The sequence below is a fragment of the Paramormyrops kingsleyae genome, chromosome 19, assembly GCF_048594095.1.
Source record: "Paramormyrops kingsleyae isolate MSU_618 chromosome 19, PKINGS_0.4, whole genome shotgun sequence".
Classification (NCBI taxonomy): domain Eukaryota; kingdom Metazoa; phylum Chordata; class Actinopteri; order Osteoglossiformes; family Mormyridae; genus Paramormyrops; species Paramormyrops kingsleyae.
In genome coordinates, this window is record NC_132815.1 from 16,225,048 (window position 1) to 16,342,879 (window position 117,832).

Below are 117,832 nucleotides of genomic sequence, written 5' to 3' on the forward strand. Positions count from 1 at the left end.
TACAACGAAACAAAACAAACACAGCAAAACTAATAAAAAAAAACAAACCAAACCAAAGACAAGACCCACCCCATAACCAACCGCAAACCACGTAATGCTAGGCACCGGGGCTTACTCACGCACACAGACAAACTCGTATCAAACCAAACATGATAATAAAGAAAAGAAAAGAACACACCAACTACTATAATCTAAAGACAGACAAGACAGCAGCCCGACCCACTACAAGCCACGAAAGGGGGAGGCTACCTACAAATAAAACAATACAAAAACACAAACCAATCAACCCTGCTGTCATAGCTCAGTCATTAAAACTCCTGTCGACCTTATACCTACCAGAACCTGTAGCTACCGCTTAGCCAGCCATAATGAAAACACCAGGCTAACCACCCACCTTACCCCCGGTCCACTACAAACATACAAAAACACAGGAATTAAAACGTAAAACCACAAACTAAATATAACACCGAACGGCACATGCCTACCAGTACCATTGCGCGGGGAGGGGGGACGGCAGTGGCTAAACGCAGACCGGACCAATGGACAAACGCAGCATCAGCCACGATAACTGCACTGGACCCCGCATAACCACCGCGTCCTACCTATAAACCCATCCCCAGTGCAGCTCTAATTAGCCCCAATTGACCCTGAATACTTGCCACACCCCTCCCCACATCCACGTCAGCAGAGGCTAACCGGCACGTGACCGCACTTTATCTAAACTTCTCTAAACGCTCCGGTTACACTAATATGTAGAATTTAGGCACGATGCCTTTTTTTTGCAGGTTGGTGAAGGGACTTTTAGGAATGATATTGTCAAGAGAGACAGGTTATTAATCTGGTGGTGCTCTGTTTTACAGCCTTGCATCTGTTCTCAACCTGACCTGCCATTTGGTGATCCTGAGAATGTCAGGGGCGGAAGAGAAAGCAGCTATATAAGGCAAAGTGTATAAATGTAGGGGTAACCCGTAACATTGATAAGGCTATCGGTGAGGGGGTTTTGGAGGGGCATTCCTGGTAGTCTCTGTGTTCCAGTGCTTCATAATCCTGCAGCATCTGTTAGACGTGTGTCCACAGTACAAAAGATAAATAAAGGCATTATGCAATACTGTAACGTAACATTTTTAGACGTCGTGAGGAAACGACCAGAACATGGTTTTAATATTGTAGCGCATGGCGTTAGGGGGTTGGACCTGCCCTCCTTCCCGTCATTCCATGCGGAAACCGCCCATCTGAAAAGTGTCCAAGCCACGAGCTGACTGTGAGGTGTGAGGTTTTCATCCTGTGATTAAGCCAGCAAAAAGATAAAGGTGTGAATACTTTTTTTTTTTTAGAGATTTTTTTTCAACCTACGCAATCTGCTTGCCTCTATTTATTAATTCTGCCTCTTTTTGATACTGCTACAGGAATTGGTTTTTAACTCAGGATCAAATTGTGTGGTCAGAATAATTTCGTAGTTTGCGTTTTTTTTTTTCTTTAAATATGTGTAGCAATCTAAAATTTGATTGTATGTGACCAGATATACCATGCCAGGGAAGACTTCTGTGGCCTATACTATGAAGCGCGGTTACTGGCTTATCGGGGTAACTTGTCGTATTTAAGGTAGTCTGGGCAAAATGTAAGTGAACTAATATGAAGTCCATTTAAACTGTGGTACCTTAAATCCGACAAGTTACCCCGATAAGCCAGAAACCCCGCTTCGTAGTACAGGCCAATGGTTTTACAAACTAGTTTAATGTTGGAAGGCTGCGGGGCTTGGCTAAATAGTTTGGCTCTTGTGCTGTTTGGTTTGCCTCCTTGATTGAAGGATTCATCCAGCTATATCACATTAATATTAGTGACATGCATAATCAATGCACAATAGCCAAAATTAGCACACAGCAAGAATTCGGTGCATAAGTGAAATTCAGGTCCTTTTAATTGAAATGATAGTTTGCGAATCCTGTCCAAGCTTAGTGTATCCTCCTTGACATGGATCATCTGGGCACCTCAGTTTAAACTTGTTTAAAAATGTCGTGTGCGTATATTAAGTACGTCTATTACTTAACAGGTTGTTGACAGTTACAACGCATTAAACATGGATGAAAATTATTCTGCAGATAGGTCGCATGAAGGGTACATATATTTCCAAACGCTTTATCGCCAACGCTTTGAGGTCTTGTCCCAGTGTAGTGTTATCCTCTTACATTTATTAGTCTGCATGCGCAGCGGCCCCCTGAAGGTGCGCACAAGTCCGGAAGCGTGTTTTTCCCCTGTGCAATGCGTTTAATGCGAAGAGATAATTGCACTACGTATTGTTTCGGAAAAAAAGCTAGATGTAGTACAGAGAGGCCGATAAAGAGACACTGACACACGGCACGCTTTGAATTTCCCAGCGTAAAGCGGTTGGTGGATTTTCAGGGGCTTCTTGGTGGAAAAGTAGTTGTTTGGCCCACAGCGTGAGACCTTCACGATGGAGAAAAAGACGCCAGCAATCCAACACAGCTAGGGAGACTCCGGATATATGCTCGGCGTGTAATGTGACCGCACGCCACTCCCTTCGGGGATTCCCCGGCAGTCTCCTTTCGTTAGAAGCGTCCGGTCGAGCTCAGACGCACACAGCCGCGGACGGGGCTGGGATGTTAGGCAGGGGCTCCGTGCCCTCGGTCTGATTCCGAGGGACTTGATCAGTGTGTAGCATATGCAGTCGTCGGGGGCTCCTTCTACGTGAAAGTAGGGAAAAGGGGAGAGAAAAAAAACCCAGGCACCAAGCTGGGTAACTTTATTTTAATGTAGCTTGTAAGTGCGGAGAGAGAGGCTTTGGGTGGCATGAAAGGTAGTGATCCAAGCAGCTAGTTTCAGAAAGGAAAAGCTGTATTCCAGGTGTGGTTTTACCTAACCTTTCTGTGGACGGCATTAAAGCAGGGTAGGCCGCCGCAGTTAACGTTAAAGAGCACGAAGCTGACCCGGACGCCGCCATGGCGAGCACCGACGACGAGGCGGTCAAGCTGGACCACCAGGAAGACGCCCGGATGGATTCGGGCATCGACCTGCTCCGATCAATCAATAAGGATGATCAGCCGCTGCGATCGAACCCGGAGCAGGACGCCGATATGAAGGACAAGCTGTACAGTGTACCGGAGGACCGTGTGGACTCTGCCTACAGCTCCTCTATGTCGGTGTCGGTGGAAAGTATCACCGGCATGATGCAGGGTTACAGCATTTCGGAGCAGCCGGGCGGAGAGGTGCTGGAGATCACGGAGGGCGCCGAAGAGGAGTTGAGCCCCCTCGCTATCATCACCGACGACGGAGACACGTACGTGTCCTCCTCCAGTCATTCGCACATCATCAATTTGTGGTGAAATAAATAATGCGCACATCTTTGCTTATTAATCCCATTGGTTTAACAGCTTGTGTCAGGCACATAGGTATAATAAAGTATAAAATTGTGGTGGTATAAAATGAATTTGTGTAGGACAGAATTCAGTGGCGAATTGTCCAGATTTACTGTTCCTAGACGTGTTTACAAGAAAGTTAATCTGAGTCAATAGAAACTGTACAGTGAACCTTTAATGCTAAATGCAACTTCACCCCTATAATCGTCATTGGGTGGCCTATTTCTTGAAAAACTCTAACATGTCAAATTCTTGAGGGTTTAGAACCTGCATATTGTTCAAACACTGCAACCCGAGTGACTAGCATTTATACAGTGCTCGTAGTAAACCAATACAATTTTTCTTGTGACCCGATTATTTGCAGCGTTCCTTTTACCGTTTTTGGTGTCATGTTACTTGATTCGTAAAACTGGACTGTAATCGCGTATTTTAATATTCGCCGTAAAATGGGATTTATTTCCTTCAGTGACTATATTGTAGATGTTAAGAATTGTACTTGTTACTCTTAAATATATACATAATTCGATCACGGATCAGCGCGGACGAACGCGCGCGGAGGGTAATCGCGTGCTCGTTAGGGGGTGAGAAGCGCGTGAGAGGCGAAGCAGCGCGCTGAAAGCCGTTCGGGCTGTTTTCGGTTTGCGTTTGCCGCTCGGCTTTCAGCTGCAGGAATTCGCATGCGACTTAGCAAGCAGTGCAAACTTTAAATCACTTTTGTCGAAACTCAAATTTACAGAATACCGTACTGTTGCCGCCGCCATCAGAGGCTGCTGTGAGTGGCATGCCCCCCCCCCCCCCGTGGTTTAGCTTAAATCAGATTGCAGAAGTGCAAAAGTCAACCGTGGAAATTCCCCTTCACAGGTCAGGGCCAAGCTGGCCTACTCTCTTCCTCACCACTCTAGTGAACTACAAATAAATAAGCATATAACCAGCTAGTTTCACTATTTGCTCTGTTATCTGCATGCGTTAATGACTTCTTACGGACAGTAAAGTGCTACCGCTTCTGCTCTTTCTTGTCGGTTCTGCCCCCACAGTGTGTCCTAAGGAAGCAGCATTTCTTCGCTGCCTTTTATTAGACGATACATGCGCGCCCGTTTCTTCCACATTTCTGCGTTACCGATTCGCTTCCCTCAATATTCAGTTCCTGGCCATTTCCACGAATACATGTGATTGACTTATGAATCACAATTTCCAGACGAGACGACATTCTGCTTTCATATGTGTTTCGTTATTTGCAGAAATATAGAGCATATACTTTGACTAAGAAAAGACTTGGTGCATTTACCGTCTGCATTATATTCATACTATATAGTAGTGAAGTACTCCCTGTCTTTGAAAACCATTTTCCACTGTTGCTAAATCACTAACACAAGCATTTATACATGAAGTGCACGAGACCTATCTCTGTAGAAGACTGGAAATGGAACGGTAAAATGCTATTTTAACAAGGTTTTGTTCTTAACTGCCTCACCTGCTACTAACAACACAGGAGTATCTGGTGGTCTTGTGCTTAAGCATGACTTGATATGAAGTCTGCAGATCCAGACTCTTCTGTTTGTCGTCGGGGAGACTTGAAAGCTGAATCTTTATCCTCCTGCCGTTTCTGATTCTCTGAAAGACGGGGGGGATGGAGCACTTTCCAGATTCCGAAAGTCTTTAGAAAGGCTTCCCCCTTTAGAAAGGCTTTTTAGTGTAGATTTGTTTCATGATAAAGGTTAGCTGACTTCAAAGTTGGATGAGTTGTTCATCTTTGTGAATGAAAGGAAGTCTTGGTCTAGCAATAGTCTGTCTATGTACCGTATCACTCTACCATATAGCTTACAGTGGTCACCTTTACTACTTTTCCAATAAGTAAAATGGTTAACTAAAGTGACACTAATTTTGTCAGACAACTATAAATCAAACTTGTCTGATTATACACTGTCAGAAAAGAGGGTACCATTTTGTACCTTTGCTCGTCACTGGGGTTGTACCCTCAGGAGTCTGTCAATTGTACCCTTAGTTGTAGGTAAATGTATCTTTTAAAGTACAGAAATGGCCTCTGAGGAACATCCCCAAGGTATCAACAGCAGTAATGTACCCACAATGGTACAAAAATGTTTTAGTCCAATTCTGTACCTTAAAAAGTACATTTACCCTTGAGTGTACAACCCAGTGATGGCAGGTACAAATTGCTGCTACTTTTTTTCCAGTTGTAGTAGGAGCTTGATCGGGGTAGCCTATATAATAAATCTGAATCCAAACTTTACAATCTCTGTGTTTGTTTTCAGGCTTGACATAATGTGTAATATATTCTGTTCAGAATTCAGTCTGAGTGTCCTTTACTATTTCAGCATGAATATCTGCCGGGCTGCACTGGCCATCTGGCACGCCTGGCTTTATGCTCCCGAAAAGTTACCGTGGAGACCCTCTGCCAATCGGCAGGATTTATGGTGGATGTGTGACTGGTGGACCTGTCTGGGCAAAAGTCCATGGCCAGTTTTTAATCCCAGTCCAGCCCTGGTGCCTTTTTTGGCAGACTGGTTCATTGAAGTTCACATTAATCTGTCCTCCTGTCAGAAGGTCGCATTTGCTGTAAATACTCCTTTGCTTGCCTGTCTTCAGCTGAAAGATTTAATAATGTTGGCAGCGAGATGGACAAAAGTGTAAAAGCAAATGTCCAATGAGGTGTTTCTGATGGTTCCTGAGATCGTGCACTTCCCTTTCTTGTGAAAGACATGGTTTCCATTGGAAATTCAACATCAGAGTCATAGTCCAAGTCTGACTGAACTTGCAGTGATTTTAAAGGCTTTGTCTTTTTAATGGAAATGCCATTGTATCACAACACAAGTGTCTCTAAAGCTTTCATATTTAGGCTACAGCACAGCTAAAATGTGGTACCTTTACTTTTGAGAGATGTCTGGGTATGTTTAGTTTCCAGTTTTCCACAGCATTATCCAGTCAATGTGCCAGAGTTTTCTAAGGCCATTCAGATTTCATTTATGTGCCTCTTTTTAAATGTTTGTTTTGAGAATCAACATGGCCATATAGTCTGCCGTATTTCATAATTCATGACTTGAAGATGTGGACGGTGTTGGGGGGACTGTTGAGTTTTGTTATGGTTTTGGGTGTGAGCTCATGCAGGCTGACTGATATGCAGCTTGCCGTTAGTAATTCTAGTAAGCGACCCGCTGCAGTGCACACCTCCCCTGACGCCTCCCTTTTTCATTTCTGATGTTCTGCTTCTGGAGAATCAGCACGTCATTTTAAATCTTTGATTTTTTTTAATTCAAGTTCCATGTGTATATAAAATCAGTATTTTATGAATGTTCTGATAAAAATAAAATGCCATTAGTCAGTACTTTTAATAATTTTTTTTGTAACTTTTTACACCTCTGCGTAATGACCAGTAATTGTGTTTCCACTTCCTCCTTTTCAAAAATGTGGAACGGCCCTTTAACTGAATGACCTTATTTCTGACTAGACCTGATGTGCTTGTGTAAATTCCTTGGTTGTGCAATATCTTAACTGCTTGGTATGGAGGCTTCCTCTGAATGTTACATTTATTTAATGCTTGTAGCAATGATGAAAAATGTACTCTTTCTGTACTGCGATATACAGTATTGGTCAAGTTTGAACACACCCCCAGTGGGTTAATTTGTACTTTTCTCTACATTTTTAGAATGATTATAAAGACGTTAATTCAATATATGTTATAGTTTTACGCATTGACCAAAAAAGTATTTAAAAAATATTGGGGGGTGGCTCTGTGGGTTGATCTCAGTAGGTTGTTGGTTCAATTCCCTGGGTCGGCAGCGTGATCCCACCATTGGGCCCTTGAGCAAGGCCCTTAACCTCGATTGCTGCAGGGACTGGCTGACCCTACTGTCTCCTCTGTGCCAGTTTCATGATGTGGCCTCCTGGGATGGTTTTCCAGCTGCCCTGCAGGAGGTCCCACATGTATGCTGAGCACTGATTGGCTGTTTTCCCCCTGGTCAAACTCCTCCAAAACAATTTCTACTGGCTTTTGGTCAGGTGGCCAGGTCATGTGATGTGACACTATCACTCTCCTTTGTAGGCAGCTTGGCGTATTCAAACTTTTGCCCTGTACTGTAAATACTTAAACATTTAATAATTTGTTGAACAGCTTGTTTAAGTAGTCATTCTTAGTCTGGCTTTTGTCATTACTGTTAAGCTGGGCTGAGAAACAATATTTACCAAAAAACTTCTTTTTGTCTGTTATTTCCCTGCAGAATCTTACATCTAGCAATAATCCATGAGAAATTAGACTTTGCTGAGAAATTGGTAGACCTTTTCCCTAAAGAGATACTGGACATTCAGAATAATTTATACCAGGTAAATTTCTCCTTGTTCCTTTTCTGTAATTTTTGTTTTGCATGTTTGTGGTACACAGATGAAATACAAATGCATGTTTGTCATCGTTGTGTGATTATTTGAGGGAACTTTGTGTTTCTCTGTTTTCCAGTAGGGATTTTCTTTTTCTGTGGGGATGGGAACAGGGATTTTCTGAATGGTGTATTGGGGGAATAACCCCAGAAATCAGACTTCAGCATGGGATAGGGGTTTGTTCTCCCTTGTTTGGCAAATTTCAATGGAAAGGAAAGTTTTAGAATTTAAGCAACTGATGCAATGTGGGGGTGTCATTTCTGAAATCAGAATGACAGAACAGCTGAGGAAGGCTGACCTTGCTTCTCGATAATCCTGATGGGGTGGCAGGAAATGAGTAGAGGAGGCGGAACAGGGGCAGTAAGCATTTTAGATGATGAGTCATTTAAGCTATTTTTCTACAAAGCTAAAGTTTACAGAAGGCAATATAAACAAAGCTGTGAATCTATACAACAGCTGCTTATCAGCCACATGCAGAATCTGGAGCTGTAGTACAGTAATGTGTGTCAGGATGTATCATGATTGTGACGTGGTTTGGGCCCCGGTCGCATTGAGTGGTACATTGTTCTGAGCTGGCATCGGAGGCCTGTGGCCTATACTACGAAGCGGGGTTACTGGCTTATCGGGTTAACTTGTTGGATTTAAGGTACCACAGTTTAAATGGACTTCATATTCGTTCACTTACATTTTGCCCGGACTACCTTAAATCTGATAAGCCAATAACCGCGCTTCGTAGTACAGGCCAATGGTTTTGTCCGTTTAATCTTGCCGGCTTGGTCTTGGCCTCAGACACCCCTCCACCTTGCTACTTACCTGGACCTACCAGCTGTGGTGCGGAGGCTGATTCAGAAGGAGGCCAGCATGGAGGTGCAGGACCAGGATGGTAACAGCCCTCTCCATGTGGCTTGTGAGCACGGCCGGAAGGACTGTGCCCAGGAGATGGCTGCGGAGATCCCTGGCCATCAGCTCAAGAGAGTGCTGAAGATGCAGAACTGGAGAGGTGAGCCCTAACTTCTGCATGCTGTCGTGGCAGGAAAAAGGTCTGTGATGTTATTCTGCAAGAAGTTAGGTTTTATTTGCCATTTGTGCAAGTACAAGAACGGGCATATCTGAGTGTCCCATCTTGGTGTCTTATGGCGCACACACAAAGAGGTGAGAGTGATACTTGGGGTTAAAGCACAGAGTGAGCCATCCATTCCTAGAAGCATCTTTCAGGGGTTTATGGGCCACGTTCAAGGGTTCCACTGAGATATGACGACTCTGCTGAGCACCGAATTGAAACAGCCGAACTTCTGAATACAGGTGCAGAGGTTTAGATTACTTTTCTCGTAAAAATCAAAGTTCTGTTTTCAGATGCCTTTTCCCCTTCATAAAATTAAAGTCAAGAACATATCTTTAATTAGAGTGAAAATAATGAGTTAACTGATACCTGGATTGTTGTTTTCCTTTCCTGTAATTTTATTTCCTGTGTCTTCTGCCGTTCTGGGCCTCAGAGCCCATCTGCATCTTCAGAAATGTGTCTGCATCACACAGGACTTCTGCTGACATTAAAAGCTGTATTCAGCTGTGTGAATCCTTGGGTTAACTGGATTGCCTGGCGCCTTTTTTCAGAGGGGAAAGTCCCCGAGTTCTTAAGTTCCAGATTTTTGAGGGAGTATGTCTCTGTTGTACAGGAACATTTTTAGTAAATGGCTGATGTAGCTCATCTCTCTCGTTTTAGGTCTGACGTGTCTTCATTTGGTGGTGCTGCGTCGAAACCCTCGTCTGATGAAATTCCTAATAGGTGTTGGTGCAGACCTAAATGTCCAGGTGAGAGAGGTCCCACCTGTCTGAGCTGTTTCTGGTAAAAACCCTCTGGTCTCACATGCAAAAGTGTGTGTGTGTGTGTGTGTGTGGGTGTGTGTGTGTTTTTCTGCTCACACGACTGAAAGATCAGACATACTGAGATTCAGTTGCATACTGAAACTGAGCAAGCAGTCCGCCTCCTTTCAGTTTTGACTGCCTACTTTGGTGCTCTTCCGGGCTTTTTCTCGTTAACATTTTATGCACGAAGATTAAATGATTATACTTTCGTCGCCAGTCATCGCGAGCGTGGGGTGGGGGGTCTCTGCGGAGTGGCAGTTGTTGGAGCTATGCTGAGATTCGACGCAGATTCCCGAAATGTTGATATCATCCAGTTTACACAAGCACCCCCACCGCCCCAGCTCTATTTTTATTTTGAGGGGGGTGTCCCAGGTTTAATAGAGTGAAAACCCCTGGTATATGCAGGGACCTACCTGGTGTCCTGTTGGTCATTGACACGTTCCCTGACATGCAGGAAGGGACAAGCGGGAAGACGCCACTGCATTTGGCTGTGGAGCTGCATGACATGGCACTGGTGACCTTGCTGCTGAGTAAAGGTGCCAATGTGGATGCGGCCATGTTCAACGGCTGCACCCCACTGCACCTGGCCGTTGGGAGGCAAGACGCCTCCATAGCGACCCTCCTCTGCCAGTCTGGGGCTGACAGGATGCTGAAGAACATGGAGGACGAGACCGCGCTGGACCTCGCCGACGGCAACGACGACGTGAGTCAACTGGGCTGTCTTTATGCTCTGGGAATCCAGCAGGATGTGCATTTACATCTGATTGGTGGTCAGCTGAGGCAGTGTGTCCTTCAGTGGGTTGGGGTGCTGCTCGTGCTCAGAAGGTTGCTGGTTCAAATCCCATGGTCGCCAAAGTATTTTCACTATTGGGTCCTTGAGTAAGGCCCTTAATCCCCAAAAATTCCAGGAATTGTCTAATCCTCCTTTCAATTGTATGTCACTTTGGATAACAGCATTTTCTAAATAAATGTTGTTTTGGTCAAGGTTCTTCTCTTTAAGTGCTTAATATAACAGCCTGACTCTGGCTGAGATGTTTCCCCATGATAGTGGAACAGAGAAAACAAACACCTGGCTTTTTTTTACCGCCATGGATTGTAATCCAAATCAGGAAGGAAGTCAGTGAAAATTTAAATGTTATGCAGTTGTTACCTGATAACCAGCTGCAGTGTTTTCCCCTGTCAATGAGAATTTCCCCTCTTTTCCAGATCTTGGCACTCTTCCCCTTCGATGACATCCAGATTTCTGGCCGGTCCGTCGTCGGCATGAAATTCTGAGTGCGTGCGGCTGGTGAGGGGGTCGTTTAAAGGGTCATTTTGTCCACAGGCATCTTTGTCTGGAATTATAGCTGTTTGTCTGGTCTCCGTCAGTGTAACAATGGGGTCCGGTTATGAAACATTGCAAAGTTTGATACATGTTCTGTACTAACATACTAAACCTTCTTAAACATCGGTTTTATGAAAGATGTCTGTATATTGTTACATGAGCTGTACATAAAGCTGATGTTAACCTTTATTTTTCAAAGGACTTCGCTAATGATGAGTAAACATTTCTGCCCAAAATTAATGTCTGATTTCTCATGTGAAATGGGGTCTCTGACCTGATGCTACAGGCAAAATGAATGCAAAGGTAGCGTTCCGATGTACCAATCTGGGTTTATTTGATTTTAGGATTAAGGTATACAGTGTCCATTGGTTTTTTCCCCCAAAAGTAATTGACACTAAAATCATGACCTGACCATATCCAAATTTTTCCCCTGAATTGAAATTTAAAGTAAAAATCAGGTAATGCGTGTTGATTTAAGAACTAAATGCAAAGCAGATTTATCGTTTAATTTTTTTTCTGTTTTAATAGATTTGCTGGCTTTCCCCCCATATCGTAATTTTGTTTACATTTGTGGCCCAGATTGATGGCCGTTTACTTTATACATGAAATATTCTTGTGTTTTTTTTGTACATTAAACGTTGTCATCCTTTCTTAAAGCCTTTCATTTATGCTATGCTTACCTGAACAACCTATCTTGTGTGTGGGTTTCACAGCTTAGATGACAGATCAAGTCAAGATCTGAGCAGTAAGTGGGGTTTAACCTGTGTGAAGCACCCTCAGTAACTCGGACCAGCTGTTCAATTCAGCTTGGTGTCAAATTGCAAACCTCACCATAATGCAAATTTATCACTAGGGGTTATTCAGTTTGAAATGCATATTTACAAGTTCTGAATTCAGTGGATGAACTGTAATTTATCTCTGACATAATTTAGTTACACTGTAGTATAAATAGACTTTGGCACTGACTTGCTGTCAGGCTTCTCTGGGTATCTGGTTAATTATATTCTAAAGCGAACATAAGCTATGGGGGGGGGGGGGGAAGGATTACTGGAAATGACTTTCACTGCATGTCATGTCAGGCAAACCATACTATCATACTTGTACGACCACCGTGGTCAGTTGACATTTATGGGTCAAAGACAAAGTAAAATTGGGCAATTGTGTTTGCCTGGGAGAGGAGGAAATGATTGTGTGTGAATTAGGACTGCTCAATTATGGCAAAAAGATTATATGGTTATTTTTGGTCAATACTGAGATCACGGATACTCCAAATTTTGGAAATATCATGCATTGATTGAACTTAATAAATTTTTTAGCAGTGGATTTCTTTGAACTCTAAATGTATTTCAGCCCAGAAACACAATAGCCCCTGAAAAGGGGTGCTTCTGAATTTATAACAAGACAAAACAGGTGAAACAAAACGCAACACAATAGTTTCATCTTGACTTTTGTTTTGAAAATCGTTGGTAGTCGAAATTAAATGAAAATAAAGTTTGATTAATTGCCCAGCCCTAGAGTAACGCCGGTCAGTGCGAGTCTGCCCTGCGATGTGCTGTAACGCCGGTCAGTGTGAGTCTGCCCTGCGATGTGCTGTAACGCCCGTCAGTGCGAGTCTGCCCTGCGATGTGCTGTAACGCCCGTCAGTGCGAGTCTGCCCTGCGATGTGCTGTAACGCCCGTCAGTGTGAGTCTGCCCTGCGATGCAGGGGCGTTGCTAGAGATTTTGGGCCCCATGAAAGCATATCATATTAGGCCCCCCAGTCCAAACCAATCCAGTTATTTTCCTAATTTTTTAGGGCCCCTGTCACTCAGGGGCCCTTGGAATCGTCCTAGCTTTCCTCCCCCTTACGGCGCCCCTGCTGCGATGTGCTGTAACGCCCGTCAGTGCGAGTCTGCCCTGCGATGTGCTGTAACGCCCGTCAGTGCGAGTCTGCCCTGCGATGTGCTGTAACGCCCGTCAGTGCGAGTCTGCCCTGCGATGTGCTGTAACGCCCGTCAGTGCGAGTCTGCCCTGCGATGTGCTGTAACGCCCGTCAGTGCGAGTCTTCCCTGCGATGTGCTGTAACGCCCGTCAGTGCGAGTCTGCCCTGCGATGTGCTGTAACGCCGGTCAGTGTGAGTCTGCCCTGCGATGTGCTGTAATGCCGGTCAGTGCGAGTCTGCCCTGTGCTCACTGAGAAGCGGATAGAAGATGGAGAACATCGTATAATCTCATTGTCACATGCTATGTCACATATGGGTTAAATGCAGAGAACACATTTCGTTGTTGTGCACTGTGTGCTGTGGTGTCAACAATGACAATCACTAAATTCTAAATTATCCCGTAGAGGTGCATGAATTAGTGTATTTTATTCTGAATCAGGAAACGGTGTTTAAGAAGAATGCATTTGCTGCTTACTGGAATTTCCAACAAGGAAATGTAGCTGAAACCAGGAGGTCTTGGCTGTTTTCAAAACAACCTGTTTCTGGATTAGGCCGGTCGGCTTAGACATTAATGGTACAAAACAGTTTTGCTGGGAAAAAAAGAACAATACATCAATTTGTGAGATGGGACAGGATGCATAAAAGCGTGACAAACTATATTTTACAGGAATTTCCATTTCCCAGGTCATGTCAGTTTTACGGAATCATTTATCCTATGCAGTAAGCTCCGGTTGGGGGACACATACAAAAACACTATTAGGGCAATTTGAAGATGTGAGCTCATGCTCACATCTTTGGGCTGTGGGAGGAAATGGAGGAGTGCAAGAACACACACACACACACACACACAGAGGGACGGACGGCTGCTTGAGGAATTGAGCTCATGCACCATACCGCTAATGAGTACAATGGATTGAAATTCCTGTCACTCATTGCATCATTCTGTGTTATATTGTCTATCAAAATATCACATTGTAATTTTGGTCCAAATTAATCCTCAGTTCCGTTGGTGCCAAAAATAGTTGCCAGTTAAAACATTGCCAAGTGACAGTAACTGTCTCCCATGTGCTCTTCATTGTTTATTGCTAAACGCAATGTGTAATTATGACAAAGTGAATCGTGGATTCAGGACAGTGACAAAGTTACAGGTCCAGAATAATATTGTGTGTGTGTGTGTGTGTATATATATACACACACATACACACACACACACATACACACACACACACACACACACACACTGCCCTCCACAATTATTGGCATTGTAAAAAGGGTTAGAGGAAATCCACCTTAGGTGAAGCAGCTTCATGTCACACTGAAAAATTGAGAAAAATCCATCCTTTCATTAACATAAATTTATTCCAAGAAAAAAAAAAATCCTTCATCTAAAAATAATTATCTTTAACAAAAACACATGTGCCACGATTATTGGCACCCCTGGAAATTATAGTGAACACAATGTAACTGAAGCATGTTTCCCTTGTAAATTACATCTATGAGTTGAGTGGCGTGAATAGGAACCTTCAAGCTGTAATCCATGACTTCCTGGTTAACAGGGATACAAACATGATGTGACACAGAGTCCAAATTCCCTTAGTCATCCATCAACATGGGAAAGATAAGAGACCATACAAACCAAATGAGGGAGAAGTGTGTTGACCTTCATAAGTCAGGTGATGGGTATTAAAAAATAGCTACTCACCTAAAATGCCAATTTCTACTGTTAGTGCAATAATAAAAATGTGGACAACAACTGGAACTGTTACAAACCTGTCTGGAAGAGGACCCAAGTTTATTTCTCCCCCACGTCCCCAAGGATGACTGCTGGTGAGGTATAAGACCATGTAAAATCTTGAGTTACCATGTCTCTGAAAAACGATCATGCCTTCATGCTAACAGATTATTTGGAAGGTTTGCCAGAAAGCTTTTTTTTGTCAGTTAACCACAAACATACTGTAAGCACCTGCGAAGCACTACTACAACTGTAACCAAATTCAATGGTCTGATGAAACAAAAATGGAGCTTTTTTGCAGTACATATAAGGTGGGTTTGGCGCAAAAAGAAAGACGGTTATAATGAAATGAACCTTATCCCAAATGCAAAATATTGTGGTGGTTCTGTGATGTTGTGGGGCTGTTTTTCCTCCAAAGGCCCTGGAAACCTCGTTAGGGTACATGGCATTATGGACTCCAAGAAATACCAGGACATTTTACATCAAAATTTGGCTGCCTCTGCCAGGAAACAAAAACTGGGCCGTCACTGTATCTTCCAGCCGGACAGTTATCCTAAATCAACACAAAAGTGGTTAGCTGACCGCAGAAACAAACTTCTGCCATGGCCATCTCAGTCCCCTGACCTGAACCCCACTGAAAACCTGTGGGCTGAGCTGAAGAGGAGAGTGCATAAGAGATGGCTTAAGACCCTGGATGATCTGGAGAGATTCTGTAAAGAGGAATGGACTCAGATGCCCTGCTTGGTATTCTCCAAACTTATAAAATGTTATAGAAGACTCAGTGCTGTTGTTCTGGCAAAGGGAGGTTGTACAAAGTATTTAAAGCAGGGGTGCCAATAATCATGGCACATGTGTTTTTGTTAAAGATAAGTATTTCTTGAAGGAATTTTTTCTATCAATAAATTTATTTTAAGGAAAGGTTGGATTTTTTTTTTCCTTGTTTCAGTGTGATATAAAACTACTTCACCAAAACGTGGATTTTTCCTAACCCTTTTTACAAATCTTTAACAGGGGTGGCAATAATTTTGGAGGATGCTGTATATATGTGTGTATGTATATATATATGTGTGTGTTTACAAAGTTATGGCAAGTATTCAACTAAGACTGTCAAAGCTGTGTGCTACTGGTTATACTTCTTTCCATGGAACGTGGTTCTCGTCACCATCATCCTCTCTCTCTCTCTCTCACACACACAAACACACACACACACACAGATCCTTTGACTGTTGGGTAATATCACAGCACTCAAAGGTAACAACATCCACACAAGGAGACTGTATCGCAAACAAATAACTAAAAGCACATCTAAATGCCTCTTCATAAAATGAAGTAGCTAAACAGAATTTTCGTGTTGAATCACAATGTAAGTATAAATGAGCTGTAAACAAAACTATAAGTGACGTAATTATAATTATACATGCTGTGGTCTGTAGCTTTAAACTCAATGCAATAGAAAACCTCTGAAATAAACTGTGCATCTGAAAATATCTAACCGTCCTGTGGTAGTATCAATTAAATAACTTGCTGTAGTCACACTGAGTAGATTTTTCATCCCTTATTTTTGGATTAGAACAAAAATGCTTTTGTCATTGGGGGGAAATCAGAAAAGATTCTAGAGGCCTAAATACAGAGAGTTTTTCAGCACGATAACCTAAATTAGGTACTGAGTACAAGACGAGTTTGCAATATTATACACGACGTGTTTTCCTACAGTCAAGGCCGCACTGTGCATGTCGCCACTTCCCATTGTAATAGCCCTGCCGCCATAGTGACTGTTTTACTTCAGAAATCCACTTTTTAGTTGTGAAACCATGTGCCCCTCGGCGAGAATTGGTCAAACATGCTGAAACCAGCCTCTCACATCTCCCTGCCCAATCTCTGTCATGATCTGTGGTTTATAATAGCCTCAGCTTACAAGAACTGATTCAGTTTATTTGGAAATGCTGGAAATGCTGGTAACATTACATGTGACTGACTTCACCTATTGTTCTAAATGCCTACTTTAAGCATAACCTCAGAACGCTGTATTTATTCTTGCATGCTATTAAAGTGTTACAAATATGTGAAAAATACTCGGTTAGCTGCCTTGCTGTTACCAGTTGGCAAAGGATAATACCCCAAAGTTGGAAAAGAAATTACAGCCCTTCGCTATCTGACTCACTGAGGCTGGTGCACGCAAAGATCCAAGCCATTTTAGCAGATGATTCTCCGTCAGCAACTGCTTTTGCAAATATGTTGTAAATCTTTCATGGATATCTGGTAAAACCACTAGACCAGTGACAACATAGTGCTGATGCTGTGTTAAAAACTTCATGGAACCAGTATAAGTGATCAACCCACGTATTGTACGTAATCCGCAAAATCGGTATTTGTGATCGGTCAAATTAAAGGGTGCCAACTGAGTAATCAGGACTGATAATCGGCTGCTGATCGATCTCTAGTAGTGTCTAGATTTAAATCTAATGGAATAGAACACCTCTGAAATGAACTGTGCATCTGAAAATACGTAACTCACTTTGGCGGTATCAATTAAATAATTAGTCACGGAGGTCGCACTGAGTGGAATTTTAGTTAGAATAAATATGTTTGTCGCTGGGAGGAAATCAGAAAGGTTTCTGCGTAGGCCAAAATACAGATATACTGCTTCAGCACACAAGCTAGGGTTGCCACCTTTGATTTGTGAAAATTTGGGACACTTTCTTTGGGGGGGGAGGTGCGATTAAACCATTTTTTGCAAAAAAGCCATGTTATTAGAGACAGGAATCTGTATTGCCTCTCATATATATTTGTCTTGATGCAGACGCAGTTGAACCCACTCTGGACTCCTTTGTCCATTTTTTTGCTTTAATGAGTAAATATATATTGTCTAATTATTATTTATTATTAAGGTATAATAAAATAAAGGTATACTCCCTTTAGCAATGAAAATTAACTTTAATGACATCCCATTCTTAATATATAGGCTTTAGTATGGAGTTGGCCACTGTTTGCAGCTGTAACAGCTTCAACTCTTCTGGGAAGGCTGTCCACAACATTTAGCAGTGTGTTTATGTGATTTTTTAACAATTCTTCCTGGAGAGCATTTGTGAGGTCAGGCACTGATGTTGGATGAGAAAGCCTGGCTCGCAGTCTCTGCCCTAATTCATCCCAAAGGTGTTCTGTCGGGTTGAGGTCAGGGCTCTGTGCAAGTTCCTCCACATCAGACTCGCTCATCCATGTCCTTATGGACCTTGCTTTGTGCACTGTTGCGCAGTCATGTTGGAACAGGAAGGGACCATCCCCAAACTGTTCCCACAAAGTTGGGAGCATGAAATTGTCCAAAATGGCTTTGATTGCTGCAGCATTAAGAGTTCCTTTCACTGGAACTAACGGGCCAAGCCCAACCCCTGAAAAATACCCCCACATCATATAATCTCCCTTCTACCAAACTTTACAATTGGCACAATGCAATCAGGCAAGTAATGTTCTCCTGGCATCCACCAAACCCAGACTCATCCATCGGATTGCCAGACAGAGAAGCATGATTCATCACTCCAGAGAACACGTCTCCACTGCTCTAGAGTCCAGTGGTGGCATGCTTTACACCACTGCATCCGACGCTTTGCAGTGCACTTGGTGATATAAGGCTTGGATGCAGCTGCTCAGCTATGGAAACCCATTCCATGAAGTTCTCTACGCACTGTTCTTGAGCTAATCTGAAGGCCACAGAAAGTTTGCAGGTCTGTAGCTATTGACTCTGCACACTGTGTGCCTCAGCATGCGTTGTCCCCGCTCTGTGATTTTACGTGGCCTACCACTTCATGGCTGAGTTGCTGTTGTTCCCAATTTGTTTCCACTTTGTTATTATGCCACTAACAGTTGACCGTAGAATATTTAGTAGCGAGGAAATTTCACAAATTGACTTATTGCACATGCAGGTGGCATCCTATCACGGTACCACACTTGAATTCACTGAGCTCCTGAGAGCGACCCATTCTTTCACAAATGTTTGTAGAAGCAGTCTGCATGCCTAGGTGCTTGCTTTTATACACCGTTTGCTATAGAAGGGATTGGAACACCTGAATTCAATCATTTGGAGGGGTGTTGTTGCATGAATTTTCTAGCGCCAAATAAAGCCAAATAAAAGGTCGTTTACCTCCCCTCCTATTGAACAATTTTCACGTTTGGCTTAAGTTATCCAGCTATAACTGGGAAATTCTGTTTTGTGCAATATCCCCCAACTCTCTTTGGTTGTGCCTTATCCATCCAGAAAAGTTTCCTCTGAGTTGTACGTTGAAAATCGCTTTTTCTTTGACGTGGATAGCGCTCGATCGGCAGACCGACAGCCCGCGCAGTTGCTAGGTAATAACTTAAAGCTTCGTATTTCTGCTACCAATCAAGTAGAGGTATAAACAAGGGTAATCGTCGCTGTTTAAACCATTTACGGACACAGGATTGGATATATAAAGATGAGCAGGAAGAAAAATGAAAATCAAGTGAGGTTTTATTTGGAACTATGAAATTCTAAATTAGATGTACATATTCACAAAAAAAAGATCAGGACAGTTTGAGTCCCGGGAAAGAATATTCATTTTCTGGGACAGTTGCTCAAAAAAAACAGAATAATCCCTGGAAACCCGAGACAGGTGGCAACCCTACCACAAGCTGTAGAGGCGATCAGTGACACCAATATAACACATTATATACGCGGTTTTTTTCCGACAGTGAAGGCATAGCTGTGCATTTACACCAGTTGCCATACCCCTGTCGCTCTGGTGATGGTCTACTTCAATGATTTCATATAATATGCAAACTGTTAACTCTTACATCACAAACGAGTTTTATATATAGTACAGGGATGGATTTTTCCTACAATGATGGCAGAGATGTGATAATGAACACTTACCCATTTCTGGTATATTTCGCATTATCGATGCACATTCGAATTGTTGGAAACGATTGCAGGAGTTATGCCGAAAAAGGCATCCCTACCGTAGAATGCATGCCGGTGTTCTGACAAGTTAAGCTTTTGGGGGGTTTTGGGGGGTTATGGGTTTTTTGGAGGTTATGGTTAGGGTTTTATGGGTGCTTTGGGGGTTAGGGTTTTACGGGTTTTTTGGGGATTAGGGTTAGGTTTAAGGCTATCGATTAGCACTACGGTAGCCAAAGTGGTTCAACTCGTTTCAGATCAGCGACCAATCGGTCATTTGGAGACAGGCATAAATTCTACGGCAGGGATGCCTTTTTCAGCATAACACCTGAGTGTTTAAAGTTGATAGGACGAAGTATTCGCGGTGCGCAAATTCCTCCCGGCCTGACGGTGGCGCTGCAATGCCCGACGTCTCTTTTTTCCGGCGTCTCTGGTGCGCTGGCGGCCGTTCCTTCTCCAGGTCTACGCGGAAGGAGGTGGCTCTTGGCCGGGAGGTGGGAAACACACATATAGGCAATTGATAACTTGTAGTGGGGGCTGGAAAACCTGTCCGTGAAGACGCCGCTACTGGACGTTAACGCATGCTATTAGTGTGTAAAAAGCGCGTTAGCGCCGCCTCCGTGTCCGTGTTTGCGCGTAGCCGGCGGTGGGGACGCGCTCCCGGGCTGTGAAGCGGCCAGGTACTCTGGGTTCCGCAGGCGGAGTTGGCAGCAGTACCAGTGGAGAGAAATGCCGCCTTTTCGGCAGAGGTAGGAGCCCAGGGGGCAACGGGCCGTCAAGTATGGGTGGTTGACAAGTGGGGTACCTGTCTGAGGGGATATCAGAAGTAGTTTATTCGCAATGCTCAAAAAAGTACGAATAATTTGTTTTGGTGCAGGTTGTGGCATGAAGTATACAGTTAAACATACAATCAAGACAAAAAGTACAAAAACAAATAAAAAAATAAAATAGAGATTAAAGAAGTTAAACGTGCTATTAATTAATAAACATATAGACGTATAAATAATGATGAGATAACCAGATGTAGGATACAAACAGCTCTGGGGTTACAAATACGTTGCAAAGAAGCTTATAGAGTTAATAGAAAGATAAAGTGAGTGACTAAGTATGGAAAAGTCCTATAGGATATAAGCCAGTATTCATTAATTTAATTTATTGTGGTGACACGCGGCAGCGTGAAGGCAGATGCGGTTCGGGCTGTGTAACTCTGAAGAAGCTCGTTGTCTCATCGGTGGGTTAAGCTCCTCTCCAGAAAGTGGACCTGTTCGTTGTAAAAGGGGGCAATTTCATACCGGTTTTAGGCTGGCTTTTGTCCGGCTGTATTTTACCAGCGTCTTAAGTCATGACCATGAACCTGTTAAACACGCTTATCCAGACTTGCTCTTTATTAAAATGTGCTTTTCACAATGTTGTTTTTTCTGTTAAAGATAGCCTTGTTATTGAATGTGATCAAATGTCAACGAGCTTTTGGATTACGGAGAAGCCTCTTTAATTAACCTGTAAAAGATCCTCGGTCTACTCCATTTATTTAGCGTGTTTTTTGCATTACATCTTATGCTATAATTGCATATATTAAAAGAGCTTTACATGTGAAAGCTATTGAATTTAAACGAATTCCTTTTCAAATTATTTGAAACAACCTTCCCAGATTAGATAAATGCTTTAATAAATACATTTTGTCAGTTTTTTTTTTTTTTAAATCATGAATATTGCTATGACCCTCCAATATCTGGAGATTGGGTGGTTTGGAGGTGGGAGAGAAAATTAAAGCAGCGTGTCCATTGACGCAAGAACCCAGATCAACAAATGTAACTGGGTATCTGATGTTTTAGGATTTCACCAGTAAACTTATTTTGATACTGTCTTGTTAACTTGTACGGCTCAGTCTCGCTGGGGGAATGTAGAACTTGTATATTTGTACATTTAGGTTTAAGGCTCTAAGGAGGGTAATGGTAAGCTGACTGGGTGGGTGCTTTGTAAACCCAACCTGTGTCATGGCATTTTAAATTTTACAGACGCAGGCCATGTGCCATGTGTGGATCTTTTGGGGATGGAAGTCCCTCCAAGCTTACCTTTGCGTAAGATCAGATGGTGGACTAGAGAGAAGTAATCATGGAGTGTCGATGATTGGATGAATCAATCACAAATCTGCAATGACCAAGGAGCGGATGCTGTAACTTTTGTCTGATGCCGTTCTAATAACGTATAAAGATGGCTGGCTGATGAAATATGCAAGCCCATGTCATAAAAGACTGGGGAAATTTGCTTGTCAGGTAAAGGAGCAGGGGAGATGGCAGTCATTACCTCATCAGTCAATGCACAGGTGTACATTGAAATCTTGGACACTTTTGTCATTCCACCGATAGAAAATAGGTTTTATGACGATGGAGTCATTTTTCCGGATGGTAATGCATCTTGCCACAGAGCAAAGTGTGCCAAAGCTTTTCTTTTGGAAGGGCATGTCAACTCAATCACATGGGCAGCAAACAGTGCAGATTTCAATCCGACTGAAAATTAATGGTGGACATTAAAAAAAAGGTCCACAACAATGCTGCATCCTGCAAAGCTGATCTGTGAACTACTATTTGGGAAACTTGTTTTTCATTAGTGAAGTCAATGCATCAAACAATTCAGGCTGTAATGAAAGCCCGAGTAGGAGCAACAAAGTAAAAATTGTAATAATAAAAAAAAAATCAATTAAGTTGATGATTCCATCTTTTTCTCCCGCAACATTGAATGATTCCATATTTTCTTCCTCTACTTTATCTGGACAAAAATATGCCATTAATTCAAATAACTTAATTTGAGGTCTGTTTCACAAAGCCAGTATGTTCAGCTATTAGTCAAAAATTGTTTTGCGTCATATCTGTGATTTGTTTATTTTCTATGAAGTAAAAAAGATGGGTGAACATCCTCTAAGTGTGATGGTTTTCATTATTTATGCCTGGTTGTATGACAGGAAGCTGTGCTTTAGATGACTACATGGGTAGCTGGTGTATGCTAGTCAAATACAGCTTATATAGCTTCTCTGTGATTCCTGGGTCCATAAAATAAGCAAAAAATGTTAGTTGGTGTAAAAATCTATGTGGTGCTTTATTTAAAAATATTTTCATTACCCTGAAAGCCATCAGTATATTAGTAGGACATATCTGTTTCCTAGCTGACAAGTAAAGCATTCACAGCTCTGCTTAGTGAAGTGAGTTCCTGGTGGGCTGGTTACCCACTAAGAAGCTGGTTAAATTCTCGTGTGGAATGTGCTTTCAGTGATTTTTTTTTCCCACATTATATTTGCGTGTTGATTTATAGCTAGTGTTTGGTAATGGCCGCAGGAAGCTGTAAAATTTTCATTGGACATACTCCGACTTAAAGGGTATACTGAATTAAAGGGTAACAGCACGAGATTAATTCCTTCATCATGCTTTATGCTGCTGTTGAATTCAGCATGATAGTGTTTTTGCCTGTTCATGTGTTATTGTGTTCGCATTCGGGTTGTTATCAAATGATCAGTGGAAATTTTAACTGCTGACACACGGTGTCTCTTGCATACCCCCTCTGCTGGGAACCATAGTTCATTTGTTTCCGTATCTGTCCTTTGACGTGTGTCTTTGTTGTTGTTTACTAATGCTGCTATTTGCAGTGAGCTAAAGTTTTTGCTTGTATGTACAATCATGCAATAACATTACAGAATTCTGATTCTGATTAAAAAAAAAAATGAATTGGCTGTAACTCTGAGTTGATATATTGCTTTTTACGTGATAGATTGTGCTGCAACAAAACAAAAATGTCTGTATACATTAAATTTCCATTAGCTTGAGTTTTGGTAGGAACTGAATGCTTATCATTAAGTGACTGGTTGATTTAAGAAAAACCATGAAAATGACAAAAACATTTTCCACCTGTTAGGGCACATTAGTGCAATTGCTGCTTTCTGGTTTGTTGATGTAAAACTAACACTGTGAAGCTTCTGTCTTGTTTAAAGCCTTAGCTGTCATGCATAGGTTATTTCCAAGTAAAACATACCTTTGTTGCTCTGCATTCGGTTGACCTTTGGTTTGTCATCTCAAATGACAAATGTCTGAAACCACGCAAACCCTGCGTGTCTTTATTCCACACAGTGCACTAGCCCAAGCTCCAGTCTGAATATTTTTACACCTTTAAATATCTGTAAACCTTTGGCATTTTGTACGTAGTTGCGAAATTAGGCCTCAGTTGGTGTTGGTGTAGTTAAGCCGCTGGAAACACATGTGAATTCCTGCATTTATGAGTTTGTTTTAGCATGTTATGCAGGCGGAGGATGTGATGGGGAAACACAAAGAGACTCTCTGTTGGCCAGTGTCTGGGCTGTGGGGTGAAGCCTTGAAAAGAGGCTGGGCTTGCACCTCCAGGGCTCTCAAGTAGGTGAGACATGGAGACTCCCCCAAGCTGGATTTCGTCTTCATGCCTTGCCTTTAATTTGCCCATGATTAAAGTAAGTCTCTCTCTCCAGTTCGGCTTAAATTGTTTTTCAAGCTTTGTTTAACTTGTGTGGCATATGGGGGTTAATGATGTGATGCCTAGATTTCTGTTTCCGTAAGTTAATTTAATATTTTTGCATAAAAATGGCTAAATATGGTTTAAAGGCATTAATCTCACATGACTTGACTACTATTCATAATTGTGTAAATATTATAATACTAAATTGAGCGATTGGGTGATCCCTATTAAAATTATTTATTCAGGGTTGACTGTAATGAAGATAATTGTTTGTAAAATGATAAAAATAATTTAAACATATTTGGCATATTTTTTTAAGTCTCTTAGTAAGCATTTTAAAGTTTTGACAAAGTATACCTTTAAATACATAATTAAATATCTAAACACTTTGTTTCACAAGGGCATTTTCCTGAATGTATAAAGATTAGAGGCAATTTTGAACTATAGTGACATGACTTTAGTCAGGTGACATATGATAGTATGACTCAAGACCGCTGAAGAGCTCCCAAGTTGGAAGTAAATTTTAGATTTTGCTCCTACATTTAAGAGAATTTCACTTCTTTGTATATGTGGTACCCTGTGTAACAGATTTGAGTGTCATTTGGTCAAATGTCAGTGTTCACAAAGTTATAGATGTAGTTAGACATTGTTAGAGATAAAAAATATGAAGTTTATAAATCAATGTCAAGGTCGTTGGTAACAGGTGGCCAGGTAACTGCCTGTTAGGAATTAGGTTTTCCATAATGACACTGCATTTAACCCATTTCTCTTTCCTAGTTGATTGTTTTAACCTACTCTGGACAGGTATACTGTGATGGTGCGTAAGAGCAGTAATCAGCATTGTCTATAAGCCTGAAATGTGGTCCACACTACAGTGCATTTGACAATTAACTTGGTAAAATCTTCATTAAAAAGAATGAATAAAAAATGAACGAAAGGATGGATAGATGTGATTTTCCTGTTCACTTACCTGTTGATGCCAGCTGAAGTAAATCCCACTGATGGTGGTTGTTCTGGAGTAACTGATTGTAGTAATGAAAATTAAACTCAGATCGGATACTTACTGGTTCACATTTACTTAAGAACACATAAGCTGACTATATTCATTATTGTATTAAAAGAATGGAGAACAATATTATGAGTCTGTTTTAGTGTCAAAAAACAATTATCGTTCATTTAGGAAGTTTTTTGTGATCTTTTCTATTTAGGGCTACATCCAGTTATTGGATTTAAATGCAATGGCACATTGCAGCAGCAGCATGTCATTCAGTAAAGCAATGAATTTTATGACAAATATATAAAATATTGCTACTTGACAAAGACAATTAAGTGATTGTAGGAAATATATTTTATGTGATTTGAAAGCAATTTTTTGTCTACTGGAATAATGTAGAAAAAATGTTGACAGATTAAAAGCTGTTACCTTAAAAAAACAATAGTATTTGTAGTTTTACTGTGGAAATTTCACGCCTGGATATAGAGTCCTTATAGACCAACAATTACATTTTTCACTTTGTGACTGTGTCATTGTCTTTGATTTTAATGTCATATGGAAAATAGCACTGTTTTGCCAAATGACATTTTCAGGGGGGTTATACAATTAAATGGATAAAAATGCTGTTTTGAAAATCTAAAATGCCACTGACCTATGGGTGGGTCACACACTTGGATTGTTTGAAATTTTAAGATCCCCGTTAAAATGCATTATTTTATTCAGGGTTGTCTGCCGAATGGCTAAGATTGTATGTTGTTTGTGAATGTAGTTTGTAGAGCTGCCAACTGAGCATAATTTAATGGTAAATAAAATACAATTAATATTCAAATCTATTATGGCTCAGTGGTTAGCGCAGTGTCCTCACACCCTCAGCAGTGTGGGTTTGATTCCCACCCCGGGGGGGTGGCAGCAAGGTAGTATCTCAGTGAATAGCACTATGACTCCAGGGCTTTAGGGTTACCGATTCTGCCCCTGGGTTGGAGTACAGTGGGTGGGCTGGCTTCGCATGCAGGTCATCGCTGTGTCCCCCTATCATGTTTCCTGGGTAGGATTCAGGCTCACTGTGACCCTGCGTTGGAGTTTCCTGGTGATGGATGGATCACTGAAGCTGAGTGATTCCACAGACGGTGTTGGGCTTGGCCTCATTGGGGCTGCGATTGGAAAAGTCACTGGTTCAAATCACAGTATCGGCAGACAGATTTCACTGTTAGGCCATTGAGCAAGACCCTTAACCCCCCCGTTTGTTCTGGGGACCAGCTGTCACTGCTTTCAAATAGAAATGTGTTTCGCTTTGGATAATAGCATCTGTTAAATACAAATGTAAAAATATAATGTGAATGCTGTTCCTTTTACCTCGCCTCTAAGCGGTCGGGTGGGCTTAAATCCTGCCAGCATGTCGTGCATGGTCATGGACGTGCTGGCATCCTTGCTGTATCAGAGCCAGGCAGGGTGACTCGCCTGACTTGTGGTGCTGACTTTACTAGTAGAGATTATTTTTTAGCCACGAAGCCATGTGCCCCTTGGCGAGAATGGGCCAAACCTATTAAAATTCCACATTGCGGAATCTCTGCCGTAATCTGTGGATTATAATAGGGTGTGAGTGAAGTTTAGGAGTAATCATGGTTTGACACGTGAAGTATGAAGCAATCGGTCTTTTAGTGATGAGTGGCTGTGCATCTGCATGCTGCAAGCTCTTGCTGAAGTCCTCAGCTTCCAAGAACTGCTGAAGTTTATTTTTAAAGGTGGTGACTGACATGACCTTTGCTTTGTTCTGAAGCCTGTGATGGTTTTCTAAATGCTATTTCTGCAAGCCCCAGGATATGGATGTTGCGTCACTCACTCTGAGATCTAACTCCATGATTGCAAAGACTTATTTATAGCCAGAGTTCTTCTTTAATTATGATGAAGTGCTTGTTTTGTGTCTGTTAGGGTAGCTGGTCATAGTCACCAGCAAGCGAAACATTTTGCAATATAAAATGGAGAAGGTAGCCAAGATAGCCAGATTAAATATCAAACTTAGGCACTTGTTAGCAGTGATCTGTAAGCTTATAGTTGAGAGACAGTTTGTCTTGGAAGGTTTTTAAATGTTAAAAAATGAAAATCGGTATGTTGGTGAGAAGTGTAATGCAGGCTACATCGACATTGAAGGTGTCCATCTCTCCAGCAGAGTCCGGCCCAGACACCTGCTGCTTGTCATCCTCCTCTTCCTCGTCCCCACGGCACGCTCTGCTGACGAAGAACCCTCCCACCAGGAAAACTGGCACGACATCTGGCTGGTTCGCTTCATCATCAATATTTTGGGATATGCAACAATCATCATCCCTGGTTACCTTCTCATCAAATATTTCAAGAGGAGTAACTACCTAGAAACTGGTTGGTTGCTTGTTTTGATGTGTGATTGATAGGGCTGCCACTAACAACTATTTTACTATTGATTAATCTGTTGACTACTGCATGGGTAGGTCGATTAATCTAAACGATTAATTTTACTCCAGAAAATCAACTTAAATTAAATGGTCAAGTTAATTTTATTTTAACAATAAACTCTATGCCATTACAGGGCTTTCCCACAGTTCGATAAGCAGATTAGTAGTATGCCCAAAAGTATTGAGATGCGTATTGTGATGCCCAAAAGTTAGTAATCTGTATAAATTTGGCGTATCCTCATGCTCACTGAATTCAGTTAGCGGAACATACTACATGTCACACAAGTAATAAGCATTGGAGTCACAGTGAAGGAAGGGACAGATCAGCCACAACATCTGGTAAAAGACCACGGTAAAGATAGTTTGTAGTTAGCGATTCGGGATTCAGTTTATCTTGACACTGCAGTGAGGTACACTAGTAAACAGAGTGGCATCAACTACGTCAACCAGTTACAGCAGCCCTGGGGATTTATAAATATATAAAACTGAGTGTTTCATGACATAAAGCTTGCGATTTTAACCCTCTTTCCATGGTGAGTTGACAATGGATTATGGAGGGCTTTCACACGTCTATGGGGTACTATTGGCTTGTAGTCTCACTCCAGTAGTTCACACATGAGCTGTAAAACCTCATAATCTGAATAGCAGTTTCTGAAATGAGATTACTAATGAGTTAGTTGGGCTTCCGCATCATATGTTGCAGTTTTGGGAACCAAAACTCCCTCTGTCCTCCCATAATCTAACAAAGAATTTTCATTAAATTTCCATAACTCATTGAATCCACAGAAATTTTCTCATACGTATACTGTAGACTGAGTAGGGGTTACATGACTTTTTTTTTGTCGACAATTATGTCATGTAAGTCGAATTGTCTAATTGCTGGTGGTGCATTAATAAAACCACAGCAGAGGGAAATCCTTTCCAAGAAGCGACAATCTGTATTTGCAAAACTTAATGCATATCACAACAGCTGATACACATCTGTTACGTGGGACAGAAACAAGTAGAAACAACAACACTCAGGGAGGAAAACAAAACTCACGCAATATCCATCCTGTAAGGCTGCCCCTTGCTGTCGTAAGGCGCTTTATCACCAAAGTTCAGGAACCGAATTCCTCGTTCCAAGTTCCTGGGTCATCTCGACTGGAGACTTTGGTAACTTTTGCCCACTTTTGTGGGTCACTTTTCCACCACACCACAGGAACTGTGTATGGTAAATAGGCACATGATTTCATACAAAACTACACCACCACACCCAAACAGTGCAGGATAAACAAGTTCTTTTCCAAATTATTTTTTAGTTCCTGGGGGCTTGGATCACAATCCAATAGCAAATCTTTTTGATCCGCAACATGTTTATAATTTATTATTAAATCTGGCCAGCAGATCAATCTTTTGTTTTCCACCGAATAAAAAATGGTGTAACATTATTCCGCTAATAGGAGCTGGCAAGTTTCACCCCTGGCAACGCTGATTTTGGTTATTGATCAAATGTTCCTGATGCAGAAATATGGAGATGCAAGCAAAATGGTATTCACTAATGCATTAAATGTAATTGAAATTATTCCATCTGCTCAGTTTTTGCTCCACTACTTCTATCCATCTTCCCCACACTTCCCTGTAACTGGTATTCTCTGAGGTGTCCATGTTGAAAGTGTTATAACCATGTGATCAGCGACCAGTCAACTTCAGCTGACTGCTTGTCAAGATCAGCAAAGGAGTGCAAGCGCACACAACCGTAAAAACAAAAGGGGGGGGGGGGTTTATTGAATAAATAAGAGAATGTAATAGGGGCCAGCAAGCAGACGAAAGACTACAATATCAAAACAGATCAACTCAATGGGAGAGCAGGTGAGTTGAAAGCAGCCAGTCCAATATGTACAGCTGGGTATTGCCACTGATTTCTAGAATTGATTTGATTTCTGATTCCATTCGATTTGATTCAATATCGATAGTGACACCCAGTAGCTACATGCTACTGTTTTGGTAAATCCTGGAGGCAATAAGCACTGAAGTGGTGCTGAAGAAAGGGACAGATCAGCAGCCATAACATCTTAAAAGACACATTTTGGGTAAAAAAAGGTGTCTGTGGTGTGGAGGTACTTTTTGCAGTTTAAAGTCCGACACATTTATTAAACAAAAGGATTTTATATAAAGGAATTTATACAGATTAACTTTAAAGCATTTCAATACACTTCTCATTGATATTTTAGGCATGCTACTAATCTGCTTATAATTGTGGGTGTAAGCAAATGTCTATATAGTACTGAAAAACTGCTATCCGGATAAATTTCTACGCCTGTTAATTGAAGTCCTGTAATCACATTGTAATTTTTGGCCCTTATTTGTGTCACAACTTGTGATAACACCAGCAACTTATTTGACACAATGTATTGGTAGATAAAAGCAAATTCTGTTTGGCAAAATTTCGGGTAAACTTAATCTTTTTTGTTTTGTAGATAGCGTAGTATTAAGTGTAAATATTTCAAATAATTGTGGTGTGATATCATGCAGCCCTTCAGTGGAGATGCTCCCGTTATGGTTTTTACCCACGCGAGACTAACGGGGTAAAAACTTTACATATCCACAGGGATTTGAATCAGCACTGGATCTCTGGATTTTATGAAGTGATATCGGATTATGCAAAAGAAAATCGATCTGAATCAGGAAATCGATTTTCTTCAAAACACAGCCCTTCCGATAAGGGTAAATCCAAAATGAAAGTCCACAGTAAAATTCAGTCCATGACAAATGCAAACAGAAATAATCTACATTCAGAAATGCTAAGATGAATGCGAGTGGCGGCGTTTTGTCGTCGCCGACTAAAATAACAGGTTCAACTTGCTCAGATTTGTGAAATGCTGTTTGGCAAGTGTTTTTCACATTCTGGCAATACATGCATAGTTTGTAAAACACATGGTTGCTTCAACTTTCACTCGGGAGCAAAAATCAGCATATAAAGTGGAATGGAATAATGACATTTATCGTAATAATTATCAATAGCACCTGATATGTAATTTTTCATTGTGATGGCATTTTTGTCCTTATTGTCCAACCTTCACTTGAATGTGATATTTCTTCCCTGCCTAGGCCGTGGATTTTGTTTCCCTGTCATTAAGTCCTGCGTGTTTGGAAGTGAGTCCAAATCAGGTTTGCTAGATGAACCCCTTGCGGCCCCCCGAAATGAACCAGAGTCTACGTCGTCAACCAAGCAGGCTTTGAAGTTGGTCTTCTGCGCAGCTGGTCTTCAGGTTAGTTTTTTCTCCGACATACCACCATACCTAATCTGTGATTGGTCTTTCTTTGCTGGGAAGATTTTCCCTTATCGCTGTATCCACTCACACCATGGTGGAAGGGTGTTTCTTTATTGCTGAATCTACTCTGCATTTGGTTATACTGTGGTGGGCGGGCGCTCCTTTATTGCCATTCCTGCTTCGCTATTGGTGGCTATCACTGAACTGGAAGTGGTTCTCATTGGATAACAGTGTTCAAGCTTGCAGTGGCATTAAGTTTGTCAGAACAGTTGTTATATCTTTGTGCTTAATAACAGGAACTGTTAAAGTGTGTAAAAATTGAAGTTTCTTTAGTTGCAGGTGTTTAAGAACGTAGGTGTGTGTTTAATACTCGTTAACATATTTTAATCAGATGCTGTGTGGCTTGTGGTAGATTTCTTGTCTCTCCATTTTGTGGATCAGCTGCTTTAGTACCAGTTTGTATGAATTCAAACCCACATCTGTTCCGCTAACGTTTTTTTCACACGTGCAACACACCTGTGTATCAGTGTCATGCGCTCCCAGCAGTCCGAGAGGGTGCTTCAGACCCAGGGAGGGAGGTGTTACCATTGTGTAGGACAGATCTTCCCAAACTGGGGGGGATGCATCTCGACAGTTGAACCAGTGTTAATTTCTATGGTGGGAAATTATGTCAACGAAATTTTCCATTGGCGACAATAATACAAGTTAATATGTGAAGCCAAATACAGCGATGAAATGTACGGACACTTTCATAAACTAATTAAAAATGAGATGAAAATGCCAGACAAATTTGAAACTGATCCAATCAGGAGTGTATTATTCTTTATGTATACTGTAGTCAGTGTTTATAGTTGTGCATGATTAGATAATGTCGAATTAACCAGTTTTAAACGCATGAAACATGCATCTGTCTGACATGTATAAACCATGCAGTTTTGTCTGTAAAGTTTGTCTGTAGACCGTTTTGCTGTTATGTCAGTGACACTTGTCTTTATGTAGGAAAAAACTTGCTGACGTGGATAAGTTTCACATTTGAAACATGTGAAGAAAACAAGCCTCACTACAACCCGTGTGAAATGGCAGTAATGGGTAAAAACACGACAAACATCAAAGTGCTATTCTGAAATGCATGGCAACAATGTTTTAATGTGTTTCAGAATAGGGGAGGGAAAAAAACATAGATTTTTATGATTAATCACGATCCTGGCGTTGAAAATTCAATATCAATTCATGAAATCCCAACATTGATCGAGTTGATGCCCTGACTTGTGAATTTTTTTTCACAGAATTTGCTTGTATTGATCCTCTTAGGTGGTATTATGTGGCGTTGCTTTCTTTCTCGGGGGGTTACATTTTGGTTACATTGTTAATTCGCATGTGAATGCAAGCAAGTCAAGTAGGGCTTTATTCTTACCAATCATATTCAGTACACAGCTTATGGTTATTCGAAATAATGTTATATAAAGGGGCGGCACAGTGGTGCAGTGGTTAGCACTGTAGCCTCACAGCAGGTTCGGTCCCCGGGTCGCCCGGCCTTTCTGTGTGGAGTTTGCATGTTCTCCCTGTCCATGCGTGGGTTTCCTCCCACAGTCCAAAGACATGCAGATTAGGTCGACTGGCTACTCTAAATTGCCCATAGGTGTGCATGCGAGTGTGTGTGGCTGTTTGTCTGTGTTGGCCCTGTGGTGGACTGGCGGCCTGCCCAGGGTGTACCCCGCCTCTCGCCCGATGATGCTGGGATTGGCTCCAGCTTCCCCGTGACCCAGATGGATTAAGCGTAATGGATAATGGATGGATGGATGTTATATAAAGGTAAAATAAATAAACCAAAATAAAAGCAAACAACACAAAGAGAAAACGGATATTACTCGATGTGACTTGCTGTCAGTTATATTGTTAATGACACATTAGTGAATATGTCTTAAATGTAAATTGAATAGAATTGAATTGAAAATTGGGCACTTGGGATTTAAGTTGAATTGTGAGGTTAGGGCTGTTTCCTAGCCTTGAATTATACTGAATATAAACCTTGGTCTTTCTTTGTTGGGGACTCTGCATTTGTAAATTTGTGTTCCATTTTGAGATTTTAAAATATTAATGTTAATTGTTAAATGCTGCTATATAGCATTTCATATTCCATTCCTATCAGATTGATATAGAATCAAATCAGACTGAATAAAATCATTAGCTTGTGAATCCGAATCAAATTAAGGCACCCGTGCCAATACCAGCCCTGTTGGAGAACTTCACTGCCACGGAAGTGCACTTCTAAGGACTGAACTAGGTGTAGAAATGAGCACAACCCAAATGATTTTCACTAGTCTGATCATCTTTACATTTTTGAGAGAGAACGCTTCCTTTTTTATTCGTTTTATGCTCTGATTTTTTCTTTTTCTTTGAATATACTCGCTGACCACTTTATTAGGTACACCTTCTCATACCAGGTTGGACCCCCTTTGCTTCTGAACTGCATTAATTCCTCATGGCATAGATTCAACAAGGTGCTTGAAACATGCCTCAGAGGTTTTGGTCCATGTTGACTGGACAGCGTCACGCAGTTACTGCCAGTTTGTCGGCTGCACCTTCATGATGCGAACCTCCCGTTCCATCACACCCCATAGGTGCTCTGTTGCAGCGTTTCCCCCCTTTTCTTCTGCCATGTTTTCCATATTAAACACCAGTATTGTTTGTTTTAAATACTTGCCTACATGCCACTGTTCTTTTTTGTAATGTTAATAGTCTTTTCTTTATTTACTTGAAGGCTATATGCCACTGTTTACTGTAATGTTCAAATGTTTTTGATAAAGGAGTGTATGTTAAATCACATCAGGTTTAGCACTGTAGCCTCAGTTTCCTGTTCTTACCTGACAGGAGTGATACCCGCTGTGGTTTTCTGCTGCTGTAGCCCATTTGCTTCAAGGTTCGACATGTGTCTATAGAGATACTCTTCTGCATATCTTGGTTGTAACGAATGGATATTTGAGTTACTGTTGACTTTCTGTCAACTGGAACCGGCCTGGTCATTCTTCTCTGATCCCTGCCATCAACAAGGCATTTTCACCCACAGAGCTGCTGGCCCCTGGATGTTTTTTCCCTTTTTGGCCTATTCTCTGTAAATAAACGCTAGAAATAGTTTCGTATGAAAATCCCAGTTGACCAGCAGTTCCTGAAATACTCATACCAGCACATTTGGCACCTACAAACACGCCACCTTCACAGTCACTTAATTCACTCTTTTCCTCATTATGGTGTTTGATGTGAACATTAACTGGAGCTCCCGACCAAATATAATCTCTATGATTTTATACATTGTTCATATGATTGGCTGGCTGATTAGTAGGAGTGTAACCGTACATGTATTCGTACCCAAAAATTTCTAATTTTCTAAACGTGCAACTTAATGGATATTTATTTTTGCCTACTTGAGATAATATTTATTTTCATTTACTTTTAAATGTCTCAAGCTAAACTGAAAGTTTTCATTTAAGACTGTCATACTTCAGTAAACCACTGTTTAATAAAGAAAAAAAGTAATTTGTTATGTTTGTTTTACCCCCGCTTTACCAAAAATTTACCGAATCGTGACTTCAAAACCAAGGTACATGCTGAACTCTGATTTTTGTGTACTGCTACACCCCTACTGATTAGATATTTGCTTCAACAACTAGCTGAACAGGTATACCTAATAATTGATACTTTTATTAGTCCCCGTGGGGAAATTGTCTTTATGCCTTCCTCAACTTGCTCTTTGTAGAGTAAGCTGTCCTTGAAGGGCTGCTATGTGTTGGGGCGCCCAGGGAGCTGGGGGTTAAGGTCCTTGCTCAAGGACCCACAGACATGCTGAGGTCTTGCAGATGTTTCCTTCAGGAATCTGTAGACAGGATAGAGTGAGACCAATATATCTGTGCGTGTGTGATTGTGTGAGGGTCCACAGGTCACCGCAAAAATCTGTGAATGCAATCAAAAAACTAAAAGTGCTTAGTCTCATATTTTGTTTGGTTACTTATGCTTAGGGTTAGGGCTGGGTATAGGTTAAGGTCGCCATGTTGGTAGTTTTTCCCATAGAAATGAATGTAGAGTACCCACAAACATGAAATTGCAAACGTGTGTGTCTTTGGGGGTGGGGGAGGGGCTTGAAAATCATATTATCAGCAATAGGTAACCTTGGCAGAGTTTGGGAACCAATGGTGTGGTGGTGTTTGTGTGGGAGTCGTGTGTTCTGCTGTTTAAGATGTTTCCACTCCTTTGTCTTATGTCCTGTAAATCACCGCTTGAATGCTTTTGGTGCACGGCTTTGAGTCGCCTGAGGGCTCATGCCAGTCATGATTATCATCTCCTGGACATTGACGAAGCTGCGTTTTGAACCAGCTGCATCTCACCATCTGTCTTGGGTCCATCATGGGCCATCTACACACTGCCTGTCTGGGTTCTGACAATGGCCATCTGCACACTGCTTGACTGACTTTGAAGCCGCATATTATACTAGCCGCATACTACTAGTATATACTTATTTGGACCAAAACCTAGTATATCGTATGCAGTACGCAAATAATATGGAATTTGCACCATGCCAAAGAAACCCGGAAGTCGTACTGATTTTTAAAATATCAGCCGGTATGCACAAGAGCGGTCTACCTTGCCTACTGCATGCTCCACCTTGAGCCGTCTACGTGCTGCTTGTCTGGGCTCCGCCGTAGGCCGTCTATGCGCTGCCTGTGTGAATGCAGTTGCTGCAAGGTCTGACTCAGAGCCACTCGCAGAACTTGGCGGGCTGCTAAATGTAATAAGCATTCCTCAGCAGCCTGCTGTCATTGTGGCTCGAGCCAGAGATATGGAGAAATTATGAATGTGTTAAACCTGCATTTCCAGGAACTAGAGTAGGGATTGTGTTTCACATTATCTTGTTGCTTAGCAGACCATTTATCAGAACTTAATCAGTTTTTCACAGCTCTGTATTTTATCTGAAAGATGTTGTGTAAACCACTTCTGGTTCGGAAGAGTTGTTCCTGTTCTCTGTTTTCGTCGGACAGAAATTTTAGATCTATGTCTTTGACCACTACTCCACCTACTACTTTTATATTTATATATTTATATATTTATTTATTTAATGGCATTGTGTTTCAGTTTTCAGTGTTGACTTTTCCATTTTATGATTGATGCTAATCGTTTGAATAAACATTATTGTTCTACTTCTGGATCCTGCAGGCTTCCTACTTAACATGGGGCGTCCTACAAGAACGTGTCATGACACGCTCATACGGGGCCACCGGCGAGGAGGAGGGCGAGAGGTTTACGGACTCCCAGTTCCTGGTCTTCATGAACCGCATCCTGGCCTTGACGGTGGCGGGGCTCTGGTGCGCCCTCTTCAAGCAGCCGCGCCACGGAGCCCCCATGTACAAGTACTCCTTCGCCTCCCTGTCCAACATCCTGAGCAGCTGGTGCCAGTACGAGGCCCTCAAGTTCATCAGCTTCCCCACACAGGTCCTGGCCAAGGCCTCCAAAGTCATTCCTGTCATGCTCATGGGGAAGATTGTTTCCCGGAAGAGCTACGAGTACTGGGAGTACTTCACGGCCATGCTGATCTCCATCGGGGTCAGCATGTTCCTCCTGTCTAGCACTACCAACAAGCACCCTTCCACTGTGACCACCTTCTCCGGGGTCGTCATTCTGGGCGGCTACATCATGTTCGACAGCTTCACTTCCAACTGGCAGGACAACCTCTTCAAGTACAAGATGTCCTCGGTGCAGATGATGTTTGGGGTGAACCTCTTCTCCTGCCTTCTGACGGTGGGCTCGCTGCTGGAGCAAGGCGCCTTCTTCGAGTCCTTGGCCTTCATGACCCGGCACTCTGAGTTCGCCGTCCACGCCGTGCTTCTGTCCGTCTGCTCTGCCTGCGGGCAGCTCTTCATCTTCTACACCATAGGCCAGTTCGGCGCGGCCGTCTTCACCATCATCATGACGTTGCGGCAGGCCATCGCTATCCTGCTCTCCTGCTTCCTCTACGGCCACCCGGTCACTGTCGTGGGCGGCCTAGGCGTCGCTATAGTGTTCCTCGCGCTCTTCCTACGGGTTTATGCCCGGAGCCGCACGAAGAGGAGCAAGAAGGTGGCCCCGAGCCAGCCGATGGTGGAGAAGGTGTAGGAGGATGGACCCGCCATGCTAAGGCCGCCTATGGTGTTTTCTTTGATCTTTCCAAATCCTAATCTGTGCATTTAGGCCAGAGGGTGTCTAAAAGGGTGTATTTCCATGTCCTGTTTCTGCAATTTGGCACCAGCTTCAGATTAATGTCCCTGAGTCGGTCACATTCCCTTCTTTAACCTTGGAAGGGGGGGAGTTGGGGGGTGGGGTGGGATGGGGTGTGCAATTCTCCAAAGCAGTGAATTTCAGTGTTAAATAATTTCCTCATGTAACACGGTCAACTCTAGCTAACAGCAGACCCTAATTCCAGGACAGAGCGAAATGCACCAGCCACTGCAGTGCTTTTATACATGTATTTGTATAACTTTTACTTCTAATTTCAGTGTCTGGATATTTAAGTATAAGATCTGTTTGCCGCATTGGCCCTTTAATGTGGGCGAGGCTTCGACAGCATCAAGATGCAGGACCGCGCCATCCATGGGACTAAGGGGTTAGCTCATTGGTGGCAGCCAGAGTATTTGTACGGTACAGAAACATTATAGGAAGGCGTGCAGGGAGCTGGACCTGCTCCACATGCCAGGGACACGCGTGTAGTTTATTCACGCAGAGAACTACCAAGGTTCACGTGTTTTTCATACTTTTCATGGTAGGTGATAGGACCCTGTGTCCCTTCCTTGTACACTGTCGGTGAGTGACCCAGAGTCTCTCTCTATATATATATATAGCCCTCCCCCTACCCCCCAGTCAGGAATCCTGCTCACAGACCTTGTTTTTTTTTGTTTTTTTTTTTAAAATGGCTACTTAGCCATAGATTCAGCTGCTGTTTTGTGACCAGTGAAATGATGAGATTTTATTGTATTAATCTCGCTTTCATGCAGAGTTGAAGTTAAACTCTTCCAGTGGCCTCTGTCTAACTTTCACACACATGGAATACAGATTGTGTGCCACCTGAATCATGAAATTGAATTAGATGGTGGTGTGGCATGTTCCAGGAGAAGGGATTGGGGGGGGGTTTGAACTCACACTACAGCTCCTCCTGTTGTGTATAGAGAGAGGGGGTGTTGGTCTCTCGTATGTTGTTACAGATACAGAGCTCTTTGACCAGTCTGTGCTGTGCCTTTTCTATAGGGTTACTGAAATCTGCTTGTTTTAGTTGTACAGGTCACAGCTGAAAGCGACTGTCCATTTTGCTCGCACTGCTATGAATTTCACCCATTTAAGCAGCGAACTGGAACTCCCCTCACCAGAGGCCTTTGACATCAGGACTCAAAGGTCCTGATCCTGATTTTTATTAGCACCCCAGAGTCACCAGGGTCACCTGTCCGCTTAGGAGAAGTGATGGGGGGGGGGTGTGTAACACCAGGGCTGATCCTGCTGTCCGTTTCTGTGGTTTTATTTTTTTAATTTTAGGCCAAATACATGGTATTGCTGTTATGTTCGGTACGAAACATAAGATTGTAGGAGCAGGGAGAGTGAATGCAACCCAATAGATGAAAGAAAGACGAGCTTGGAGACGACATACCGGTACAATCTGATCTAAAGTTAAGCTCTGAGCATAAACAGGCTCTGGGGTGGTGATGAAGGTGCATGTCTTCATACAAGCATGATGGGAATGCACCACGTGATGCTCAAATACCCAGGAGAAACCAATCAAACACCCGGCTCAACCCTGAAGGTCACAGTGTAGCAGTCAATTGCTACACCTTTGTATCCAGAGCTGTCCATGCTGTCTTTGCACCACCTATCCCTTTATAACCATGTTTAATTTATCAATTTAGGTTTTCTGATTAATGGGCTACACGTTTTTTTGTTTGTGGGTCTTTACATTTTGTTTGTCACTGTAAGACTTTAAGGTATCATTTAATTTCTTAAATATATTTACATTCTGCTACAAAACTGGTAAATTTTACATCTCCAGTCAGAAGGTTAAGCTATGTTTTTTTTGTGTCATTTAGTATGAAGGTTCGCCCAATCTGACTCTGGATGTTTTTGTTAATGGGACGGTTGCTATGGTTCAGCTTGTAGTTTTGGATCACTGCTTGCGTGAATTTAAGTTTTTAGCACTTTGTTGACATTTCTAGCATTGTATATCTTCATTTTTGTCCATCAATAACATTAAACTTTGTTTGAATGGGTCTGTATAACTTTTCACAATGACTTAATAAAACGCTCTTCTCTAGGTGAATGGACACTCCACTGGATTGCAACTGGAAATTCGTTGCTTTGTTCTGCATCTTTCTTTTTTTATATCTAGCATTTTCTCTTTGGATGATTGCACAAAATGTAAATCGATGATGACAGTGAAGTTAAAAATTAAAAACATAAAACAGGAAACTATGGACATACCTTTGTATGATGTTCTGCACACAGTACTTAGAAATGGCATCTTAATTTGAGGTGTCGTTTTATCTTCTCCAAGTCCATTTTCAAAATCTTTATCTCCATCTTGCTGGCCATAGAGAGAGATAGATACATATAAACACTCACCTAAAGGATTATTAGGAACACCTGTTCAATTTCTCATTAATGCAATTATCTAATCAACCAATCACATGGCAGTTGCTTCAATGCATTTAGGGGTGTGGTCCTGGTCAAGACAATCTCCTGAACTCCAAACTGAATGTCAGAATGGGAAAGAAAGGTGATTTAAGCAATTTTGAGCGTGGCATGGTTGTTGGTGCCAGACGGGCCGGTCTGAGTATTTCACAATCTGCTCAGTTACTGGGATTTTCACGCACAACCATTTCTAGGGTTTACAAAGAATGGTGTGCAAAGGGAAAAACATCCAGTATGCGGCAGTCCTGTGGGTGAAAATGCCTTGTTGATGCTAGAGGTCAGAGGAGAATGGGCCGACTGATTCAAGCTGATAGAAGAGCAACTTTGACTGAAATAACCACTCGTTACAACCGAGGTATGCAGCAAAGCATTTGTGAAGCCACAACACGCACAACATTGAGGCGGATGGGCTACAACAGCAGAAGACCCCACCGGGTACCACTCATCTCCACTACAAATAGGAAAAAGAGGCTACAATTTGCACGAGCTCACCAAAATTGGACAGTTGAAGACTGGAAAAATGTTGCCTGGTCTGATGAGTCTCTATTTCTGTTGAGACATTCAAATGGTAGAGTCAGAATTTGGCGTAAACAGAATGAGAACATGGATCCATCATGCCTTGTTACCACTGTGCAGGCTGGTGGTGGTGGTGTAATGGTGTGGGGGATATTTTCTTGGCACACTTTAGGCCCCTTAGTGCCAATTGGGCATCGTTTAAATGCCACGGCCTACCTGAGCATTGTTTCTGACCATGTCCATCCCTTTATGACCACCATGTACCCATCCTCTGATGGCTACTTCCAGCAGGATAATGCATCATGTCACAAAGCTCAAATCATTTCAAATTGGTTTCTTGAACATGACAATGAGTTCACTGTACTACAATGGCCCCCAGGGTCACCAGATCTCAACCCAATAGAGAATCTTTGGGATGTGGTGGAACGGGAGCTTCGTGCCCTGGATGTGCATCCCACAAATCTCCATCAACTGCAAGATGCTATCCTATCAATATGGGTCAACATTTCTAAAGAATGCTTTCAGCACCTTGTTGAATCAATGCCACGTAGAATTAAGGCAGTTCTGAAGGCGAAAGGGGGTCAAACACCATATTAGTATGGTGTTCCTAATAATCCTTTAGGTGAGTGTATATCTATCTATCTCTATCTATCTATCCATCCCTGGGGAACCCATGTGTTTTGAGGTTGTTGCTGTACATGCTGCAATGATTCACCTGTCATGCTGTGAATAGGTAAGTGGCAGAAATTTTGCATCATCAGTTATAATGTTTAGATGTCATAGAACATGTACAACTAGGTTTTGGATGTTTTGAAACTTTTCTGGCAACTGTGGTGATGATGTTCCATGTGCTCAACATCAGCCTCAGACAAAAACAGAGTGAATACAGGTGGTGCACCAGACCATACAACCCACCACAAGTAAACTCGCAAAGAGTCTGTAAGTCTGTTTTTTTTCTTCACGGTCAAAGTTGTTCTTGTGAACTACATTTCTTGTTACTTTTGGTAAGTAACAAGTCAATTTTTGAAATATGAAATACACTCACCGAGCACTTCATTTGGGACACCTGTACACCTGCATATTCATAAGATAAGTAACTTTTTTTTGGTGTTACAGGAGCAGTTATGAACAGGATCAGACTACAGATGCAATGTAAGAGCACATACATACATATATACGGTATTTCACTGGATTTACACTGTGTTCCAAATTATTATGCATGTAGGATTTCAGTTAATCATTTGCGTTTTAGTTTTTCTGTGGAAGTTTTTGCTCATGTTGTTTCTCCTGTCTGTTTAGATCACTGATGTCAATCTCAGACAGGAATGATAATTAGTTTCCCAGGTGAGCATGATTAAAGAGCTAGTACTTAAGCAGGTTGTCCCACATTATTAAGCAGGTCAGTTTTCATACAGTATGGGGGATAAGAAAGAATGGTACAATGCCATGCCAACGGATTGAAAGCATTTGACATGTCATGAAAACTTAAGCAAGATCACCGTACTGTTAAAAAAAAAAACATTCAGTGTGTTTCAGAGAGGAAATGGGCTAGTTCAGATAAAGTCATATCAAGGAAAGTTTCTGTCAGGCAATTGCATCATATAAAGACAGCAGCAGTATTTCAGCAACCCCTAACCAATGCTTACAAGGAGAAACGTTTGCAGTAGGCTCAGAAGTATATGAGTAATTTTCAAACACTTTTATTCACTGATGAATGCCATGGTACACTGGATGGTGCAGAAGGATGGAGTTCTGAATGGTTGGTGGACGGCCACCATGTCCCAACAAGGCTGCGACGTGAGCAAGGTGGCGGAGTAACGTTTTGGGCCGGAATAACAGGAAGTGAGATGGTAGGCCTCTTTAGGGTGCCGGAAGGTGTCAAACTGGCCTCTGCAAAATATGTGGGGTTTCTAACTGACCATTTCCTGCCATGGTATGAAATTAACTGTGTCTTCTGCAGTAAAATCATTTTCATGCAAGACAATGCTGCAGAAATACCATTGAATCTTTGGCTGATATGAGTATAAAAAGAGAAAGACTCATGGTGTGGCCACCATCATCTTCTGACCTCAGCCCTATTGAGAACCTGTGGAGCTGGAGATAAACCTCCAAACAGCAGCTCTAGGAGGCAAATCAGGCATCTTCAAATGAGATACAGGCAGAAACTCTCCATGGACTTACAAGCAAGTTCAATGGATGAAATACTTAAGGTGATGTCAAAGAGGGGCTCTTATGTTAACATGTAACTTGATCGGTATGGATGTTTTTTGATTGAAATATCAGATTTTTGAAAAATGATCTTCACAAAGCAAATATATGACAGATGTCCATTTTCAGTTCTTTTCAACCTGCTTGATGTTTAGAAACTGTTATGAATAATAATTTGGAACACTGTATTTTGAGTAATTTGCAAAAAATACTGTTATCATTGATAGTTTTGTTCAATAAAATCCAGATTATTATATAACCTAATATACTTTTGACAATTAAACAAATCATATTCACTGTCAATGGCATTGACTATTCAGGAAAAATGAACAAAAACAGCATATGCATAATAATTTAAGTAAGGAAATAAGTAAGAGCCTTCCATTGGATAAGTGCTGCAGTGGTTAATATGTTTCAGCTGGCAGCAAGTTATTTAACCCTAACTGATGCAGCTTTTTATTTCTTAAACAATGTGTCTTGGTCATGGAATAGATATTATGCTGTTTCAGCAGAGTCAGATTATTGGCTGACATCAAGCAAAAAAAAAAAACAAACTAAGGAGATTGTGAAAAATCAACAGTTGAACTCATGGGTGTGTTTCACAGTGAAAGTGAGAACATTTCCACACGCGCAACATGAAGAAAACTCAAGGTAATGGAACTAAACAGCTGTGTAGTCTTCAGAAAAACACTCATCAGATTTACCCTGATCCAGAGAGATAGGCATCAGGGTAAGAAGAGAGGCGGATGGAGTGATGCTCCCATCATGCCTAGTGCCTGCTGTAAAAGCCTGTGGGGACGGTGTTGTGATCTGGGGCACGTCTCTCTCTCTCTCTCTCTCTCTCTCTCTCTCTCTCTCTCTCTCTCTCTCTCTCTCTCTCTCTCTCTATCTATCTATATATATATATATATATATATATATATATATATATATATACACTCACCTAAAGGATTATTAGGAACGCCATACTATTATGGTGTTTGACCCCCTTTCGCCTTCAGAACTGCCTTAATTCTACGTGGCATTGATTCAACAAGGTGCTGAAAGCATTCTTTAGAAATGTTGGCCCATATTGATAGGATAGCATCTTGCAGTTGATGGAGATTTGTGGGATGCACATCCAGGGCACGAAGCTCCCGTTCCACCACATCCCAAAGATGCTCTATTGGGTTGAGATCTGGTGACTGTGGGGGCCAATTTAGTACAGTGAACTCATTGTCATGTTCAAGAAACCAATTTGAAATGATTCGAGCTTTGTGACATGGTGCATTATCCTGCTGGAAGTAGCCATCAGAGGATGGGTACATGGTGGTCATAAAGGGATGGACATGGTCAGAAACAATGCTCAGGTAGGCCGTGGCATTTAAACGATGCCCAATTGGCACTAAGGGGCCTAAAGTGTGCCAAGAAAACATCCCCCACACCATTACACCAGCACCACCAGCCTGCACAGTGGTAACAAGGCATGATGGATCCATGTTTTCATTCTGTTGACACCAAATTCTGACTCTACCATTTGAATGTCTCAACAGAAATCGAGACTCATCAGACCAGGCAACATTTTTCCAGTCTTCAACTGTCCAATTTTGGTGAGCTCGTGCAAATTGTAGCCTCTTTTTCCTATTTGTAGTGGAGATGAGTGGTACCCGGTGGGGTCTTCTGCTGTTGTAGCCCATCCGCCTCAAGGTTGTGCGTGTTGTGGCTTCACAAATGCTTTGCTGCATACCTCGGTTGTAACGAGTGGTTATTTCAGTCAAAGTTGCTCTTCTATCAGCTTGAATCCCGACTGATTCTCCTCTGACCTCTAGCATCAAGAAGGCATTTTCGCCCACAGGACTGCCGCATACTGGATGTTTTTCCCTTTGCACACCATTCTTTGTAAACCCTAGAAATGGTTGTGCGTGAAAATCCCAGTAACTGAGCAGATTGTGAAATACTCAGACCGGCCCGTCTGGCACCAACAACCATGCCACACTCAAAATTGCTTAAATCACCTTTCTTTCCCATTCTGACATTCAGTTTGGAGTTCAGGAGATTGTCTTGACCAGAACCACACCCCTAAATGCATTGAAGCAACTGCCATGTGATTGGTTGATTAGATAATTGCATTAATGAGAAAATGAACAGGTGTTCCTAATAATCCTTTAGGTGAGTGTATATATATAATGCATGCGTGTAGAGGAGACAGTAGGGTCTCTGGTGCAGTTGGGGTTAAGGCCCTTCTTCAAGGACCCAATGGTGGGATCACGCTGCCGACCTAGGGATCTGAACTGGCAGCCTTCTGAGTCATAATGCAGAGAGTTGTTATAGTTTTGATATCTTTATTCTAAAAGCAGCAGTAGAGAATAGTTCAAAAAAACTTTTGTGTCCAAACTTTTGACTGTTACTGTGTGTGTGTGTGTGTGTGTGTGTGTGTGTGTGTGTGTGTGTGTGTGTGTGTGTGTGTGTGTGTGTATATATATATATATACAGACAAACAAATACCAGCCAAAGTTTAAGACCTGGGATTATACTATTCAAAGTGACAAGTGCCAGAATATGTAAACATAGGCCATGAAATTCTCTAATCAGCCAATCATGTGGCAGTACCACAACACTTAAAATCATGCAGATTTACAATACTGTGCAAAAGTCTTAGACAGTCACAGAAAATTATATATAAATGTTCTTCATGTTGGTGTAAACCTACGATATTATGTCTGTCAAAGTGTGTCAGCTTAGCCATTTCCTAAACCTAAAATCACTACAGTTTTAGCAGCAACCCTCCAATACACACGTGTTACTCACCCACTACTCCACCTTGTTTGGTTATCAATACCCCATTGAGTTATTTAACAAATCAAGTTAATTAATTGAGCTGATGGAGAAATTTAATGAACACACAGAATGACTGAGGTGCCCCTAAGCAGAGGTTTGGGAATTGAAGCACAGTTTATCTAGCCCTCCAGCAAGAAACAATTAACTTTTTGGAGGACACACAAAATTCTTGTTTATTGTGTTAGTTAGTTTGTTATAATAATTGTGCTTTCTTTTTCTGAGAAAACAGACAATTACTACTGAGAAATAACCATAAACAGTTTGTTTGACTACCTAAGATTTTGGCACAGTAGTGTAGATGAGGACCCTGTTCACGTCAAACACCAGAATGGGAAAAAAATGTGATGGCAGTGATTTTGACCGTGGTGAGATTGTCGGTGCCAGATGGGCTGGTTTGAATATTTCTATTATTGATCATCTCCTGGGATTTTCAAGCACAACAGTCTCTAGAGTTCACTCAGCATGGTACGAAAAACAAAAAACATCCAGTGAGCAGCAGCAAGGCTAATTCAGATAACCACTCTGTCCAACTGTAGCGAGCAGAAAAGGATCTCAATGGACAACACATTGAACCTTGAGGCAGATGGGCTAAAACATCAGAAGACTATGTCAAGTTCCACTCCTGTCGGTCAAAAACAGAAAGCTGAGGCTGTAGTGGACAAGGGCTCACAGATGAAAGACTGAACAGATGAAGACTGGAAAAACGTAGCCTGGTCTGACGAATCTCGATTTCTGCTGAGGCACACAGATGGTGGGGTCACAATTTGGCATCAACAGCATGAATAAATGGATCCAACCTGCCTTGTGTCAACAGTGCAGACTGCTGCTGGTTTGGTGTAATGGTGTGGGGAATGCTTTACTGGCCCACTCTGAACCCGTTAATATCAATTGATCATCTCTTGAATGCCACAGCATATTTGAGTTTTGTTACTGACCATGTGCATCTTTTCATGATCACAATTTACGCATCTTCTAATGGCTACTTCCAGCCTGATAACGCACCATGTCACAAACAAAAAGTCTCAAACTGGTTTCGTGAACATGACAATGAGTTCAGTGGATTTCCCAGTCAGCGGATCTAATTGCCTGAGCACCTTTGGGATGTGGTAGAACCAGGCACGTAGCCAGGTAGTAAAATAGTGAATTTGAACCTCCCTCAAAATTCATTTCTGACTACGGGCCTAAGTAGAATGGGGAATTTGCAGCATGGATGTACATCTAACATCTGCCGACACTGTGTGATGCAGTCATGTCAGCAGGTAGCAGAATCTCAGAAGGAATGTTTCGAACATCTTGAGGAATCATGCCACAGAAAAATGAGTATTAGTATAGTGTTCCCAATAGAGTGGTTATTGAGTATGTTTGTGTAGTATTTCTATAGTAATATACAGTCCATAATAAAACACTCTGAATTATATATTTTGTTACTTTTGGTGTAGAAAAAGTGTTACATCTTAAAGGGAAGACTTAATAAACATTTCTGAGCTCTGAAAGGTATGTGTAATTCAGACGCCAAATTTCATCGCAATCAAAAATGGTGATTCAAAAACCTTTTTGAAAATTTGTTGAATTAGAATGGTAATTTTTGTTTTTATTTTTTTAAATAAATTGTTGAGATTGTATAAAAAGCACCTCTCCACACACGCGATGTCACCTTAAAACTGTAACAGTCTTCTTTAAGGAATACGGGGACTTAATAGTATGAGGCAAAAACATCATGTCTTTTACAGAGGACAAAAATGAATTGCTGGATCTCAGGAGGATATTAAGCTGATGCTTTTATCTAAGCAATGAGGGGATTAAAACCCTTGCTCAAGGGCCCAACAATAAAATCATTCTCCCGACTATGAGTTTTGATTTGGTGACCTTCTGCTCACAGTCCTAACCTGCTGGCGGGGTGCGGTTGCACACTGGGGTATTTCGAGAGTAAAGCATCCCCTGTGTTGGGGGTGAAAATTCCCGCCCCTGTCATTGTGACCCCCGATGGCGTGTCACTGTTTCCACTTGTCTTTTTAGTAACGTGTGGACGTTGCGCTGCCTCACTTCTGAGAAGCCACCGACGGGACTTTCGTTGTGAGTGGCCGGGCCACGCTCAGCTATGGCTGCTGCCATCTCTCCCCTGCACACTGTCATGATGAAAGGTCTGCTCTTTCTCATCGCCGGCGCTCCCTCTTTCCGATTCCCTCTGTCGCAATCACTCCCTCCCCCCCAATCGGTCTGCTGCTCTAATCCCAGCGCTCATTCTCTTCTGCTGCTGTCACGTCACACATGATGTGCCAGTGGTGGTTCTTTGTCATGTTACACTGCATTTTCTCCCTGAATGACCTGACTGATAGATAGATAGCTTTGTCATTGTCTGTTCAACGACATTGAAGTGCCTCATCGAAGATAACTTAATAAATACGTAAATCCTCATACATTCATTCTGGGCCCCCCTCCTTTGCCCCCACACCCCTTTCTTCGATAACACCAGAAATTATATCATTTCATTTCAGCATTCACTAGTATAATTGCCTTAGGATAAAAACTGTTTTTTAACCGGTTTGTCCTTACACGTGACATCGTGCTTCTTTTGTGACACAAATATGTCCCTTTGTTTCTCTGTTGTACCGGCAGTAAGCTGGGAGTTACCTGAGGCCTTGTGAGATCAGCCTACGCTGGGGTGGGGTGGTATTTTGAGGGCTCTAGGTAAAGAGTGGCCCCCTACGACCCGCCCCCAGGTTCTTGATGTGGTTATTTTACTGGTTATTTTCGGGGGTCTCTGACAGAGCACTGACTGTCCACAGGTAAATGTGCTGATCTCAGTTTCCATGAGCCATTACTGTGTAAATGTGGGGGTGTCACGCTGTGTCATTGGTAGTGAATCAATTCCACAGTTCACTGTAAATTTCCCAGGAAATTTCAGTGTAAATGGCTTATCTCCTAGGAAAATTTTCAAATAAAAACATGTCTTGTGTTTGCGTGGATGGATGTTGATGCACTCCTGTTTTTTTGTCTGTTATCTTTTTAAATGTATGGCCAGATTTACCTACTGCACTTTCACTGTGACCAGCCGTGAGCGTGAGGTTTCGATGTAGGTGGAGAAGGCTGAACACAACCTCAAATTTCCACCGGAAACCTCGAATGTTACCTGGTCTTATTTGCCCTTAAAGAGCTGCACTTCTTTCTTGTCTGACTGGGCAGTTCAGCATTCTTCATTCTCTTCTGATTAGTTCCCATCAGCACCCGGAAATGTCTTGCCTTTCTGGAGCTTGACTTGTTCAACCTCGGTCCTTATGTTTTACCATTGATTTTGTTGTGAAAAGTGCGGTCATGTTACTGTAGTTTCACCCTGTTGTAATGGTAACCTGCCAGTTCCCAGCTTACTCTGCCCAGACTTTCCTTGTTTACTTGCAGTGCCTTCACTGTATGGCAGCTTTTCAAGGTGCACTAACATAAACAACCTGCAAATTGTGGCTAGAATACTCAGCTGTGAGGTTCCAGTGAAGACTTGTAATCTTCTTAAGTAAAAGAATGAAGTCTTCACTGTGATGTGTATACAGCGTCGTACAGCTCTATATTCTCCTCTGATGTACAGTTCATTCACAGTGATGCAGATAGTTTGGTTGAGTGTACCTTTGGTTTGTACTTATTTTTGTGGTTTGTTGTTTTGTGCAATGGAAACGATCATATGACTGCGTGGCGTTTTCGGGAAGGGAAATTCTGTTTATTTGAGTGACAGGGCCGTTGAAATATTTATGTATTGTATGACTTTCCTTTTAGTTTGAGAACAAATTGAAGATTTTTGCAGAAGTTGGCATGACGTCAAAAGAACTGTGGCTGGTATCACACTTCCACAAAAAAACATGTTGTCATTCTGAGAAGTTTTACTTCTTGATCGGGGTTTTTTCATTGAATCGACTGTGTTACGGTTGAGAGGGTTTTAAACCGTTTGTACATATTTTAAGTATAATGTTATGGATTTGTGTTATAGGTGTACGTTTCTGTTTATCATAATGGGCAAAGTGATTGTTGAGAAGTGGGATGGAGTGGGAGTCATGTCACAACACCTGGAAATTACTCATTTTCGTACCTCGAAGCGAGCGCTAAGGTCTACCTTTTTCCTGCCTTGCTGAAAAGTCATGTGACTTACGAGAAAGAGGTGTGCACATGACACACATGAATGACACTAAGCCACCTGTTCAGCTCTGTCTTTTCAGTCACCACCTCATCACTTAAATAGCTGCTGTGGTGATGATACCAGTTAAGACTTAACTTTAATGCGTATACAATTATATTTATTCATATCGGTAGCACATATGCCTCTGGTACATATTAGCAGGTTGCTAAATTTATCGAAACACTGGGTAGAGCCCAAATATGTTCAACAGATGACAGTGAAATTAGCAAGGACGTTTTGTCTTGCACTTATATTGGCCTGTGATATAACGGATTTGAATTATGAAATAAGCCAGACAAGTGGTTTAAGCCCAGTAGATGCTATAGATTGGATGGACTCTACATCAATTAAATGACTCATCATACAAGGATGACCTGAGTGATTGATGTGAATCACGGAACAGTATTTATCCTGCGTGTGAAGATCCTAAAGCAGCTTATATACATCAGGGAAATGCTCTTCAGAGGCAGCGTGAACCTCACAGCCAAGAAATAACATCATATGAGAAACTGTGATACGGTCAGTCCCCCATGTACTAATGGCAGAGAGAAAAGTGGACTATAGGTGCTTTTAATCCACTCTCCAAATCAGCTCTGAGCCAGGTGGTCACAGTTCTGCTTTTGAAACTTTGGTTTACTGTATAATTAAGAATACAAGTTGTACATGTGTCCTCCCTCATCCAGCAAAAGTTAAGAACCAACTGAGTACATAAGTCTCAGGCCATTTGTCCCAAAAATGCAGCTGATGGCCCCTGTAGCCGTCTAGGGGCAGGTGAACATCCACAGATGCTGCCAGACAATTGTGGCCATGTGGTTTTGTTGGTTTGTACAGACAGTTCCCCACACGGGACTGGATGTGTGAGCTGGGAAAGCCTGAACAGACCTCAGTGCATGTGTGCCAGGTTCATCAGTCCTCCTCTTACCCACTGAAACTACCATTCAATTTCACTGTTACCAAACTGAAGAAATGCAATTTAATTTAAAAGGTCACCAAGTCAGTTCAATTGTTCAGCTTTATTTTGCAAAACAAAAAATGCCAAATACAGACACCTGGACTAAGATCTTGAGCTCCACTCAACATTCTTCTGATCCCTGACAGTTTAAAATACTTAATCTATCAATAACTTTGAAAGCAGCACTTCGGTTGAGTTGCCTGTAAGTGTATACAATGTTGGCCAGAAGTTGAATCTGGCTTACAAATTCGGAATGAAGCTGGCAACTGTGCAAATTGGTCAACTACATCTTTACAGAAACCATACAAATGATGTTTAAATCGGGCTGTCAAAAGATTCACCATTAAAACTACAAAGCATTGATATATAATCAAGGCCGATAGCCTTTAGTCCACTTCCTCCATGCGTGAAGCATCATCGTCGCCCTCTAGGGGTGGAATGTCATCTGCAGCAGGTGCTGCACTGGGCTCTTCTGCAGGGATGTCGTCATCATCAATTCCTGATAGAGGGGGAAAAAAAAATAAAAAATTACATCTGAATCATACAAAAAAAAAAAAAAAACTCCAGACACACACAAATGCCCTTCCAGCACATAACTGATCCTACCAAGTCCAAGCTTAATCATCCTGTAGATGCGGTTTGAGTGTGTCTGAGGATCCTCCAGAGAAAAACCAGATGACAGCAAGGCTGTCTCGAACAGCAGGATGACGAGATCCTTCACCGCCTTATCATTCTTGTCGGCCTCAGCTTTCTGCCTCAAGGTCTCCATGATGGCATGGTCGGGGTTAATTTCCAAGTGCTTCTTGGCCATCATGTATCCCATGGTGGAGTTGTCCCTCAGGGCCTGGGCCTTCATGATGCGCTCCATGTTGGCTGTCCAGCCGTAAGTGCTTGTGACAATGCAACACGGGGAGGAGACCAGACGGTTGGACACAGTCACCTGTTTAAAAACAGACGTTGAACTTACTATGGGTGGTGAACATCAAACCAGCTGTGTTAATCACATCACCCTACATCCACAGTTGATGCGGCATTAAACTGGTTGCAGTCTGACAAGTTAGCAATTACCTACAAGCAATGCATAAAAGCAAAAATGAATTCCAGAACATTCCTACAGCAGATAGGTCCTTCCCGGTGGTTAATTTCTGCAAACTCTGTGAGGGTTGGGGGCAGAACTAGGTTAAGATGCATTCAGATGTTAAGGGAAAACAAACCGAAGGCAGAACCACAACACACAATGGCTCTTAGAGCTGAAACGGCAGCCTTGACCTATGAGGACAGACTCACCTACTGTGCCAAATGACTGAACTAGGCAACCTGTGTGTGACCAAAACGGTGAAATGACATCAGGAACGCATCTCAAAATTTATATTATGTTCAAGGGACAGGAAGAAATGCTTGGGAATTTTTGCATCAAACCCAATTACCTTCTCTACTTTTTTGTCCAGAATTTCCTTCATGAGCTTGCAGAGGCTTTCGAACTTGGCCTTGTCCTCCTCCATCTTCTTCTTCTCATCCTCATCCTCAGGCAGCTCCAGACCTTCCTTGGTGACCGAGACCAGGCTTTTTCCATCAAACTCCTTAAGCTGCTGGACGCAGTACTCGTCGATGGGCTCGGTCATGTACAGAACCTCGAAGCCGCGCTTACGAACCCGCTCCACAAAAGCAGAGTTGGCCACCTGATCCTTGCTCTCACCTAGTGAAAAACAGTGTCTTTTTTAGTCACGTCATCAGCTAGAAGGTTTCCCCTATTTAAAACATCCCATCATGACTGGAATCTCAGAAGCCAGGCAACTCGCATTGAAGCATGGCATCAAAACCTTATTCCCTTCTGCAAAATCTTGACTCAGCTTGAGGGTAAGGCATGGGATAAGAACACACTAAGGAGGCATACATACCAGTGATGTAATAGATTGACTTCTGGTTATCCTTCATGCGGGACAGATATTCTGTCAGAGAGGTCATCTCATCGCCAGACTGGGAGCTGTGATAGCGCAGAAGCTCCGAGAGCTTCTTGCGGTTCTGTGAGTCTTCATGGACTCCCAACTACAGGAAAACCCAAGACGACATTGCAAATATTATTTGCAACTGGTCAAATATCAGAATTATTTCAAAATATTTCACCCTCAGCTTTCAATCAGTCACCCTGAAGAATTTTCAATGTCAGCTTACCTTCAGATTCTTGGAGAAGGCGTCGTAGAATTTTTTGTAGTTTTCTTTGTCCTCAGCAAGCTCTGCAAAGAGCTCCAGGCATTTCTTCACAATGTTCTTGCGGATCACCTTCAGGATTTTGCTTTGTTGCAGCATCTCTCTGGAGATGTTAAGCGGGAGGTCCTCAGAGTCAACCACGCCACGGATGAAGTCTATAAATGAATAAGTGGGTTAGGATCAGATCTGGAAGAAAAAAAATAAAAAATGCACACATACACAGTACCTCGTAACCCCGGGTTACAATGGTGTTACGTTCCAACAAACCTATTGTACGGTGAAAATGCTTAACACAGCACACCTAACCTAACAAACATCATAGCCTAGCCTTAAACATGCTTAACACTTAGATTAGCCTACAGTTGGGCAAAATCATTAACATATAGCCTATTTTTTTCTTTTAAATGTTGAATATCATGTAATTTATTGAATAATGTTTTTTCCCCCAATTTCAGTACATCTACCCATCGTAAAGTTGAAATACCATAACACAGATCGTCGTCATCCAGGAAGTGTCTATATATCAATCATGAGTCACAAACCATGAGAGGGGAAGACAGACATCCAGACTTACTCAGATACTCTGGGATGAGCTCCTCGCAGCTGTCCATGATGAAAACCCTCCTGACGTAAAGCTTGATGTTGTTCTTCTTTTTCTTGTTCTCGAACAGGTCAAAGGGCGCACGGCGGGGAATGAAGAGCAGAGCCCTGAACTCCAGCTGGCCTTCCACGGAGAAGTGCTGAAATGGAACAGACAGGCATGAACGTCACACCGGCATGCATCACTTGCACTCTCTACTGCTAAGTGGCAGGCAAATTGGATATCATTTTCCCCCTGATATCAGCATATTTGGATAGCGAGGGGAATTTTAAAGACGCCTGCAGCAGGAAGTGTTCCCAGAAGGTCACCTGCAGGCTCGTGCCTTACCTTGACCGCCAGATGGTCCTCCCAATCATTTGTGAGACTTTTGTAGAATTCTCCATACTCCTCTGTGGTGATGTCATCAGGGTTTCTTGTCCAAATGGGCTTGGTCTTGTTCAGTTCCTCCTGATCAATATACTTCTCCTTGATCTTCTTCTTCTTCTTCTTATCCTTGTCCTTGGCATCTTCGTCGTCATCAGAACCAACATCCTCAATTTTAGGCTTGTCCTCACCTTCCTCCTTGTCTTCCTCTTTTTCGGTCTTGTCTTCCTCAGCCTCATCATCACTGATCTCCTTATCACGCTCTTTTTCAACCTACAAGCCATATCCAAACACACACGGTGGAAGCATTCAATATTCTAAACAAGAAACTTCATTTTGAGAATTCAAGTCACTGACATCCTGGAAAAGGTGTAAACCAGGTCTGCACTCTTCTGCCTTGGGTAAGTTCCAGGACCCCCTCCCCCTTACATATGTGAACTAGACAAAATAGCTTTACAGAGAACTTACAAAGAGAGTAATGGGGTAACCAATGAACTGGGAGTGCTTCTTAACGATCTCTTTGACACGTTTCTCCTCGACGTACTCGGTCTGATCCTCCTTCAGGTGCAGGATAACTTTGGTTCCACGGCCAATAGGTTCACCTGCAATTCAACATGGCAGAACATGAGGTTCATGTTAGCAATTTCATACTTAACTGCTCAAAACAATTCCACAACTGTCCTCTTTTCAGAGATGACTCACCATGGTCAACTTTCACCGTAAAGGATCCCCCGGCAGAAGACTCCCAGGCGTACTGCTCGTCATCGTTATGCTTTGTGACGACCACCACCTTCTCAGCCACAAGGTAGGCAGAGTAGAAACCCACACCAAACTGCCCTATCATCGATATGTCAGCACCAGCCTAAGGGAGAGAAAATCGACCGAATAGATGAGAAATCTGAATGAGATGACGTTGTTGGGTTTAGCTAGACCTAGTCAGGTCAGTTAATTAGACTGCATCTAGACATAGTCATGCACCTCTGTGATGACATAGAGCAGAACCTTGTTTTTGACAATTCCTTCTGTATCATTTCATACCTCCAAACAGATCTTTCAGACATTGTGAAATGCATGCTGTCTTCCAGAGTAAACACGTGTATAACTCAAGCTGTCATAATTTATGCACGAAAGGTCGTTAAAGCAGCACTTCCAGGTGACCTGAACACACACCTGCAAGGCTTCCATGAAGGCCTTCGTCCCAGACTTGGCGATGGTTCCCAGGTTGTTTATCAGGTCGGCCTTAGTCATGCCGATTCCCGTGTCCACGATAGTCAGAGTGCGATCGTGAACATTGGGGATGATGTCAATCTTCAGGTCCTTCCCATTGTCCAGCTTGGTGGGGTCAGTCAGGCTTTCATATCGAATTTTATCCAGTGCCTTGTGGAAAGAGTCACAGTTACGCGATATTTGTGCAGTGTCCCCTTTTTACTACAGCTGAGTAAATGCCACACTCCCCAGACAGGATCAATCTACTGCATTTACCCAACAGCGACTATGCGCTACCTACATCAGAGGCGTTAGAGATGAGCTCCCTGAGGAAGATCTCCTTATTAGAGTAGAAGGTGTTGATGATCAGGGACATCAGCTGAGCAATCTCTGCCTGGAAGGCAAAGGTTTCAGCCTCCTCCTCTTGTCGCATTTCTTCAGGCATCTGTATAGCAAAATTGACATTCTGGTAAGTATCACTCACCCACTTACATAACAGTGATGACTAAAGGAATATGTACTTGGGAAACAAGCAAGTGAACACTTGCTATTCCAAATAAGGTTGCATATAATGCAGTTATTCTAAAATATTTTTAATATCGATTTGATTACTTCTCACCTACTTCACCTGTTTCCCCATTTTATTTATTTTATTTTAAACTCTTCTTTTCCTTATATTTAAACTATGTGTATTGTGGTATGCTGTCTAATTTGTGTTTGCCGCTGTTAAATGATTTTCCCAATCGGGGTCAATAAAGAACATCCATCAATGTATCATTCATACCGACAGTAATCATTTGCATTTGGAGCGGGGAGATGCATTTACAGTTCTTAGATTAATGCACAGCGTTAAAATTCTTCATTGCGGTCTCGAATTGTGCACACTCATGCAGCCATCTGATTGGACAGCGCCGCGCAGGATGTAACGTCACAGACGCACAATATGGCGACGCCCAACACGCCGACAATGAAAGCAGCACATGGTTAACGCAATGAACCGCAATGACTAGAAGCATTTTTACCCAAATGAAACTAGCGTTTTCGTCCCAAAACTACACGAAAAATAGCACAGCGGTACTAAAGTCGCAGAATAAAAGACCAAATCGCAAAATGAAATAAACTCAGTTACCTAAACTGAAACCTAGCTAGTGAGGGAGAACGAAAATATTCACCCAGCAAGTCAGGCATTAAAGTACATAACATGTCCACAATAAAACGAGGCCCTGTTCAGGACAGTTTTGCGTTATCCCGTGGTACTAATTGTTATGCGATTGTATCATTAACAATCCTGTTATGAATTTATACTTGTTAGCAAATTGCGTTCAACTGCAATTAAGGTTTCAAATACAGCCCTCCGATTTCTCTGCGACAATGCGGACCGCGTCTAGCACTGGCTTCGATATCCCTGGCTACATGGTTAATGAGGAGTAAACAAACAAACACAAACAAAAGCAGCGGGCCCTTCGCGTTTTTCGACAGGAACAAGTAAATACAAATACGATTTACATAACGCACGCAGTCAAGGTGGGGATCAGAAGACATTCACGACACCACACATTATAACTACTACTATTCGTTATGCGTTTCGATAGTTTTACCGGTTTTCAACTATTTTAACTCTTGTTTAAAAATACATGTGTATATTACAGTACCTTGACTTGTTTTCCGGGTAACGTTCTTGAATTAAATGCGACTGAGGTACCCTGATCCTGCTACACCGTGAGGTATGGAAATTGAAAGGGGTAGCATTGAAAAGAACGATATCTATATAGCCTGTGTATATATGCGTGCGTATCCCTCCGCTGAAAGGGCACCGCACGCTGTGCTGGTGTATGTCACTGCAGTGTCTTTGCAGAACTCGGAAAACTTGTTCGTTTAAATACAAGTTTGTGTATATAATGTAGTGGTGCTGCTTGGACACAGGCTAAAAGACAGAAAACTAAGCAAATAGCCTTATATGTGCAACTTTGTATTCGCGATAGTGCATTTAAATGTATGTTTTAAATTAGTTGTCCTTCGGTTAAAAAAACGATCTGCAGTCATTATACGCAAGTGTCATACAATTTTTCTTTTTATATGCTTTTCACTTAAACATATTTCTCGCCAAACCTAATGTTTGTTGGGCTGTTCTGCTGTAACACGGAAGGATATCTGTCAGCTTTTGTGGGTGTACTTCGGTTTTTCCAGCACTTTCCATGCGTGGGTCATAGATATAGAAATACTAGATTGGAAGTCCTTTTAAGCGGGAAGGCATGCGTGGCTTGGCAACAAAGAGCAGTTTTCTATTTCTATGATAACGCCCACCGGAACACTGACGTCATGCTTTCCTTTATGCGGCGTTTCTCGTCGCATAGGCAGCAGGAGATACTTACACGACATATGGAGGTTTTAGGGTGTGTGTTCTTATATAATTCATTAACGAAGGCTAGAAGGACACGAATTTATGTTTACTAGTGATCTACGTGTAGCTAATCAGCTAGCATATTTACATGCTGCCCATTTGTTCATTCATTTATTCATTGTTTCTTACACCGACGAGTATATATACCTTGGGTTTTCAGTGAATTAGTTAATGGGTGAACTTCTTTATAATTGAAACAAAACAAAATATATGTTCTGAAAGGTAAAGGTGAATTTTAGATGATATTCCTCGGCGCCATTGCGCCCCATTAGCTGTGGTCGGGGCGGGGGGCGGGGGTTGTGCATTCAGTATATTTACACGAGCCCCTTATACAAAGTTCTGTTTTAATACTACAGATTGAGGTCTTTATAATTAGTATTACAACATTTATCAGAAACGGTGTGCCGTTTTTCAGCATCGTAAAATTTATGACCTAGGGGAAACTCATCGGCAGCTATAAAGGAGCAAAAGATACCGACTGGCCGTCATTTTCAATTTGTTGAATTTTAATGTTGTCATTCATGTTTGACGTGTTGATGGATTTTTAGATGGTCAGTGCCTGATCCCGGAAGGAAATTAACATTAAAACTGACTGCCATGGCTATTTACTGTTTAAGTTGTGTGGAGTATTATGTTTATTGGTTCTTAAGGAGAGCAAGGAAGAACTCAGTTACGTGATACTGCGATAAATTAACTCCACTTATACTGGCAAAATGACTGTACGTATCAGTAATAAATACTTAATATAATACTTAAAAATTTCAAGTACGAATGTAATGTACAATTAAATATTTACAATTTAAAATTCAACAATAAACAAATGCAAGACTCGATCGATTTCAAAAAGTATTCTGTTGGGTATGCCCTGACAAACTAAGGCTTTGCAAAGCATGCGATTTTTGAGTGGCTTCGATAGGACTGAAAAATCGCAATTTTTCAATTATACTTAGATTTTACTGCTATAGCCTATATTCTGCCATCGTGCGTCTTAGCCATCAGTGACATCGAGGTATGAGATATTTTGTATCATTTCATGTTAAAGTGATCAAACTGCAAGCGACTGCGGCATTTCAGAGGATGCTGAAATGGAACTCTTTGTTCCAATTTTGCTTGAAACATATATAACTTGCTTATATATGGATGTTATATAGCATTACTCGATGCTCAATCACTCGCTACTGAACGTATCAGAGACTACAGTGTAAAGGCAATGAACCCATACCGATATACACTACGAAGAGCTTCCGAATGAGTACAATTTTCTTGCCATGTGAGCAGATGCGAACTCAGTGCGAAATTAAGATGCATCCTTGGTGTGGTGTGTATAACATCATGAAGGCTGCATTCGTATGGCTACAATGATTTTATACGCTTGATACCTTCCTTCATCATATCGGCTTCTAGTCATCCATCCATCCATCCATTTTCATAAACCGCTAGACTTATTCAGGGTCGCGTATCCCCCGCCCCCATTTCAGGGTAACTTGGAAAAAGTAGGTTAATGTGCATGTCTGGTATCGCGAGATTTGGAGCAGCATCGCGTGGTGCTGGTACAGTGGCACTAGCATAGGCCAACGGAACCTGCGTTAAATGCACAGTGGAGTAGATTTCGATAATAAAGACTGCTGTTGCGGTTTAGTTGTGAAAATAAATTTTGATTTAGACCTAATGAGATTCATATGCGGCATCGATGTCTCATTTATGATGATTACTGCTCTGAAAAGAGGGTTTGGTCACGTAAGACGTATTCCACCAGGTGGCAGGACTGTCAGCATTTTTATCATGTTCGTTTTTTCTTGATACCGAACGCGGATGTCATAAAGAAAAATAATGAACAAATGGAGGCCAGAGGCATTAGTTGTAACAGCTTCAGCTGCATGTATAGCATACAACCCAAATCATGCAGTAACTTTTGAAAACTTTTAAAAATGCATAACTCATGGAATTTGTCATATAGAATTTTAATGTGTCACTGGACTTTCTCAAAATGCTGAATATTTTTGGAGTTCAAAACAGCTGATATGAAATTGTAACATTATAAAAAAAAAACGATCGAAAATAGTGACAAGTCTTTTTAAAAATATGTGTAAACCTTTTTTGTTAAACCCACCTAGATAAGAGTACACAGTGGACCTGTGTATGGTTTGAACTAAGTGAGGTAGGTCTTCCTATATTCTTCCTTTTTCTCGATTATTTTCTCTCTCTTTACAGATTGGTTTATGTCGGTTTTTGAACTGCTGAACTGTACGTGTTAGTCACCTGCCTGGATTTGAAATAGCAACTCTACCCTTTGACCTACTGGTGAGTAACAAGGATCCGTTCAGCTGTTTGAAAACCGGCAAATGAGGTTTACTGGTTTGAACTGGAATTTCCAGTAGGTTCTAGAGTTCTGTACTGTGTCATGGCAACACCAGGTCTGCCAACTCTCACACATGTTCCATGACACTCACGCTTTCTGACTCTCACACTCACACAAGAAATCAGCATATCTATATAATTCCATTATAAACCTAAAATTAGCTACATCAAAAGCGCTGGAGTAGTTTTCAAACCCTACAGACTATTAACAAGGTAATGAGACTGTTACATACATGTAAATTGAAAATCTCAGGCCAGTCAACTGACCAAACCCTGTAACACTGAATAAGGATATAAAGGTAATATTAAGTGACAACCTGTTCCACCAGTTTCAATACATTCTTTGTTGCCTTTTTTGTTTCACATTTATTTTGGTTCTTCTGCATTCCTCTGCCTAGTAAATATGATGATTCAGAAGGTTATATATTCATACAGGCAACTTGATTCTGCACCCCGGGAAGGATCACATATAACCTAAAATGGTATATTATGTTTCAGTCAGTCTTTATATATTTTTTTGTGATGTGTTTGTTATACACATATATATGTAATATACACATCAAATTTAATATTTTGGTTTTCTGGATTGTTGAAGACAAAACCCATTCTGGAGAAGTCCATAGGAAGAAGAGAACAGCCACATCTACTCGTAGAAACCTTTGGCTTTTTTTCCACTTGGTGTAACGTTGGCTGTTGTTCTGTTCGTGATGATCCTGTTCCTTGAGGGTAGCTGTGTTTTAAATGGTGCTGCATGGAAACAGTTTGAATACACAAAAAAACTAAGCAAACAGCATATGTTAGAATGCTAAATTATTCAGACTGTGATTGTCCTTCTGAATGGAGTGACTGCAATAAATTTGACAATGTTGTTGTATGTTGTGTGACGTTTCTCTTAGGGTAGGTTGCTGCAGTGCTGTAGTGGACTTAAAAAATGGACTTAAACAATGTACAGCGTAAGATGAGACTGAGACGTGTAGTTGGATAAAGGATGTTTCACTATCAAATTATCATTATGAATTGTACAGGAACCTGACCATCATTTGGGAAAGAGGGTTAGAAAATGGACGGAAGGTTCTGTGTGGAAGGATGTGTCTGTGACATACAGTTTCAGCTCCTCCTGTCACTCTTGTGGTTACCAGGTGGCATGGAGGCTGAATCCATTGATCACCACTGATAGTGATGGACAGCTCAACATCTGATTGGCTGTAGCTGGATGCCGGCCAATGCTCATGATGTACAGACAGATCCCTGCCACCAAACCCTGCCAGAGTCAAAAAATCTGCTCTCTCTCTCTCTCTCTCTCTCTCTCTCTCTACACACACCTGCTTTTATGACAGTGTAATGAGTTGTAAAAATGCAGAAAATCTTAAGTTCAACCTGTGCTATAACTGCATACTTTCAAACCGTTGCTATTTTTCTTGGAAATTGTTCAGTCGCATGCATCATGGTTCATATTTTGAATAATTTGTCGAGAGTTCAATTTGTAAAGTATCTCCATTTTGGCAAAAAAATCCTCCATTTTTGGTCACTAAGATGATTTTGAAATATGTGATAGAAATGGATTAAATCCTGCTGATGACAGTGATATTCTTCTGGCGCAGGAGCGCGGTGTCCAGCGGGACGAGCTGCAGAAGTTCAGCTGTATTAGTATCCCCTGGCCACACGCGGACTTACTTTGACAGCTCTAATCAATCTACCGTGACTGATAAGAAAAATAAAATGCGTAGCAGAGCACCTGGGATGTCTTTCATCAATCAAGTAAATTGCATTTAGTCTGTAGTACAGCAGTAATAAAGCTGTAACAGTATTATAGCTGGGGGATGATACAGTAACATACAGACTTTCATGCTAGAGCTAACTATTTGCTAAGATAACTGCCACTGATGATGGGAGTCTTTCTCATATGCAACATGAAAATCGCATTGAGAATTGCTTAAAATCACCAAATGAGATTATATGTAACTCAAGACAAGACAGACCCATTATCCCCCCTGACCAGTTCTGGGTGTTTCAGCCTGTTGCAGTGGCCAGGGCCCCATAGGTGGCTAGAAAAGTGCCTGTTGGTTTTCTCTTTAGGGTTAACCAGGAACAAGGTGGGTGAAATATTACACTGACAAAAAATACCAAAACGAGCAGGCAGGTTTACAAACTTAAAAATAACAACAATAAACAAGGGAGGCGATCATAGGCTCAAAACTGAACAGAACACATCAGTATATGAGGTAGAACAAGGGACAGATGGAACTGATAAATTCTAACAAATTCAGTCACGTGGCCTCCGTCTCAAGACCACATCTCTTACATGGGTGTTTTCATGTATAGTCCTTCTTAAACAAAATCAGCCCTCTTAAAGTAGACCAAATAGTAGTGGACCAACAAAAATGGCTCTCAGTTTTCTTTTTTATTATTATTTTTTGTGTTCATTTGAAGGAGGACTCAGTTCTTTTTCGGGTTCACTTCAGGTCTGATGGAGCCTCAGTCTTCTCTCTATTCATGCTGTAGGTCCTCTGGAGTTATCAGACCTTTACTGCTTTGGATAATTATCGGTAGCATCCCAGTGCAATAGCATATGATCTGAACGGCAAGCCTACTGGGCTAAAATACTCTGGCAAAAGATAAAGTGAATTTTGGAATTAAGCGAGCCGCAACGTGAAAACCCTCCTGAGATGGTGTCAGTTCGGTTCGTTTTAGAGGGGTTTCAGTTTGTTTGGAATGTTCACATATGTGCAAAAAATGCTGACTAATCACCCTCTGAGGACTGAAAGAGACCAACTTTGAAAACACCTTATTTGTCACAAAACTTCCATCCAGTGTATCATAATGAAGTCATCTGGAAAGTCTAGCTTGGTTTCTGTTGTCCTCTGTAGTGCAACGGCATTAAGGAAGGATTTAAAGACAAGAAGGTACATCATGTTCCACTATTTTCAGTATATAGCTGTTTTCATTGTGGCTGTTTATTTCTTTTTCTCCACATTCCTCTGCATAATTTATATGGAGATGTATACTCATGCGGGCAACCTGATTCTGACCTCCAAGAATGATCATATATAACCTTAAATGGTTTATTGTTCTCCAGTCAGTCGTTATGTATTTCCTCTAACACAATGTGTTTGGTATAGGCAGAACTCCCCCTATGTGCTTTCTTTACTCTGCATATCAAACTAAAGGATGGCTAAGAAAGTCAGTGACATTTACCCTGTGTCTGCCTGCCATTGGCCAGGGTACAATGGATAGCCGATATTCCCCAACGTGTAGAATCAAAGTTGATTTGTTGCTTCCACATGTCTATTTTAAGTTAGCAGATATAAAGCCATCCATCCATCTTCTAACAGCTTATCTTGGTCAGAGTCATGGGGTAATAATATCCCCAAATAAGTTTTTGTTTGTTTGTTCGTTTGTTTGTTTGTTTTGTTTTGTTTGGGGTGGAATGGTAGTGTAGTGGTTAGTACTGTCGCCTCCCACCTCTGGGACCTATGTTCAAGTCTCATGGCTCTGTGTGTATGGAATTTGCATGTTCTCCCCATGTTGTCACAGGGTTTTCTCTGGGTGCTCTGGTTTCTCGTTTCACCCATAGGTGTGAATGGTATGAGTGTGTCCTGCAATGAGTTCACTCCCCATTCTGGGTCACTCCTTGCCTTGTGCCCACCAGGGCACCACCATCACTCTAAATATGATAAGCAGTTATGGAAACAAATGAATGATTTGTTTGGCCATTTGTACTTCATTTGAAAGTTTAGGCTTGATTTGATCAATAATTCACTTGTTTCATTTTCTCACAATCCATGGTGTGTTTTTTTTTTTTTTTTTTTAAACAATCTGTTTATTAAGACGTACCAAAATACAACAATGTAATACAACAATGTTATAGTTACATCTTTTCATTTGAAGGAAAAAGAAAAGAGAAGAGAAAAAAAAAAAAGGCACAGGTAATTTAAATAGCCACACAGGTTATTCCAGAGAGCAATACAGTAGGAAGGTGGAGTTGTACAGTAAATACAAAACATGCATAGAAGGTATACAACAAATCGTTATTTAACAATGTTTTCCTTAAATAGAATTATGAATTATGAAAAAGGGGATACGATAAGTCAAGTGTTAAGTTATCTTATCTCCTCCTGTCTCACTTAGTACATTCCCAAAATTCGAATTTGATATAAAGGATATAAAGGGTGTCCAAATTTTCTCAAAAGAAGAAATTTTACCTTTCAATATATAAGTAATCTTTTCCATAGCTAAACAGAAGGACATGTTATTGATCCATTGTACGATAGATGGCTTTTCCGCTTTCTACCGATGAAACCTGAAATTTTTATTTTGGGAATTATTCCTGAGAATATTGTCGACCATGGAAGCACTCGTAAGCTTGTTGATATTAGTATACTTCAAGCAAAGCGTCTAATATCCTTGTACTGGATATTAGTTATTTTCCAACTTGTATTGGTACAAGGATATTAGACGCTTTGCTTGAAGTATACTAATACCATGGTCGACAATATTCTCAGGAATAATTCCCAAAATAAAAATTTCAGGTTTCATCGGTAGGTTTACAAACACCATTTGAGAAATAAATATAGCCACCTCCTTCCAAAACTCCTGCACTTTTGGGCAGTTCCACATGCAATGCAAAAGTGTACCTTTCTCATCTGAGCATTTGATGCATGTGTCTCCATGGTGTGTTTAAGTGTCTTCACTAACACCAAGATTTAAAGATGTCAGTACTCTTCCAATCCTGTTTCTTCATTTTCCAGCTTTAGCATTTTCCAGCATTTTCTTGACATACATTGGTACTTTACTGGACTTTTCCTAGGTCCAGGGATCATCAACCAGTTCATGCATGGACAAACGTGTCCATGATAAGACTCATCTGTGTCCATGGCAAAATGTTTTGGCTGAGGAAAAAAAAAAGTTTTTTAAACGCCCCCTGGTAAAAAGTGCATTTGATCAAAATCTGTCAGAATTCATCATAGTGATCATCACGTTTCATCATGTTTGTTATTTATGATTTCATTGAGGAAAAATCTGTCCATGACCTCAGTGTTTCACTATCAACATCAAAGATAACCGCCAGCCTTGTGCTTTTTTCTTACATTGTATTCTTTATGTACTTCATGTGTCCTTAAATCGTCAATCTTTAGTCCACAGTTGTCTCCTTCTGGTCCAGCTTCTCGCAAAATATGTCCGGTGTATACATGATGGCGTGAGTTATGATATCTATGCCTTTCTATTTAAACATTATTATATATCTTCATACTTCCAGGAACGTCTGAAGTGAGTCACCATATACAAATTCAAAGAGCATTTTATTTTCCAAAAGCCGTTCTTCGAATGAATAATGGATTTGTTAGTTGATATTAGCATTTCAAATGCATTTGGCATTTTATTTTTTATGTTCTCTTTTTATATCGATTACTATTTTATAATTTGACAGAAATAAGAAATAGGAATACATGCAATGGGTAAGTCTGACCAGGGTGCCTAAAACCTGCTGGTTTTTGGAAACCCGGAATCCATAGTGATTTTCCTCAGTATAGCATCCACCCTAAGGTCTTTATAAAGGGGTATGAAAAAATTAGTATTTGAACAAACAAGACCCGAAATGAAATGCTTTTTGTTGACAAACTGTGAGTTTAACTTTGAAGCTCACAGCTCCAGTGACTCAACAACATGGACTCATGACTTAGACTCAGGCTGAACAGTAACAAGTCAACATGTGCAGCGCTGCGCTCGGCCCTCCGGACAGCTGCACCAGCCACCAGCGTGGTTCCCTTTAACAGGTATCAGATTTATCAGGCATTTGACCGGGCGCCTAAAGAGCCACATTCAGCACAGCCTCCCATCGCTGAACTTACCCTGAGTGACTGAGATCTCTGCTGCCAGGTACAGTACAGCAATACCTTTACCTCTACCTGATATGATTAGATCAGTCATACTTTAGTTTTACTTACTTTTTAAAGAAATCCTTTCTGCCTCTTCTCCTTACTAACAAATTCAGTATTTATTTGATTTTTTTCAGTTCTTGGGACATTACTGTCCCTAAAAATGATGGTCAAATGTATTAACAATGCAGGCAACATGCTGGAATTTGTCAGGCAAAAAAAAACATCCTAGGAGACTTTTGGTTGATTATCAGAACTTATAAATTATTTATATTCACTGAAAATGTGATTGTGTGGAATGTAAGTAATGTATGATTTAAATAACTGGAAATCTGTTAATAGTTTGTTTGAATGATGAGAGCTAGTTTTCGGTGGTACACCTAGCTTGGCCAATGCAGGGCAAAGGCAGCATAGGATTAACCTGAAACCAGATCATTTTAATAAGATTAACATGGTCTTTCTGCACATCCCGGCACTGTCAGGTTCTTGGTGGAACCTGGTATATTTATAGCCTGTGGCTAATTTAAGGAAGAGATGAACAAATGTTTGGTGGGAGCAACAAATACCACGGTAATGAAACCACGTACTGATGATCAGAATCAAATTTCCATGAAGAGTATAACATATACACACACACGCAGACACACACATATATACATAGAAACACATACACGCACACGCAGACACACACGCATATACACACAAACACATACATGCACACACAGACACACGCATATACATACAAACACATACACGCACACACAGACACACACGCATATACACACAAACACATACATGCACACACAGACACACTCATATATACATAGAAACACATACACGCACACGCAGACACACATGTATATACATAGAAACACATACACGCACACACAGACACACACGCATATACACACAAACACATACATGCACACGCAGACACACACATATATACATACAAACACATACACGCACATGCAGACACACATATATACATACAAACACATACACGCACACACAGACACACACATATATACACACAAACACATACATGCACACGGCGACACACATGTATACATACAAATACATACAAACAAACATGCACAGGTAGACACCCACATGCATATACACACAAGTACCTACACACAGACAGACATACACACATACGCAGATACACATATATACACACAAACACATACACACAGACAAACACATATACACACAAACACATACACGCAAATGCAGATGCACATATAGATATATATATACATACATACATACATACACATATACACACAAACACTTTCACACACAAACATACATGCACAGATATACACACACAGGCATTCACACACAGACAGACACCCACACACCTATACACAGAAAAACATACACGTGAAGACATAGATACACACTTTTTATGAATAATGTTCAGTCCTAGGTTTGCAACCTTGAAAATCATTAACATTGTGAACAATGCCGCTTGCCATTCGCCAGCTTGCATGATATTTAAATAATAAGTACATTTTCCCAGATTTGGGGCAAATCGCTGTTTTCCCTTGGAGTTTAAATGGTTTAAAATAGATGTGAAAATATAGAACATTAATTTATGACAAATTTAATGTGTGAATCTATCATCTTTTATGTGGTTATCACATGAACGCTAACTTGTATCGGAGGGGATATGACAGTTTTACTTACATCATTGTTTTCAAGTAGAACAGCCTTCCCAGAACATTCTGTGGAAAAGTGTGATAACATTTCCGAAGGCATGTCTTTGTTACCTAGCTGGGTTTCTTTTGCGTGGTCTGAAGTTGTTATGCATATTTTTTGGGCTGTGGGTGGAAACTGGAGTAACCCCACAATGACACTGGGAGCCAGAGCAGAGACTCTCACTGGGGCAAGGCAGCAGTGCTAATCACTGCACCCCAAGCCACCCCAAGTGTGTGACACTGTGGAGAAAATCCTTAGAAAGAAACAAATATTTTTCAATATTGGTGGCCTACTGCCACTTAAGAGAACATCCTTCTATCTACCAGCTGCTTATGCTGGTCAGTGTCACCTGGAGCTTAATCCCAGGCAATATCCTGGATGCAATGCCAGCCCAACAGAGGGCACATACCCCAAGCAGAGATGCCAGTTAACATCTGCATGCCTAAGCGCTGCATGAGGAAACCTGTGCATAACAGGGTGAACATGCAACCTCCACAAACAGTGCAGAAGGGATTCAAACCCACAACCCTGGAGGTGTGATTTAGCAATGCTATAGCCTATGCCACCATGCTCACATGAGAATGCAAAATGAATGATTGTATCCTCAGATTACCATGAAACTACATCATTAAACTGTACAGTATGCTAATATTGATAATAATTATGCAGATAGTGGAAATTTGTCATGGGTGAATAAGGGGCAACACACAAAAGAAAAAACCTGAAAGATCTAAAGAAAAAAATAAATAATGGAAAACTCTTTATAAGAACAGGCCTAGCTAGCTAGCTCATCCCCAGCTCCCGAGCCACTGTCCTCTCCAGATCCACGCTGCTGGCCCTCAGCTTCTTTAATGATGTAATTAGTCCAATCAGAGCCAGCAGAGCTTTGTTAACTGGCAATCATTCGCCATGACGGCACAGATGCAGGCAAGATCAGCCTCTGCTTCCGCTCCGGTAGCCACTGACTCACAACGTGGGTAAATAATATTGTAGTGAGTCCAGCAGCATCACCGTCTGCGGACAAATCTGTCGTTATAGCGGAGGTTTGTTTGTTGGGCATGAATATGAATGTGTGTAATGCGTGGGCTGTGGCCAGAACAGTATCCCATTCTTCTCTGTGCTTACGTGGCATTTCCTTGATGCAAGCAGCCACTCGGACGCTACAGTGTTTTATTCTGTAGCTGTTGTACACAACAATCACTCTCTGACTTTAACCATGGCTACTACTGGGCTCCACAAGCTATCACTGCAACTGGAAATAAATCTCCAGTAATTATATTGAAATGATCTAATTTCATAACTGATCCTTTGAGTAAAAAAAAGAAATGTGCAATCAACATAGACAATAAGCAAAGTCTAGATGTACCAGTGGACAAAATAGATGAAGAGATCTAAGACTGCAGGGAAACAATTTGCTCCTGGTCTTTACTACTGAATTATGGAAGAATTTACTCACAGATAATCAATAGTCTATGATAGTATATTGAGAGGATAAAGTAACAAGGTAAATGCAGCATCAACGTGAGAGAAAACAGTCACACCAGGTAAACTCAGAATCCCCCTCACATACTGTATACGTCTGTGATACATCACGGTGACTCAAAGTTACACCTGACTTACACACACAAATTACACATACATCATCAATAAATAGTCTGGCATTTTTCAAAAACTGATCATTTCAGTTTTTTTTTTGGTATTGTAGTCATATTATTATTCCATCCATCCATCCATCCATCCATCTTTCACAGCAGCTTATTCAGTTTGGGGTCCCAGGTGGCAAGACACGCTGGAAGGGATGCCAGTACATCACATTATATATACATAATGTACTTCGCACATGTAAAGCGCAGATAGGCTATACCACCCGCTCTTTTTTCTAGTTATGTAATTGTCTAAGCCAGAATGATACTATACCGACTCCACTGTTATATTTTTAGCTGTAGCTTTTTGCGCACTGAATAATTATATTCACTGGTGGCTATTAAATCCGTGTTTACTCCCATTTTTAATTCACACCTATATTACACACTGCTCACGATATCTGTCTCACAGCTAAATATTACACATCTTAATATATATTAAGTGCATTTTCGTACTGTTTCCATTAGAAAAGCCTCAAAGTGCAATGATCGTTAAACAGTTTATGTAACAAAGACGTGTGACTAATTTGTGGGTTTTGTCTTACTTTAATTTAAGCCGTATTTGAAGGCAGCGTGTCGGACACGGCAGCCTATCCGGGCTCACAAGCAAGGCAGATGGTCAGGATGGCCACACCTGTCGTTTCTAATAAACTCAATGCATTTCAATTATTTATATTTAATTCATGCTGATATTTAAATAATCCGAATATATATATATTCATATATAAAAATTAGCATGCATAATGGATAATATTATAAATATAATAAATATATATTTATATTTCTAAAACGAGGCTGGAGCGGCGTTTCACCGGGGGTCGGGCTGAGTAGGATGCGCTCAGTGTCCCACACGCTCTCCTCCGCTCCATCATCCCTCCCTGCGCATCTCACCCAGGTGCTCCGATCGGCTCCGCTCATCAGCAGCCCGGATGTAGCACGCCGTCCCCGCATCGGTACCGGATCGTAGAGCTGCACACTGGAGGGCGATAAACATGGCGCTGGCGACAACGTAACGGCACAGACGCGGAGCGATAGCAACCTGCGGGACATGTGAGGTCGGCGGCCGGGCCAGCGGGTAAGTCGGGCATCGAGATCGGCGATCTCGCATCCGTACCGGGGAAATAAAGCGCACTGGTGGCTCGATCCCTTTCCGGTGGCTCACCCATTACAAAGCACTGCTTCTCCTTCCTCATCAGGCACTCCGGGAATAAACAGAGGCGCAGATCAGGGTTCAGGCATTGATGATGCTTCACCACCGTCTGTGTGGCTGCCGGGGATGGACGGTCCCTCAAACCCTATATCATAGCCGTTTAATGGACGAGTGTCAGGGAAATGCACAGGCACACTCCGGGTTGCAGCCTCACGTCCATGATAAAGAGCCGCTTCATAGTCTGTTTCCGCCCGTAACATTGCTGTGCGTGCATGAATGAACTGTCACCCTGCCTCCCTGCAAAGGGACATCGACAGCATCGGTTCTGTCTTCACTTAATTGGAGTGAGATTCAGTGAAAGTAGATAAAGGTCACGTAAAATATCATGCGGCTGTCACTGTTCAGCTGGACGCTTTAGATACAGTGCTTTTGTTCGTTATCAGCACAGCGATAAAACAAATATCGTGTTAAGCGTACGCCAAATTATTGCTATGCAGAATGATCAATTATTTTTTGCAGAACAAAAATATACAAATGCGACTCTCCATGAATTTATTTTACACCCCACACCCCTTATTGTTTTAGTTTAGTTTTTCCAGCATAACATTAAAGGCACATTGAAAGTTGTACTGTGCAGTGAAAACAGGTACAAATTTGGAAGCGGTGGAAGAGCTCAGCATATCGGGCAGTGTGTTCATCATGTCTAATCACACACATTCTACAGCCTAACCGTGGTTGCAGTAATAAAGAGGACGTGGTCCTTGTTTAGTTTACTGTGATATTCAGGTTATAGTACCTGTGTTATTCAAATTATTGCGTAGTATTTAGAGGTCAAAGGGCACATGGTAAAGGGGATGACAGTTTTTATGCAACAAGTGTAGCGTCTTATATGTTTTACGGTAATTGTGATAAGAGGCAGTGCTTGGTTTTGGAAGTTATTTGGAAAATACACACACACACACACACACAGGTTTGTAATTATATCTTTGTGGGGACTCTCCATTCATCTCATGGGGAAAACTCTGATCCCAACACGACAACCTTAACCCCTACCCAGCCCTAACCTTAACCATAAGTAACCAAACAAAATATGAGACTTTTGGCATTTTTGGTTTTTTGATTGCATTCACAGATCTTTGTGATCCTTATGGGGACCTGAAACACAAACAACCAACCAAACACACACACACACACACACACACACACACACACACATTCAGATCTATACAGAAATATTCCAGAAAGCAGGTTCGAGTTTAAATCTTAATTCCAACACTGAGGAAAAAGTTAGCTTTACATGCAGTTCTCTGGCCGTAATATATTTCAACAAAACACACATATAAAAATAGCACAATGTGACATACATACATATATAAAATCTTAATTTTTTAATGTCATCTAATATAATGTTTATAAAAAGCTGGGACAGGATTTTCATAGTTTGACAAGCTTTGATATTATACTTAATGTATGATGCTGAAAATTACGATACTTTCAAGCTTCATTCTTGGGAGATAATGAATCTAATCTAATTAATCTAGGTTTATTGTGGTTATTGTGGAATATCACCTGCTTACTTAATTACCTTTTCCCCTCTCAGTAATTAAATTGAGTCATAAATTCTTGTGAGGAGTTTTCTGTTTTGCGTCTTGTTGGGTTGCTGTTACGTGGAGCCACTTCCGCGGCCGTTCAGATCCTGATTGACGGGAAATATGAGCCGATTATTACATAAAACTAGAATAAACTCTTTTTAGTATCACTCCAGATAATGGTGCTGTTATTAGTTACATTTCTGTGTAAAATATTCCTGCTTCTGCTTGCCTGCTGTGCTCTTGTATCTGCTACAAATATTCAAGAGCCAAACAAAACCTGTGATCTTCAGAATGAGCAGAAGATGAATTGTTCAGTAATCGCTGTCTTCCAAAGTCACCATCACAGAAAATTAAAAGGGGAAATGGAGAAATACCCAGGGCTAACATGGACAGTATTTCAGCTTAAACTGTGTTCGTTTGTCGGTCAGATGCATTTTCCCTTTCACAGTTACTTAAAGTAGGGCTGTCTTTTGATTAACTTAGATTGTAGTGTATAATTCACACAACTTCTGGGCACATATGATGGTGAATCTCACTAGTGTAAGGGATCAGAAACAGAAACTTTTCTAAAGTAAGCTGCTGGTTTTACCTCCAGTGTTAGCAGGCCACGAAACAATCCCCAGAACCAGTGAACACGGTGCTGGTTTTTGGTTATTTGGGGATAAGGGTCCTTTTCAGAGGCAACAGGGACTTTGCTAGGAGCAATTTTCTCAAAAAACGAATCAAAGAAAAGTAATGCTGCTGATCTCAGGGTGTTGCTTGAGGTCTTCAATGCAGGTTGCTAGGGATCTAAAAACAAGATCTCAAAATGTATGTGCATTCGGAGGAGTAAAGAACTAGTGGGACTTGCCAATGCCCCTGACCACTTGGTTCCCCCTCCTAAGATGGCCAAAGGCCTCTGCACCCTCCCCCCACAAAGGAATATTTTCTTGTGTAAGAAGAATGGCTTGAGGGAGATCTTGAAGGACATTTTGCATTTGCATTTATTTATTTAGGAGATGCTTGTCCAAAGCGGAGTACAAGTGAGGCAGATAATATATCACAAGCATACAGCTGTCAAGAAGCCAACTTTGGTACAGGTGCTGCTTGGCTGAGCTGCTAATGAATGCTCATTAACAAGTACAAGTTAGTATTGGAGCAAGGGCTATACAATATGTTACACACCATTGCAAGAACATAACAGAAGAGCTATTCAAATCAAGAGGAAGCTCCTAAAAATACAAAAAAAATGAGTCAGTATTGACAAGAGACCATAATTAAGGGATAACGGACGTATATGGAGTATATAAGTGGTTGTATGACCTATTCGAGGTGCTCCTTGGAAATATGAGTTTTGAGCCATTTCTTGAAGGTTGAGGCTGACTAGATGACAAGCTCATTCCACCATCGAGGAAGTACACAAGTTAGGGCTATATTCACGTGGCGAAGGGATCTACTGACGACATTAGTTTGCTGAACTGATGAGGATGTTGAGGATTCAATGGCGGGTGCTGTTCTGTTAATGGCTTTGAAAGCCGGTACCAAGAACTTGAAGCAGGTGTTGCAACATGAGATCATCTAAGCTTGAATACCGGACCTGCTGCTGAATTTTGAATCACCTGTAGTGGTTTAACAGCACAAACTGCTAGCACTGTCAGTGAAGAGCTGCCATAGTCTAGTCATGAGATGACAAGTGTCTGGTCCAGGAGCTGACTTGGTATTCTAACAAATAAGACCTGATCTTAGATATCTGCAGTGTTGTCAGCAAAGGATAGCTGGTCATCTATCATTGCCCACAGGCTCCTAACAGACCTTGATAGGGGCGATATTAATGATCCAAGCTGAATAGTGATGTCGTGGTCAGTGGTAGAGTTTCCCAGGAAGACAAGAGGCTCGTTCTTTTAAAGGTTCAGCCATAGTTGCTATGTTGTTCTCATCAGTTCCTGTGGCCTGTGCATTTGGTTGATTTGACAGTTCAGCAATTGGTAGATGGTAGACTGCACGGTACAATCAGAAACTGAATTTTTCCTGCTGCTGTTTTGATTGGCTGATGGTCAGTTTCCTTGGAGAGATGGTCTGTGTATTTATAGGTCAGGCTTTTCACATGCTTATCTGTGTAATGAATGAGCAGAAGGACAATGCACATGTAAAACAAGCAGTAAACATAGTACAGTCTTATGTGCCCTGGTATCTAGTTATTTTCTATCCTGAGGCTTGAAATGTACAGGGATCCTTACCAAGGTGTTTCCCAGCCTAATGCCTTATGAATGAATGAATGTTACATTTATATATTGCTTTTCAAGATACCCAAAGTACTTCACAGAACCAACACACATCCACCACCACTGTGTAGCACCCACTGGGATGATGTGATAGCAGCCATTCTGCACCAGTACTGTCACCACACAGTAGCTAAGGTAGTGAAGGGGCAGGAGAGAATTCACCAATTAAATAAGGGGAATAATTAGGAGGTGGGATTTAAAAGGTCCACAGTGGGCCATTTTAGGCAGGACATCACCATTACTCTTTTGAAAGATGCCCCAGGATCTTTTATGACCTCAGAGAGTCAGGACCTTGGTTTCATGTCTCCTCTAAGAGGGCATCATTTTTATAGCACAGTGTCCCTGTCACAGTGAGGTCCACACTGACCACAGGATGGCCTAACCTGTTGCCCACACCAACACAGTTTTCCTGGTTGGTCTCCCATCCAAATCCTGGCCAGGCCCAAACCTGCTTCACTTCAAATGGATTACTTAGTCCAAATGTCAGGTGGTATGGGTGCTCATGTTGCTAAGGATAGACTCCAGACCCCCCCTCCTGCAACTTTGACTAGTATAAGTGGTTAGAATATGGATAGAGTCTCATATTTTTAAAGTCAATCATCCAGCACATTCATTAATTATTAATTGTATTTGTGCATATGTAATTAACGTAGATCTTCTGAATTATTGCGTATTGAAACACATTCTTAGGTAATAATCATTTTCCTTTCATCCACTCATCCTTCTGTATAGCTTAGACAGTATGGAGTCGCAGTGAATCATTTTCCATATTATTGGAAATGCACATTTAAATATAAACAAAAAGGTCCACTTTCAAACCACCTCTTGTCATTGTTTATGCCTTCACCAAGAATGGCTCCATTATGGGATGCAGATGATCATGCCTAATGCAGGGAAAATGCGATCCACCGCTATGGATCACTGTGGAGATGTTTATTACGATGCTCCTTCACATATATGTTTGTTGAGAGCATGATAAAGCATATTTGGCATATAGTTTGTTTCCACTGTATTTTGTCCCTAAAGATCAAACAGACTTTACTAGGTGTTACAGGTAGGGCTGGGCAATTAATCGAAGTTTAATTTCAATTACAATTTTGACTTCCAGTGATTATATAAAAAAAAAATAATCGAGATGAAACGATTATCGGGCTGCATTTCATTTCACAATGATGATCCCTTTTGTCTTGTGTTATAAACTCGACACACCCTTTCTATCCCTTTTTTATTCTCTATCTCAAATGATTATTATTTAGAGTTCAAGGAAATCCACTGTTAAAAAGACACATTTTTAAAAAGTTTAATAAATGCATGATATTTCCAAAGTCAATGAGTAATTGTGCTAAATAATCGTAATCTCAGTATTGACCAAAAATAATCGTGATTATGACTTTTGCCATAATCGAGCAGCCCTAGCTGCTTGTATGTCTCTCTGACCTGACCCAGACTAGCTCCAGCTTCCTCCCATGGTTTTGGTTTAATGACCCCGTGTCATTGTTTTAAAGCAGGGCTTTTCAACCTTCCTGTGATTAGAGCCCCACATTAAAATAGACTGGAGTCATGTGAAACATAAATAGCTAAGGACTGGGGAGGTGCTTTGATATTTGTTTCTCATGAGGGGTGAACCCCTCAATTTTTCCCCTCCCTTAAATAAATGCGGACCCCCTGCAACTGCCTTACTGACAATCTGGGGGCGACAGGCGGGGAAGGTGCACTCGTACTCTTGGATGTACTCTTTCTGCTCCCTCTCAAAGCCAGTCAGAAGTTCACACTCCACAGTGAAGGCTGTGCTGTAAAGACACTCGCATAATTAACATGCTGGCCATGTAGATGTCGCCAAAAGGATTTCATACATTTTGTATAGCCCAGATCCCCTGCGGTTTCTGTCTTTTCCCATTGGCTAAGTGTTTCCGAACAGATATGCATGACTGCAGAAAAGAAACTTTGATGGACAACTACATTATTAATATACAGATATAACACATTTAATCGCATGTCCGGAGGGCCATGGTAGAATAATATTTATCTACTGAAGATGTACTCTGTCTGAATTCTTCCCCCTTTTTTGTCATATTATGGTAATTTTTTGCTTTCTACCAATGAATGACAGATTAGTAAACAGTATGATTGAAAGAGTTCACGGTCCAGTGATCCAGCTGCTGGAGACAGGGGACTGAGCTCTGGCTGAAGCTGATGATTGTGTCGCTACAGTGGGTCACATGACTGCTGGGTCACATGACCACTGGGCTGCACCTTGAAGAGCACCTTCATTCTTCATTCTTCTTCCATGAATGACTTAGCTGTTTAATTGTTCTGCATTGATATTAATGATTGTGTTCCTTGTTGACCCCCAACTTCCCTAGCGGTGATGGTCTAGGCTGATTGACATACGCACATGGTGCATCATATACAAGTGCTTACTCATACTGACAGCATGAGGGAATAAAACATGGTTTTGATGCTGCCGTTGGGGTTGACATTTACATAGCTGAGTCACATGCCGTTATCATCACAGGGCACGTCTCTCCTGATTGGTGCCGGAGATCTGTGGACAACCGAATTTCTCTCCTATCGTCAGCTTCGCTTCGATCTCAAACCCAATGTCCGTTGCCTGCTTTCCATACCGCCTTCCGTCAATTAATGCATTCAGCTTTTTGATAACTTGTATTTTTGTCTGATAAACCCGGGGGGGGGGGGGCACCCCTCTCCTCAAGCTGCATAATCCTTGGGTCAGCGTTAATTCTCCCCTGTTCAGGTGAAGGAGATACCGCTCAGGGGGATGTGATTTATTTCCACCTTTAACTGGCACAGCATAGTTAGATTGTGTGGTTCGGGTGTCAGCTCCCTTAAATATTACTGAGCTACTTGCTTCTGAGTTAATTACCCCAGCTTCTGCAGGAGAGATTACCTCCTCCCCCGTGATTCAGATGGTCGTGGGGAGTCCCGAGTGCCCTCGTTTTCACATCTCTGAGATCTCACGTGGTTACACTGCTGTGATGTGGTCCGAAATCATGTTTAGCGGCACATGGAAAAGAAGGTGAGAGAGTTAAGCGAGAGTGATTTCTGTGAGGGAAATCCTATGGGTCTAAGCCAGGGTCCACAGGAGGCTTGTGGGTTCTTTGCCAGTGGACATATTGGTAGGTTTTTGATCAGTGGGGCATTGATAATGACAGAGCATGTATAAATAGCAACAGTCAGGATGATGAATAAAAATCATTTTAAATTTTTAAAACAAAATGACAACAAAATGATGCGATGGGTCGGCACCCCCTCCTGGGTTATTCCCTGCTTACACTCGTTGCTTCCAGGATAGGCTGTGTAGAGACTTTTCGATTTTGTGAAGGGCAGGTGCTCGACTGGGGTGGGGGTGGGGGTGGGGGGGGCTGTCCCCCTCGGTTGAATTTGCCGACTGGGGGGAGGAGGGTCCCAAAACAAAACAGTTGTGTTCGAAAGGGGGCACTGAGGACCTCAAAAGGGAGGCAGACGCTTTCAATCGTTCAGGGAAGAGAGGCCGGTGCTCCAGACCTGCACAACTCTACATAGGACAAGCGGGTATGGAAAATGGATGGATGGATGGATGGATGACAACAATATGAGTAATTTTAACACTATCGCATCTGTTCAAATAGGCAATTAAACTGAAAGTATCAACTAATGGTTATGTGGAAAAGATATATATGACAAATTCATTTATCACTGAGAGCTACTTTTTTATACAGTCTTTCTGTCAGAACAGTAGTGGAAGGATCTGGCAGTATTTTTGTTGGACTGTAATGGAAGCAGATGTCAGAGGAGCGGCTCGTGGTGTTACAGAGAGCTGCCTGTTACTCCAAAGGCATCTCTCCAGCCTCTGGCATCCTCTGGCTTTACATAAGTAAAATGTGAGACGCTGCTGCGTTTGCTTTTCCGAGTCACCAAAGGCATAGCGAAGCGCATGGACACGTGGACTATGAAATGAGTCTCGTATCGGCGTCACCCTGTGTCGGACATCTCATGTTCGGTAGTCCGTCTGACGCTGTTTGAAATTTTGCATGTTTTTTCTCAGAAATTTGCACTGGTGCCGATAAAGGTGGGTGTGATGGTTTGCTGGGTGGAAATGTCTAGAGGAGATCTCATCTTCAGGACTGTGGGTTAGGCTTGAAACCATGCTAGTCAGGGAAGACAAAATCTTAAACTGAATCCTTGAACCTTGCTTATTTAATATAAGCATGTGATTATGTTATTGATCCACCTTGGTGTATAGCTTAGAGAGTTAAGGATCTGAGCTTGTGGCTTGAATATCATCATACTGTCATATCGATGTTGGGCCCTTGAACAAGACCCTCAACCCCAGCTGACCCTGAGCTTTCCTCACTTGCATGTTGCGTTTGGACAAAAGCATCTGCTAAATAACTAAATGCAAATATAGATGATTCAGGTAGATGCATTGATTTGGAACATGGCCTGCTTGTGCCCTTGACCAAGGTGCTTAGCAATCCCTTCAGTAAACTATACAGCTGTGCAAATGGGCTGTGACAGCACCAAATGAGCAGATATGCATAAGAATGCACCTCAGTCTCAGCTAAGATAAGCTACAGTAAGCTATGCTAAACTAAGCTAAGCCAAGGTATGCTAGGTTAAGGTGAGGTAGGTAGGTCAGCAGTAAAAACTCTGCAGGATGTGGTGCCATGTGCTACTGATGTATAGAGGGCTGGTAACTGACGTTGTTTAAATTCTGTGTGTTTCTAATGGATTCAGAACCACTGCCTCGAGAAGCTCTGGGCCTGAATTTGAACAGAGTAGTTACAGTATGCTAGTAAGTGCCGATTGAGGGTATGTAGAGTTAGAGTTTCAGCTGTTCTGGTAATTCTGGTGGTCATTGGAGAGGGCTGTCTGTAATGCTGCGGTTCAGAAACTCCGTGACCGAGAAGTTGCTGATTGTCGTCTCTCAGGAGGGGATTCTGCTGTTGTACCCTTGATGAAGATTCTTAGCCCTAACTGCTCCTTCAGCTGTACCGGGGGTAAATCTGTCCGTCACCATGGATTGGATATAATGGTCCTCTGTGTTTGACGCCCTGTGTAACGGTTTTCGGGTTCATTTGAAATGACTGAGGTCTGCAGATTAACCCAAACCCACAGAGAGCACCTATGTCTTACATTACAAGTGTTGTTTGAAAAACTGTACGAAAGGAAAGTGAAACATGGGGAGAGCTGGCGTAACAGAGCATGTGGTGGAGAGAATGGAATCAAGAAGAATGGCTGTTCTAAGTTATGCTATATTTTTCACAGTAACAGTTTAATCAAGAAATAGCATGAAATGGTTCAAAACTTCTAAACCATGTACAGGAATGGTTTTATCTGTGTGTTAAATTTGACCATGAGATCTCTAGGTAATTCCTTGGCCAACTATATCATCTCTTTCTTTTTTTATCGGAGGGCCTTATAGTTGCTTTACAATTGAACTGTCATTATTTTCAGAATATGTTAAACAGTGGATCTATGGCCATGTTAAATTCAGAGTTCTACAATGAGATCCCAAATAAAGAATAAGAAATTGAACAGAAAGCATAGACACTGGGGCATGGAGCTATGACCCTCTGACAAACATCGCACGTTAACGCTTAGCTGACTTTAAAGCCACCCTCTATTTTTTCAATAAAATGTCTGTACTTGGTTTGTCTCGTGTAGTGCTGGATCCCGTGTCTGGCATTTAGAACTGGTAACAGGACGCGAAGTCCAGAAAACTCACAGGAATGTAGTGGGAATATGTTGCTGACAGGCATCTGACTGGTTTGAAAACTGATTAACGTGAACCATGGTGCCATTTTACCTACACTTTACATAGCTATCCACACGCTTAGTCATACCACACACTGGTGTGTTGTGTATATGCTGGTATATTTTCTGGGGGGGGCACCAAACACAGTCAAGCTGGACTAGATTAGTCAATGAGGACTAGTGGCTGGTGTTCATCAGTACCAAGCTCTGAATGCTGACAGTGAATATGCTAACTGCTAACGCTGTCGCAGTCATAGCCGACGCCTTGATTTTACCTCTCCAGCTCTTGTGCATTTGTCATTAAAGATGTGAATTCCTGATGCTGGCTGGTATATAGACCGGAGATCAGAGCCGAGTTTGGGAAGTCCGGCCTGGCTCAGGTGGTTTTAGGAGAGGGAGCCTGTCAAACACACCGTGGCGGGAATGTGGGAGGTGGGATGTAGCTAATTAAGTCACAGCATAAATGCCAGGAAGTGCCATACCACAGCAGCTCCAGCTCGCTGATTCGCAGCTCGCTGATTCAGGGCTCAGGGATTTACAGGTCCGTCGCAGCTACTCTCTGCTTCCCTCTTATCTCGGATCAGCCGGGGCAGCCATGTGAGACGGAATGTAGCGGGCTCAATGGGTGGCTGTCCGTGACAATAGGCCGACGGAGCTGGACGCCTCTCTTTCTGGAGCTTTCCCTACGTTACAGTGTAACGTTCGCACTCGGTCTCTGAAATCCTCGCGATGCCTAAATATTATTGACCAGCGTTAACAGAAGACCAGGTTTAGAGCATGCAAAATGTCCTGTAATAAACTAAATTCCATAAAAATCCATTATATAACTAAAATGCAGAATTACTTATCCTGTACAGCAGGGGTGGTGAACCTGATCCATGGAGGACCAGTGTGGGTGCAGGTTTTTTGGATCGCTTCTCAGTCAGCCAATAACAGTGGGTCCCCAGGACTGGAGTTGAGCACCACTGCTTTATTATTGGTTGATTGAGAGGCCATCCCAAAAACCCGCACCGACCCTCCATGGAACAGGTTCCCCACCCCTGCTGTACAGGGTGGCAGTGGACACCTTACCCTATATATACAGCATATATATGCACCCTTTTAGTATCAATACCATCAGTATCTTATGGTTTTGAGCATATTTGTTATTGTGGAAGCATGAATCATTTTTATAGGCCTGTGGATATCGATTTTTTCTCTGGTGAGTTACCCCAAGCCATACTAACCACAAACTGGGGGGGTTATTTAGCTTGTCATGCTCTGTGTTAAACGTCTGATTATTGGTATCATTGAATCTTTCTTATTCACACATCGACACAGCAGACATTCTCTACACTGGTGTAGTTTACCGTCCTTTCCTTCAGGAAGTGCTGTGTTAGTTTCCTTGATTGCGGTATAAACTGGTCCCCAGCATGTCCCATCTGTGGCCCAGGGCTGTGACCAATCTGATGATTTCACCTGAACGTGGCTGTCCCACTTAGGTTCTTAGTCTCTGGGGTCATGCCCTATGTCCATCCCTGTTGCGTAGAACCTGTAGGTCTTTTGAGCTTCTAACTTGGACTATATAAGTGGCAGGAAGCAGAGTGCTAAGAGAGTGAGAAGAAGGTGAGGCATGTGCAGGATTCATGTACCCCAACACCTTGGTTTCACTAGTGCTGTAACACTCACAACATTGATGCTCAAAGAGTCTCTATCAATGCTGTTACCTTTCAGAACGCCTTTGGTTGTCACATATATGTGACCTTTGCAGATTCGGCCCCTTCAAGGACACCATTGTGTTGTTATCATTACCCTGTCGCCTATGTGTGGTTCATCCATTGAGACGTCTTTGGGTTATGGGTGCTCTGTGTCTGTGCTGTAAAATTGCATTATGTTCTGAATTAAGGGTTAGGTTCCACCCTCTCCCGGGGTCTCCCAGCCTGTAATCTCCCACTTACCTTCTCCATCCCATGGGCACACACACACACACACAGAATTACACTAGGTTTGAGGACTGAGGTGCTCAGCTGAAAGACGACCCAAAGACATAGAGACAAATGAAACTGGGGGGGGGGACGCAGCTGCGGGTGCACGATACCAGGGTTTAATTGCCCAGTCATTTTATTTGTATGGAACAGTGTTTCCTCCCAGCTAAATTGGTCTGGTGTTGGGGATCTTTTAGTCATTCTGAAAGATTTAGGTCTTTATTTGTATCTCTCAGTGGTGAGTAACATTAGCTAATGTAGCACATATCTAATCCATACTGAACTCGCAGCTCCTTCAGGATTGACTGTAGGTTCAGACTCAAACATCCAGCCCAGTCTAGAGTCTGGTCATGGGGTTTGGTTATGGTTAGGAATGTTGCTTGGATTCAACATTTCAATGACGTTCAAACCACATGACCTGCTGTCAACAAACCAGGTAAGATTGACTCTTTTACCAAGTTTACACTCACTACTGAAATGATATTTACCTGTAAATTCTTTCAACTTGTATTGTTTATATTTAAATTTGTTTGGGTAGCTTGATGTCCAAAATGATTAAAGATTTTTTAATAAATTATTATAGGGCATATCCTGGAACTTACACCAATGTCCTTCAAGTTTATAGTCCATGTTGTTAACCACTATGGTATTAAGTTTGAAAAGCTGACTCTTGTAAATTAATCTGCCCATGAATTTAACCTGGCCAACGATGGCTGTAGACTGTCCTGGTTTTCTTGCCTTTTGCTCTAGCATTAATTGTTTAGCTGAATTGATTTGGGTGGTAATCACATGCACATTTCAGTGCAAATCCTTAAACAACAGGGATCCGGATACCAGGAACAGCCTCGCTACTTGTAATGATGGCAGATGAATGACTTCAAGTTCACCCTTCTTCGAAAAATGCTTCTCATGTACTCATTAGCATTTTTGAGTACGAGTAGAATGACGTCACCCAAAGTGCACTATGCGGACAGTGGAAATATTTAAAGATTCTGCTCTTCCGGAAAGGGAGCCAGGCCATGAGCTCATTACAGAATTTGTCTTACATTTTGCAGGACGCAGAATAATATGAGCAAGTATTTCTGTAGCTCCCTTCAAAAGACATCAGCACCTATAATGTCATCCCATATCTTTTGAGGCATATAGTTGCTCGCTTAAGGCTCCACTGGAGATTTGACCATTCTGCTGAGGATGGGATTCAAACCGATGACCTTCCTATCATGGGTACAGAGGTCTAACCTGCTGAGTAACACATCGCCCACCTTTTATCACCATGCTAAACCAGTCCTGGCGCTGGCTATGGACCTCCATGAACAAACCCTACCAGTTAATTCATTCGATCGCCTCGGCCTCCTGAAAGTTCTGATGGAAATATTAAGACTTTATTGGGGCTTCGACCCACAAGGTGCTGAAGGTGCATAATCAAATGTGGGCCCACAGGAACCCCGCTGAATCGATACCCTCAGTAATAACGTCATTAATACTGGAAAGGAATGAGGACCAGCAGGAGAGATGGCGTGGGAGTCATTGGTAAATTGATCCCATTAATTATGGTTATAAATGGTCAGTGTTGGGGATGCATTTCTCAATAAATAAAATCCAAGCGATTTCTGTGTGTGTAATAGAAAGTACAATTGAATACAGATACTTTACTAATGCCTGTGGGGAAATTGTCTTTTTTCCTACCCCATCTTGCTCTCTGTGAGACACACGTAGAGGTCAGGGCAGGTTTGGGGGCTACAGTACAGGGTCAGCCAGCATGCAGGGCCCCTGAGTTTAAGGGCCTTGCTGAAGGGCCCAATGGCAGCATTGTGTGTGACGATCGTCTACTGGTTCAGGATTCAAACTGCTGACCTTCTGAGTCCTAACCCGCTGAGCCACAAACAAGAAAGGAAATCCCCCCCTTTTTCGTAATGCACTCGGAAGCTGAACTTATTAAGATAAGCCCTGGGAATGAGTCCCACTCAGGATCCCAGCCACCATGGTAAAACGTAATGAGATGTATAAAATATTCTGGTGATTTGCCCAAGTTGCAAAATCAATTTGGGATATTGATTATGAAAATGAATATTGTCACGAATGACCTATGGACTGAGCCTCGTTGGATAGGACAGTGGAAGGAAGGAGTATTTCGGAGGGTAAAATATGTATTTACTGCTGGAAATAGGACGCAAGGACATGCAGTCAGTGTTTCCTTTTTCTCTGAGGTAAAGCAGCTGCAGTTAAGGTTAGCCTACATAGCCCCGCTTTGTGGGACTCCGTTGCGTCATTTCAAGTTAAAACGAATTGCCTTCAAAGGCCACTTTCACCTACTTTCTTAGTCCAGTTCTGCAGATACGTGATACGCCTGCAGACTCACTACTGCTGGTTCCATACCACAGGGGTTTGCAATTGAACTTATGTTGTTTGTCTTTGGGGGGGGGGGGGGGGGGGTAAAGCACTCTTAAAATGTGTCATTTTTTTCTGACAGCCGCACAAGTTTCTTTAAACAGACCTATTTGTTGTGTTCCAATTCTTATATTCCCCCCTGCTGCACACAGATGCTCACGGATATTTTGTGCCTATTAGCCTCAAGACTGTATGCTGGGGGTCATAGGTGAATGGGTGCTGCTGGAGCGCCCCCTGAAGGTTAGGAAGATGGTCTGCAAGTACTTTGGAGTGTAAATGTACCTGTCGGAAAGATTAAGGCAGAGCGGCTTCATCTTCTGTCCTGGGAGGGGCTCATATTTGGGTGTCTTCCCTGTTAATTGGGACGATCTGCGTTTTTCCTGCTGCAATGTTGACGAGCTGGGGGGGGAGAATCAGAACCGAAAGTCAGGCTATTTATAGAGCACTTGTCCACATGCGGCGGAGGAGCAGCCCAGCCCGACCCGGCCCCGTTCGTATGTCAGCACCGTGCGCCGCTAACCCTCCTCGCCGAATCAACGTAGGAGCCAGTGCTCTGATGCTACCGCTTCCTAAATTCCTGCCCCCCCTCCAGCAAGCGGCTCCATTTCACAGACGGGAACAGGTGCCATCCCTCTTCTGGTCCGACTCACAGCATGTTCGCCGGCTAGAGCGGGAAGTCTGGACTCTCGCCGCGTCGCTCCCGCCATCGCCATACTTCGGATGTCGTGTTCCCCGGGGGGGTGTGCGCGGTTTTTTGGGGGGGAAGGGGGCAGGCCGTGCTGTGAGCACCAGGGAGGACCCGTCCCCGGTGTGAACACAGGATGAGGGGCCGGGGCCGTGCCATGGGAGCTGCATGTCAGGGCCATCCGCCGACTGCGGGCGCACAGAAAGGTTCCGGCGCTTTCCGTCCGCTTCGCAGCACCATGGTCGGCAGAGTCCTGCCGAGGTTTCGCTGGGGGTTACCAGGAGACTGTGCACAGGTCAGACGTGATGATGCGACGCTGTTTCGCCTGCTGTGAACTTCCCGGAATGTATACCGTTTTCCGAGCCGTGTGAATGGCATCGACGGCAGGAATTTCATCGGCGTTCCAAATGCCTTGACCCCCCACCCCCCAACTCGGACTGAAGCTGCCTGTCCTGCTATTCAAGCGGAACAATGAATCTCTTCCCCTCAGGTGAGTGTATTTCTGGAGAGTTAATACTGAAAGAAAAACAGTGAGTATTTGGAGTGTGTGTGTGTGACCTTCACGTAGTCTCTGTGCTTTTTTCATACCTTAGTATAATTAACAGCCCTTATTTAATGACTGCAAAGAATTTTGGAAAAAAATAAAATACTAAAAACCTTGCCCGCTTCCTTAGAAGCTGGACGGAAAGCATTGGAAAGGCGCTCGTGATGAACGCGGCACCCTGACGCTCCACGCTAACTGAAGACTCGGCCATGCCCGCTGAGTGAGATCGCTCCAGATTCGGCGTCCTTTAATCTAGGAGCGAAAGCGGATTTCGGCTTAACCCCCCCCCCGAGCAAGTGTAAGAGATTCTAGTTCTGGTGACATGCCAGCGGAAACACTCGCCTTTCAGCGTGCCTCAGTCTCATTGGCCAGGGCGCCTGCCGGCCCTCGCAGGGCGACAGATGGCGGCAGTACGAACGCCTCGATGAATCAGGAGTTACCTTCACGAGTAAAATCCATTGCTGCTGCAGCCACGTCAAGGTTGATGCTTTCGCTGTGTGTTGACTTTGTGGAGGTAGGCATCATGGATGAAATCACTACAATTAAATATGGCTTCTTCAGTAAAAAAAATCATTTGCATGAAGTGTGCAGTGATGTTTGACTGGAAGAAAACTTTTTTGCATCTCCATGAATACACAACATTCATGATGAAGTCTCGAAACCCATCTGTTCCAGGAACACCTCTACTAGCCTGATTCCAGTCCATGTTCCCTGAAGGCTCCTAACGCTGCACTCCCTACTCATTGAATACTTGTCTTATTAGCTTCCTGCTTTGTTTGGAAGATGCTGTGTAGCTCTTGCTCCTGTACTGCTTACACTGTTACCTGGGCATTCATTGGAAGCTCAGCCTAGCTGCACTTATGTAGAGTCGACTCCTTAAAAGTCGTATGTTCATAATGTGCTATTTACCTGACTTGCACATCGCTTAGACTGCTAAATAAAATACATGTAAATGTAATGATAAAACACTGGAATTCTCAGACACTCCATCATCTTGTATCATGATCCCTGTTCCATTTGTATCTGGTTTAAAAACCGTTTAACAGCATATCTTCCGTGTGTAAAATTCAGCAGCATCCTCTGGGCGCACACAGCCTAGGCAATCAGACCACCTCATTATGCCTGTGTATAGAACTGGCCCATTACTGGGAACATTGTCTTCTTACAGGATTTATTTTCAGAAGCTGTTTTCCGGTTGTGCATTCTGTTCCATTCGTATCCGAAAAAATGTTTCGTTTTCTTATGCTTCCGTAAGAGGTTCTTGAAACATTTTTGATTCTAAGTATAAACCCAGACGCTTACATGGTGAAGACATAAAGGCAACCCAGGCACATTAACCTACATGTGTGATTGTGCGTGACGATACTTAGTGTTTAATTTTAATTGTTAATTTTCAACTGATTTAAAACATTTTCTGTTTTAAATAATTGATGCCGTCTACGTGGTAGTTAGCTGAAGGTTATTTATTGGTGATAAATACATAAATGCATTGGATGGACGGGGTCAGTTATGAGTGATCAGGATGCTTTGAGGATTTGGTCATTATATTCTCTTGAAATGATGAGATTGTTCGCTTTCTGATTGGATAGTGAGAGGATGCGGGAGGGGCAGGGTACGCATGTCTCATTGGCTGGGATGCCACTTGAGAGATGACACCTGTCTTTCAGGCATGTATTAAATCCCACAAATTGACATCATAAACGGGGAAGAAGATGGAGGTGGTGGGATGGGGCAGGGTGTGTGTCACGAGCACCCCCAGAAAGGTCTATGAGATTTATATCTCATTCTTAAACCAGTTCTGCAGATTTCCATTTGGTGCATTGGACAAAAAGGTTTATTTTACTGCAGTAAAATGTCACAGGCACATTTTTCTCTCTTGATGTGAGATTCTCAAGTATTGTGTCAGTAAATAAGAATGATTTCTTGATAAGGTATGTCTTCAGGCACTGGTAATTTGGGGAATTAATATCACGCAAGCTGAAGTTCCTGCTTTTACTGAACGATGAAAATCCCAGCGGTCTGCAGTCTTTTGTATTTGGCCACTGTGTTGTAACATTTAACCACTATTTCCTTAGATGTGCCCTGAGCAGGGTAAAGTAGCTAATATGTATGTCCCAGTACTGTATGGATGTTTGCAGAAAAAACATCAGAAGCCCCTTGAAAATGAGTTGAAACTGCATTCTTTTGGGGTGTGTTTATGAGGGTAGAGGCAGTCGGCTTTGGGTGTGTATGTTCATGTCACTTTGACCCAAAGTAAGTGGATTCATAGAGCGAGTTAGAGTGTGAGATGAGAAGAAACACCCCAGGAAGGGCCACAAGTCCCTGCAGTAACCGCTGAAGGACCGGCTCTTAAAACGAGCAATTAAAAGGTCATTAAAAAGGAACACGACTCATAAGAATGACGTTCTTTCCTCTCGTCTCTCTGAGTTATTTTTAAGGCTAATTAATAACCCTAAAGGGCATTTTACCGCCTCGACTGAGTAAAATTTGGTTAGACTGTTCTTGCTGTACTGGTTTTTATTAATTATCGATTGGGGCAAATAGTCACTTCCTTGACCAGTCTTCTGGTTAGCAGGTTGATGGTGGTCTTCCTACTTCCTCCTTTTGAACAGTCAGCTCTCCTGCTGTGAAACGATTAAAACCCCTTTAATCCCACCAGTGGGATCTCTTTTCCACCCCGTGTTCATTGTTCCCTAACCTGTGATGGGCTGTTTTTATTTTTTCCCCCTTTCCGCACAAACACTTCACTTTAGGGAACACAGACATCTCCATTCAGGCGATTCTGTGGTCGTCCTCGTGCCAGCGGTGGCTGTCCGTCCCGCGCGTCCATCCGACAGCTGGCCCAGGCCGCTCTCGCACCCGCCTGGCACGCCACAGAGGGCCCGCTTTGTTTGTTGGGGAGAGGAGTGCCGTGTGTATAAAGGGCCTTTGAACGCTGTCTCAAGGCCGTAATGTGTATGGGCCCACCTCCTCCCTGGCACCGGTGAAAGGAGGCCTTGTCTGTGGCCCGCCGGGTTCAGGGCCGTGACCTGTTCTTGAGTCCAATGGAACAACGCTCCCTGGGTGACATTTTGATAAATGCCCCGCCCCCTTGGACCACGGACGAGCACGTCGTTGGTTTAGCTTCCGGTAAGTGTGGTCGCACTTGGTGATATTTATATAAGACAAATGAGGACACCACTGTCAGTCACAATGGAGGGGGGGCATACCTGAATCCGGCCGCGTTTATGCACCGGCGTGGCACCATCTCCACCATGGAGACCTCTTTAAACATGCCATCTCCTTTTAGGGCAAATTAAACGCACTGTCCATCATGGGCCTGTTTGACGGACGAGTAAAGACGTTTCAATGCCTCACACGCACGCTGTCGCTAAGCGTTAACAGCCAAAGCGCTTTGGGTTAAACCTCCCGCCTGTCTGAGACGCCTGCTGGCAGAAGGTCTCTTCGCACAGGACGCCCACATGGACTCTATCAATCGGGCAGATTTATTCTGAAGATGAGTGTCTGGGTCCCACTGGGGAGCTTCTTCTGGTCCCTGAAAGTGGTGTCTTCACCGCGAAGCTTGGCTCTGTATGATAACTTCAGAGTAACGCAATGTCTGGTGTACCTGCCTTTGGAGAACCTTATTTTCCATTAGCGGTCCCGTGTTTATTTTGTTTAAACATCAATATCTGATACTCATGAAACAGAAGTATCCTGTATGTCTACCTGTAGGCCATCTTCTGTTGATGTTTTGTGCACCACGAGTTCTCACAGCTCCGTCCCTGCCGTCGTTCATGTTGACATCCTCTTCCGCATGCTGCGCTCATCACTGGAATGCATTCAGGCTATTTTTGCTGTCCTTCGACACAATGTCGCCCGGTGCCGTGACCTTGACTGGATATGTGTGTTAGAGCAGATTGTGGTTTGTCCTGCGATGTGGACGCCATGTTGTTTCTGAAGTAAAGTTCATCGAGAGGCAGTTCCGTTTAATCACTCCTTCAGCCAGATCCTGTCATCCTTTGTCTTCTCTCCGTGCTACCGGAGGCGTCTCACTGGCCTTCCTGCCGGTCGTCCAGCGTCCGCAAGAGAATCACTGGGCTTTCCCCGTGCCTTGCAGGTTTCTCTGGATTTTCCAGCATGTTTGGGAAGAAGAAGAAGCGGCTCGAGATCTCGGCGCCCTCCAACTTCGAGCACCGCGTGCACACGGGCTTTGACCACCGCGAGCAGAAGTACACTGGGCTGCCGCAGCAATGGCAGAGCCTGATCGCCGACACCGCCAACCGGCCCAAGCCCATGGTGGACCCCTCCTGCATCACCCCCATACAACTGGCTCCCATGAAGGTAGGCCCCGATTGCCTCGCCCACCGCCTGGCTTACGTAACGCAGCAGCAGGGGGCGCTGTTTGATACACATCATACAGGAATAACAGCGGGGGAGGTGTTAAACATGAAGTCGTGGGCAGCTTGCAGTCCTCCAGAGCTGGAGTTACTGAAGTAAAATTAGAAAGTGCAAATCACCCAGCAATCAGTGAGAATAACAAAATTCCTATTTCACCTGCCCCCCCCCCCCCGTCCCCAGGCTGGTTTTCACCTACTAATGGGGTTGAGGGTGTTTAACTGACGACATTGTCACTAATGGCTTGTTTGTCTTTACCGGGCACTTGTTTGTCATTATTTGCCATTGTGGTTCACCATGGGCTGGTTTCAGTGCCCCCCCCCCCCCCCCCCGCCAGGGTGGGGATGCCTGACCACGGCCCCTATGCAGATACAGCTGTGCACCAAACACAGCAGACGCATGCTCCTCTTTAGCTGAGCTCTTAACATGCATGCTATTCATACTCTGCTTATTAACACTGAAGAGGGTGGAACATTCATGGGAACCCATTTGGTAATGAAACATACACACCTACTATGGTATTTTGCCACATCCAAAAACACTTAAGGAGATGTCCTAAGTATCTGCTGTATGTGTGTGTGAGTGTGTATCTCAGTGGTGAACACCACAGGCTCTTTGCTGAAAACAGTGTTCAGTTTCACCAGCACCGTGATTCGCCCGTGCAGCCGAGCCCGTCCAGCAGAGGGCACCGGGCAGTAATTAACATAGATAAACATGCTCTTTAGCGGGCGGAAGGCCGCAAGTTGCCATGATCCACTGGCCCGCCACAGCTTATGCTTCTCTGTGTGGGCATTGTTCTCCCTGCAATCCCAGAAAACCCAGGGAAATGCTGTATTTAACCAACACTGGAAATGGGAGTGAGGGGGTGAGAGAGACAGATTGGATACTGGGAGCGAGATGGAGCCTGGGAGGGTGAGGGTACACTGGGAGAGAGGAGGAGAGAGGGTGGGAGAGTGTGCTGGGAGGAGAGAGAGTATACTGGGAAGGAGGAGAGCAGGAGGGAGAGGGTGCACAGGGAGAGAGGAGGAGGAAAGAAGGGAGATTATGTGATGATTATAAGGTATTGTGATTACTCTGCCTTTAGGAGATATCTTTGAAGAGGGGAAACAAGAAAATAATTTTCTCACTCTCTTCGCAGATATCTCCCAAGAAAGTCCAGTCGTCTGAAACGTCCTTGCAAAAAGTATGACTTTTCCTACCCTCTGCTGCATCCTCTCCTGCACGCATGCAGTCCGCTCGTCTTTTAATGCTTCATTTCCACCGCCTCGACCCAACCCCCCCCCCCCCCACCATCACGCTGAGATGTGAAAAGCATGCCATCGATCCAGTGTAGATGCTGCCAGAGTCCTTTCCTTCCCAGGCTGGGGGGGGGGGGGGGGGGGTAGACTGCATGCACCCACCCAGAATCTTTCAGAACATGCCTGGTCATTTGCATGTGTCTGAAAAAGGTCATATTTACGAACAGGAAACAAACAGGAAACCATAGAGCAGACTCTCATTTTCAGTCATCATGCTGTACATATAAATGCCCTCTTCCTGTCGCCGCCCCCCTCCCTGAAAAGGCTACAGTCATGACCCCCACTCGGCACGTTCTCCCTCGCCGCCATGTGCATCCGCAGCGTTTTCAGCTGGCTGTCTGGTCACGTCTGAGCCTGAGCTGTAGGTTTCAAATTGCAGCTGGTTTTAAACATGGTTGCCGCCCCATTCCAGTGACACGAGTCGCCCCTGCTAGCTGCCACCCCCACCCCCCCAGGCATCGGCGTCTGAGAGGCTGTTATTCTTATCGAGCCACCAAAAACGCGCGTTTATTTTTAGAAAGTGCAGCGAAGGGGCTGATAACTCCCCCCCATCGGCGCTCTGACATACGCACGGCGCGCAGCTTGCCCTCGCGAGCCGACCCGCGTCGTACCCAGGGCCCTCGACAATCTTTCCGGGTCGTGTTTCCCCCCAGACAGGCTTACATCCTGTGACAGGCCTGCAGTGGGGGTAGTTCTAGCTTCCAAGCACAAATCTTGTTTCCTTATATAAAATTGGGGTTCCTGCTCTTGCTCCCCTATAAACTCACCCAGATGCTGATGCCTCCGCGCCCTGAGCTGTTCCCTGTCCTTGACCTGACACCCATTTGTTTTTCTGCTCCTGTTCCTCCCTCTGCACTGACCTGCCATTTTGTTCCTTCCCATAATTTTTTAAAACTCGCGTCTCCTCTTCCTTCCTGCCGTCCCCTTATCCTTTGGCTGTTTGCTGTCACCCCTAGAATGAGTCCCACTCTACCTAGCTTCAGTTTAAATCCTCACTGCAGGGCTCCTGTTGGGATTTGAACAAACAACCTCTGCTTTGGAAAGTCCCTGTCCTTAATTTTACATTATAGGAGTAGTCAGTGGCTCAGGGGCTGGTTGGAGTTAATGTGAATGTGCTATAAGGGCTCAGATCTCACATCCTCCTGCATAACTGATACCTCTGCCTGGAGTGAACTATTTTTATATAAGTATTATATGCTGAAGTTTAATTTTGCCTTGTTCCCTGTCCACCTGGGACAGGCTCCAGCCCTCCTGACCAGGATAAGTGGTTAAAAGATGGATGGACAGATGTAGTTCAGTGTTGTGTTTTATAATCTGGATCATGATGCATAGCTATTTGTTACACATAGCTGATGTATCATTTTACCACGGAAATTCCCAGGTTTCTTGGACGCATCACACGCAAGTGCGTGTCCTAAATGGTATTGAGGAAGCTGAATGTCTATGAATATCTGGTGGACGTGTCACATAGCCGTCACAGGGCGAGGGATGAGCATGAAGGCGAGGGCGGCCCCAAAGAGCGCCTACTGCCGCATCCCGGGGGGGGGGGTGATACCGCCTCGCTCTCGGCTGGCATCCGAGTCCCTAGCGGCGGGGCAGCGTGAATGAGCCACGGAAACGTGAGAGCGGGACGCGTGTGCGAAAGAGCAGCTGCGCGGCGTGAATCACGAGCAGAGAGGAGCCGGGAGGGGAGCAGGTGCGAGGGGAACCGGCGAGGGAGAGCGGCCAACGGGACGGGAGAGGGAGAGTGGCCAACGGGACGGGCGAGGGAGAGCGGCCAACGGGACGGGCGAGGGAGAGTGGCCAGCAGGACGCCACAGAGGGCAGCTCTCAGCCATACCCAGGTCTGTTCCTCTTCCTCATTTCATACCTGCTAAGCCTACCAGCTGGCATTACCGCGCTATGTTCAGTCCACAACGGATCATGCGGGGTTCAGAACCCCAGTGCATGTTTTCTCAGATCCCCCGCGTTCAGCAAACTGTACGGACAGTCGGCTTTTTTTAGCAGCGTGGGTGTCGGGGGTTTGAAATAGCCCCTGAATAGCCCGCTTGGCTGGGGCCCATGCCAGCGACCCTGCTCTCCCATGTGGATGGCCGGTATTACTGCTCCCCTTTTGAGGTGCTGGTGTCAGGGTTTGTGCCCAATCCCTAGGTCCTCTTAATCTGGCGGCAGTGTCTCTGTCCGTCTTTCGTTCACTGATGCAGACTATCACGCGCCAGATGGATGGGCTTTTCCCGAGCAGGCTGTAAATCGGGAGATGAACACGGGCCAAAAAACAGGAAAAGGTACCCGATGGGCTCGTCTGACCTTGCTGGTGCTGAAAAGTTTTGTTGGAATTATTGTTTAAAATCTGGTCCTTTCTGCAAAACAATGTGTAAGCTGGCTTGTGTCATATTCCATCATCATATAGACAAGTCAGTTCACATGTATATACATACAAGTCAGTACTGTTGAAGTCCATGTAGCAGCCTAGGCAAGTGAAATCGGCTTGCTAAATTGGCACCGCCTCAAAAGATGACGCCCCAGGCAACTGCCTGTGTGCCCAATGGGTTGACCAGACCAGGATGCAGTACAGGTTGGAAGTTCATAATTTGACAAGCAGCAAGTTTACAGATTAGTTCTGCAAAATCTGCATATAAAGTAAATCGAAGTAGGTACTTCATGTTTATTCAGGTAGTACAGGTTGAATCTGTGCCCAAAATGACTCACACTTAAGTAGATTCTGTCCTGTTAGTGATGCAGTTTTCGCGTCTCCTTTCCGTCCTTGCTCTCCTGAAAAATCCATCCTACAGCACTCCCAAACCCTCTCCGAATCGTTCCTGTAGGGCCCACCCCAGAATTCCGGCTTTCTAAACCCAGTGTTTCAATGCAACCCCGTCGGAGCTGAGAACTGGTCGTCCTGATTCTCAGTGCTGTGACACGCGCCCTCTGATCAGTGATCTGTGAACGGGAGAGGAAAAGGGTGAGAAAAACCCTCCTCCAATGTGCTGAGGGGATACAGCAGATGGCGCAGAAGAGCAGCGGAAACCTAAGTCTACCTTTGTCTCAGAAGGTTTTCCGCGCAAAGCGGTCCGATCTCAAATTCTGAAGTTTTCCTATTTCATTCAGGTTGACTTCATTTGCTTGCTGTTACCATTTTTCAACGTAGAGTGTTTGACATGCCAAACCCTTGGGAAAAATCGGCATGAGGACATCAGCTGGGAAAACTGGAAGGTTGGCTTTGTCCTTATGGAGGGTAGCTGTGACAGGAAGGCTGGGCTTGGGAGGAGTGTGGCTCTCTTGGCTTAATTGGGTCCGAGGTAGGAAATCCACAATGATCGACTCAGGAATCCTGCCTGGGAGGGAGAGATCAGATTGGTTCATTTGCCCTTTTTAAATATGGCACCTGTGCTCTGCAGTTTCACCGAGCTTGATAATGCTTACTTTTATGGCATTATATTATGACCTCAGATTATTTACTGTATTGTGGCTGTAGACGGATCGACTAGAGGTCAGCAGGATTACAGCTCAGAGCCAGTGCTGCTACTGAGTGAGCCCCTCCCCCCAGCCACCAGATGGCACTGTTGATTCACATCTCCAAGGTTACAGGGTCGAGTTCATCCCAGGTTCTGTGTGGGAACTGTGTGCATGTTCTCTCAGTGATTGCGTGGGATTCCTCTGGGTACTTCAGCTTCCTCCCACAGACCAAAGACACATTTGGGAAAATCACTGACTGTGTAGCAACTAGCTGTGAGTGTCTGTGTGCGTCCAATCTGGGGTCTCCTTAGGTTTCCAGAATATTCTGAGTGAATAAGAGGTTACTGATAGCTGTTGGGAGGGCTGGACTGTTGCAAGGTTTTAATATGGGTTACGGTTTAGGGTTTCATGGGCCACCCAGAGTCATTGGGGACTGGATTACCATCCCCTGGTGCCTGCTTCTCTGAATGATCAAACTGATGTGCTTTTATTTATCATATACTAACGGTCAGCCACCTACGAGGGCAGATCTTTCTTTCCCTTTTAAATGCCCTTTTCAAGTCATTTACATTGCGCTACAGAAGCAACGAAAATGTTACTGGGCTGCCCCCTAGTGGATAATATGTATATTTCCAGTCTAATCTTACCACATAGAGTTTTTTCCACACAGTTTTTAGTCCGGTTAAAGAAGAATCTGGTTCGATTTCCACCTTGGTGTGATTCGTTTTGGCAGGTGTGAACACCGTAATCACACTCGGGTGCGAGGTAAAACAACCGCACCGAGACCCACGAGAGGAGATGGTCTCGGTGCGGTCCCAAATGAAGTCTGGAGCGGTTGTGTGATCCGACCTCAATCCGACCGAGTTTCCAGGTATACCCCGCGAATTTCAGCTAAACAGGTCCCGTAGCCAGGTGCATTTTGATATGCAGTAGAGCACGCAAACTAGTATAGCAGCAGCTAAGCGGAGAAGGAAAAATGAACCAAGGTCTACAGTGATGTACGTTGCCTTCTTGAAATCTGGGCAAATGACCACACCTGTCAAGCTTTCAAAATGTTCAGTCAGCGGTTGAAGGAGAGATTTGACCGGTCGACTGAACGGTGTCGTGTGAAAGTTAAAAAAAACGAGGCAACAATACATAAACGTGAGAGCTGTTCAGCTGCATAGGACCTCCTTCCTTTACTATCTTGCTCCCGCCACAGACACATCTGACCAATAAGCAAAATGAACGTTCTCACGTGGTTTGTAGTGGCGCATTGTTGCTTCGGTTGGATTTTTCTCTGCGTGAAAGCAAATCCAACCGAGGGGAAAACGCTACAATTTACAAATTCATCAACTGATTCGGACCGGAGAAACCGAACTATAGGTGTGAAAACGTACTAAGTCAGTGGTCTCCAGAATTTTTTACAGTGAGACAGGGGCACCAAACTCAATGAGGTGGCCAATGATCATAGGGTGACAACAACGCAAGACAAAAACAACGACAATAATATTAATTATAATAATAATAATAATAAAATCAGCATCATCATCATATAACTAGTACTCTTTCTATCATCCCAGTGTGTTTGGAAACTTGCCAACAAATTTAAGACATACAGTACTGTGCAAAAGTCTTAGACAGGCAAAGAAAATGATGTTTAGATTATCCTCGTGTTGGTGTAAAACTATATTATGCCTGTCAAAGTGTGTCCGCTTAGCCATTCACAACCTCTGCTAAAATCATATCCTAGTATTTGCAGCGACCGTCCAGTGCAGCCATGTATTTTTTGACTTGGCCACTAGCACACCTCATACAGCTTGTCAATCTGTCACTGACCTTTTAAACCAATTAATTGAATTATTTAATTGAGCTGTTGGTGAAATTTAACAAAATAATGGAACGGCTGAGGTGCCCCTGAGGAGAAGTTTGGGAACTGAAGCGGTGTTCATCTAGCCATCCAACTACATATCAGTAACTTTTTAGAAAACAGAACAAATTATTACTAGTTTTTATTGTGTTACTGTTAATTTGCACATGTTAAATTGTGTTTTTTGTTCTAAGCCAAAGTACACTTGCTACCCAGATAAACAGCTTTGAACATTTCTTTGGACTGCCTAAGACTTTTGTACAGTACTGTAGGTAATTTAAGACGCAACAAGATTGATTAGGATAAAGCATATTTACAATCAATCAATCAATGAAAGATTTTACAAACCTGTAAAAGAGCTGTGGTGCAAGCGAGTTAACCGCGTAAACTGAGGGCAGGTTTTGCACTGTTAACAGTCCGGCGCTCAATCGTGTAGGACCATCGACGGATCCGCTTCTGAAAAAAAATCTCTAGTTGCATTTTACAGTCGTTATTGCAGAGATGTAATGAATAGTTAACTGGTTCCTAAAATTATCAACTTTAATCGGTGTACATAAGGGCGGAATGATAAAAGTGACACGGTTAGTCGCGAGCCATACATTTTCCTAACTACCGACGTGTTAACTATCACAGCCCATAAATACTCTACGTTTATCAGAACTTATGAGTCACTCTGGACACCAGCCTCAGTCAGATAAACAGCAGGTACATTTGGCGCATAATGGCGATTCTTGACAGGCCTTTGGTATGTCAAAATCAAAACAAAATTGTATCTCTTGTCACATTTATCTTTTATTTCTTCCGCGGCTGCACGTGGATTTGGGACCGCCTTTTAAAAATCCTCAAAACTTAATTATGTGAACATCATAAGTGATCATAAGGCAACGGAGCTGATTCGCCCTTAATTCGTCCGTATTCAAGGCTAAGCTATGTGCATGTGCTGGCAGCATCCTCTAACGTCCAGGTGAAACTAGCGCGCTCACACAGACAGCAGTGCGTGTGTTACACAGACTGTTATATATAATGAAGATCCGCTGTAGGGAGTCCCCCCGAACATCTCGACAGTGTGATTGTCTCCGGATCAACACCTTTGAAAAAGGCTACTTTAATTTACGATTAAAATGTAATTACTTTTCTGAGGGTGACAGTTGATACATTTGTGCTATGATATTTCAAATTCACTGGTTAAAATCTTAAGTGTGTATTATATTAATATTGAGGAATCCCAACCGTTAGTGTAATTAAACTGATTAAGGCATATCAGGATGGACAAAAGTAAGCAGAATTGTGTTATTTAGGATTATCTTGATTACAGCTAAGTGGATTCACCGGTCAATAAATGACAATTAAGGCTGGCTCAACTTGACCTGTTCAGGCTCTATTATAATGAACTCTTATTTGGGCCTGTTTGGAATTTATTCCACTCGGTAACCAAAATGGATCGCGTGTAGGATGAACAAACTACTATAATTTTAATAATTGTTATAGGTTCATACCTTATTTCTTAATAACTGACAAGTCAATTTGACTGGTCAGACAGTCAGTTCAGGGCAATGAACCATTCCGGACCAGAGCTAATATGTAAAACATCTGGATGATTTTAGTTATAATGCTGTTCAACCCTTGGAATTATGCTTCATGTACTTTAGCCCTGATAAGAGGGAAGTAAGACTCCTCATGTAACTTGATTAGGATCTATGCATGGATGCTTCTTCCAACCACTAATTTGATACAGGGTCACAGTAAGCCTGGAATCTATCCCAGGCAACAGAGGACACAGTGCAGGGGCGCAGGCACCCTGGATGACATGGCAGTCCTTTGAAGGATACACATAATCACACACCACAGGTAACTCAGTGATGCCAAAGTACCTGGAAAAAAAACCCACGACAACAGAGAGAGAAGATGCAAACTCCACACAGGGAACTTACAGCTCTGACACAAACCCAGATCCCTGAGGTGTGAGGCAACATGCCTGTTCCTGAAAAGAGGAACAGCAAAACCTTAAACAATATTCCAAGTTATCTCTGTGACCCTAACAGCACCACCACCACCCCCTTTTTAGGCGATTTTCTTCCTTTTGGCCACTAGGTGTCACCACAGTATAAATAATTCTTCAGTCTGTTTCGTTTATATGACCGCTAGGGGGTGGAAAAGTACAAAACAGTATTTAGGCTTCGAGGAAAAGTGAATACCTGATCAAACTTGAAGAATGGGTTTAATATTCGCTAAGTATCCTATGAGCGTTATAATACGACTAACATAACGCAAAACAAAAACTGCTTTTCTACCGTTAATATTGCATGTGAAAATATACAGGTTTTTAATAAAAATCAGAAATAAAATGAATCACCTCCTCAAAGTGTTGAACCATCGTTAATAGTTTTGCGTATGAAAACGAAAACCCGTCGCTTTAGTTTAAGTTTTCTGATAAGCTTGCAGCGAGGAAACTGTTCATTCCAGCGAGTTAATGAAAGAATAAGCACCATTAACTGCAGAAGCCGCGGGCAATAGGTATTTCAAACAACATCCGAAGGGTGCCGTTGTTTTCCGCAGGAACCGGATGCATGTTACAGTCTGTTGTGTGATCCATAATCCGCTAAGCATTCCAGAGTGTGCTGCGTGATCCAGACTCTGTTGCGTTATCCAGAATCTGTTAAGTGATCCAATGTCTCTCTGCAGTACATTTATATAGTTTCATAGCGGAGGGAGGTGATTCACTCAGGTGTATCCCTAAAATACCGGAACAACATTCACAAACCGCATGTAGACCCACCTCCAGAGATACTTAATTAGCTCACTACCGGGGGCGGTACTGAATCAGGGCTGACATGGCAGTATACAGACGTATACTACATAAACAAAATCACACACGCAAGACTGCGGCGTTTGTAATGTATCTGGCTCTTTTCTATTCTATTTCTAGTTAGGCAGCATGCAATTTGTTTTCGTATTTATAATCCTACACAATACATTTGATGTTATAGGCTTACTATATATTGAAAATATGTTTTATATGTAAATATTATATTTGCTCTTTTTCTTGAAAGACCAGATTTATATGTGTACGTTTGCGTTTATTTAAGGTGATTTTAAAAGTACACACAAAAGATGACACTTTAAATATGTATGAACGTAAAACGAACAGCTCCGGCTTATTAAATAGCATTGGACCCTCTGTGACAAAACAATCTTTTATAGCGGTGCTTCTGTTCTATAACATTGCATGTTTTCTAACAGTCAGACTGAATATTGCTGAAGTAGGACAATATGAAGAGTAGAAAATCCTGCGTAATTCTGCGCATTTTTTTTTACCCACCACGACAGCACTGTGAGAACAAAGCTTGGGGCAGCATCTAATTGTCCAGTTCATTATTACCAAGGTTATTCTCCGACTTTAAACAAGCCTCATTTTTCACCCCTGAATACCTCGACTGGACAGGAGTCTCCCTGAGCCGATCTGTTACAGCTTATCGCCAACGGACAGAGCCCCCCGACACCACGCCGGTGAAATATGACCACTGTCACCGGGACCGGGAGCGACACGGAAAAAAAACGCTCAAAATGCAGCGAAGGAGAAAATGGGAAGTGGCACCTGAAAATATCAGCCCTTAATTCAAATTAATGGGAAAATTAGGACAGCGGTTTGGCGAACGGTTGACCTTCCCTTCCTCGTCTTCCTCCCCCTCCCCCCTGCCGCATTTCCACCGTCAGATACTGATTTTCATTCACATGGGTTTTCTATTGAATATCAGGCCTATGTAACATGAAATGAATCAAACACTGTAAAAGATAGTAGGTTCACAGTATGTTGACGGCCAATATACAGGACACAGAAAGAAAATGTGGCATCTCAGGAAATGGGCTTTTTTGTCATCATCAATAGGCTATATAAGCCCACACTTAAATTCGTGTATCGTCTAAATGGCCTGTTGTGTCCGAAAAAAATAGGAATTTTACAGAAATTAGTTTATTCTATAAATTTGTATGTTGCATGTTGTTATTCTATAGATGTATAGTTTATTTTATAAATTGGATATTGTAGTGTATCCACAGTCACGTCTGATTATTATTATTATTATTAATTAATTAATATTATTATTATTATTATTATTAATAATAATAATAATAATAGGCCTACGTGTCAAAAGCCCTGTTTCCCTGTCCCCATTTGTGTTAAACCGGGTAAATTGGATTTGAAATGACTCCCGCTGTGGTTTTCGACTAAAGTAGGAGGTTTAAGAGAGCCTATAAATCACATGGCAATAAAAAACGGCGGCAGGCAGGTTGATTTCACCTTTATTTAACCACCGGAGCTTCAAGTGCAGCGTCTGTTTTTCATTATCAGTCTTTCCGCGGAGCTACCGGCGGACAAGCGAAGCATCCGCTGCAGCTGTGCCGCTGGTGTATTCGCAGAGCTGCTGGATTTCCTGTCCAGGCAGTGAGCAGTGACCTCCTGGGAATGCAGCACTTTACGCGGACCGCTCACGGAGCGGCTACCCGACCATGAACGGAAGCGTGTCTGGTGTTCATCTATGGTTAATAAAATATCAGTGAAAGTTGAACGACATTTTCATACATATGAAATATTTTTAAAGCACATGTCCATCCATCCATTTATTTATTTTCTATGACTGATTTTCCTATTCTATATCCGGCGCAAGGCAAAGAACAGCCCGGAATGGTGCAATTTATGGAAAGCATTATACCGTCAAACAACGCCGTGGTTTAGGTTTTGCCCAGTAAATTCCTCCACAGGATTTGCTGTTGGAGTGATTTCAGCAAATATTTGGATACAACTGTAAAGTGCCTGCAAAAACTTACACCTAATTAGCTATTACCAAGTTAATGGAAGCAACCTAGTGCAAAATGTTTGTCATGTTCTACCAAGTGTGTAATATTATATATCATATATGGTGTTCAAATGAATGCTTGCAATTTTCTGGGCACCTTCACCACTGATGTCCTTATATTGTCTGTAAACCTACATTTCGCCTTGTAGGCTATAGGAGGATATCTAGCCAACAGTAAAAATTCCTTTCTCCGAAATGTCTCCTTCTGTTCATCTTAGGAAAATATCCACAAATCTCCACACTATGATAATTTTTTTTTTACTGATCCCCATTGTACTTGCTTTAATGTGGGGAGGGGGCAGTTTGAAACAACTGGCATTGACGGAATTGGTTTTCAGTGGGTGCGATAAAATAGGTTACTGCATGTAAGTAACGAAAATGTATGAGTTTCAAAGACGTCCAGAGAAGCGTTCAGTCCTGAAAGAGAGAGGGAGCTGCCTTCAATTATCACATCTCTACCTCTCGCAGTCATGCCCAGCATCTTGTTCTGGTTCCAGAGAGTCATTACTTTTTGGGATTAAAAGCGTTTGGTGACTCATGCTGCTACAGTGGTTGTGTGGGGGGAAGCAATAATCCTCCTGCTATCTGTACTGCCTTCGCAGCAGTCGTTTGCATGTCAACCCTGCTAGTATATTTTGCTCAGTGAACACTTGAATCCTGAGAAATATGTGGGTCTTTTGCTATTTATTACATTTAAGCAGCCAATGATTCAAAATCAAGTCCTGCTACAGAAAGACAGTTTATGTCTATTGTGCTCATGTGCGCCGCCCTGGTGGTAGCTTCATTAAAACCCCCGTTTCCTGTTTTGCAGACCATTGTGCGAGGGAGTCGACCTCAGAAGGATGTCTCAATCAATGGTCTGCTCGAAGAGTTTGACAGCATTTCTGTGACTCGGTCAAACTCTCTCCGCAAGGAGAGCCCACCTGCTCCCCACCAGCCGGGTTCGAAACACGCTTCTTCCAAGCCCGCAGAGGAGAACGGTTTTGGCCACCACTACTCGCGCTACTCCTGCGACCTGGACAGCTCTAAAGACTTCCCGTCAGAAGGCTACAGGGACAAGGCTTCCTTCGATGGGGAGTGGGCGTTGGGGAGGCACTACCGGTTCACCAAACAGAACGGGCATGCCATGAGGAGTCCCTTTTACCCTGATGCCATGCCTCAGAAGTCAGACTATGCCAAAATGCCCCCAGACTATCACACCTACCTGGAGAGCAAGGTGCGCTCAGAGGAAGCGGTAGGGAGCAGCCGGGAGTTCTACCAGAGTTCCTGTGGGAGCTCTGTCCAGGACCACAGAGAGCAGCCGCTGGGCACGCCGTCGCGGACTTCCCTGCACAGCGAGCAGATCAGCTGCTCGGACAGTGAGTGGGGCTATGGGCCGTCCCGCGAGGAGTATGAGAAGAGACCAAAGTCATCCTACGTAGGCCATGGCAGCCCTCAGCCCGCCATCCGCCAGCGGTCCCGGTCCGGCTCGGGGCTGCAGGAGCCCAGCCCACCGTATGGAATCAGTGCATTCAAATCCACCCAGCAGGGCCATTACAGTTCCTACACATACCCACGTCTCTCCGAAACTGTGACCGCCTCCCAGGTAAAATACAAACGCAGGGGCGTCCATCACACCCCGTAGTGCAAAGGCTGCATGTCAAGTTTGGTTATCTTGGGGGGTTTCTGTTACTTACTTTGCAGTTATATTTGGGCAAAGGTTCCTGGTGTGGAGAGAGGTCTATACCTTCGTGGTTGTCTTGGGTCACCATGGTAACCCATCACAGTCGGCGTGGTGATGGACCGCCCTCATCCTCTCTAAAGGACAGAGAGGGACTGTTGATGGTGTGGGCCAGTTTTCACTTCCTGGATTTGACCATACTCCATTATGAATCCTGTGTTGCATCTCCTCCAGGGCCTTAAGAGCCAGACAGTTACCAGGATACACTGGCAACTATCAGGCTGTTAATCAGCCATGAGCACATTTTCTGGAGGTGTAAATAAAAATTTATATAAATATTCAGGTGAGTTAGGGTTTGTATTAAGTATAAACTGTGGGAATGTAACCCATAAACCCTTTTAAATGCGCACTTGCTCAAGCCACAACAATATATTCATGTTCCATAGGCTCTACAAGGTATGAGCCAGAGGCATATTAAAGTTATGTTTCTTTACTATATAATATTTATTCGTTCTACCATATTTGTTTTTAGTCGACATAGTATTAGCAATGTGTGTTTCATTTATTTAAGTCGTCATGTGAATCCATGGCGAGATTACAACTGGGTCGTGGCCCCGGGGATCAGCCGGTACGTCGCGCATCTTCCACACGGATGACTGGGGACTTTAAATTGCAGACACGGACCGGATTACAGGCCCCTTTTCTTGTAACACCCAGCACAATCTGCTAGCGTGAAGAGCGAGTGAATAACAGCGGTTACGGGTCCCTTCTCGTCGAGCTGGAGGCTCACGCGCTCCGGTGCACATGTGCCCCCTCCATGCCCTGGCAGGGAAACGCTTCACCGGTTCGGGGGCTTTAAGATGCGACTGACGCGCTGAAACAAAGATGATCGTCGTTAAAGCCGCGGAGAGGTTGCCGCAGTAATGGGTCATTTTCGGGACAGTCCTGGACCTTTAAACAGCATCGCCGACTGACACCTTTTAAAAATGTAATAATAATAATCTTAACACGGAAACTGTGAGGATGGTGCGAATAGGCCTAAATTTGTTAGCTTTTTTATTTATATTACACGCAAAAGAGACGCAGCACATCTGTACGGTTTGCACTTCGCTGCTTGGTATCAGTTTTACTCAGTCATCCCGAACCGCGGTTCCCATAATGCGTCTTTTCTTCATCTTGTCCCATCCGGACTCTGCGGGCTTGTCAGAGGTGGGGCTGAAACGGGGGGATCGAAATGTCGTCGTGCCTCTTTTGTGGAGCGAGATCCCTCCTTTCTGTCGCTGTCGTGAGTCCCTGTGCCGCAGCTCACACTGACAAATTGATGTTGCGGCATTTTTTTTTTTTTTTTTGCAGCCTTAGCATAAAATGGCCAAATGATGTTCCACTGCAGAATTCAATTTCACAGTTCAGTTGGGATGTTGATTACACTGCCAAATTCAGATTAATGTGCATTTAACGAACATGGATCAGGAGACCCCCTGGCTGTCAGCCAGCGCCGGTGCCGGCGAGTGATAGCCGCGCCGGGCTTCCGTGCGTCCGTCCCCGGGCAGCGCCGCTCGGCGTGATGTATTAAACGCGTCCGCAGCCGTAATTATCTGCAGTCCCGACACATCGAGAGTCCGGGCGCCAGAGTTTCCGGACTCGCTCGGGCGCTCTAGAGGGGACGATTCGTGTCCTATCATGTTACGGAAATTTGTGTCCTGTGGGTGTGGCGATGATTTAATTTATCGACGTTATTGTGATTTGGCTTTGCTCTTCCCGGCCATTAAAGATGCGGGATAGGGGGAGGTGGGTTTCGGGCGGTTTTGCGAGTCTAAACTACTCCAGGTGTATTCCTGGCGGGTTTGCGGGTGGGGCTCCGGGAAGTATTAAGAGGACTTATCAGGTAGAAACATTAAAAAGCAGAGTGTTTTTCTTTTCATAGGTATAAGACCGATGCAATGCCTAATGTGGGAACAGTAGGTCTATCTCTGAAAGAGAACTAAGCTGAATGGTCATGGTTTACATGATCCTTAATATAAAATCTTAGTCATACCCACATATGCGGCAATTGACATAATTAGCGGAGCAGTTTTTTTTCTGCAGGCAACTCTAAAATGATTGGCAAAAACGTAAAAAGAAACAAACAAAAAAAAAATAAAATTGCAATTTAAGAAACTATTTTCTGAGGTACTCAGGCTACACAGCTGATGATCAAAATAACATGAAAAGGGATTTTCGCATTGAAGCAACTAATTCACAATTACACACGCAGCTAGAGAGGTGAGTCATTAGTTTGAATGGCAGTTACCGATATGTGTGTCATATGTGAAAGAGGTCAGACACTCAGCGCTATCATATGTGAGTTTTCAAAGCAACATGAGGCAGTTATGAGCTCCAAAGAAGCCAAGGAGTCTGTCTCCAAACTGCAGGTTTATCCGTCATAAATACACACAAAATGACTTATAGTGCCAACGGGAATAGTCTCAAAAATCACGACAGCAAAAAAGCACATTAACAAAGAGGAACGACGTTCACGATTCCAGGCTCATGGGCGGGGATAGACGGACACCAAACATGACCAAAGTACAGCCTCAGAATCGGGCACAGAGCTGAATCAGCACCTCTGTGACCCAACCGATGCACAAAGACTCCTGAGCTTTAGTAAGGGCCACAGAACTCGGGCCTCTGAGCAATGGCTGGGATTTATATCTGGTGAAATCCACGGGATGCCTTAACTGACAAAATGAGTTGCCAACTATCAAGAGGGGTGGGAGTCCGTAATTTAGGGGCAGCCATCATATGGGAGTCATTAGGTCAGACGATTGCTCTGCATGACTGCATAATGGCCAAGGAATATGAGGCCGTTTTTCAGGACCAGGCGCACCCTGTGGTCACGCACTTCCCGCTCACGCTGTTCCCATATCCCAGGATGATGATGTCTTCATGTCTTCATATACACTAAGCAAACTGAGTAATGCTCTCATGAATGTCAGGATAAAACCAAATGACTTCCATGGCCTCCCCTATCACCAGATTTAAATATCACTGAACCTTTATGAGAAGTTCTGGTGCGCCTGCTTCATCCTTCAAAGAACAGAGGTATTTTCCTCAGGGTCCTATTGTATAGCCCACTACACACTGCTCAGGACTAAGGACTTAGGCATACAGATGCTACTATGGGAACACAATAGGTATGCCTGACCTTGGAATAAACATATTCTCTACCCCCTGTATGTTTGAATGCATTATATGTTAAATGTACACTATAAAATATTTATTTAACCAAAATAATAGGTGCTAAACAGCTATGGTCCCTTAAAAAATAAATAAACACAACAGGCTTTATATTCTACTGTTCTGTGTCTGTCTCAGTCTTGAGACATTCCTTGGCTTCCTGTTTCACTGGGGGATAAAAGTGAGGTAACACTCATTGTAGGTCATTTATCTACTGTCATAGGGAATGGTGAAGAACTCACAAACAGTAAGAGATACATGGCTGTTGACCATAAATCCAGGAGCAAAAGCAACGTTTTTTTTCATTAGCCAGATAACTTAAGTCAAATATAAGGATTGTCCAATTGGAACATCACTTACCTCTCCTACTGGACAGTTTTCTTGTTTGGCTTAAATTATCCAGCTAACTGGGAAAGCCAGAGAGTGTTCCATGAAGCAGGATATCTTAGCTGGGTTAACTCATGATTGTTAAAAAGTCATGATTGTCCAATAGGAACATCACTTGCCTCTCCTCCTATTGGACAGTTTTCATATTTGACTTATGTTATCCAACTGGGAAATTCTGCTTTGCGGAATACCCCTCAGGTAATAGGTACAAATAATAAAAAAACAAATATACCACAAATCATGGCAGCTATAGAGATACTGAAGTGAAAATCCGGGCTGCAGGTATGGAGTTATAGAATGGGTTTGCTTTTTGTTTTGCTTAATGAAAATGTTTCCTCTTTCAGATGATGTGTTAAGTGCTGTTCCTTATTGTGCTCCTGTGCAATGCTGGCGAATGAATCCACACCTAGGCAGCTAAGGGTAGAAGCACGTTTCCATAAAGGAAGCCGCAGCTGCTTCTGTCTCCCCATGGCAGCCGTTCCATGCCTTCTGGGTGTCGCATGGGCAGTTGAAGATTCCATCCTGGCATGGGCGCCTGTGTCGTCCCCCGTCCCCCCCAATGGGATCATATTAGGCAACAATTGCAAATCTACTTCACTTTGAGGAGGAGAGAACATCACTTTGCTAATTTTGCAGTGATTATGTTTGTGCAGGGAGACTATGACAGGATGTCCAGGGACGGAAGCCCCCAGGTACCTGGATCGGACACGTACCCTCGTGGACTCCTCAAGCTACCTCAAAGCCATGCCAAACCAAGCTACCCCAGCAGCTTCCAGTATCCCCCAACGTTCCACTATAAACCATCCCCCTATCACCACCCTCCGTCACAGCCGAGCCCCCCTTACACACCTCAGGGTGCGTACTCCCAGCCCTGCTCCCCGTACATCCCACCTGGGGCCTACCCTCCCCCCAGCTGGGGCTCCGCCTCTGACCAGCCACCGTCCAGAGTGTCCCACGAGCAATTTCGGGCTGCTCTGCAGCTGGTGGTAAAGCCTGGGGACCCACGGGAGTACTTGGACAACTTCATTAAGATTGGCGAGGGATCCACTGGCATTGTCTGCATCGCTACGGAGAAGCACAGTGGCAAGCAAGTGGCTGTGAAGAAGATGGACCTGCGTAAGCAGCAGAGGAGGGAGCTGCTTTTCAATGAGGTCAGTGCCAAGGTGTTAGTCAGAGTCAAGGTATTGGTCAGAGTTAAGGTGTTGGAGTCAAGGCATTAGTCAGAGTTAAAGTATTAGAGTCAAGGTGTTAGTCAGTGGCTAGGCATTAGAGTTAAGGCATTAGTCTGAGTGAAGGGGTTGAAAGTAGTACTCAGTAGTATTTGTCAGTTTATTTTCTCTCTCTGTCCGTGTTTGCAGTTCTTTTACAAACTCATTCTTTCTGGGTACACTGTGTAATTTTTCTTATCAAGAGTGTATTATTCAACACAAACCAACATAAGTGTGTTGTTTCTGAAATTTTCTCCAGACCACGTGATCAAACCAGTCACATAGTCGTGTGACTGCCAGCACAGTCTGTGTTGTCATAGACATTTCACAAGAGATAAATGTTAAGCCCTTTTCACCTCAGAAATGTTCAGTGCCAGCCCCCGTCCCCCGACCCTGACCAGGATGAACGTTTTGAAGATAGATGGATGGATGGATCTCCAGTTCTTACTCCTGTCATGACCACTGCCCACAGCCCCGCTAAACACTTCCGTTTCATCGGCATGGCAGAAGTTAATTTGCCCCGTATTGAACCTTATTGGTTGCGGTGAATGAATCCACACCTGAGTGTCTAAGGGTAGAAGCACGTTTCCATAAAGGAAGCACCAGCTGCTCCTGTCTCCACATGGCAGCCGTTCCATGCCTTCCATGTGCCGCGTAGGCAGTTGAAGATTCCATCCTGGCATGGCCACCTCTGTTCCCCCAACCCCCCCTCCCCCCGCCCCAACGGTGTCATCGTGGCCAACAACTGCAAATTTGCTTCTCTTTGGGGAGGAGAGAACATCACTTTGGTCAGAGTGCGCATTTGTTCTGAGCGTAATTTAATTACATGCGGTTTGTTACACATGGCACATATGTTGCCTAGGCAACAAGAGAGATGGGTTTTTCTCTAATTTGGGGGAAAAAAATATCATGGCCTATATAAAACTGTACATTAGGTATGCAAGATGATAAATTTAACATAATGTAGGGAAAATGTTTTTTTGATCAGTAAACTTAAAGAAATTCCATCCATCCATCCATTTTCCAACCACTTACCCTGAGGGTGGCTTGGGGGCCTGGACCTTCTCCCAGGCCGCACAGGGCATGATGCTGCGTTATTCCCTGAGTGGGATGAAAGAAGTGCACGTGAAAGTCTGCACGTCACAGTGGATAGTTGTTTCTCTGAATATGTCTAAATATGTCTTAGACCATATTGTCTAAATATGGTTAAAAGTGATCCCATTGAAATATATTTATTTAACATCTTAATAAATGTGTTATTATTATTAAAATTAATAATAATAATCATCATCATCATCATCATCTTATTGAGCTGCCCTAATTAAAAAGAGAATTCAGCTGAAACCTGCTTAAGTATTATTTATCTTGTAATTTCCACCAATTACTTTGTCTGAATGAGTTTAACATGCATATTTTCCATGTATTTTAATTTTAATTTCTTACTTATCATATACAATAGTGCATTCATTTACCTTTATACGCCAATCTTAATTGTGACTGAACTGAACACTTCAGCATATTTTTTTCCTTGGTAGTAAGCTAATGCATTGGTTTAATGATGACCCTTTGGGCTTGCAATGGCTCTGCGAGGCTTCTCAATGACTGACTTCTCCGGCTGATTTTCCCCCTTGTCTCGTTTCAGGTGGTTATAATGAGGGATTACCACCACGAGAACGTGGTCGACATGTACAACAGCTACCTAGTCGGGGACGAGCTCTGGGTTGTGATGGAGTTTCTGGAGGGTGGAGCTCTGACTGACATCGTCACTCACACGAGGTAGGCTCTCGTGCCTCGACACTGAAACACCAGCTAGGGTTTTGGTCGGAACTCTATTAATTTCGTTTTCACGCATCCACTGAATGGTGTCGGTAAACAGAAACCACAGCCCGAACCAGATTAATAAGAGGGTTCCGTTACATTACATTGAAATAAGCAGGACTAGGTTAGTACGGGAAACGAAACCGAGGAAAAACAACGGGGAATACAAACAAATGAAACGTTTATGAGCGGTACGATGTTGTCAGCGTGACGGAAGAGAACATTGGCTCCTGTAGGAGTGCCAGGTTGATATTGGTTTACACAATATTACATAATTAAAATAGGGATTGAAGTATTGTCAAAGTTCCTCTCAGAATTTTGTTCTGCACGTAACTAAATTGCCCTCAGCCTTAATATCAGGTTTAACGTTTGAAATATGCCTACATCCCACAATAATCAATCGATGCTCGCCCTCGTTTTTGTGATCATAACAAATACTAAGTTTCCACGCTGCTCTAAGTGCAACTTTTTAATTATTTTTGGTTAAATTAGGTGACTCAGTAATGATCTGAGAGTGGCTAATTTGTGGGTTTTTAACGCCCCGAAGTTCCCTGTTCATCAGGCCCATTCGAGTCCTTCTTTTCAAACTTTAACCGGCAGAGCAGCGGAGCCGCCACCCCCCCACTAAGTGCAGTGTGTCCGCGCGCGTAATTACAGTGATCCGCGTGCCTCTTCTCTGGGGCGGCGCCGCCTCGCCCGTAATTGCGAGGCTTCGGCACTCGTGGCCGTCCGCGCAAGTCGTGAGATCCTGAGCCGCTTGCACAGCTACGAGGGGGTGTCGATTCTGCGTTCCCTGGAAACTGCAGAGAAAAACGTGGGCGACAGTACGACCACGAATGAAAATGGCCAGAGGCTGCTTCATGGTTATGGTTGCTATAACTTGATTGATGTGTCAGGCAGTGCTAACGATTTAGAAACAGCAGCAATGAAAACATACTTAATCCATCTGTCTTCTTATCCTGCTCAAGGTTGCAGGGAACATGGAACCTATCCCAGAGTGCACCAGGCACAAAGCCGGGGTACACCCTGGAGAGGATGCCCGGGCACGTCGGGCACAATCATTTATACACTATGGCTAATTTAGAGACCCTGATTAGCCTAACTGCATGTCTCTGGGATGCAGGAGTTAACTAGAGTAAACAGGAAACTTGTGCAACACAGAGTGAATATGCAAACCCCACATACGCATAGTGGAGGAAGGGTGTGTGCCCCCCCCCATCCATATAGGGGTGAGAATAGAGCTAATGACTGAGCCACTGAGATTATGAAAAATAAGTGTGGAAAAAGAGAAGCAGAAATAATCTTGTTTATAGGTGACAATCACCCATTATTTTGTTAATAAAACTACAGCCACGTTAACAGATTGACTGTGTTAAATTGTTTTTACGTTGCAGCATGATCGTGATTACAGTTATACATTGTTAATGTACGTGTTAAGGTTAGTTCTGGTCGGTTACTGGAATGTTAGAGTAAACACAATATTTTCCCCTCTGTACCTCTTGAAATCTCCAGTTCCGGGGATATTTCCCGTGCGTTTGGCTGCATTTTGTGTTTTTTTTTTTTAAACGCAGAGCTTTTTTTGTGTTAATAACTGTGAAAGCACATGCTGTGTCCTCCAGTGGTGCGTTTAGACATGATTAATCGTTAACACGCTCCGCGCAGCTCAGGTGATCGTTTTGCGCTTTTTCTGATTATAAAATCGCATAGCTGAAATCATTGAAGTCACATTTCGTGACAAAAGGAACGTGAGGGTCAAGGTAAAGCTTGCCGCCAGGAGGGGCACCCCTCAGGGTGTTTTCCGGAACGGAAAAGGGGGAGGCATTATCTGCACTCTTCAATTTGGCAGTTAAACAATTTATTTGCTTGCCGTGTTCGACTTCTGATTTAACTACACACGCCACAGATGGCAGAGTCAAAGTAGTAAAAAAAATAACGCATTCCCGAATGCTTTGTTTTTATAACCCTCTGCATCAGTTGTTGTATGAACACAAATAAAACCTTAAGAAACATCCGTAGGCTCCAGCCCAGCCTTTATACATATTCCCAAGGATCCAGAGTGTATTTCATAATAACATGCAGGATTAGTGCAGGTTAACCTACTGGGTGACATAGGCGGCTGCCTAGGGCACCATTTTCCGAGGGGGCGCCAATTTGGCGAGCCGATTTCAGTTTGTCTCAGATGCGCGGTGGGAGGTGAGGATTGCCTGGGGCATACATGGGCTTTGACCAGTACTGAGTGATGTTGTGGTAACCCTGTCTTTCTGTTCTGAAAGCAAATTGAAAGCAGCACGTAAGCATCGTAACATAATATCTGAGCGGTTGCCTGAATACAAATAGCTCTACTCAAGCAAAGCGATTAGATATTTATGAATGGGATACTGTCAGCTATACCCTACGCCTGTGAGATCACACTTAACAGTGAAGCAGACTTCAGACAAATGTGAGTCGAGATAATCTTTGTAGTGTAGCCTCCACCCATATAGAGCAGAAACTGAAAACTATCAGGATTACTGTCAGGTGACCTCCCCCGCGCCGTATTGTCTAAGTCATGCCTTTTTGGATAAGGAGCATTCATGAATGGGTGTCCGGGGATTACATTTGTATTTGTTCCATCAGAGTAATTCAGGCGACATTCAGAGCTACTTCACTACCAGGGTAATGCAACTTAAGTGAATTGACCACTGTACAGTATGTGTGAGCCAGTCAGTTCTGAATTACTGCCTCGTGCCAATTGCTATATATTTTTTATATATATTTATGGTGGCTTGGCGTCATGGTGGTGCAGTGGTTAGCACTGTTGCCTCACACCTCTGGGGCCAGGATTTGACTCCCCGTATCATTGTCAGGTTTCCTCTGGGTGCTCCTGTTTCCCCCTACAGTCCAAACATATGCTAAGGTTAACTGGAGTTACCAAACTGCCAATAGGTATGTATGTGTGAGTGAAAGGTGTGTGAGTGTGCCCTGTGATGGGTTGGCACCCCGTCCTGGGTTGTCCCCTGTGATGGGTTGGCACCCCGTCCTGGGTTGTCCCCTGTGATGGGTTGGCACCCCGTCCTGGGTTGTCCCCTGTGATGGGTTGGCACCCCGTCCTGGGTTGTCCCCTGTGATGGGTTGGCACCCCGTCCTGGGTTGTCCCCTGTGATGGGTTGGCACCCCGTCCTGGGTTGTCCCCTGTGATGGGTTGGCACCCCGTCCTGGGTTGTCCCCTGTGATGGGTTGGCACCCCGTCCTGGGTTGTCCCCTGTGATAGGTTGGCACCCCGTCCTGGGTTGTCCCCTGTGATGGGTTGGCACCCCGTCCTGGGTTGTCCCCTGTGATGGGTTGGCACCCCGTCCTGGGTTGTCCCCTGTGATGGGTTGTCACCCCGTCCTGGGTTGTCCCCTGTGATAGGTTGGCACCCCGTCCTGGGTTGTCCCCTGTGATAGGTTGGTACCCCGTCCTGGGTTATTCACTGTGCTGCGCCCATAGGCTCCAGACCCCCCGCGACCTTGAATAGGACAAGTGGTTACATAGGATGGATGGATGGATTATATATATATCATATAAACGATTACTTGATTCATTGTCAGATTAATCAGTCGATTACTCAATTATTAATATAATTGATAGTGACAGCCATAAACAATAATGCATATTATTATTATTATTATTATTGTTGTATTATTACAATTCCTATTATAGCAGTGAGAGGCATGTGGGATTAACTGCTAATTATTGCCCTGGTGTCAGTAATTCATTTCTCATGGTAGAGTGCAATGCTAATGCTTTGTCCCCTTGCGGTTGTCGCGGGCTGTTCAGTTCACAGGCGCTTCTTGGGCTTTTTGGAGGTTATTCATTTGGGATGTGTAGAGCGGTGCTGATTAGCCTCGCTAACATTGAGCTGCTGCTCGCTGATAAGCTCTCGGTTCCGGGGTCATATGAAAGAGCCATTAGTCACCGCGCTGAGGTTTTATCGGGCCACTTTCCTCGTGTCGTGTCAGTGAGAGTGGTTTCGCTATGGGGCTCAGGAATGCAATAAAAATGGGATCTCTCCTGCTGACATGTTTTTACTTTGTAATATTAAAAAAAAAAACCTTTACAGCTGCATATTTCTGATCACTAATCATCCATGGGTCTCTGCAGTTTAACTGCATAGATACAAGTGATGCTTATTTTGCTGTTTCAGTACAAGGTGTAGACTTCAGTTTGTCTACATTTAGAGCTCAGTCGTAACTTTTGGGGTGGGGGAGGTCTTAATTGGTTTTCTATATGCTCAGGTCTTTGTCATTCCTCTGCAGATGCTCGGCCTTCATTGTTTTTCTATACGCCCAGGTCTCTGTCATTCCTCTGCGGACGCTCGGCCTTCATTGTTTTTCTGTATGCCCAGGTCTCTGTCATTCCTCTGCGGATGCTCGGCCTTCATTGTTTTTCTGTATGCCCCGGTCTCTGCGGACGCTCAGCCTTCATTGTTTTCATGTTTTTTTTTCCAATTTTCTTAAATTAGAGAGAGGGGTTGTAATTTGTGTGCTCTCTGTGATTTAAAACCACAACTTTTGTGCTGTTGATACAATGTGCTGCTTGTTAAACTATAGAAGCTTGTGTATATATATATATATATATATATATATATATATATTCAGTGATGTATTTATCTCCACAGGATGAATGAAGAGCAAATTGCCACTGTTTGTCTATCGGTGCTGAAGGCTCTGTCGTACCTCCATACACAAGGAGTCATCCACAGAGATATCAAGAGCGACTCCATCTTACTCACCAGCGATGGAAGGGCAAGTGGAGAATCTTTTCATACATAGTGCTACTCATCTATCTGATTCTCTAGATTTATTTTATTGTCAGTGGTTCTTTGATTTTTTTCTTTGAACTGTATTGTAATAAAGGGTTACCAAGGTTACCACATAGAATAGGTAATATAACATAGCAGCTAAAATCTCTAAGCCTTTGAAAGTCTTTAGAAACAGGAAAACTGTTTAATTGGTTGTCTACCTTGCTAATGCTCAGAATTGAGAAGAGGTGCTTAAATCCATCCATCCATTCTAACCATCAGGGTTTTGGGGGGGGGGTGGTGGAGTCAGTCCCAGGTAGCCTAGAACACAAAGCTGGGGTCCATTATGGATGGAATGCCAGTCCATTGCAGTGCACATACATACCCATACACACACACACCAAACAAGGGTGGGATTTGAACCCCCAACCTGTAGGTGCAACAAAATGAATCTGAAAAATAAAAACAGGCTACTGAAGCATCTATAGTTTTAAAGTATCAGACTGCTGACAAGCAGTAATGAAGGGATACACTTTATCTTTCAGGCTGTGGAATACACTGCGATAGGCTGCCTTAAGGGTAACAGGAAGAAACACAGTAGCCTGTAAAAATATCATAAAGAAACAGAGTGAGTACAGGGTGTACTGATGATACGGCTAATTTAGAAGGAGGTGTGACTCTCCACAGCAAGCCGGTGACTTTGACTCCGCTACGGAGATACCTCTTCATCTTCATGTAGGACAGATAATGAAAAGGGTGCAGATTTGCAGTCTGGCAGTAGCAGATTCATTCTGAGGAGCTGCTTATCCAAGGTCAGGGTGACGCAGTGGGAACAGGTTGTAAAGTGGAGTACACTCAGGATGACTCTTCAGGGAGCTCGCACACGTTCACGCACACACTCACACGCTGGAGGCGGGTTGGAGTCGAGGACTTTTTTGAATACTAAAAATAGTATGGATCCGGGTTTTACTGAATGTTTATGTCTCTTCGTATAAACTTTTTCCACAGATAAAACTCTCAGATTTTGGATTTTGTGCCCAAGTGTCGAAAGAGGTGCCGAAAAGAAAGTCACTGGTTGGCACCCCTTACTGGATGGCACCAGAAGTCATTTCCAGAATGCCATATGGTACCGAGGTATGTAAGGACGAGAAGACAGTACCGGGGTGCGTACTGACAGGGAGACGGTATCGTGGTGCGTACTGACGGGGAGACGGTATCGTGGTGCGTACTGACGGGGAGACGGTATCGTGGTGCGTACTGACGGGGAGACGGTATCGGGGTGCGTACTGACGGGGAGACGGTATCGGGGTGCGTACTGACGGGGACACGGTATCGTGGTGCGTACTGACGGGGACACGGTATCGTGGTGCGTACTGACGGGGACACGGTATCGTGGTGCGTACTGACGGGGACACGGTATCGTGGTGCGTACTGACGGGGAGACGGTATCGTGGTGCGTACTGACGGGGAGACGGTATCGAGGTGCGTACTGACGGGGAGACGGTATCGGGGTGCGTACTGACGGGGAGACGGTATCGGGGTGCGTACTGACGGGGAGACGGTATCGGGGTGCGTACTGACGGGGAGACGGTATCGGGGTGCGTACTGACGGGGAGACGGTATCGGGGTGCGTACTGACGGGGAGACGGTATCGAGGTGCGTACTGACGGGGAGACGGTATCGTGGTGCGTACTGACGGGGAGACGGTATCGGGGTGCGTACTGACGGGGAGACGGTATCGAGGTGCGTACTGACGGGGAGACGGTATCGGGGTGCGTACTGACGGGGAGACGGTATCGTGGTGCGTACTGACGGGGAGACGGTATCGAGGTGCGTACTGACGGGAGACGGTATCGTGGTGCGTACTGACGGGGAGACGGTATCGAGGTGCGTACTGACGGGGAGACGGTATCGTGGTGCGTACTGAAAGGGGGACGATACTGCAATGCTTACTTACAGAGAGACGGGACTGGGGTGCATGATGACAGTAATGGAATGTGTTACTGTGGATTTCACTGTCCCACTAAAAAGCCGTCAGGCTCCAGCAAGCAGGTATGAAGTGTGTGTCTTCCTTGCCATCTGTCTTCAGGTGGATATTTGGTCCTTGGGTATTATGGTGATGGAGATGGTGGATGGTGAGCCCCCCTACTTCAACGAGCCACCCCTCCAAGCCATGAGGAGGATACGGGATAACCTGCCGCCCCGCCTCAAAGAGTCCCACAAGGTGAGTCTGGGGGCAGGACCCCGGGTACGGTGTTTATGGTCTCTGGCCATCATAACCCGCCAGCTCAGTGCAGTGTTTGGTGTATAGAAAGTCAGAATGGTGTGGTTGATATTTGAGTGTTCCCAAGGTGACTTGTCTGACTGGAATAGCTGTGCTCTTGGTGTATATGTTCTGTGACCAGGCTGGGCTTGGCTCTATGCTCCAGGTGTCCTCTGTGTTGAGAGCCTTCTTGGACCTGATGCTGGTGAGGGAGCCGTCCCAGAGGGCCACGGCCCAAGAGCTCCTGCACCATCCCTTCCTTAAGCTCTCGGGCCCCCCCTCCTGCATTGTGCCTCTGATGCGGCACTACCGCCACCGCTGACGCCCCCTGCAGGGCGGCACCGTTCCTGCAGCAGTGGGACTTTTCGAAACGGCGACACCCATTGCCAAGTTGTAGTTTAGGAGAAGATGTCAGCTTCTGTTAAATAAATAATACCTGGCTTTAGACGCAGGCTTCCATGAAGTAACTACTGACCCCGTCTTTACTAGGCAGGTAGAAGTTAATTAGTCGCTTGTGGGGTGGTGGTTCGGTAGTTTCCTCTGTTTAGGCAATACTTCTAGACTCTTTTTGCAGAGTACATCCAGTAAAGAGTCTGACAGGCACCAAGGAGAAGGTGAGTCCCTGATGGTCTGCCCTGATGGTCTGCCCTGATGGTCTGCCCTGATGGTCTGCCCTGATGGTCTCTACACGCTGGCCTGTGAGGCTGAGGGGAACCCATGCGTTGCCTAAATCACCACTTCACAAGAGTGCGTTCACAACCTACCCTTTTGAATTTAGCTTATTTCTTGCAGTGTAAAATATCCTAATTTTTTCTCCTCTAACACTAATAGTGTTATGTATTTTAGATCAACTGTATTTTTTTCTGTACAGTTTTGATAATCTGTATTTTGCTGTGATGTTACTATTGTGATATGGGCAGTATTAAATATAATTAAGATAGTTTCTGCAAAGATCTTTCCTACTATTTATAATCCAATTTTGATTAATAAATGAAGAGAAGCTAAATAAACCCACCACTTACCGAAACAAACACCAACCAGAATATATTTATTATCATAAACAAAACATTTGTAGGCAGTATTTCCTGTCAGAGTGGGGAAATAAGGGTATTACCAGAATTTTGTATGCTGTTAAAAAGTATTATTTATTTTTTGAATTGAAGATTTATTTTTCAGTAGTGTAGCCTTTTTTATTTATTTTATTTTCTAAAAAAAGACAGTAATGTTGATTATATCATACAAGCAATATTTCTACCTTGTTTATCATTACATTTTTCTTTAACATCAATAAAATTGATAACTTTCGGAATACAGCTAGTTCTTCAATGTGGATGGTTTATTTAGATGGAAAAAAAACAATTGCTCCTATAAAAATTCTGAAATGTGCATAAAAGGCCAATTTATGCAAGTAACAACAATGAAGTTTAGCAATATTTCTAAATTCATTTCATTATAAAACAACCTTGATATACACAATACTTTCACTTACATGTATGATTTACTTTTCATTACTGGGGATGGGCACTATTTACAGAACATACCTATTATGGTTTATTTTCTTAGCCATGTATGGTTAGTTAACCCCCCAGTTTTATTACTACCTTATTCATGTATCATCCGTGGTGTTTTGTAAATATGGCACATAATCATGTTTGCTGCTGTCTAAACCTTGATGAATGTTCCAAACTGAATGACTATTACTTAACTGTGGTGTTGCTTGTAGAGTGAAATTGCATGTTTGTTATCAGTAAAGCTGGTTTTCAATTACAAACGTGTATTTTGTCTTACGCGAAGGAACAAACGAATTCGTCCTCCAACGAGAGGCGATCAGGGATATCATCGGGGATACCATCGACTGTATTTTTTTTTTCTAAACAAGAAACTTACGATACTTACCAGATAAGTGACCATTGTAAAGGAAACCCTTACAAAAGGTGCTGTGTTTTGTGAGTGTGTGTGTTTTTTTTTTTTATACTAGA

At 43.1% G+C, this 117,832-nt stretch overlaps 4 protein-coding genes and 2 long non-coding RNA genes across 11 annotated transcripts; 4 read left to right on the forward strand and 2 right to left on the reverse strand.

The window, feature by feature from the left end:
- Positions 1-2,531: 2,531 nt before the first annotated feature.
- Positions 2,532-11,597, forward strand: nfkbie (nuclear factor of kappa light polypeptide gene enhancer in B-cells inhibitor, epsilon). Its single transcript, XM_023800553.2, has 6 exons — positions 2,532-3,295; positions 7,607-7,709; positions 8,550-8,760; positions 9,481-9,569; positions 10,078-10,326; positions 10,830-11,597. The coding sequence occupies exons 1-6, from the start codon at positions 2,958-2,960 to the stop codon at positions 10,896-10,898; spliced, it is 1,059 nt and encodes a 352-aa protein (XP_023656321.1). The 5' UTR covers positions 2,532-2,957; the 3' UTR covers positions 10,899-11,597.
- Positions 11,598-19,931: 8,334 nt separating this feature from the next.
- slc35b2 (solute carrier family 35 member B2) lies at positions 19,932-36,990 on the forward strand. Of its 2 annotated transcripts, none has more exons than XM_023800183.2 (4): positions 19,932-20,258; positions 27,141-27,349; positions 30,493-30,653; positions 35,862-36,990. In XM_023800183.2, exons 1-4 carry the CDS (start codon positions 20,239-20,241, stop codon positions 36,795-36,797), a joined length of 1,326 nt encoding a protein of 441 aa, XP_023655951.1. In that variant the 5' UTR covers positions 19,932-20,238; the 3' UTR covers positions 36,798-36,990. The 2 variants fall into 2 exon arrangements, with proteins under 2 accessions (XP_023655951.1, XP_023655958.1); XM_023800190.2 differs by having other exon boundaries at positions 19,933-20,258; positions 27,144-27,349.
- Positions 36,991-50,044: 13,054 nt separating this feature from the next.
- hsp90ab1 (heat shock protein 90, alpha (cytosolic), class B member 1) lies at positions 50,045-56,191 on the reverse strand. Of its 2 annotated transcripts, none has more exons than XM_023799977.2 (12): positions 56,033-56,191; positions 54,682-54,825; positions 54,345-54,551; positions 53,877-54,036; positions 53,643-53,776; positions 53,139-53,447; positions 52,785-52,950; positions 52,175-52,365; positions 51,901-52,048; positions 51,430-51,698; positions 50,609-50,942; positions 50,045-50,501 (listed from the first exon to the last, which is right to left on the reverse strand). In XM_023799977.2, the coding sequence occupies exons 2-12, from the start codon at positions 54,823-54,825 to the stop codon at positions 50,389-50,391; spliced, it is 2,175 nt and encodes a 724-aa protein (XP_023655745.1). In that variant the 5' UTR covers positions 56,033-56,191; the 3' UTR covers positions 50,045-50,388. The 2 variants fall into 2 exon arrangements, with proteins under 2 accessions (XP_023655745.1, XP_072558792.1); XM_072702691.1 differs by lacking the exon at positions 50,045-50,501 and adding an exon at positions 51,290-51,319 and having other exon boundaries at positions 50,800-50,942.
- Positions 56,192-56,685: 494 nt separating this feature from the next.
- LOC111837701 (uncharacterized) lies at positions 56,686-60,218 on the forward strand. The gene is made up of 4 exons (XR_002836720.1): positions 56,686-56,773; positions 58,993-59,082; positions 59,575-59,621; positions 59,735-60,218. It is a non-coding gene; the product is annotated as an uncharacterized lncRNA (long non-coding RNA).
- Positions 60,219-69,310: 9,092 nt separating this feature from the next.
- pak5 (p21 protein (Cdc42/Rac)-activated kinase 5) lies at positions 69,311-117,624 on the forward strand. 4 transcript variants are annotated; one of them, XM_072702690.1, is made up of 10 exons: positions 69,311-69,440; positions 88,806-89,029; positions 90,222-90,266; positions 101,351-102,124; positions 106,456-106,953; positions 108,653-108,786; positions 113,468-113,594; positions 114,599-114,724; positions 115,680-115,814; positions 116,020-117,624. In XM_072702690.1, exons 2-10 carry the CDS (start codon positions 88,826-88,828, stop codon positions 116,173-116,175), a joined length of 2,199 nt encoding a protein of 732 aa, XP_072558791.1. In that variant the 5' UTR covers positions 69,311-69,440; positions 88,806-88,825; the 3' UTR covers positions 116,176-117,624. The 4 variants fall into 4 exon arrangements, with proteins under 4 accessions (XP_072558791.1, XP_072558790.1, XP_023655321.1 ...); XM_072702689.1 differs by lacking the exon at positions 69,311-69,440 and adding an exon at positions 83,926-84,652; XM_023799553.2 differs by lacking the exons at positions 69,311-69,440; positions 90,222-90,266 and adding an exon at positions 83,927-84,652.
- On the reverse strand, positions 93,018-96,714 carry LOC111837484 (uncharacterized). The gene is made up of 3 exons (XR_002836665.2): positions 96,035-96,714; positions 93,420-93,716; positions 93,018-93,321 (listed from the first exon to the last, which is right to left on the reverse strand). It is a non-coding gene; the product is annotated as an uncharacterized lncRNA (long non-coding RNA).
- Positions 117,625-117,832: the final 208 nt, after the last annotated feature.

Excerpts from the sequence above, each read along its gene's own strand:
- nfkbie (XM_023800553.2), top strand. The coding sequence starts at position 2,958 with ATGGCGAGCACCGACGACGAGGCGGTCAAGCTGGACCACCAGGAAGAC. Across the intron at positions 9,570-10,077 it reads GTGCAGACCTAAATGTCCAG|GAAGGGACAAGCGGGAAGAC; the intron begins GTGAGAGAGGTC and ends CCTGACATGCAG. Across the intron at positions 10,327-10,829 it reads TCGCCGACGGCAACGACGAC|ATCTTGGCACTCTTCCCCTT; the intron begins GTGAGTCAACTG and ends CCTCTTTTCCAG.
- slc35b2 (XM_023800183.2), top strand. The coding sequence starts at position 20,239 with ATGCCGCCTTTTCGGCAGAG. Across the intron at positions 20,259-27,140 it reads ATGCCGCCTTTTCGGCAGAG|CAGAGTCCGGCCCAGACACC; the intron begins GTAGGAGCCCAG and ends CCATCTCTCCAG. Across the intron at positions 30,654-35,861 it reads TCTGCGCAGCTGGTCTTCAG|GCTTCCTACTTAACATGGGG; the intron begins GTTAGTTTTTTC and ends TGGATCCTGCAG.
- hsp90ab1 (XM_023799977.2), bottom strand. The coding sequence starts at position 54,825 with ATGCCTGAAGAAATGCGACAAGAGGAGGAGGCTGAAACCTTTGCCTTC. Across the intron at positions 52,366-52,784 it reads GCTCATCCCAGAGTATCTGA|ACTTCATCCGTGGCGTGGTT; the intron begins GTAAGTCTGGAT and ends ATTCATTTATAG. Across the intron at positions 52,049-52,174 it reads CCTTCTCCAAGAATCTGAAG|TTGGGAGTCCATGAAGACTC; the intron begins GTAAGCTGACAT and ends GTTTTCCTGTAG.
- pak5 (XM_072702689.1), top strand. Across the intron at positions 113,595-114,598 it reads TACTCACCAGCGATGGAAGG|ATAAAACTCTCAGATTTTGG; the intron begins GCAAGTGGAGAA and ends CTTTTTCCACAG. Across the intron at positions 115,815-116,019 it reads GCCTCAAAGAGTCCCACAAG|GTGTCCTCTGTGTTGAGAGC; the intron begins GTGAGTCTGGGG and ends TCTATGCTCCAG.